Source organism: Cynocephalus volans, chromosome 1 (assembly GCF_027409185.1).
Source record: "Cynocephalus volans isolate mCynVol1 chromosome 1, mCynVol1.pri, whole genome shotgun sequence".
Classification (NCBI taxonomy): Eukaryota; Metazoa; Chordata; class Mammalia; order Dermoptera; family Cynocephalidae; genus Cynocephalus; species Cynocephalus volans.
This window is the reverse complement of record NC_084460.1, coordinates 271,820,803-271,936,715: the sequence shown is the minus strand read 5'-3', so window position 1 is coordinate 271,936,715 and position 115,913 is coordinate 271,820,803. Positions and strand designations below refer to the sequence as shown.

The following is a 115,913-nucleotide window of genomic DNA, read 5'->3' as shown; positions in this document are numbered from 1 at the left end:
TTGATTCACTTAATAGAGATGTTTATGTTTATAATTGAGTTATTATAATATTCTGGAAGTTTGCTGAAAAGGTAAATTGAGTTATGTTTTTATTAAAGTTACGAGTCTAATTTTAAAAGTTAGACAACACAACAACATTGTTGTATTTGGGTTTTTATAAGACCAGGCATTTTTGTTTAGTATTGTGAAAACTGTATGACACAGGAATTGGGATAAGGATTGATTAATTCACTAATTTAGCTAATGAGTATACAATGAGCTAAAGACTGTGTTAAACATTGGGGATTCAAAGATGCACAAGGCCATTTATATTAGTTAGAATTGTATATTTATGTTTACTTATTTTTTTTGGCGGTGACAGAAACTCAACTTGAAGTGGTTTTTGCACAGAGGGGAATTCATTATAAGGTTTCTAGGGTATAATTCATTATAAGGAGACTAGGATATCTCTGTGGAAATCCTGGGAGTGGAACATGATTTCTAGACCCACTAGAACTGGAGATTCGAGAGCTTCCTCTCAGCTTTGTCCCTGTCAGCTCATTTATTTCATCTTTCTCTTTCTAGAGACTCCACTTCTCTTGCCCTCATGACAGAAAATATGGCTGCCGATAGCACTGAAGTTTGCTGCTTCAAAACCAGAGAGACCGAGTTCCTTCTTTCCATTCCAATTCCAAAATTCCCGGGGAACTCACTGACTGGTCCTGTTTGGACCAGAAGCTCCCTTTACACCAAATGACTGTCCCCGTTCAGGTGCCCACTCCCAACCAATCAGCAAGGGCAAGGTGTGGGATCTCCCTGGACCAGTATAATACACCCCAGGATGACCACATGGGTAGGTATAGGAGGAAAGGTACATGTAACCAGGAGGGGGAGGGGGAGAAGACAATCCCAGGAATACTGGGCAGCCCCTACCTTCATGAAGTTCCCAATCTAGTGATCCATAAACAGACAATGACAGTATAATTTTAACACAGTTTCAACGGGAGAAGTACATCACCCTGCTTGAAAAACACAGAAGGAACAATTACTCTGCCTAGACAGAGGAATCTGGGAGGTTTATAGAGAAAAAGGAAGGTTCAAGCTGAGTCGTGAAATACGACAAGAAAATCATCAGTGAGGAAAGGGCATTCCAGGCAGCGGGAGCAGCATGTCTGGAGGCTCAGAGGCACCATGGCATGGAGGCGTGAAAAGATGAGGCTGGGAAAGGGAATAGCACTCTATATCCCTTTTACTTATGACTCAACCGCCTTCCCCTCATCCAAGGAGCAAGGGAGGTTTTGACATGGTGGAAACACACAACATGGCACAGTTGAAGAGCTGAAATTTGCTCAGCATGGTCTGCTGTGCCTGGTACTTTGTAAATGCTCAATAAATGTTTGACAAATGAACAAAGGAACAAACAAACACAGGGAATTTTTGAAAATAAGGACACAATATAGATCTATATTTTGTCTGTACCACCTACTAATGTGAAACAATTGGCAAGTTATTATCTAAGCCTCTGTCTCCTTAGCTGTGAAATAAAAATAACAATGGTACTTACTCCCAAGGATGTTTATTTGTTGAATAAATATTTATTGAATAAATACTTATTGAGCATCTACTATGCCAATATGCCAGACACTGTTCAAGGTTCAGAGGGATATCTCAGAACACAAAGATGACAGGGTCCCTAGACAAGAAACAAGGAAGAAAATAAGTGAACAATTTAACTAAAATTGTGCTGCAGTGCTACAAGGAAATGAACTGGGTAATGCAGACTTGAGAGTGGACATGGGTGTTTTAGGTAGAATGGTCAGAAAAGGCTTCCCTAAGGAGGTGATATTTGAGCTAAGACCTATGACGAAGAGAATGAGCCTCTATGGAGAGAGTTAAAGAAGAGCATTCTGGGCAGCAGAAGCAAAAGCCAAGCCCAGTGAGGAGACAGGATTGCAGACAGGAGGACCCCGGGGCCAGAGCACAGGGAGCCAAAGGGTACTGGGTAGAAGAGAGACTGGAGAGTGGCCAGGTCATGAAGACCTTTGCCTTATAGGGCAAGGCAAAGGACTGCTCTAAGAGCAATGGGGAGCCACTGAGGGATTTAAACAGAGGGGCACCCTTATCTGATTTACATTTTTAAATAAGCTCTCTGTCTCAGTAAAGAGCATCAGCATCCATCTAAATGCTTATGTAAAGAGCCTTAGTTCTTCTAGTTCCTCAGTTTTCCTCTCTCTCCTTATCAACAAATTCAGTGAACTTGCCCTTTAAAATATATCCCAAGCATCTAAATTTGTTTCCACCTCCACTACAAATACCTTCATGTAATCTACCATCTCTTCTCGAGGCTATTGAAATGCTACGTTATACACTGCAAGTTCGAGAACTTATTAGACTTTCGAGGAGAGAGGTTAAGTAGGCAGTTGGACATTTAAGACTTAAGCTCAGGCTGGGGGATACATGAGAAAACACACGTAAAACACTTAGCACAACACCTGCATTCTAGAATGTTCTTAATATGCATAGTCTTTTTTAAAAAAAAAATAACATTCATTCTCCTGGTGCAGTTCAACACGATGGAAAGATCAAGGGATTTGGAGCGGGAGACTTGGGTTTAAGTCCTAGTTTAAAAGAAGTGTGGCTTTGGACAAGTCCTAATTTCTCTGAGCTGCTGTTTCTTTCTCTGTGAAATGAAGATGTTGAACACTTGTCCTTTCTGCCATACAGGGCTGTTGCGAGCTTCAAATATGATGATGGATGTGAAAATGCTTTGTAAGCTGAAAAGCGTTTTTTCCTGAATGATCAACAGTATGAAATTATATTTAATTCAGTTTCCCTTTGTACATTAACTCTCAGGTTCCTATATTGTAAGATGACATTGCAAAATAAATCTTATTACAGGGCACTGTGGTCTTTAGCTTTAGGAGTCCCAGATTCTTCAACCTCAGCCTTGTATGGCCCAAACTGGCACCGTCCAACAGACGTTCCTGCTGAAATGGAAATGTGTATTTGTGCTATCCAATATGGTAGCCACTGGCCATTGTGGCTATTAAGCACTTGAAATGTGGCTAGTGTGACTAAGGAACACTAAATTCTATTTTTTAACTTTAACTAATTTATGAACACAACTTGATTATTTCAGTAAGACTGCATTTCACTTTAAACCATAAAATTGTGTAAGATGTTTACGTTGTATTGTAGTCCATGTGTCGAGCTTGTGTTACTTCTAGTATATACACCACCATCTAATCGGTCAGTGTCAAAGGCCAAATTCAGTTGGAATGATTTTTTTTTCTGTATACTTATTTAACATTGAAATATGTTCCTTTGAAAATTTTATGCAGACAACAACAAAATAATAATTTTAACTAATTTAAATTTAAATTGCCACACGTGGCTGGTGGCTACTGTATTGAACAGTGCAAATCCAAAATCTCTATTTTCTCAGGGCTTTTATCTATAAAACAAAGGCCCACTAAGCTCTTTTCAAGTTCTATCTATACTTCCACATACACAACTCAGAAATAGATAAGCCAATTTGGATAAAATAAAGGTTGAATCCTGAGTATCTTATTTTATTCTCAAGTCAAATATAATTCTAGACATTTTTTTAAAAGCTCACAGCTGGTTTATTTATGCACAAGAAGAAAGACTTCAAAACAATGACAGCGCAGTCTCAAGTAAAAGGCAATCCTGGAAGATGAGCTGCTACATTCTCCTGGGAGTTATATCTGGGTATCAAGTAGACGACTTTTTCCAAAGTTAACATTCTCCATTTCTCATTAAGAAAAATCGCTAGGGAAAAAAATATTTGGAATTGAACAAATAAATGGATAGCTGCAGTGGGGATTGTTTTTTGTGATGCTGCAAGGTCACAGGGGCTTCTGTGATGAAGCTGGCACTAATTTTGTCTCTTTGTAAAAGAGTTGTGTTTCTATGTCTAGATATTTAGAACATAAGGTGAAATATATAAAGAAATAAACAGAAAAGGAAGATAACGTGATAGAATAGTTGGGGGGAAATGAGAGCTCAGCAGAAAAGAAACAATTGATGGACTAGAGACAAGAGAAGGCAAGAAGTTAGAAAGGCTTTTGAAGGGGAGAAATGAATATGGGACTAAAATCAAGAAGACAGAGAGAGAACAGATTGGGGTAGGCGGGGTGAGGATCAGAGAAGAAATTCCAGATCCATCTGTAAAAAACACCAGGAGCTAAGCTTGTCTGTGGGGGAAAAAAGTAAGGAACAAAAATGAGGAAGACCAGAAAAAAATTACTTTGGAAAGAAAGATAGTGATAAGGTAGTGAGGACAACGAGGGACAGCTGTCATCTCGTTTAATTAAGAAATTATTAATGGAACAGACGGAACAGCCACAATGAGCCTTTCCTGATGAGATTCTACTACAATTCCAGATAATAGCAGTGGAAGGCTGAGAAGTTATTGAAAGCAGAAGTGGTGAGAATGCTAATTTAATTGATAATAACATTATACTTAGCACAATGCTTAGGAATTTAAAAATCACACATTAAATAAGTTTTAATGACTGTGGTTATCATCTAATTATGGTTGTTTAAATAATGTAATATAATTAAGTGCTTTAAAAAGGCCCTAATACTTTTAAGTGATCACTCTTGCTTTCTGAATTCTCTTTTTAAGCATTTGGTGTTCAATCCTGCAGTCCTGGTAGAGGTACGATTACCCTGATGGCCACACCTTTACAAAACGTATGCGGTTATTGGGTCAGAAGAAGATAAATGGCAAAATTAGGTTCTAAATGTCTTATTTTTTTTCTCTGTTCCTTATTCTTCCCTTATCAGAACAGCTAGCTTCTCTCTTCAAACAACCACTTTGTCTCTTTCCCCTTCATGCCCCCCAGCAAGCAAGGTTCCCAGACACTGCCTCCGCATCCTCATCCTAAGACAGCGTGGCATCAATTTTGTTAGGCTAAACAGGTCATTCAGGAGCTCAGCCATGCAAGCTCACTTCACAGAAAGCTGTCTGGATTGCAGAATTGAGAGCCGAGAACCACAGACTTGTGGCCCTGGCCATGTTGCTAACTGTGGTTGGAGGAGAGAAAGGTAACATTTTGCTCACCTGACCCCTTCATGGGAAGTCAGTACTGAAACTCTTCTCACTCTGAGCAGTAGCCTCATACTGGGTGAAAAGAAAAAGATAAAGCAACTGACTTATTTGAAAATACCTTCATTTTCCCTGATAATACATGAGTGCTGTAAATTATTTTAAAAAAAATACTGAGAAAGTTAAAGCTTTTGTAATCCTACCCAGAGACAATCACAGTCAATAATTTGATACATCTGTTTCCAGAAACCAACATACTTACATATAAATGGGATCTTATCTATGGACTGTTCTGTAAATCATTTTGTAAACATATACCAATTTCAAGATGCTAAAGTAATAAAAAATCATCTTATAAATGATGGAAGAGTATCAAAAACCTACCTTAACCTTTTTGATAACTGCATAATACTGCATGATATGGTCATATCATGAATTATTTAACAATCGCCCTTTAGTGAACTTTTGTGTATCTGCAATATTTTCATGAACTTTCTTAATGTATATCTTTGCACACTTATATTATTTCCTCAGGCTGAATTCCTAGAAGTTAAATTGATTGATTCCATATTAATCAAGTTAATTAATTTGACTGAGTCATTCCACAATGCATACATATTTCAAAGCAACATGTCGTACATGATAAATACATACAATTTTTATCTGTCAATTAAAAAAATAGTTTAAAAAATTGATGGATTGAATAAATATGAGGAATATTCAAAAAGATCATGGAAAATGCTTACTATGAAAAAACTATGCATGGATTTAAAATTTTTTTGCACCTAAATAAACTTGTACTAACTTGTTATAACGTGTCTAAACAGAATCTACTTTGAAGCACTAAGAAAGATAAGACATCAGTTTGAAAAGAGCACCTATCATAACAACATGAATTCTGCTAAAACTGAAGAAAGAACAAGCATCAAATTTATGGTGAAATTTGGGTGGAAGAATGGTGAAGTCATTGATGCTTTATGAAAAGTTTATGAGAACAATGCCCCAAAGAAATCAGCAGTTTACAACTGGATAACTCATTTTAATAGGGGACAAAATGATGTTGAGGGTGAAGCCCTCAGTGGCAGACCACCCACATCAACTTGTCCATCCCATTGAAGAGAACCCTTGGTTAACAGCAGAAATATAGCTGACACCATAGACATCTCAATTGGTTCAGCTTACACAATTCTGACTAAAAAATTACAGTTGAGCAAACTTTCTGCTTGATGGGGGCCAAAACTACTGTGCCCAGATCAGCTGCAGACAAGAGCAGAGCTTTCAATGGATATCTTAAACAAGTAGGATCAAGATCCTGAAGCATTTCTTTGAAGAATTGTGACAGGAGATGAAATGTGGCTTTGCCAGTACCATCTTGAAGACAAAGCACAATCAAAGCCATGGATACCAAGAGGTGAAAGTGGTCCAGTCAAAGCAAAAGCAGACCTGTCAAGAGCAAAGGTCATGGCAACAATTTTTTGTGATGCTCAAGGCATTTCGCTTGCTGACTTTCTGGAGGACCAAAGAACATTAATATCTGCTTATTATGAGTGTATTTGGAGAAAGTTAGCCAAAGCTTTAGCAGAAAAAATTCTCAGGAAAACTTCACTAAAGAGTTCTTTAGCATGACAATGCTCCTGCTCATTCCTCTTATCAAACAAGGGCAATTTTGTGAGAGTTTTGATGGGAAATCATGAGGCATCCACCTTACAGACCTGACTTGGCTCCTTCTGACTTCTTTTTGTTTCTTAATTAAAAAAAAAAAAATCTTTAAAGGTACCTATTTTTCTTTAGTTAATAATGTAAAAAGACTGCACTGACGTGGTTAAATTCCCAGGACCCTCAGTTCTTTAGGCATGGACTAAATGGCTGGTATCATCACATAAAAAGTGTCTTGAACTTGATGAAGATTACGTTGAGAAATAAAGTTTACATTTTTTATTCTTATCTTTTTATTCTATTTTTCCATAAACTTTTTTTTCTAAGTTAGACACAGTATTTTTCCATGAACTTTTTGAAGTCCCCTCATAGGTTAATCCTGTTTACATCAGGTGATACTGATTTATACTTTTATCAATTGTATTTCAGAGTACATAGTTCCTCAGGCCCTCAGCAATCAATATATTATCTACTTAAGCTTAACCTGGACCCCAAACTTAAAAAATCCAAAGCCATATACCTTATTTGCCATCTAAGATCATTCTTGTCTTCTGTCTTGGCATTTCTAACATTCAAGATATTTCAGGAATTTGAAATGGTGATGTCTACAGATGATTCCCTGATAATGGACAAAGCCCAGATCTGTTTATTTGCAGAGAGCTATCCATAACAACAGGGGTGTATTTAATGATCTGCTTTACTGCTCTTTATCTTACTGCCAATTAGAGACAAGGCCCAAGGATCACGAATCTTTGGATGTGACTTAACATTAACAGCACCAGTAATGAGAAATTAGCTTTGGGCTATTTTCCTGAACTCTTCTGTTTATTTGATCTGAAATCACTGAGCCCACACTGTGCAACCAAGCTGTGAGGACACAAAGATGGGCAACTTACAATTCTGCCTGTGAAACCTATAATCCAGTGGGAGAGAAGAGATACACTCATATATAAAGTTATAGAACGACAGAAAACAAGATCATCCATTTCATGAGACAGGATATGATTTAGTGTCAAATGTGCAGACATTAAGTCCAGAATTTGAATGAAATCTGGAGATAGAATGCCCTGTCCCTCTGAGAGGCACCGAGACTGATGCTAATGTGCTGTGACCCTCTGGGAAGCACAATGATGACACATGGTCAATCCCTTTATAGGTAGCATCTGTGTCCTCTACTGTCCCTTAGGAGCCTATGGCACATCAACAAATGCTCAGTCTTCTCTTGGAGCACCAGAGGCACAGCTGTACCAGCCTCCTCCGTGTCCTGGAGGGGAGGATCAGGACCATTTTACTCCAACTCCTCCTCAGGAGTGCCCCAAGGGCAAGAAGCTCAGTTCTGGGATCCTGAGATCATGCGACTCAGGGGCTGCTGTGCTGAGAAACTGGGAACTCACTGATCATGTCTCTATGCCCAGTGGCATAGGAACTAAAGTGCTGTCCATAAAGCAAGCTTCCCAGTTAATTAGCAATTCAGGTTTTGGGACATGTGCCTCCCACACCAAATTTCATGAGAGAGAGGAAGGGAGAGAGAGAGATGCCTTTTTTTTTTCCCATTGTTTCTGAAGCCAGATGCACATGGCTTTTAGAAGGCACCACATTGTGGTTCTGCTTCAGGGCTCTGATTTAATAAGGATGGCAAGAAACAAACGACTCACTTGCTGATATTGAAAGAGTGCAAATGCACCTGCCCCGGGCCCTCCAAGTCAGGACATATGTTCACAAATGACATGCAGGCTGGGAACCTGTGTGTGGAGCCCCCAGATGGGGAGGCAGGAGAGACAACTGGACCACATCAGAACTGTGGATCACAATACCCAGGGCATTTCAGAATACACGCAAGTCCTGAACACACAAATCTCCCAAATCAGAATCTTGGGATGGGCAGGGAAACTGTTTTTCAAGAAATTCCACCATGACTCAGATGTGCTCCTCTGATTAACAATCACCAAACTAGCTAATCTCTAGCCCAGAACTCTCATTGGTCAAGAGAGGGCCAGGCAGTCTCATTTCTGATGTATTAGGGCTTTTATGTAATTAAGAAATAAAAAAGTCAAAAAAGGGCTTAAAAAATTGGTTTGATAGGTAAGCACATTTTAAATCTCACAACCTGTGTTTATACTTAACCTAATAACACTTAATATAACATTGCAAGGCAATTTAATCTCACAAGATAATGAAAAGATTTATGAAAAATATTAATTCTTAGGAAACCATAGGCAGTGTGATCCAAAAATGGAATGCAAGTTCAAGGTCATCTGATGAATGGCTTCTTTCAGTCCTGTCAGGGTATCTCTGAGACTGAAGATAGCACCTCGTTTGGTAAAATGATTAAAGCATAAATTTGACCCTCTTCACTAATGGGAAGCCCGGGCCCAATGGTCACCCTGCCTCCTCTTCCCGTTCCTCCCACCCCCAAGTGTCTCTGCCATAAAAGTCCAGGGTTTCTGCTGTAATGATCAATGACCCCTTTGCTCTAATGCTGGTAATAATGTTTCTGGGCTGACGACTTTACCCTGCAGGAGAGAGTTGTTAATAATCATCTTAATAAGAGTAGCTAACATTTGCTGAGCTCTTACTGTTTCAGGTTCTATGCTAGGAAGAGAAAATAGATTTTCCTTTCTATCCCAGGGGTCGAGGCCCCTAGGAGTTTCCAACTCAAAAGAAGCAGTCTGTTTTCCAGAAAGGACTCCATATTAATGTGTTATGAGTGTGAAATACATGTGGTTCTTTTTTATTCTTTCAGCCAGTGGCTTTCACATAATTAGCATCTCTTTTTAGGGTACTCAAGCACTGTTCAGGCCTCAAATCAATGTTACTGGACACAATCTTAAGATTTGGTGACTAGAATTACATAGAGGCAAGGATCTAGATTAAGATCACGAAAGAGTGATGGGTGATCTTGCAAGTCTGAGGCATGAAGGGTGAATCTGGTCCCCATACAACCAGGTCTCTGACCCCAACCCCCTCCTCGGCCTGGAACGTTCCCCCTTCCCACATCCTTGGCCCCTCTTGGAGCCAAAGCAGTTACGTGCTCCTCCGCTGATGTCTCCTGTGGAAAGAGTCTCTTTGTTGATAGAGACACGTCCCTAACCTGTGTCCTTCACACCATTCCCTCCCAGACTCTCCTCCAGAGATTTTCACATTCCTCATTCTCTGTCTTATAGCTTCAGCAGCGTCCTCTCCGCTTGCACAAACTCTCAAGACTTAAGGTGAGAACATCCTTTTCCTTTGCTGACGACTCTCTCCAGCCACTGATGTAGCTTTCAACTTTTCCTTCTTTTTTTTTTTTATTAGTTTTATTTTTTTTATTGAATCAAAATTGATTATACATATTTTGGGGGTTCAACATTGAGATGTGTTGATCAAATCAATATTACTAGCATACATATTGTTACACATCATAATTATTCTTTATGCCCCTTGTCCAATCTCTCCCCATCCCACTTCTCCCCCTCCCCCCTCTAATTACCCTAGATTTCTTCTCTCCTTCTAAAAGAGTAATGGTTACTCTGTTGATTTGTTGCCTAGATGATCTGTCCAGTGCTGAGAGGTGTGGTCAGTTCCCCCAATATTATCATAGAGCAGGTGTTTCTTCTGTCACTCTGGAATGAGCTTTGTGGAGAGAGACATCCTCTTCTTTTCTTTATCTCTGCTGGTGACTCTCCTTGTGTCAATGCACTCCAGTGGCTGGCGGACCATCTGCATGGTGGTTGTGGCATCTAGCTGCTTTTGCAGTAGCCATGGTTATGGAGGTTGCTGTGGTGGGCCACCCACATGGAGGTGATGTTTCTGGCATGCTCCTTGGCACTGGCAGTATGCCTGGTTGTGGGGAGTGTCTGGTCCCCAGATCCATGCCTTGAGTCCCTGGGTGGGCCCCAAGGTGCTGGCAAGGTGTGCCAGGTTGTGGGAAGGGGTCTGGTCCCCAACTCCATACCTCAGGTCCCCGGGCAGGCACCGAAGCACTGGCCTGGTGTGCCTTGTTGTGGGAGGGGGGTCCAGTCCCCTTCTCCATGCCTTGGTCCTGGGTGGGCCCCAAGGCACTGGTGATGTGCCTGGTCTGGAACTAATTTTCTGTCCTTTGCTTACTTCTAAAACAGGGGAATTTCCTGTGGGAACCAGTACTTGAACTCTGTGGTTGAGCTAAATTGCTGCTTTGCTGCTGTTTCCCTAGGGAAGTCTTTTTGTGCAGCTCAGGGTTTAATGGTTGATCTTATAGGTACTTCTGGCTCTCCAGAGACTTGGTACACCTGGGTTGTGTAGAAACTCTCATCTGGGCCTGAGTTTTTTCATCAAACTGCACTCCATGCAATTCTGCATTCCCGACCAGTCACCTCTGAGTGGTCCTGCACTGATTGGGGGGTGGATCAGCTGTCCTTGTGTTCTCCCAGTGAGCCGATCTCCCCCACCTCCTGTGCTGCAAATGCTTCCCACGGGACAGGCCCTTCACCTGTCCCTTGTGATCACTCACCAGACTCTGAATGGCTCCCCTTTTTTCAGTTGATTTTGCTCCCTGCTCCTGTGTGGGTCCATGGCAATCCTATTAGTGGTCTTGCTGTCCTGGGGCCACAAAGACTCCCTTCTTGCCTGCCACCTCCAAGTAACTCCATCTAAAGGGCACAGCTGTGGCTTCTGCCGGGTCCTGCTCTTTGCACTCAGCAGCTCCAGCCTTAAAGCAGCTGTGGCCTGAAATGCTCTGACAGTATTTTCTTTCTCTCATCGTGGCGTCTCCCACCTTCATGCACTCCATAGGCCTCTCCTCTTCCCCTGAGTTCCAGGAGCCCCAGCTTGGCTGATGTTACATTTTTATAGTTGTAAGTTGGTTGATTTGTGGGAGAGAGTGACACTGAGGACCGTTTATCCCACCATCTTTACCAGAACTCCCCAGCTTTCAACTTTTCACTGCAATAATTTTGCAGGGGGTGGGGGAGGAATCTACAGTTATTGGCTCCACATACTTGTCATGCCACCAGTGTACAATCTGGTTTCTACTCCTACTGTACTCTGATGCCACCACTGGCCTCAGCACAGTCAGCTTCCCTGACCACACCCAAGTCCCCTTCCTCCTGGGCCTCTCCACAGGATTTGGGACACTCTGTTCCTGGTTCCTCTGTGTCTGCCATTTTGGTTCCCTCAGACTTCTCCTCTGTCCCTTTCAGAGTCTGTTACTCTTTCTGATCTCTAAATGTAGTGATTTTAAAAGATTCTCCCCATTTGTTCTATCATTCCCCCCCAATCAACTTCATCTACTCCCACAATTTTAACAAAGACCCCTAAATCTATATGTCACATCTCCAACCTGGTTCTAAACTCTGGGCTAGCTTTTCCAACCTCCTCTGAGATATCTTCAGCTGAATACTTTATTGAAACTTCACACTCTAGTTTCTAAAACTAAATGTATCAGTGTTCCCCAAGCCCAAACCCAAACCATATTTTTATCCTAACTTCCTTGTTCCATTCATTTCTTGATCTATCATTTCTCAATCTAGAAACAGCTCAAGGTAGTTGCAGATGGTCAGGGATCAGGGAGGGGCATGCTCTGCTCTAACTGTCATTCAGGGACTAGACTGATGACAGTCCTAACATCTTCCATACGTGGCTTCCAAGGAGGTCTCAGGTGTTGACATCCAAATGGCAAGAGGACAAAGGGCTTTGGGAATCTCATGTGGGAGATTTATGCAGGCTGGGTCCAGGAGTAGCACACATCATTTTGTTCATGCTTCAATGAGCAGAACTTGGTCATGTGGCCTCATGGCAAAGGATGCTGGGTAATGTTGTCTAGCTATGTGCCCAGGAGGAGATGGTTTTTAGGGAGTAGCTGTCTCCCATTCTCCCTGTGACCTGTGTTCAAAGCCTTGAAGGAGTTAGCCCTTACTTCCTTTGATCTCCTTCCCTTTTCCTCTCAATCACCAGCTCCTGCTGACGTTTTCTCTACCATACTTCCTGTCTTATCCAGCCCCTCTTTTCCATCACTAGTATCATCATCTCAGCTCAGGCCCTCATAAGCCCTAACGGGATGACTGCACTGCTCTTTTAACTCAAGCCTTTCCTCCTTCTAATCTCTCATTTATTTAACAAGTATTTATCAAGCACTATATTCCAGGCACCATGTTAGCAACTAGGGGAAAACGAGGAAATGAATAGACCTCACTCCCGAATTTTTAATCTCATGGGGAATACGGGGAATACAGATGAATAAATGGCTCTCATTGCATTAACTTGTTATTACCTATGATGGAGAAGTGCAGGGTACAAGAGGAACATGTGCAAAGGGCCCCAAACCCCCTGACCATGCCACATAGGCAGGACACATCTCCCTTACTACCCTCACTATTCTCTGGCCCATCACCCTGCCTTATTTTCATCACAGTCTTTAGCATCATCTAGAATTATCATGTATATCCTTGCATTTATTTGCTGGTTTTCTGTGTTGTCCCACCAGAATGGGAGCTCCACCAAGAGCAGGGACATGACTCAGGTGTTAGCAGCATATCTACAGGGTCCAGAGCAATGCTGACACAAGCAGGAGGGGATCTAATCTGGGAGGTCAGATTAAGTTTCTGGAAGAAATGATCTTTAAGTTGAATCTGGAAGGATCATAGGAGTTAACTAGGATCTGTGGAGGTAGGGAGGAAGGTGGGGGTGAGAGGAGTTATTGTTCTAACCCAGGAGGAGAGAGAGCATGGCTGAAATTCAGTGTTGGGGAAAGGAAGAGTTGGAGATGGACCTCGTAAACTGTGTGTGTGGGTTTGGATTTTCTCCTAAAACCAACAAGAAGCCACATAAGCATCCAATTAGAGTTTTAGACCCTCTGCTCTTTGTAGAACAGATGGGAAGAGGGCAGGGCTGAGGCTGGATGGGCCTGTGAGAACACAGGAGAGAGGTGACAGGGGCCAGAAGAGTACCAGTGCATTGCACATTTTTTCAGATTATTAGCTCAGATGATATTATCCCCTCAAAGTCTCCAAATCGTGAATGTTGCAAAAATTTGGATGATTTCTACATTTTTCCTCTTGTATTTTATCTTCCTTTCCAATTCAAGTCCTGTCTCCTCCCAGAGGCATGATTTGCTCCTGCTCTGAATTGTTGTAGAAATTCATACTTATATAATTGATTTGGCATGAATGCCCTGTCCTATATTTTTGTAACCTTTACATTAATCCCCAACCTTCTAGCATCTTCCAAAAGTGAGCTTTGTATGTTATTTCTTAAAAATGTGCTTATAGAAATGTAATTTGAGCAGCTAATTCACACTAGGGTGTTTGCGGCTGATTATGACAGCTTCCCCTACGATACTGGAATCTTAAAAGAGGAAAAAGAGTTCCTTGGGGAAGGAGAAATGTTTAGCCCTGTCTTTCTGAAATCACACCTCCTTTGAATGTTCCACGGTGCAAACATGGCCCATTGCTTTACCCCAATGCTACAAATCAGCCTTAATAGGAGAGAATTTAAATGAAAGGAGATGCTGATACCTACAGACAGTGCCTCCACAGTGGCCCTGAAGTCGCAGCACCAGCACCTTCCTGGAGGTCAGGAGCTCCTTCTTGCTGACAGTCAGGTCTGCAGCAGATCTGAAGTGGCTTAAGGTAGCTCATAGCCCTTTGTCTGGGTCTTTGATTGACAGGCTCACAGAGCAAGGTGGCAGAGGAACGCGTTTTCATTCCAGGTGATGTTGGAGGGCCGCGCACTTCTGAAAAGGAACTTTGCTCTTAAATGCAGCCTTTCTCTTCCTATTTCCCTCCTCCAGACTCCAGACCATCAAGGCCAGACTTACAATTCAGAGAAAGAAGAGCACCAGAGGACCCAGTGGTGTTTTTATTTCTTAAGTGCTCATGCTTCCAGGGGTCAAAGAGGGTAGGGAATTGTGTTTGGAGTAAGCAGAGTAATTGTCACCTGGGAAGCCGGTTATTCACAAACTCTAGGAAGTAAAAATGAAAAAGCCCTTTTATATCAACTTGTGGCTCCCCTTGTCAGGGCAGAATATGCCAGTGATAATTGCTGCTGAGGTGAGCGTCTCAATGTGAAGACATCATTTATTTCCCTTTCCTTTGTCTTCCAGACCACACCTTTTGTCTTCTGTTTTCTCCATCTGTTCTTGTTCTTTTTCTTTTTAATAATAATTAAAATAACAGGCACTTACCTTTTGTAGGACTTATCTTTGATTTGTTTTGCTTTTCTCATTTTGCGCCGTCATTGTATTTATATAAAAATGCCCCCTTTTCATAAAAACTGCATTTTCAATATCTCTTCTGATTGCAGTGCTAAATCATTGTGGCATTTGCTGGCTTTGGGTGTAGAAAGATATTGTGTGCATGCGGCTGTTCAAGTGACACATATGGACCATTCTCCAGTTTGTGCAAGAAGGTAAACAAGAATATCTTTCTTTTTTTCCCTTCATGTAGTCAAATTGAAAACATGGTATCTGCTAGACATGAGGATATAAACAGGAATTTAATTGAAAGGGTCAGTATATCTCCAGACCTTTTTTTTTTTTTTTTTAATATTCAAAAACAACTTTTTGTACACTCAATAAAATAAAATAAAATAGGATAGCAAAACAGGCAACATCAGTGCTGCTTAAAAGCAAGTAATAATAATTGGCTAATCTGGTCATATTCTCAATTCTTTCCCATTGGCCACATCTTTGGAAGGGGTTATTGAAGATAGTGGAAGGAAACAGGAAAACCATAGAATTTTCAACAACAACAAACTGGTTAAACTGCCCCTGGGTAATAGAAAGTTGATTGTGCTTATTTCTGGACACACCTGCTATGAACTGATTGAATTGTGTCCTCCAAAGTTCATATATTAGAAGCTTAATCCTCACTGTAACTGTTGAGGGTGGGAAATCCTATTATGGTAATTGAAGGGTGGGGCCTTGAAGAGGTGATTAAGTTAACTGTTTAAACAATAGTGGTCGGTGGCATGGTTCTGAGGGCTTTAAAAAGAGAATACATGAGAGTTTCTTTCTCTGCTCCACCATTTTCGCCATGTGAGACTCATGGGTTTCTGTCACCACCAAGGCCTTCACCAGATGTGTTCGCTGGACTTTGGACTTCCCAGCCTCAGAAACTGAGCAATAAATTTTATTTTCTTTATAAATCACCCAGTTTCAGATATTTATGTTGTTTTAGCAAAAGAAATAGGCTAATACAACTCTTTTGAGCTGAAGGACCAAAGACATTATGAACGCTTCAAAGCAAGCAGTGGGTTTGCAGGGTCTCACTTATGCCTATTTCCTGGAGGCCAAGGTGGCATGTTAATACACTGCATGATCATATTGGACTTCAAACGTGGCAGATCATTATTTCTTTTGCTCAGAACCAGACCCTGAGAGGAGCATGAACTTGATCCACTCCATAAATCAAGGTGGATTTAATTCAGGGTGAAAGTCTTAACCCCTCTCTTCCAAGCTCTTGCTCCTGTTCCTCCACATGCTTCCAATGCTATTGAAATGATTCAGAAAACTGGAACTGGGCTATTTTTATCATTCAGTCCTAAAGGTAAAATGTTTGGCTCGTTTGGTTCTTATTCCCAACCCCCTCATACACAGACATAGATAAAGGCTGAGAAAGGACTGCTTAGGCAAATCAATCTGAAAACAAAGGGTAGAACAAAAAGGAAAAAGGCAGGGGAGAAAAGCCAGCAGAAAGGATGCAGCATGTGTCTAGGTGATCTCCCTTTGTTTGCAGAAACCTCCCCTCCTCCTCTTACTGCTATTTCTTCCTCCACTCTTATTAGTTTTTCTTTGCAGCTTATCTCTTAGCCCTTAGGTAAGGAAAGATCAGAGCCTGAGCACCTGCTCCAGAGGCTGTGGCTCCGATATCCCAGCCTGCAGGGAGCTCAGAGAACAGAGGGGCCAGAAGGCATCTGCAGGTGCCCAGCAGCCCTGCCTGAGTAACAGGCAGTTTTCCCATCCCTCACAAGCACCCTGAGGGAGACTCATAGTCGTCCTCCACTTTGGGCATTTGTTCTTTCCCTTGTTTCCTTGAGAGGCAGAAAATATCCATTTTAATGCCTCTAAGCAGAGGTAATAATCCCAAAAGGTCAAGGTAGAGAATAGGCAATGTTATGCAAAGACAATGCTGCTTAGAATCCTTAGTGACTGCACTCTGGGAGTTGCTGTGACTTCCAGGTGTGGCATTGGTTGTCATCAAAATTCTCAGAGTGTGACGGGAGAGTCAAAAGTGAGGAGCTTGAAATGAATATACTTTCAGATCAATGTTTTGGCTCTTGTTATCTGTATGACCATGGCCGAGTTACTTAAATTCTCTCAGCCTCAGTCTTCTCATCTGTAAAATGGGGATGATGATGATAATACTTGCCTCAGAATGTTTTGAGAGAATTAAATGAGCTAATATGAGTAACAGGCTTAGCATAGCACTGGCTGTAAGTAAGGATACCACAAACTGTGGTTGAGTGGTGAGAAATGCTGTTATTATCATTCTGCTTTTATTATTGATTTTAACTATCGGTGAGATGACCTGAAGTCTATATTCAATAAAGGTTCCCAGAAACAAAGAGGATGGGCTGTGATAGGGTCATTTCAGGAAAATAGAAACCCCTCTAGGTATTTTAAACAGAAGGAATTTAATACAAGGGCTAATTACGCAGGTGATGGAAGAGGTGAGAAGCCAAACAAGAAATGGTGACATAAACCAGAGATTAACAAGAGCAGGAAGCTGCTGCCACCCTTAGGATTGAAGAAATACAGGGAAAAGGTGATGTTACAGAGGACAGAAGCCAGGGACTACCTGGGGGGACCTCAGAAGGGGCTGTAGAAGGTCAGCTTGAACCAGGGAGGATATACCCACTACTGTAAACTGTCACTGAAACGGAACTGCTCTGGCTTCTCCCTTCTTCCTGCCCTTTGGTGCCTCCCCCTGACTGAACCCAGCCAGAAGCCTGTTGACAAAGAAGTCTGGAAAACAGTTTACAGTCATTAATGTCTACAGACTCAGCAGAGACGAATTTCAACCTTGAAGGAGAATGAACTCTTCCTACCTATGAGGTGAAATGAAGAACTGCTTGATATTCTGAAATGAAGCCATTTAGATTCTGGGTTTCAGCTTTTAGCGGAAATGTCTAAAGATCCAGAAGTTTGAAGCCAGGTGATTATTTTGTTATGAATGTACTTGAGGCGTAAGACGTTAAGAAACGTGGAAAAGAAGGAGAGTTGATAATCCTGTACCTTTTGGGAAGCTTCGTCTTTTTCTTCTCCTTTTCTTTAATCTAGAGAGCTCTTCTCCACAATCATTTTAATAACTCAACAAAAAAGCTCCATGATTATTTATCGATGCCAGTTGTGTAAGTTACCGATCAAACCACTATTGACCATGGTGAGAGAAAATGACTTTGCCATCACAGAAGGCCAACAGTGATGGCCTGGCACATATTAAAGGGTACAAAGGGGAGAGAAAAATTGTTCGTGTCTTTGATGTGCGCAGAGTTGCTTTCAAGCTGAGGGATGTCCCTTTGAAAACACATCATTTAAGTACGAGAGAGGGCATTAGTTAAAGACTCATTCTGATACATGCTATAAATGTTCAGCTAGCACCTTGGCTTCATCTCTCTGTCCTAGACCATAACACTTGTTTCTTATAAAGTGCCCGGCTCTGGCTCTCTTCCCAGCACAGGATGGACTCCCTAGCCATTTCATTACCAGAAATTACAATGATCATCTGCCTAACTGGGAATAGCATTATCTGAAACACAATTAGAAGTAAACTGAAAATCTAGGTGGCCCAGGGATGACTAATCAGAAATATTACTGCCTGGCACATCACATTGGATCATATCTCAAGATATGATCATATCTCACGATAAGAAAGGTTGTTTTTTATTTTGAGAAGCACCTCAATTGCCATGAAGATATCTGGAAGGAAGGAAGCAGTTACTGATATCTTCAACTTAAACATAGAGGTCCCCAGGGGCATCAGAACCAAAGACCCTGGTCGCAAAATGTTTTCTAAATCCTTATACATGTATAACAACGCTTTGGTCTGGCCTGATTCCAAGTCTAGAATTTTCACACAGTGGGAGTGAGAGGAAAATAACTCTAAAAAATAGGACTGCTCAGGGCTAGAATAAATAGCACACACTAATTTAACAAGGTAGCAGGGCACGTGCTCCAAGGGAAGCAAGCTACAGGAATTTCGTCAGAAGACAGAAAGCACTGGAGTATGACACTTATTTGCACCTGGAAATAAATGTAGGAAAAATCACCTCCGTGTGAGTAATGGGGACCTAGGCTCAAGGTCACTGACTCTCCCGAGGCAAAGACCCTTCTCTCCAAGGCAAAACAAATAAGCCAAAAAGGGACTTCACATTTGTTTGCCATGATGGAAGAGAATGTTCCAAAGTACATTGTATGTGTTTAGTCTTTCAATAATGCAGCCACATGACTTTTGGTCAGAGGTTGTTCAGGTTAATTCAAGAAGCTGAGGACCAAGTGGTCAGACAGGAAAGTCGGCTGCCATGTCTAACTTAGCCTGGAAGAGAATTAAGATCAAGATTAAGATTAAGAGCTTTGATCATCAGTGGCCCAAGCCACTCTAGATTCTCTTTCTCAGGTCTCATCAGATGAGTTGGAAATATGAGGGTACTTCAAAAAGTTCATGGAAAGATTTGTATTATCTTTTAAATTCTATTTTTTCTTTGAACTTTTTGAAGTACCCTAGTAGCACTGTGTAGCAGTAGCCAATAGCAGGATCCAGTGTGAACATTTCTGGAGCTGCCGAAGGATAGCCTTGGTGGCTGGTAAGTGACGCATCCCTGTGACCAGAGGAAGGGTAAAGGTTAATAAAATGAAGATTTAGTTTGTATTGGTGCTTCCTGTGCATCAAATGTAAGAGACCTGTCCCCAAATGAATTGCAGTCTTTTTGACAATGATGCTCTAGGAGAAAGAGCAAATATTGACACTTCGATAATGTTTGCCCAGCAATCAGTGAGCTGTATACAGCACTCAGGGTATCTATGTTACTGGAATCAATTAGGAAAACGGAGAATTGATATCCTCCAATGAGAACTGCATGGTAACTGCTTACATTACAGATAACATCGGCTCTGCAAATCGTTTCTGAAGTCGCAGGCCTGCTGACATTGTCATCGGTGCTGAGGGAATCTGACTGAGAACACAGCTCTCACTTCAGTTCTGTGGCCTGTTGCTCTTACCAGACACTGTCCTCCAGTATGCAGTTCCTGTCCCCTGCAACTAACTCTTCCCATTCATTCATTCATTCAACAAATTTAGGGTGAACAGAGTTCCTGGTTGAGGGGCAGTGGGTAAGGAAATGAAAACAATAATAAAAAAAAAATAGTACAGAGTAAGATATTTTCATATTAAATGGAAATGAACGAGCCATGTGAAGATTTGGGTAGGAAGCATTCCATTCAGGGCATCCACTAATGCAATGGTCCTGGGGTACGTATCAACTTCTGTCCCTTTCTCTCCTGCTGTGTTGAGTTGTTCTTTAGTATCCGGTTGCTTCTCAGACCAGTTGCTCCTTCATTTCTTCTTTTCTTCCTGGGTACCTTCTTCCTTCCTTCCTCCCTTTATTTTGTTTTATTCTTCATTTAGATAGACTGTCAGAGGTCTTTTAAGAAAGTCTGTGGCTGTGGTGATCCACACGACAAAGATTTTTTAGATTTTTGTCGTGGTTGTTCACATGTCTCTCTCTCTCTTCCCAATTAGATCTTAACTTTCTTAAAGATAAGAATACACTCAAGTGTCTTCAAGTTTTATAGATTTGGTAAAGTCACCTGTTAATGAGGGGCAGATCAGAGAGGCTCAATAGAGTAAATGTTGGTTCAAACTAAAACGCTTATAACTGGAGAAGCTTAGTAAGGTAAATTTGCCCACCAAAGATATTTTTTGACCATATATTCTTGACTGCTCTCCTTCTGTTTGTTGAATGTATTTAATTTATCTCCTGGGAACTAAAATTTTTAGAAATACTGTGCAGAAGAAAGCCTTAGACTAATGTTGCTGATGGTTTTTGTTTAGCTGCCTTCGGAGTATCAATTCTTGTCCTGTAGGGTAACTATTAACATCTATTGATAAAGGCAGGCCGGTAGCAAGTCGTTTTTCTACCAGGAGTGTGTACAGTGCAATCAGGCAGGATAAAGTTGAAATATAAAGTTCATTAGCTTCCCTTTAACAGGAGATGATTTTAAAGAGCCAACAAATGATTTATACGGTACTTGGGAAGAGCCCCGACCTTCAGCCTTTGGAGCCAGTGAAAATTTTGTTTTCTCACCGCCCCTCTTTTGAGAGAGGAAAGATGTTGTGCCCTGGATGAGAAAGAGGACAGTTAACATAAATTCTTGGCCTGTGGACTTCCGGATCACAGCTTTGGCCACCCAACCTACGGCCAGTGTAGACGAAAAGGGTTTAAATAGCAGAGGGCTGGTGCCGTAGTGACAGGGTGGTTGCTAAGGATGTCATTGTCACGCTGATTGCAGGAATCGGTGAGTTAATTGGCCTGACCTCATTCCAGTCTTCAGGGCCTACCTGTTCCCAAATTACAAAGGAGACAAAAAGTTGATCTTTTTATAGTGTCAGGAGTCGGCACCTGTTAACATTTAACACAGCATTTGAAACAAGCTGTAATACACATTATTTACCTACCCGTTATCTTTTTCTCACACTGTGTCCTCCTCTTTACTACCTAGAATTAAGACATGGCCTTCTTAAATTTTGTTTGGTTGTTTCTCTATGTTTCCCATTTTCTATAGAGGAAGGTGGAATTTTTACTCGTCTCAAAATCAGCCATTAAACTGAAGAAGGCTCAAGGAGGTGAACTGAAATGTCTCGTAGGAAGAAAAATAGCACTATGAAGATGAAAAAAAGCCCAGGATAATGGAGATTGATCGCTCAATCTATCTGTGGCCTCAAATAAAACTGATTGAATTTAACATGTTAGGTTACAGTTAAAAAGCTTAGTTGTTTCGGTTGGGGTAATATAGTTTCAGATTTTCATAGGGAGCCATTTATTTATTTTTGCATTTGTGAGTCATTTAGTCATTCCCTTGTGAGTGAGAATACATTTATTTTCCTACTCCCTGCTGTTAGGCGTTCTATTAATACCACACTAGTTGAAATAAATGGAGCAGTAGAAACTGTTTGGTGGTGAATTTGTTTTTCAGATTTTTTTTGATACTGCTATTTTGGTAAGTCGGCTTTCCAACCCCACCAGTGGTTTAAATAGAGTGTTAACTTCTCACCCTTTTCCCTCTCTAGCTTCGTATTTTATTGTTGCTTTGCTTCAATATTGACAATTTCAAGGCCACTTGAAGACTTACAATCCAAGAAGAGCTGGTGTATGGTAAAACATTCCTAATCAAGCAACAGGATTGTCAAATTATGGACAAAGTGACAAGTTTTCTTAAACACAAGTGTTCTTTCCACCTGTTTGTACTCTACCCAAAAGGCAAACCCAATCTAATAAAGAGGGGAATTGTCAACACAGGTTATAAGGAAGGGGGAAGAGTCATGTTTTCCAGAATTCTAAAGGCGGGGGGTTCAAACATACTTTATTATGCTGAAGCACAGTAAGGTTTGCTCATGCACCTTTGCAGTAAAGCTGAGTAAAATATAACAGCCTTGTTATTCTGGACAGCTAATTACTGTCAGTAATTGTAAGGTGCAAAAGGCAAGATAAAGGCAGGCTTTGGGGTGAGGGTGGGGGTGGGGGGGTCCGCTTGGCTTTGAACCACATCCAGCCCACTGAGGCTGATTCAACCGAGCCACAGGAGAGCTCCTATGGGGACATGTTCAGAAAAGCCCCAAAGGGGGAACAGAGGAAAGCACGTGGCTCTACACACTTTCCGACACTGGCAAAGGGCAGGCAAATAATCAAATCACTCTTCCTCAGCTTTCAGGTCAGGACTGCACTGATGAGGCTGGGGGAAGGGGGTGGCGGGCAGGGGGGTGGTAGTGAGTGGTCCAGCCATCATCCCGGTGACGGGGAGGGGGCTGCACAAGGACATTCTAGTCTGTTCCCCACTCTCACAGAAGCCTTGGGAAAGAACAAAGGAAGAATGAAAAGGAGACAGACATGCTGGGCACGCGCATTCACACACGCAGAGCCCACTTGCAATAGGGAGTCCATAAGAGCAAGGATAATTTATGCTTAGGCTTCCAACACCAACCCAGAAGCATAATGTGGAGAGGGGAAAAGAATGAAGACAGTCTGTGCATTTGTAAGTGCTGGGCCACCCTCTGATGTCTTAAATTATACCTATGCCTGAGATAGCTGTAAGAGGAGTATTACCTGAAACTAAAAAATGAGGAAATTGAAGCTCAGAAAAAGCAAGTGAATCCTGTAAGGACGTAGATCAAATGTTCAGGGAAGTAATGACTAAATTTCTGGTTCATGTCATGAGCTGGTGGAATTACTAGAGATCAGGAGCCCACACGGTCCTCTGCAATATACTTTGCAAAGAGACTCTGCATCTTGGAGAGGATCTTGGTCTATCTCTAATTTCTTTCTCTTGTTTTATGAAACCAGTAAAGTTGAGTCAAACATTTTACTAGCAATTCTGCGTGTATTCTAATTGACCTGTAGTTGGAACTCCTGTTATTGCTAGGGAGAAAGCAGCCACTCCAATGCCCTGAGGGTTATTAGGGGTAGATTTACGGGGAGGAAACAGGAACGGGGATTGAAGCTTAGCTTCCTGAAGCCATTTTCTTTGATTTTGGAGGGACGCTTTTGCCGACCTTCCTACAAAAATTTTCCAAGTTCCTCCACCACTCCCATTTTCATCGACGTATTCCAAATTCTGAAAGATCACCTTTCAGGGCCTATCTCACTCAGAAGTGCACCGTTACCTAAGGAAGGCCCCAATCCTGTCCTGCCTCTGTCTGTGGGCTGGGCTGGCTGCTGGCTGAAAGAACTAGTTCTGGTGTTTTCCCCAGCCCAGCCTCTCTCAAGGTTAGTTACTGGAATTGAAAAGGAACTCACTGCCCCTGCTGCCCGAGGGCCACGGTGACAGTTGCATTTTGCTGGGGACAATGAGGGTAGTGTTTGTTGGCTGTGGCTCTCACAAGCAGATATCACTGAATACATTTGGAAGGGGCATGCCTAGCTGGACATTGTCATACTGTAGGAACCAGAGTCAACTGGAAAAGGAAGAAAGAGTGTGGAAGTGTGGAAGAATCTTATTTCTTAGTGTGCAGGGTCTGGACTTCAATCTAGCTTGAAATCTCAGCTACAGTAGATTTAAAATCTTGGTCAAGTTATTTAACCTCTTTTGTGCCTCAGTTTCCATATCTGTAAAAAAAAAGAGTACCTAATCTACAAGTTCCTTGTGAGGATTCAATTACAATATTTGTGTGAAGTGCTTAGCAGAGTTAGAAACATAATCAGTACTTGACAATGTTAAACAAGCCTCACTCCCTAACTGTTCCTGTATCTCAGTTGCCCTTTCCGCTCTTTGATTTGAAGAACCCAACTAATATCTCATAGGTAGAGTCATCACAGGGAAATGAGGAGCAGAAAAGGATTAAACTTTTTTGACTTTTGTGTTTTCTTATTGATGTTTTTCTAAATACTCCCCGTGGAAGCAGTTACAGAGAAGGACTTCTGCAAAATGACAGAAACTTTTATAAAGTCTCCCAAATGTTTTATTTCCTATCTGCTTAATCTTATGGTTTGGCACAATCAAATGCAATGCCTTGTGAGTGATGGTTTGGTCATTATTAAATAGACTTTGTCAAGCGTCCCTCCAGTTCCCACATATTTTTAATGTTTCGGCAGCTTTGTACTCAGAATGAACAAACTCTGTTTTGGTGGACTGTGGCAGCATCCCGTCCCACAGTCGGACACTGCAGGAAGCTAGAGCAAACAGGGGTCTGGGCAGACTTTTCAGGGACAGTCCAGCTGCTGAGATATGAAGCAAGTCCCTTCTGGCTGGCAGGCAGTAGGTGACAGCCCAGCCATTTACCATCATTGGAGGGTCTTAGTTAACACAGAGGATCATGAGCTGATACCATGAGAGGCTGGTAGCTAGGGGCAGAGTTTTCAAAGCATTCTGATGCCCTGGCAGGTGGGTAACATCAGGAAGGTCTTTGGGGAGGCATTAGGCTCCCTCCTCTGACATTTGGGGGAGGGTGTAGAGAGAGTCTGATCCAGGTCCCAGTTCTAGAGAAACTAAATATTCGGCCAGCTATCCAGGCAAGGGCTTCAGGCCTTCAGTTATGAAGCCGGATACCAGTGCTGGAGAGCAAAATTAACAGATATTAATGACAATATCAGAAGCAATAACAGGTACGCCAGCTACCAGACACAAATTCGAATGCTCCACTAGGTTAACTCAACAAATCCTGACAACAGGTTGGGTACGATTATCATCATGCCCATTTTAAAAAAATTTTTTTTATTTATTTGTAGAAACATAATTGATTGTACATATCTGTGGGGTACAGCATTGAATATCCATACCTGTGTGCAGAATGTGATGCTCAAATCAGGATAATTAGTATATTTAACATTATACAATGTAATCATTTTTTGTGGCCCTTTACCAATTTCTTGCATGCCTATTTTTTAAAGGCGGAAACTGAGAGTTAGAGAGTAACTCGCCTAAGGACACACAGCAAACACCAGAGTTGGGGTCAAACACAGGCAGTCTGGCTCCAGAATCCACTCTCAATCCCTGCATCAAATGACCTCTCATAGCAGACACTTTTTTAAGGGTGATAAGGCTAGGTATTCTCACTGTCCTACAGGGTCCCTGCTGCTCTGGGGTTGGATCTGCTCTCTGAGATGCACCTGCTACCCTCCACCCACCCAGGGAGTCTTCACTGCCCACAGTGGCTTGGGTGCTGGACCTGGAGGTTCTTGGGGATTACCTACTGCTGGGTTCTTGTTCAGTTTTCAGTGCTTGGTGCCTGTTGAACATAACAGTTCAGACCTGTTGAACATAACAGAACCTCTTCCTGGGGGTGGCAGGTGGCCTTAGGGAGACAGGGCACAGACAGTCATTCCTGTTAATGCGCTGGAAGGCCTGTGATGTGGACACAGACACAGACAAGGGTGCACATGCAGCAGAGGGCATGGAAATTCTCCAATGACTTCTTGGAAACTGCAGAGAGTAAGGAGCTGTTGGGACTGTTAGAGGTTCTGGAAAGAGAGAAGGACGTTATTTTAGAAGGGTGTTTGGTGACATTGAGCATGTTACTGATATATGGAAAAGGCAGGTCATGAGATGAATCTTACTCATTGGGAAATATGTATATATTTATTATGCACAGTAATACAAGAACTACAGGAACAAAAATAATTATCTGGAAGTAGTGGGATTTACAAATAATGTTTTTCTTTTGGGGGCTAGGGCTGAGGTAAGTATTGACGTCCCGGCTATGGGGTGGGAGGAACCAGGGGTGTGGGAATTAGGCTGGGACTGACATGATGTCCCAGTGTCCTTTGGAGAAAAGCATCTCAGCTCTTCCCAATAAGTGGAAGTTTATGTTCCGGTCAGGAGTTTCCTCTGTTCTGCTTGAGACCTAGGAATTTTGGCTCAGAACTCAGTCCTTTCTAACCCAGAGATCCCCCAGGAAACCGGATAACTTCTGGCACTAACCTGTAGAATTTAAGCCTGCTCTAGCAAACTCAAAGATCCGTCTGCCATGTGGTCAGATCATAGTGGAGTTCAAGAGAGAAAGTGAGCAGTGTTTGTCTGCATACCAATGCATAAATCCTTTTTTATTTTTTTTTGAAAAAGAGAACTTGGATTGATTAAGGGCCTACTATATGCTTTACATAAGTAACAGCTTTTAATATTTACAATATATTGATTTCCTAAGGCTACTGTAACAAGGAACCACAAACTGGGTGGCTTAGAGCAACAGAAATGTATAGTCTCACAGTTCTGGAAACTAGAAGTCTGAAATCAAGATGACATCAGGCCCATGCTCTCTCTGAACGCTCCAGGGGAAGGATCCTTGCATTCGTTGTCCTGGCTTCCGGAGGTCTGCCGGCAACCTTTGGCCTTCCTTGGCTTGTAGATTCATTCCTTCAATCCTCCATCTTCACAGGGTGTTCTCCCTGAGTCTCTTCAATCATCTTCCTTCTGTGTCTGTCTATGTCCAAGTTTCCCCTTTTTATAAGGACAACAGTCACATTGGACTAGAGCCTACCCTATGACCTCATCTTAATGTGACTACATCTACAAAGATCCTACTTCCACATTAAGTCACGTTCTGAGGTACTGGGGGTTAGGACTTAGGAGGCAGGGGGTACAGTTCAACCCATGACATACAAATACCCTATTCAGTGCGAACCCCCTCCTCTCTTTTACAGAGAAGGAAAACGATGCTCCCGTTCACTCTGCTAGTAAGTGGTAGAGGGCAAGATTCAAAATGAGTCTCACTCCAAGGCCTGTGCTCTTCTTGTCCACAGCATGCTGCCTTCTCAGGATAGTAAGCAGTTCATTTGGCTTAAATGAGACGGGAGAACCAGGGCGTTTGCTTGTGATATGTCTCAGTCTTGCCAGAGATTGCAAGGAAGATCTGGTGCCCGCTCAGTGCCAGTTCTTGGGACAAGCCTCCTCTACTTGCTGCTGTATAGACATAATGTAGACCCCGTGTTATGAAGGGGAGTCATAGATGAACATGTGCTGGGTACCTCCAAGGGTAGATGTTGCATCCCAAGAGGTCTACACTGCTCAGGAGAGTTTCTCATATTGTATAAACAGCAAATGCCATATGATGTGTTTGACCCTAGAAAAGTTTATTTGCTGTACAAAGAGTCAAAGACTTGGAGAGATAATCCCATCTTGGCACTTGATGCCTCGAAATGAAGCATGTGGCCTGGGGCTACTCACTTAACCCCTTAACCTTACCATCTGGGACTTGGACGTAATGATGGCCCCGCTCCTTGGAGGCATCCTTTGTGAGGCCTCAGAAATGTCCTGGAAGACTTTGGCAAATGGAAATGCTACATTGACAGCAAGAAATGTTAACTAAAAATAACTGGTATTTGTAGAATATCATTCTTAGGGATCCCAAATTTCTCATGGCTGATCTCCGTTCCCAAGCCTCAGCAATTGGAAGAATTGACCTGGAATGTTGCCAAAAGTTAACTCTTCCCTGATCTCTCTTGGAGTTCTGTTTTCAGTTAGAATCATAATTTGCGTTCTCACTGAGCACTGAACACTAGGTCAAGGGGGAGGCTTGGGATTATTAACTCCCATCAATCTTCTGAGAGCGAATGCGCTCTGCATCAAATTTTTCTTTAGATTTCCTTCTTTGATAAAATATCTGCAGCTCCCAGTCTCAGAGGCAGGTTCCTTTCCTCTTGTCTTCCTGCCTCATTGAAGTTATTTAATTATATTGTTTTCACTATCCCTCACTGTCTGGCTCTCAGAAACCCATGTAATTATCAGATTAGCTCCTATATAAAATCCTTGGTGTTGGTTTTCCTTCCAATATGCTAAATATACATCTAGTAGCAAAGAGCTGGCACTAGTACATTGAGCAGCACAGAAGAGAGTGGAGCCAGATGTGAAAGGGACTCATCTCACTTTGTATTAGAGCTCCAAAGCAGTAGACACTCTTACCCATATTGGAGATCTGCTTGGAAGAGAACCGCATCATAATGCTATTTTGCAGCATGGGCACCATTTGTTTTTACTAATAAATGGAGCATGTAGAGGTTCCAAATAAAGAGGGAAACGCAATCCTATTATGCTGTTTCCTATGACGAGTAGGAAGATGACTCATTAAAATTATTTGAGGTGCCACCTTTGATGCTCAGTCTGAACTTTCTATTTGCTTATGGATCATGTGTCTTCTTGATGTCTCTGTTGAGAAAGACGGCAGAGATTTGGAGCTGCCTGACTTGTGTAACAATGTTTTCAGCCTGCTCATTTCCTGGCACTCAGCTATTTGGTCAGAAATGTAGGGTTATTTGATAGAGTGTTTAGTCCTCAAATGATGGTCACTGCATGCAAACAAAGAGAAAACAATTTAACTTATACAAATGCCATTGTTCAATCACTCATCTGCAACAAACTGTTTCAAAACCGAAAGAATATCTCTCGAGATCAGCACTGTCTCACTGCTGCATATAAATGAATGGTTAGCCAAGAAAATCTATAAATGGCATTGTTTTCTTCTAGTGTGCTTTCTGCCGCTGGACTTCAAGAACTTGAAAACATAGTTTCTGATCACAGTACTGTTTAAAGAAGTAGAAAGAATTGTTAAGAGAGACCCAATTGCTATTTATTTATTAGCTGACGTATACAGAATTGAGGCAATTCATGGAACACTATCATCCTTGCGAGGCCCTATTTTACTTTGTTTTGTTTTATTCTCTTCCCCACTTGGTCTACATCCTCAATCACCCCCTGGCACTTCTTTCAGAACCTTGTTAAGTGTGTTTTACAGATTCTTCTCATCTACCTTCCACGTGTTTATTTGGTTTATTAGTGTTTATTTAAAGAATGTATAGTGTCATTTATGTATGTTTTTAAAAGTTATGTAGGTAGTAATGTGCTATAAATTTCATTCTCCTTTTTATTGACCATAGTGTTTTTGAAATCTACACATTTTTCTCTATATAAATTTAGTGGATTACTTCTAAATGCTGCAGATTATTACAATACATGCATATGTCATTTCTGACTCTTTCAAGTAGCACATTTTACTTATTCATTTCCCTACTGGATATCTACGGGTTCCTAGATTCTGTAGCAGATACTTAGATTGCTTCCAACTTTATGGTAACATGAATAATGCTACAATAATCTTCTATGAAGATGTTTCTTGTGGATCTGAGCAACAGATTCTCCAGAGTATATTCCCAGGAGGGGGATTTCTGAGTTGTAAGGATATACTCATACGTTTTCTTACTAAGTGTTTCCCAGATTGCTGTACAGAATGCACCAATTTATAATTCACAATCAGTGAGGGTGAAATTTCCCCACATCCTTGCCAGCACTTTCTAATTTCTGCTAATCTGGTGAGTGCAAAATAGTATCTAATTTTTTAAAAAATTGCATTTCCCTAATTACTAATGAGGATGTATATCTTTCATATACTTAGTAGCTGTTTCAGTTTCCCCATCTGTCAATTGCCTGTTCATGTACTTTGCCCATTTTTTCTTTTGGATCTCCTATATTTTTCTTGCTTGTTTGCAAAGTTCCACATATGTTCTCAATATCAATTCCACATTGCTTTGCAAAGATGTTTTCCCGATATTTTGTTGACTTGTCTATAGATAAATGGAAGTCTTTAATTTAGATGTGGTCAAATTCACCAGATTCTTTTCCATTTACAGATTCCATTAACAACCCCTATGTAAAATCCTAGTGTGATATTCCTTCTAATATGCTAAATATACATCTAGTGGCAAAAAGCTCAGAGCCACTGAAATTCTAATGATTGTTACACAGTATTATTGTAACAATAGCTAACTAATGCATTTTCCTTCCTTCATCCTGTCCTTTTTTCTTCCTTCCTTCTTCTATTTATGTATTCCTTTTTTTCTCATACCACTACTATTTCCCTCCAGCTAGGTTAATGTGTTTTATGTGTATCCTTTTAATTCAATATATGCTTGAAATATATGTATTTTGTCTGTGCATAAATTTTTAATTTTTATAAATGATATTGTATTATATATCTCCTTGTGTTTCCAACATTTTCACTGAGCATGTGTGCATCTAATCCTTTGCTTTTAACTGCTACATAATACTCTATGGTGTATATCAATCACATTTTTCCTATCCATCTTCACAATGATAAATACCCAGGTTACCTACAAATCCATGCTACCTCAACCCATTTTGCAATGAACGTGGTCATACATGTCCCTTTACAGACCCAAAGGATAATTTCCAGGAGTGAAATTGCTGACTCACAGGACAAATGCCTACTTAAGACTAAATAGTGACAAATTGCCTTTCAGCCTATCCTTGTTTTAGCAGTACCTGAAAGTTACCATCTCCTTGTGTTTCCACATCCTCACTAATACTTGGTATTATCCAAGTTTCTATTTTTTTTCCAATCTATCTGTTTTATTTTGTGTGTCACTGATTACCAGTGAGCATCTTAACATATGCTTGTTAACTTTCTGGGTTTCCTCTCTGTAAATTGTCTTTCCCATTTTTTTCTATTGGAATTGTTATCTTTTTGTCATCAATTTTTAGGAGATCTTTGAATATTAAAAAAACTTTTCCCTAGTTGGTTTAGATGCCACTGCTCGTCTTCAGCACTGGGAGGAAGTAAATTTGTGTTTAAGCTACCTGGTTTGTGGTATTTGGTCACAGCAGCCCTAACAAACTAATACAGTCAGCTTTCCCTTATTTCATTTTTGGGCATAATTTATATAAAATAAGATTATTCAAAACTAAGTATTACAATATAGACTTAGTATATTTTCTTTTTTGCATAATGTTTTGTTTTCCTTGGCATTAATAACTGTTTTTGCTTTTCTACTTGCTTAGTTTTTATAGGCACCAAACACCAAAACACTCCTAAATTTCTGCCATGAATATAGAGCTCTTCTCAGTACATTTATATATCAGATATTCTAAAACTTCATTGTCCTGTAAGCATTTCTCTCAGAGCCCTCTGACCTTCCCTAGCATGGACTGGTTGCTCCTTAGGTCTGCCACGTGACAGGAATCCTGAGATCTCCTTTCCCCCTAACCCATGGATCTGCTTTGCCTCTCTCCCATGATGGAAGCTCTGTTTCCTGGATCACATGTCTCTTTCTTTCTTAGTTGGCCCTTTTAAGTGGAGCACATACGACAGTAGCATAGGACAAAGGTTACAAAGACATGTATTTTTTCTTTAGTTGCAGGAAATTCTTCACCATTACTTTTTCAAATATCTTCTTCTCTCCATCTGGAGACTGACTTCTCTCCTGTGACTCCTAATTGATGGAGACTGTTACTTCTCGTTCTATCTTCCACATGATAGTACTTAATACAGTTGCCTCCTTCCTTCCAACTCTTAGCTTTTCTAATTCCTGTTAGGGGAGATCTTGGATATAATTTTCTAGCTCACTAATTTTTTCTTCAGCTATGTTTATTCATTCTGCTAATCTCCCCATTGAGTTCTTGATATTTTGAACTATAACATTTCTCTAACTGGATGTTTTGCTTTATATTCCATATAGTCAACTGGGCTCCATCACTGCCCTCAGGTTATGCCACCTAAGACTGGCACTGACCTGTCTTGAGGCAGCAGTGGGTGGGCAGGGATCTGCCCAAGACACTGTGGAGGAGAAAAAGCCATTCTCCAGTCCTTCCCTTTCTCTCAGCCTCAGACCTTCTTCTTTCCGAGGCTGTTCTTACCACTTTTGGTCTCCTCAAGGGCTACTTGCAGTTAGTGATACATAGTTAAGCCCTATGTTCTTCCTGCTTCCTAACCTCTCCTGTGGCATCTCCAAGGTTGGGTTGTAGTAGGAAGTGGGAGTAGCCCACAAGCTGTGTTAACTCACTGTCTTGTGCAGACTGCTAAATGCAAATCACCATTTCTTTTTTTTATTCCAGGACCCTCATTAAGAAATTCAATTTCATTAAGCTCTTTCTTTTTCACCCTATATGTAAAGTAAGAGTGATAATATATTTGTTCTCAAGTTTAAATGAATCTTGGGAAAATTAAAATCATAAAACTGAGAAGTGTAAAATTCCTTAGCTATACCTAAAAGTGGTTCTAATTATAAAAATTCCCTGAAATCTGTTGTCCTGATGCTAAAACTTTGGAGAAGCAGGCTCTATTATTCTGGTTCTTGGTCTTATTTTCATGTCAGAAGTGATGCTCACCTAGGGGATGTGCCATGGAGACATGTTAGTTATGGCCTGGAAGGACATTGGTTTAATTCATGGATCTGCCATTTATTACTGTGTCTTAGTCACCTTTGTATCTCCAGACAGGTTCTGGCACATGATAAATCTTCAGCAAATGTGTGTTGAACAAAAAATTATTCAGCATCTCAAAATGTCAGTTCTCTTCTCTTAAAAAAAAACCGGGGAGATTACATTAAGCAAAATAAGTCAGGCACAGAAAAAGAAATACCTCATGTTCTCACTTATTTGTGGGAGCTAAAAATAAATAAATACACAAACAAATAAGGGGGGTGGGGAAGAAGACACAACAATCACAATTCCTTGAACTTGTTAAGACAAGTGGACAGGTATGATATTGATGGGGGGGGAGGGAGGAATCAGTAAAGAGACACAAAAATCAACTACACTATATATTGATAAAATAAAATAAAATGATGAATAATAAATAAATAAATAAATAAATACATTTCTAGCATAATGCTTAGCAAAGAGTGTGTTCAATAAATATTAGTTCCCTTTCTTATCTTCCTCTCCTTGTGGTCTCAGCCACAGTTTCTTAAGTAGCTTGGTATCTGAGCAGCCAAGGAAACCTGTGCTAACTTGCTGTTATTACCTTAATTCTTAGAACAGAGCAGGGAGGATGATCTCCTCCACCTGTTATTCATACAATAATTTCCTGAAGAGTAAATATGAATGAACCCAAATTACAAAATGCAGCCCAGAGTCTGAATCACGTTAGAAGATACATTAAAGATAATGAAATACCTAATTTGGAAACAGATTTTGGAATCTGCAAAGCTAAGGAATTGACATGGTCTGATACAGAACTCAAAATTCATTTTATTCATAATTTCCCAATGTTACTCCTTGAGGGGACACTGAGAGAAAATGTCAGATGGAAATCTACCTGGTCTTATTTTTTAATTGATGTGTTTATTTTTTATGTCAGAATTGGTCGACTTCCAGGGTACTGAATGCAAAAAGGCAAATACTAGAGAAGGTTAAGTCTTGATTCCTTCTTCAAGAAATCTCTTAATTAGCCACTAATTAAGAGATTCCTTTGTAGTGTTTTTGTTTGTTTTTCAATCTCAGTTACTTTTAAAGCAATACAAGGAAGAAATGAAATCAAAGCCATCGAAAACAAGTCATCCACATCCCTGGTCCATTTAGACCTCGGTCTTAACATCACTGCTTCCAGCTCATCCCAGTGCCTTTCGGAAGGACAATATCAGAGCACTTGGTTGCATGCAAAAGGGACAGATTAGGGTTCATTTACACAAAATGGGAATTTACATAGTGTGAGGGGGAAGTATGGTTGAGGGGGACTCACTGAATTGAAGGGAAAACTTCAATTGTTTTAGAATTCTCAGTTTCAAGATTTACCTAACTACATCACCGGGCTCTGCCACACTCAAGATATACAAGTGGAAGGCTCTGATTGACCTGGTGATGTTCCCCCCCACTAAGTAATAGATTTTATTTTTATAGAAGTGTTAGGTTTACAGGGAAATTGAGCAGAAAGTACACAGTTCCCATACACCCCCCCACACACACATACAGTTTCTCCTATTATTGACATGTTACATCAGTGTGGTACATTTGTTACAATTATGAACCAATATTGATGTAATATTATTAACTTAATTTTATATTAGGGTTCTCTCTTTGTATTGTACAGTTCTATGGGTTTTGCCTAAGGCATAATGTCATGTACTTACCATTACAGTATCATACAGAATAGTTTCACTGCCCTAAAAATCCTCAGTGCTCCACCTATTCATCCTTCCCTCCTTCCTCCCTTGTCCCTTGAAACCCTGGCAATCACCAATTTTTTTTTCTCAATTACCTCAAATATTTATCATTTCTTTGTATTGGAAACATTCAAAATCCTCATTGAAACTATACAATAAATTGCTAATTATAGTCATCTTACAGTGCTATATGACACCAGGTGCTACTTCCGTCTAGCTGTAGTTCGTGTCTGTTAACCAACCTCTCATTATCTCCTTTCCCCTTACCCTTTCCAGCCTCTGGTAACTGCCATTCTACTCCTATCACCTGCTAATGTTCCGACCACTTATTTAGGGGAGGGGGAGGAGCCCTCATTTATAGTCCCACCCCGACTATACACCTAGGGGAGATAGACTTGTCCTAAAGGGAATTGGGATTCTGTTACTAAAAGAAAGGGCAGTGAATTAAGGGGACTCAAAAAAAATTGTCTACTGTATATCATTCCAAAATGCATTTTAAAGGGGGGATATTTCTAGTAAAAATAATTTTAATGAGCCTATGACTCACTTTAAAATTCACATGCCAGCTAGTCATGACTTAAATTTAGTGTTCTCTTATTTGAATTACTGGGAATAAGTTGAGGAAATTCCATAGTCTTTACAGATTGGATTAAAGATGGGAGTAATTTCCCTGAAGAGCAATTTCAGGTGGAAATAAAAGATAGTAGTGGTAATGGTAAATAAGTTGCCCTTCTGGGCTTCCCTACTAACCTATTTTATAATCCACACTGAGTATTCAATTTACCCAGCCTAGCAAATCATTAAAAAAATAAGTAAATAAATGGACCTGCAAAAATTCTGCCTGATCTGCAAAATGTGCTTGGTTGCCATCCACATTTGCCAGTACTCCTCTTGACCCCTGTGGTTTCTCTCATGGACAAACTAAGAACATACTAGCTTTGAGATATATGGCAAGTGTACGCCAACGCCTCTCCAACGTGGCTTTCCTGAAACCTGTCAGAGTATGGGGAGAGGGAGGTGACGTGTTCTCATGAGGTTTCATATAATTTCTTTACCATCCAGAGCAGATGGCAGGAGGTGATTTTTGCAAATACATTAACCTCTGTGCTCTTCAGGGTCAATAGTATTTTGTTGTTTTACTGGGGAATTTGAATTATTGATTGTCTTGTGTCTTCATTCCCTAAAGGTGAATTGGAGGAATTAATATTTTTGAAGTAGTTTTTTCTCTAAAAAATAAAGTAAAAAACTTTTTTATATCTTTCTACCAATTAGTATTTTGCTAGTATTATATTATTAATCCTGGCTGTTTTGCAAAATGAAACGGTAACCAAAATTACTAATCCCACTTTCTAGTAAGGCACAGGGTAGGTAAGTGACTCTCAGTCACACAGCAAACTGGTTTCAGCATATTCGTAGAACCTTCTTGCACAAGCCGGCTCAGTAGAGAGCACTAAAGTGTCCTCTAGTTCAACATCTACAGTCCCAATGCAGCTAACTGCTAAGATCTTGAGGGAGATGCTGTCTTCCAAACTGAGCACATGCTAACCTTTGGAGGTCCATTGTAACTAGTTGTGTCTTTAAAATCAAACTTAAACATCTTGAACACTCTTAAAAGGAGAGAGTAAATGATGAGATGTCTTAGTACTTTTCTGAGAGCCTCAAAACATATAAACATAGTTTGGAAGACCATGTTTAAATTCTTTACTGAAATAAACAGCAGCAACAACAAAACACCTCTACAAGTTGTCAAAAAAAAAAAAAAAAAAAAAAAAAAGCCAGGTGATGCAGAATAAAAAAGTAGGAGCCTTGGAATTCTAGATTAAAAATTCCAGCTCTGCCTCTTGCTAGCTGTGAACAAATTACACATTTCCTCTTAAAGCTTCAGTTTTCTCATCTGTAAAATGAAGAAACTATATATCACAGGTTTTGTGGTGAAAATTAAATATTGCTAATGTATGCCAGGGACATGTGAACTTCCCTGCAAATCATATAAATTCAACAAATGATAGTTATTAGAAAAAAGAATACAAACCTAGTATTCAGCTAAAATAACTTGGGATTTAATATCTTTTTGCTCTTTCACAGAAAGTAGATCTCCAAGTTCTTTTTCTGTTAGTGGAGAGCGAGTACGTCTCAAAATAAATCTGTAGTTCATCATATACCCTAAGAAAACCCTTCAGGAAAGAGACGTCTTTGCCCTTCTTTGCAAGATCAGGCTCTTTTCGTTTTTTTCCTCAAATCCCTCCCAACACCTACGCTCACTTTTCCTTTACTATGTGTATTTACTTGATGCATAGCTTTTCCCTACGGTCTGTGTTTTATGCCTTCTTTCCTCCCATGCAAGAAAGATAGTTTATTTGGTGATGTTTCTCATTCACTAAAGAAACTGCTAAGTCAGCCAGTTACAGGGTCTGAAGAAGTGACACCCCTCCTATTAGGCTAGCCGATGGCTAATAACCATCACGCTAACTTTAAGTATAGATTATTATTATTATTGAGTGTATAGCACCTTGGCCATTTGCCTAGCATGTCCTTGCTAAGTCAGGGTCACAAAAAAGAGTAATTCTCTGCCACAACTCAATAAGACATGGGATCTGCATGATTAAAATGACCTTAGCATTTGGAATCCTGAAATAATGGCACTCCAAATAAAATTAAAAATGGGTTAGATTACTTTCAATGAATAATTGCTATTACCACATCCTGTTCTTCTTGCTCCCCTCCAAAGCCTTTATTGATTTCGTTGTTGCTAGGATGCTGAGGATATCTGTCCTATAGTTTGCGAAGATTTAAGATGCTTAAAAAGACTTACCAAATTAATGAATTAATGGGAGGGAGGCCGAAGGAGCAAAAAAATGACGTGATACACACACACACACACATATCCCTAAGAGGGGTTGTTGCTGTGATAGACACTTGTTTTGACAAAACCTGATCAGGGTTCTTTGTTCAACAGTCACCTTCTGGGTGCATGTGCTTACTCAGGACATGAGGCCACTGGCCTTTAGACAACTCAAGTCATTTGCCCCACAGCCACTGTGGTTCTCACACAGACCATTTTGATACTTAAATTCCCAGAATCACCCAATAATTGACCACATTTTTATTTGGAAGCCATTGCTAATGAGAATAAAGCAGCATGCAATGATGCTTTCAGTTTCACCATGGTTTTATTACCTTATTGGACCACCAGGGACCTGGTACCTCCCAGGGGGGACAGGTTTCAATTTAATTAACTTGCAGACATTTAGCCTAAAGAGTAATAAATAATAGGTAAATACTCCCCTTCTCCCTATTTGTCTCTTATGAAGAATTACTACTAATAATAAGAAAATAATTGAAATCCCACATAAAAACCACACGCTGGGGAGGTGGTTAGATGGTGGGGAGGGTAGAGAGTGAGCCTTCAGAGGGCTAGTTGGGGATGCTCATACGCTAGACGGGGGGAAATAGTGTTCTCCTTTGCTTTAAGCTGCTCACTCGGAGGCAGAGACGAGGGAATTGGCTACTTTCAAGGGTAGGATTTCAGGAATTCCGGGAAGGACCCCTGCCATGCACAGCCTCCTTCTAACCAGCACACTGAGCCTTTAAGTAGAAACACAGACATGCTCTCCACTGTTACATAGAAGGCTTGGAATGTGAAGTCCCCCAGGTGGGCAAGGAGGGGATGATGTAAACTTATGAACAATGAGAGACAGAGGACTGATGTCACATCCTCTCCTGAGAGCTGATTTTGATGATGAAAAGAGGAGAGAAAGACTTGGGCTTTGAGAAGAACGGGAAGGGAAGCAAGAGTCTAGGATTTGTCATACTTCACAATTTTACCTGGGGCCGTTTTGCTGGTGAAACATCTCCCTTCATCACCTGAAAGGAAGGCTACTAGTGGATGGATATGTTTTAAGCATTTACAGTATGCCAGGTTCTTTTCCCCCCAGCATCTCACTTCCTATCCCCTTTGGCTGAAGAGGAAATCGAGGCTGACAGGTGTAAATGAACTTATCCAAGATCACTTGGCTCCTAAATGGCAGGGCAGTGATTCCAAAACCCAGATACTTTTTGCTCCCACCATAACAGCTCGTAATGAAGCTTCAGGTAAAGTTTGGGGATGATCAACTTCACAATATAAACCAAGTCAAAAGTTTGCCATTATCCTTGGAATATTTTGGTGAAAGGAGTCAGAAAGATTAAATTCACTTTATAGATGAGACTGAAAAAGGATATTCAGGGACTAACCCAAGTTTCTACTGCAAAGCAGAAAGTAATTAGGATTTAGTGAACCTAGTGTTATTTCCAACTCCCTATTTGACTTCTCCTTTTGGGTTTCCCTTAGGCACTTTGACTCAATCTATGTAAAACCGAGATCATCATATTGTATCAGCCTGTTACCTGTCCCCCATTCCTGCCATAACCTATTCCCTTGTGTAGCTCCTTTCTTGATTAAGGGACACTGACATTCATCTTAGTCACTTAAGACAGGAACGTGGACGTCCTTCTGTATTTCTCCCTCTACTGTACTGCCCTACTCTGCCCCCCATATCTAATCAGTCCTATTGTTCCTACCACCCAAATTTCTCTCAAATCAGTTTATTTTTCCCTTTTCTCCATCACCAGTGTCAACTCCTTGGTTGATGCCACAGTCCTTTCTCCTCTGCATTGGTGCTATAGTCTCCTAAGTTGAATTGTCCACACTGTGTCCCACCCTCCCATGCTCCTCCAACCATATTCAAATTGATGGCAGTTTGTTTCTCTAGAACTTAAACCTTGTACCTAGTAAGTGTGGAATGAATGAATGACAAAATAAGCAAACAAAAAATAAACAGTTTAAACAAATCTACTCTCAGGTACAAATAGTTGAATAGCAACAAATCGCTAGAAAAAACACTAGCTGTTTGGACTCCTTTAAATTAAGGTAAAATACATACATGGGTAGATGTAAATCTTAAAGTTCAATGAGTTTTGTCAAAATACACACCTATGTAAACACCCTAATCAAGATGTGGAACATTTCCATTCTACTGGAAATTTCCTTTGTGTACTGGAAATTTGCCTTTCCCTGATGACTAATGATATTGAGCACTTTTTCACATGCTTATTGGCCATTGTATATCTGCTTTTGTGAAATATCTGTTCGTGTTTTTCACTTATTTTTAAATTTGGTCAACTTTTAATTGTGGATTTGTTGCAGTTCTTTATAAATTAGGACAAAAACTTTGTCATATAAAACTAATGTGAATATGTTTTCTCATGCTTGCCATTTCACTTAATTGTGTTTTTTGAGGAGCAGAAAAAATTGAATTTTGATGGAGTTCATTTTGTCAATTTTTTTTTCTTTTATGATTAGTGTTTTTGAGTCTTTTCTAAGAAATCATTACTCAGGATTCAGTGATCCTCTTCTGTTTTCTTCTGAAAACTATGTAATTTAAGCCCTTCTATTTAGATCTAGAAGTCATTTAAAATTAATTTTGTGAGTGGTGAGAGGTAAGGGTCACAGTTTATTTTTTCATATGGATATCCAGCACCATTTGTTGAAAAGATTTTCCCTCTCTATCTATTAAACTGCCTTGGTGCCTTTGTTGAAAATCAATTGACTTTATATGTGTCTATTTCTGGATTCTGCTCTGTCCTAGTGACCTATTTGTCTATCCTGATGTTAATTTCATACTGTTGATTGCTGTACATTTATAGAAAGTTTTGAAAACAGGTAGTAAAAGTATTCCAACTTTCTCAAAATTGGCTATTCTCTTTTGAATTTTCCTATAATTTAAAAAAATTATTCTGCTAATTCTCACAAAGGAAGTCAATTGAGATTTTTTATAGAGATTGTGTAGAGTCTTTAAATCTGTTTAGGGAATTGATATCTTAAAAATAGATTTTTCCAATTCATGAACATGGTATATTTCTCTATTTCTTTAGGTTTTATTTATTTTCTTATAGATAGAAGTCTTTCACACCATTCATTAGATTTATTCTTAGGTATTTGATGCTTTTTTGTTGCTATTTTAAATATTTGGTTTTAAAAATTTTTTATCTTTATTTGCTGCTAGCATGTAAAGATATGTTTAGAATATCATTTATAGTCATGCGAATATGTGAATAAACTTAGTTTTGCCTTTCTTCCTTTGTAATTTTTGTGCCCTTAATTTTTTTTCTTGCTTTAAGACCTCTAGTACGATTTGAATAAAAGTGGTGAGAATTTGCATTGCTGTCAGTGTCAGAGAAAAGAGATCCAATGATTCACCATTGAGTATGACAGTAGCCTTAGGCTTTTTGTAGATGCCATTTACCAAGTTGAGAAAAAATTTTTTTATGTTTTTTGTTTACTGAAACTTTTTATCATGAATGAGTGTTGAATTCGGTCAGATATTTTCCTGCCTCTTTTAAGATGATTATATACTTCTTTTCTTTTTTTTTTTCCTGTTAATGTGGTGAATTATATTGATTGATTTTTTAAGAATATTAAACCAGCCTCATATTCCTGGGCTAAACCTCACTTGGCCATGATGTATTATGCTTTTTATGTTTCTCTGAATTTAATTTGCTAATATTTTATTAAGGATTTTTGCATCCATGTTTATTAGAGATATTGGTCTATAATTGTCTTTACTTGTAATTAATGTTCTTTGACAGGTTTTTATACAAGAGATATGCTGGCATTGTAAAATGAATTGAGTGTTTGCTCCTATAGGCTACTTTACTGCTATCTATTGCCTTAGAAATATGTCTTTATAAATTTTTTGGTTTGTTTTTGGTTGCTCTAAGGCAGTGGTTCTCAAATTACCTGAAAAGCTTATTAAAACAAAAATTGGTAGGCTCTTTACCTGGAGTTTCTGATTCAGTACATCTGAGTAGAGGTCAATATTTTGCATTTTAAACAAGTTCTCAGGTGAAGTTGACACTATTTGTCTAGAAACAAACTTTGAGGTTATTTTTTTCTAGGGATTAAACATGAATCTTTAATTTATCATAATCTATTTAGCATTAATTTATTTAACAAATTTAATAGATTATCATAATCTATTTAGGGTTAAATTCTACCACTTCACATAAAATGTATGAATATTGTAATGTTGTAACAGTAAAATTCTATTCAATCAGTATCTTTTGTGCTATTGTTGCCAAATATATTACAGGTACCTAAGTAATAAAAACAAAATATAATTTTATTATTTTTATTTTAAATACTGAATTGTTTTTCAGCAAAATTAAGAGAGGAAAAAATATATAAATTATATTTAATCCCATACTTACTATTTTAGATTCTCTTCCTTTCTTCCTGTAGATCCAAATTTATAATTGGTATTGTTTCATTTAAATTGAAAAATCTTTCTTTAACATTTCTTGTAGTGCCTACATGCTGCAGTTCTCTCAACTTTTATTTATCTAAACATGTCTTTATTTCATTCTCATTTTTAAAGGATGTTTTCACTGCCTATAGAATTCTGGTGAAGAGTCCTCATTGTTTTCAGCACTTTAAAGATGACATAACGTTGTCTTTTAACCTCAGTTGTCGCTCGTGAGAGATCAGCCATGTTTTTCATTTCATTATTTTCTTAAATGTAAGATGTCTTTTTTTGCCCCTCTGGCTGCTTTTAAAATATTCTCTATCTTTGGTTTCAGTAGTTTGCTATGATGTCGTTATATGATTGTTTTTCAAATTTGGCTTGGTGTATTAGTCAGGGTTCTTCAGAGAAATAGAAATATCTACTTATAGTAGATAGATATAGAAATAGAGATAGTGAAAGGTGGATAATGATAGATAGAGATATAAATATAGTATACTCTTATAGATATATTCTTTATAGAAATTGGCCCACATAATTACAAAGGTTGAGAAGTCCCCAGAACTGCTGTCTGCAAGCTGGAGAACCAGGAAAGCTGGTTGTGTAATTCAGTTTCAGTCTGAAGGCTGAGAACCAGGAATGGCGATGTCCGAGGGCAGGAGAGGATGGATGTCACAGCTCAGACAAGAAGCAAATTAGCCCTTCTTTCACCTTTTGTGCTATCAAGGCCCTTGATGGATTGGACGGTGTCTACCCTCATTAGTAAGGGTGATCTTCTTTACTCAGTTTACTGATTCAAATGCTAGTATCTATTCCAGAAACACCCTCATACACCCAGAAATATTGTTCTGCCAAGTATCTGGGCATCCCTTGGCCCAGTCAACTTGTCATATAAAATTAACCATTACACTTGATTTTGTCAGATTTCTCCAAATTAGGGAAGCTTTTGGCATTAATTTTTCATATATTTCTTTATATATATATTTTTTGATCCATTTTCTCTCTCCTTTTTTTGGATCTCCACTTACACATATATTATTATATGTTAGACTGTGTGATATTGCCCTACAAATCAATTAATCCTTGTTCATCTTTCCCCTCTGATTTTCAGATTGAATAATTTCTCTTTATCTTTCTTCATGTTCATGCACTCTTTCTGCTATAGTCTCCAATGCAGTGAATTTTTCATTTTAGATATTGTACATTTCAGCTGTATAATTTTATTTATTCTTTTTATAGTTTCCATTTCTCTGAGAGTTCCTGTTTGTTCAATCATTATGACCATCTTTTCTTTTAAGGCTTTGAACACATTTATAATAGCTGCTTTCATGTTCTTGTGTGTCTTGTCTAGGCTTATTATTGCTTTTGTTCTTTATTTATGGGTCACATTTGCCTGTCTATTCCCGTATCTATTAACTTTGTGTTGTATGATGGACATTGTGCATATGTTGTAGGAAACTAAATTATGTCATCTTCTTTCAAGAAGTGTTGATTTTGTCCTGGGAAGCAGTCAAATAACTAAAGAAGCTTTTAGGTTTTGTCAGGCTTTGTTATTCTTTTTAAAGGGCAGGTCTATTTCAGTTTTGGCCTTAATCTTGTGGTGTGGTTCTTTTTCTAGGATATGGTCCTTATTCCTAAACTGTGGCCTTTCAGGGTTCTCAGCTGAATTTCCAAAGTGCTCTCCATTTTGATGAGTTCTTTCCACTTTGGATGTGCCAGAACTCCAACATTTCCTAGCACTGTACAACCTTCCATTTATCCATTCAGCTCTCAGCCCCACATCAGCTGTTTTCTGCTAGACCTTGTTGAGTCTTGCCCTACAAAATCCCAGTAGTGCCTTCAGCCAAGGACCTATTGTGAATCCCCACATAGACTCCCAAGGCACCCCTTTTTGGAGGCCCCTTTTTGGTACCTTGCCCTGCAATTTCCAGGCACTTCTGCAGCCTGGAATTCTGTTTTCTGCCTTTTTAACTCAGCAAGACTGCCACTCCACTTGGACTCCAATTTCTGCATTGTGGAAGGAAAGTGCCCCCAGCAGAGAACTATGGAAACCTTGTGTATTTCCCTTCTCTCAGAGATTACAGTCCTTCACTGCCTGTTGTTCAATGCTTGAAAACAGATTCCTCATATATTTTGACCATCTTTATGCTTGTTTATAGTGGAAGGGAAGGTCTGGTACCAGTAATTCCCTTATGATTGGAAGCAGAAGTTTGAAAGTTGTTTGTATCTTCAAGATGTTAGGACCAAGTACAATGTGTTTGGTGAAAACAGTACATTAGGAACTGAAAACCATCTCACTCCCACCCTATTCCTCCCCACCCCAACCAATCATCTGCAAATTCTGAACTCTGATTACTGCATGGTGTTCCAATGTGGCTAAGACTGTGTGGATAAAACTTGGACTCCAGTGGTGGTGCTTTAACTTTTTTGTGTGAGCTGTCATCAGTTAAAAGAAGTTTCACATAAAAATTCAGATTTTATGCTTCTTTTGTAAAATCTAAAGATGTGGTGGCACTCAACAAATGTGGTGTGATGGTTAATTCTAGGTGTCAATTTGATTAGATTAAAGAATACCAAGAAACCTGGTAAAGCCATCTTTTTAGGTATGTCCCTGAGGGTGTTTCTAGAAGAAACTAATGTGAGAGCTTCAGTGGACTAAGTGGGAAAGATCCACCCTCAGTATGGGAGGGAACCATCCAATCTTCTGGGGGCCTGGAGAAAAAAGGCAAATCTCTCTATCTGCTGGAGCTGGGATATACTCTGCTCTCCTATTCATGGACTTCAGAGCTCGATACTCTTCAGCTTTTGGATTACAGGACTTACACCAAGGGCACACTCGGCTTCCCCAGTTTTTAGGCCTTTAGACTTGGACTGAGCCACGCTACTGGCATTCAGTTTGCAGACAGCCTGTCATGGGACTCCTTTTCACAATTGCGTGAACCAATTCCCCTAATAAATCCCCCCTCATATATTTATAAACATATCCTGTTGGTTCTCTCTCTCCGGAGAACCCTGACTAATAAACACAGCAACAGTAGTCTGAAGCAGAATAGCAATTGCCTTCTTTAGACAGAGTATGTGTTTTCCAGCTTGCCACAGTTCCAAGCCAGTCCATTTTACTCAGTTACGTTGCTTGTCTGATCCCTGTAGCTATTTGTATGTGTAACCCCAGCATGTGGGCAGGTAATCTTACACATAGGCATCATGCCCACAATGTCCAAAATGATCCACCCCAGAATGGTTTTATTCCATGAAAACACCCAGTTCTCCTAAGCTCCTTCCAGGGATGTAAATATTTCACTAAGGAAAAGAAATAAAGGAGCAGGGAGGAGAGATATGGAATGGAGTTAAATCTGACCAGTGAACCCTGGTTTCATGCAGGTGGAAGTTCATTAATAAGTGGTCAGAGGCCAGCCATGCTGTCTGTTCCCATTCTGATTCCAAGGTTAAGATGTGTTTATGCCTTTCAGCCAACAAACCTCTCTCTTGCTTAAAAGCTTCTCAGATATTGCTTTCCTGGAAATTCGATTTGGCCCTGCTCTGAAGTTTATACCCATAGTTTTGCTTGAAAACTCAAAGAAATCGAAAACCATAATTGTTTTGCTTATGCAATAGGGAAATTGGTCTTTGTGTTTTATAATCAAAACTTTGCTTTTTCTTAAATTTATTGTGTGTCTGTGTGTTTGGAGGGATAATAATATTAACTAACATGTTTTGGGGTACTTACTGTGTTCTAGGCACTCTGCAAAACATTTTATACGAAAGATGTCATTTTATCTTACAACACCGTGAGGTTGGAATGAATGTTATTCTCTGTTTCGGATGGGAAAGTGAGGCACAGAGAGATTAAATACCTTGCCCAAGATCAGATGGCAAGTGAGTAGTGAAGTTGGAATTTCACATATCTGAATTGAAAATACCTGAACCAAGGGGCTGAACGGGTTGTGCCCTCTGACTCTCTCAGTGTAATGGTCATGATCAGCAGTGTCGACATCCACTGCAGGCTGCCCACCCACCACCGCTCTGGCAAGTCCCTGGGTCACCCAATCGAGGCGGGTCTTTCATACCTGGACTCATGAGGCATGAGGGCTCTGCTCACTCAAGTATTCTCTATGAAAAGGAACCCCTAAAAGTACAAGTCTTTTTATAGTAAAAGTCAGCAAAACATGCAGAAGAAACCACAAAATGTCACAATGAAATGTGCAAATCACATGGGAAGTGAACATCACGCGCTGTGCTCTACACTGACTTTGCAGCTCTTCCCGGTATACTGACCTCACATCTGTTCAACTCAAAAAGCAGGAAGGACTGGGGCTTGGAGAAAACCACTTTAGTGTTCTTAGGGCCAAAAAGCCCTGAAAAGGCTTGGCTGAGGAAACCAGGTAAACCTTGAGAACTGGGCTCTTTTCTCACTCAGGATCATCAAACATTAAAGCTGGAAGGGGCCCAGAAAGATATTTTTCTCCAATCTTCTCACTTTACAAATAGGGAAACTGAAGACCAGAGATGGGATCTGATTCCATAGCTACTAGGTTAGTGGTGGCAGAGTCGAGACCAGAGCCCAGGTCTCAGGACTCTGCAACATAGTGCTCTTTGCATAGCATCAGGGTGCTTTCACTGGGCAGGACTTAAGGGTCTGCTCAGAAGGTGACCCCGCTCCACCTTCCAGCTGCAGAAGCAAAAAAGAGCGTTGCACACAGGAAGAGGGAGCCAGTAGTGGGAGGGCACAGATGATTCAATCATGAGCCAAAATACCAAGTTATTAAAAATAGAGTTAACTTTATCTCTTCTATTACCACCCAAACTTTCATAGAAATTTCCAAGCTGTCTTTAAAAAATGGAAGTCAAGGGAAATGAGGGATATTATTTTATTTTATCGTTTACTCTTCTCATCATTAGTAACAGGAGGCAGAGAAACTCAAGTTGTGAGGGTCTTCTGCAGGAGACCACTGTCTGTTTGCACTTGTTTTGGCACTTTGACGTGGTGCCTGCAGCTGGAAGCTCTTTTATGTATAGTGTTCCGTTATCATAAATGAAGAAAATGGGTTTGCAAAGGTGAACTAATTTTCCTAAGGTTGTAGACCTGCTTATTTCAGAGGCAGGACGTAGAACTTCTGTGCATTTTGTCATTCTTTCTGTGGATCTCCAACCTCCAAATCAAATATACCTAAATTTAAGGGAGACATCAGGATAGGGAGGCTAATTTGAGTACTGGACAGAACTGGGTTATTCTAGTCATAGACAAATATAGGTTCACTAGCTGTGTGACTATGGCCAGCCACTCAGGCTTAAATTTTTCATCTGCAAAATAACAACAATAATATCTGCTTCATGGGACTGTTATAAGGATTAAGTGACTATCTTTACATTACATAAAGTGGTTTGCATGTGACAAATGTTCAAAACATATTAGGATTTGTTCTCTCCGGTTCCCTGCATTGACACTCAAAATACTCAAGAGTCACAAAAGTAAATGATCTATAATTGGTTAAGTATAATCAAGATATCAACAGAAATACCCAACCCTGACTGCAGTATGGCCTCTGATCAGACTTCTCCATGGCACAATTATTTGTTTCCCTTTTTAAAAATGACTTTTCAGTTATTCCCATTGGCATGCAATAGGCAGAATATGGCTCTTTAATCTTCCCCAAGCCAGATTTAGAAATCCTTCAGGTAAAACTCGGCCTCTACTAATTCTGATATGTGCTAAGTTAGTATGCCTATGGGTTTTAAAGAGAGAATAGCTGAAAAGAATAAAGATTATAGATAGGCCTTTCTTCTGAGGATATAGACTTTGAGATACACTTACGTTGGGCATGCTCTCAAGCTTTGGAAATGGGAAATAGAGATAAAGCAATGCTACTTAAGGATAAAGATACCCTTTATGGCTTACAACCCCAGAGATGATCATTAGTGAAGGAATTTAGTAAATTTCCAGTAATGAATATAATGAATTGAAACCAGATTTGTAGTAGAAGACCTTTTGATGTGTCTGCTCAGGCCCTTTCTTGAGAACTGTCCATCCATCCAAATGAGTGGGCTCTGGCAGCTATATTTGTACTGACTGACAACTCCTTTGGTGGTCATAGCTGATTGGAGTAGAGATGGACACTGACCCAATTTGGGCCAAAGAGATTCTTTGCTAGGAGTTTGGACCGAGGATGGTAATCAGTTATTTGAGAGTCCTAATGCCAAAAGGCAATATGATTTTAGGGCTGTGCTGGTGATGTCCCACAATGTGCAAAAGGAGTTGGTGTCAATTGAGGAAAAATTGAGTAGGCACTTTCAGAGAAGTAAGGCAAGTGTCCCCCACAGCCACAGGAAGCTTGGCAAAAACTCCCTTCATTACTGATTGTCTAGTCTCTGTTTTCTTTTTTCCCAGAGCCTAAGGGTTGTTGAGTCCTATGAGATACACATGGATTTCTCCAACAAATTCTCATTTTCACACCTCTGAGTCTGTTTGTTACTTGTACCAAAAGTCTCTCTACTGAGGTAGTATCTGTGCTAACTCAATGGTTAAGGTTTTTATCCAGCCACTCTGCATTGAAATTGTCCTGTTGGGAAAGATGAGTTTCTCATGCAGCAATCCAAGCGAGCAGGGCCTCGGCCAGAATATAGCTACAGCAATCTCTTTATTGAAGTTCACCTGCCGTGTCGTTCTTTTTTCCCTTGCATGTACGTGTATTCTTCCCAAGTAAGCTGGGAACTTCCTCAGAGAGATGACTCCCCTTATCCATCTTTTTATCCCCTGTAGCACCTGCACTGTAGTGTTATTGAATTTGCTGATGGTGTTTATATAAAAAGAAAAAGGGAAAAACAAAAACTTTCTACTTCAATAATTTTCCATTTGGGCAAAACTTCTCTTGCCTCAATTTAGGAAATAATCATATCTCTTTCTCTTTTTGTTGTAACCAGTCTCTCTTCTCAGCTTTGTGTCAATGAGAAGATAGGTTTATTTAGCCAGTAATTTCCACTGCAGAAAATCTTTGGGCCCAGATTGCCCTGCAAAAAGCAATATGTTCTGTTTTATTTTTATATTACATTATATTTATTTTAATTGCATTCTCCATCTGGTCAAAGATGGCATTAAGCACCGTAAATGGAGAAGAGAAACAAAGAGATATCCAACCATGATAATAACTGGAATTATTACTTTAAAAAATTATCTAGGGTCACTATAACCTCCAGGCACAAGACAAATTCCACAGCCCTCATAGAAGAGAGCTCTGGAAGGATTGTGGAGAGGAAGGAAGATGAGGAGAAATGGGCCAAGACATGACTTCTGGTGTCCCTGCATGGTCCACAGTGGCCTCTTGCAGCCAGGCCATGCCTGGAATCAGTCCCAGGACGGCATAGGGCAGTATGAAATAATACATGTAACTCCTGAGCTATCTTGAGCACTTTTACTATTTCCAAAGTAGCTTCAGAAGGATGTTAATGCACAGTTTCAATCAAATGTTTTATTAATAAACTTTAGAAGAGACTCCCAAGGGAGAGGTCATTTTCTTCTCATTTCTACAAAGCTCTGTGAACAACTGGAGATCTTCCAAATGAAGCTGATGTGACTTTAATGGTTTAGTATACCCGAAACCAAATCCTCAAATCAGATGCGATGAGGCATTTGGCATCCAGGTCAGGAGGCTTTATGAGGGGTTATCAGAGATGCTGAATCGTCAGTTCCTGCTTTTAAATCTGAGCAAATTAAGGGACTCGAGGGGAGGGTTGACACATGAAAGTTTGCCAAAAACAAGTGGGTGGTGACATTCCCTGACTGTAATCCATTCCTCCACCCACTCCCTGCCGTCTATCACTTAGGATAGTATGTTTCAAAAAACAAAAACCCATTTGAAACTGGCTTAAGCAAATAATGGAATTTGTACTGACAGATTAGGGAGTACGTGGCTTCAGGTGTGGTTCACGGCAGAGATTCACCATATCTTCAGGGGCTCTGTGAATCTGGAAGCCTTTGTCCATCTCAGGTGTCAAATCTTTTCTTCAAGCTGGTCCCAAGCTTAGATTCCAGAAATGGTTTCACAGTTCTGAATATCACATCCTTTCTACATGCTGGTCAGAAGAAGAGAACACATCTTTCCTAGTTTTTAATAAGACCAAGAACATTTTTCCCTGAAACCCCAAGGAAAAGTCTCCTATTTTATTGACCCAAATTGAGTCATGTGCTTATCCCAAAGGCAATCTCTGTGCTTGGGAAGATGTGGATGGGCTTTGCAGATCTGTCTGCTAAAGCTGATCAGAGCTCACTTCTGGAACAGGGTGGCATCTTTCTCACTGGGAGTGGGGCTTTTCGTCAAAAGAAAGCTGAACGGTGTCATTATGACAGAGGGAGAAATGGACACAGGCAGCAGAATCCCAGATACCCGCTGCAATGTCAGAACTATGACAGATACAACCACCCACCCCTGCCTTAAATGGGCTCCTTTCATCTGACAGTATTCTTGATGCCAATTTTAGTATATTTTACAGAATAATAAAAGAATAAATATAACAACAAAGGGCAGAAAAAGGACAACTGGTATTTATCAGGTGGGGATTTTGAGTCCTGAGAGGTCTAATAGGAACTGTTCTTGAAAAAGCATGCTAGAAGAAGGAAGGTGGATTTAATCATTAGAATAAAGATACAACTGGTACCCCACCCGCATCCTTTTTACTAGGTGGCGGGTCCCTTCTCCAGCTGCTAGGAGCCTTGGCTGCTGGCAGCTCAGAGTCGTGCGCTTTCCTCAGGGAATTGCTATTGGCTGATGGGAGCTGCCCTGCCCAGTCTCCCTCCGCCCTGCAGCCAATCACTGACTGATAGGGCACAAAACCCCAGCCCCCTTTCCTCAAGCTGGGCCAATCTGTAGTGCAGTTTGTCTCCTGAGCCTCCTGGGCCTCAGGCCACGTCTAGACTTCACCTGAAACCACCATTTTGCTCAGCTCTCCCCGTCCCTTCTGATTCCCTCACTCCATCTTCCTGAAGAGCACCCTTCAGTCAAACACATCACCTGGAAATGGATCTCAGACTCCAGTTCTGGAGAGCCTGACTTAAAACAGAGGCCACTTGCTATAGAGGAAGAAAATGCAAACTGAGAAACAGATGAAAGAGGAGTCAGGAGACTGGGTTCTATATGGGTTTGATGAGCTGATGGGTTACAAGAATTAGAAGGTACTTCAATTAATTAGGACTCTGTGGTTCCTAAGTAACAGACACCCCCCTAAAGTGACTTAATGTAGAAGGGAGGATGTGTTAGAAAGAGTTAGGGTGCCAAGGGGACCTAAGGCCTGCAGGCGAGCCTCAGTAGAAGGCTGTCCACAGTACCTGCCCCCTGGGCTCTAGCATCTGCTTCACTGTTTTCTTCTCCACTCCCTGGGCTACGTGGGGGACAACAGTCATGCCAGAGCTCTGAATATCTCTCTCTCTTCCATTTGGAAGATTGGACTGGACTCAACTGTCCCAATTTTTTGTTCCAAGAGAAGGAATTTTGATTGGCTCACAGTGTCAGGTAAGCCCTGGACCAATCCAGCTTAGCCAGGAAGCAAAAGTCTGTGGTGAATGCAGCATTGTACAAGCACATCCCGGAAGCCTGCCCTTGTGCCACATGAAAGAGAAGAGACAGTTCTCCAAGAAAAGCCATTGGCAGGTAACGTTATGAGTGCCCGCTATACCAATGAATGTAACATGCCCGGGAAGTGACCCTTCAGGAACTCTACCACCCTGAAGCTGATTTCTATCTGTGCCCTAAACAGTTACCAGTGATGAAGGCAGCATATCGATCAGATTGAGGGGACACTTCAAATTGGGTGTAATAGCTACTATGCTAGGTGACAGAAAGGGGCACTGAAAGAGTTTGGTAGACTTAAGTAATAATATTATACTCACATGTAACATGATAAAGACTCTTTAATTAGGTTAGCCATTGATTTGGTAAAACAGGATGGAAGAAACTCAACTTAACAATGTTAGTTAAAAACAAATCTAGGAGGGCTGGCCCCGTGGCTCACTCAGGAGAGTGCGGTGCTGGTAGCGCCAAGGCCGCGGGTTCGGGTCCTATATAGGGATGGCCAGTGCGCTCGCTGGCTGAGCGTGGTGCAGACAACACCGTGCCGAGGGTTGTGATCCCCTTACCGGTCAAAAAAAAAAAAAAAAAAAAAGAAAGAAAGAAAATCTAGGAACTTTAGTTGACTATGAGCTGGTTGGGGCATGACTTAGCTTCTAATAAACGTTTTGCCACCTCAGGCTGCATTTACAGGTACAGTATCCAGATCAGAGTGTGGGGCAGGAAGTGTGGGAGAGGGTAGATCCTTCTGTGCTCTGCACTTGTCAGAACAGAGGTGTGTTCAGTTCTAGACTTCGTACTTTGAAGGCCTTACAAACCTGAACTCAGAAAGTAGAGGAATGCATATTTACTTAGCACCTGCTAATTACTAGACACTACAGAGAGATTTTAAAATAAAGTTCCCAGGCTAGATGGGTTGTCTGGAAATATAATCTTATGAGAAATGGAACTGAGAATGTTTTGATGAGAGGTGAGAAGACCTCTAGAAGGAACAGGGTAGCTGTGTTCAGATATTTGATAAGCTGTCACGTGGAGGAAGAAATAAGGCTGATCTCTGCTCTTCAAGAGGGAAAAGGAAGCATACCAAGTATCTGGTAGAGAGAGGTCGAGGCAGATCTGAATAAGAAAGAGGCAGTGCTGAATAAGAAAGATCTTGCTAGCAGTTAGGGATATCCCATGTAATGGAATAGGCTCGTCCCTGGGCGATGAGCCTCTGTAGTATGTGGAAGTGTCCAAAAAGAGAATGGAGGTTAACACTGTAAAACTAGCTACCACTGATTGAATACTCTCTACACACCAGGTTCCATGATAAATGCTTTACATACACTACTCAAAATTCTCAAAACAATCTTTTAAGACAGAAAAAATTTTTTACCCCTATTTTACAAATGAGGAACCTGTGGTCTAGAGGGCCTATGTGATCTCAGTCTTTGAGAAGTGGCAGAGCCTGAAGTCACTCCCATATCTAATTCCAAAGGAGGGACGCAGCCAAGTGGATTCCTGCCTTAGAAGTAATTGGACTAGATCACATTAAGGATTAGCATACTAATTTTACTAATTTCCCGAGCCTCAGTGTCTTTCCAGTTAAGTCTGTGATCTCTGAAGCTTTTGCCAAATATTTTGTGTAGCATACGATGATGGTTCTAAGTAGGACTTTTTGGGGAGAACAGACCAGAGATTTTTCCTCTATGAGGTCAGAATAAAAGAAAATGAACATATCAGTGAGGATTGGCTAGGTTAGATTGCAAAAATGAGCAATCCCCAAATCTCAGTGGCTTAACCCAGTAACTCCAGCAGGGTCAGAAGAAGCATCTTACCACCCTAATCGTTGGCCCTGGCTGATGCAGGTTCTGTCTTACCATGTGAGTGTGTGATCAGGGCAGCAGAAGAGAGCTGGAAAACTGCACTGCCTCTTAAAACTTCTGCCAGAAGTGACACACACCTCCTCCCCTCACAGTTCTTTGGCCAACACATGATCTCATGTAACTTCAATGAAGGTGAGGAAGTACAGTGATATCATGAGACCAGAGGTGAAAAGCCGTAAAGATTTGGTATTACACTGATGATATCCACAATACGATTAAAATAACAGTAAATATTCAGAACTGATATTTAAATTACAGCAATGTTAATTAAGAATTCCTGAAGGAAATGGTGAAAAGATAGTGTGGAATTCATTTCCTGAAAATTTGGAGGATAATAAATTACATCTCATCATACCTAATTGCCAGAAGATGAACCAGGTTAGTGGTTTTCTTTCTGTGCCATGGAATGCCTCAGGTTGGGGGATGGAGTTCTGTGTACCCCTCCTTTTCGCTCCCCAGCTACTCTCATCTGTTTTACTTGGAGGAGGGTGCGGGGGTTGACGGAAATTTCCAGTTGGAGAATTGCTTCCTCCATATTGTATGCAGCATCACGATGTTCCAACTACCAGCCACAGAGGCTAGCAGCTGCTTCCACTGGAAGATCTCTCTACCCAGGTACGATCAAGCACGTGACCAAAGCTTAATCAGACTCTCTCTCCCTGGATTTTGACCCTTAGATCAGTGACTACAACTGCAAAAGAAGTGATGAGAGTCCATTCGTTGTCACTTCGGTTCCCACTACCTGTATATTCCAAGCCTCGTGCATCCACCCTCCGTTCAATTATATGAAAGCGCTAATATCTTTCCAGTAAATTCCCTTATGCTTTAGTCCGCTCATTAGTTTCTGTTGCCTACAACCAAATAACCCTAAGTGTATAAAATTTCATTAAGTTTTTTTGTTTGTTTGCTTGTTTGTTTTTCACAAAGAGTTCCACTGCTAAAATACTAAAGTTTGGACCAGATGATTTTAGATGTTGTTCCTAGTGTTATGCCTTTAAGCTTAAAAAACAACAGAAGAAAATGGTTTTTGCAGATCTGGCAGCTGACTCAATGCAAACATTACCACCAAAAAGAACCAGAGAAACCTAGGTCAGTAATACACTTGCATAAAAGATGTCTCAATATCTTTCGCACCAATCTTGCTGCTCTGGCCTGTGAATTTTAACTCTTTTTTAATATTCAAACATTCAAAAGCTGCAGGCTTGCTGCACATTCTGGGCTGTGTAATCTGGGTTTCCCTTGTGAACCCCACTCTGTACTTTGATAGAGAGAAGGAATGCTGTCCCACCCGTACTGACTTTGAATAAAATGCTTTTTAGGTTTGTGCCCTTTCTGTGCAATGGTGACACATTTTCCTTGAATAATTTGTATCATCCTGGCACCACCTCCTCAATCTTCCTGGCTGATATTTATGAGTTTAAATATGGCTAATGATATAATATTCCTGCCAGATGGTCGATAGGAACTACCTGGATTCAGATATTTGAGCATCAGGCAAATGCTTGATTTTTTGGATTAGGACCCAAACATAAAGCCATTTTTGGAAGAGAATTTAATACTGAGGATTTGAAAACATTGTAAGAAGTAAACAGAAGTGACCAACATAGATAAATGAAACAAGAATGAGCTGAGGGCGGGCCATGCGTTCTGCCCAGGGTGGGTAGTTGGTGTCTCCTTAGGGCTGGTTCCTGTGTGCTCTGCTTGGGACTTTTGTGATTGTGTAGGTTGCAGAGAGCTCACATGCATTTCCTCCATGATCTACCCAATTCCACTCACTTTGCTTATAGGACCTTGCTACCTTGCCATAACTGTTTCTAGGTTTTCCTGACCATTTTTATCACCTCCATGGTCTCTACTGCATCCCTCTGGCCCATTACTGTTGCGGTAGCCTGAACATTCTGCGTCTTGCCCTGAGGAGTCTTCATTTCACTCCTGCTTTCTGCTGAGTCTCCACGCTGAATGTGTACGTGTCTCGGTAACTCTCCCAGTCTGCCCCCTCTCCCTGCCTCCCTCACTTGATTACTGATGAGGTCCCCTGAGCTGCCACCACCCCCATTAAACATCCCAGTTCTGCATACAGTGAATCGTTTCTTACTCTGCAATATAGGCACTTCTTGCCCAGAAAGCAGCCTGGTCTCTGCTAGGGAGGACTGGCCTTTTGGCAGAGGACCATTGGAACCTCACCCCAGCACTCAAAACTGAATTTTTTCTGTGTACTTTTTGTGTGTGTGCTGTGCTTTCTAACTTAAAAAACATCACTTGGCTGTGGCAAAGGTAGGCACTTTTCAAGTGCTATCAGCAAGACTTAGAAACACTACTTCTGTGCATTCTACACATGGATTACTCTTAGAATTAGGTAAGACAGTGGAATAAAGAGAGTTTTGCAGAAAAAAAGGATTTGCAGAGAATATAGAAGAAAGTTCCAGTCAAAGAGGGTCAAGGAAAACAGAAATCAACTAATCTTCTACACAAATTAAAGGGAAACCATATACAGACTCTGTGCGAGTTCAAAGACATGCAAAGCCTGGGCTCTTTTTCTTTAAATATCATCTTCCTTTGCACAGATTTCCCAAGCAATCCACCTGGCCGACCTCACCTTTCTCATCCAAATGGAGGTCTCTGGCAAAGTCCTATAAGCTGTAAACAAAAAAATACGAATAAGAACTCTGTAAATAGAAAGTCAGGCTCCCAAGCTATGAACACACCCAGTTAATGATGTGACAATGCTGAAGAGTCACCACAGGGCCCCTTGCCCTGATCTTATCGGGCTCGCTCAGTCCTATAAATGTGCTGTGTAGACCAGCCCCTCAGCGTCCTTCAAGGGAGGGACATCTCCCCGCTCCCCTTCCTCTCATTCCTCCATCGCCTGGTCTGTCCTGGGGTGTCGTTGTCGGGTACTGGGAATCACAGTACTGCTCTGCCCATCTGTGATGTTGTCAGTGTGAACGCGTTTCTCATGTGCCTCCCACACATGGTGCCGTCCACAGCCAGCGTCTCTTTCTCCTGCCTCCTGCCTTCACCACCATTGCCATCCCCCTGGCTGCCTGGCATCTGGGGCCAGCCTTGCCTCTCGGGGGAGAGACTAATTTGCTATGCTCTTCACCCTGAACAAGGAGACCTTTCATTTAAAGAGGGAAGATGCTTTATTTCCCCCTGAATTAGAATAATGAAATTTTTCTTGTAAACCTGGAAATTAAAATGCAGACAATACAAGTCCTTCAGTTTCCTTTTATTGGTCTTCAGAGGTGAACCCAGGAACAGTTGTAAATATGTATCAGGTAGCTCCTGGCCTGATGGTATTGAAACTCCTCTCACAGCAGTGCCAAGGGTTGCTGTCTGATTTGTCTCCAAGAGCCCGCTCCCATTTCTCCCCACCTCCTGCTCACTTCCATCTCCCTACCCTGGTTACAGTGACTTTGAAAATGGTAAGAAGCATTTTGAGGTGACTCTCGAGCAGCTGTGTGGTCTGGAATGCATTATAATGTTATGTCTCAATTATAATATTCTTTGGTGGATAGGGAAGGCAGGCATAGCCAGGATCCTGCCTTAGAGTGCACTGCCCTCTCCTGGAAAACCCTCTGTACGTGGCGTCGGCTGTCATCCTTCCTCCAGTGCCACCAACCAGAAAACAAGGACTTGGTCATGACCCTCTATCTTTAGAATCAAAGATCTGGGTGCACAAAGCCGTCTTCTTTTTCCCCTTCAAATTGGAACAAATTCCTGAAGGAAACAAAAGGTGTTGCCTTGTCATCTTAATTAAAAACAAGTAACTAGGTCGGGGAGGCCACTGGTGCGGAGAGCTGGGATCATTACTGCTGCCTTCTGCTCCCGAGGCTGGTAACAGACGCCGCTTACTGTAAATGAGTGCCTGGCACCAGTAGGATCTTGCCCTTGGGATCTCTGGAAGAAACGCCAACCTTATTTACACCATTAAGGACTGGACCGAGGACTCGGAGCAGAAGTCACATGTACAGGCAAAGCGTAGAAGTGCAGACAGTTCTCAATTCTTCAGCCCTTTTGCTCCACGGCAATTGTTTATTGAGATTCCACCTTACAGGCATGCTGGGGTAACAGATGAGATATTTTCAGAAAGTACCGAACACACAAACAAACACTTCTGGGTTTCCATTGAAACTCACAGCGTATTAAGGCCAGCACACACTATTGTGTCTTCAAGGCACAGCCTTACTGACCAGAGCAGGTTAGTTGTCTAGTTTTGGCGAGAAGAACAAAATACATTTGAGAAGATATCAGGCTTGCCATTATGAAAAAGAATGGGATAATAGCTTTCCTTTGAAATAACAGAAAATGATTATCTGCATAAAGACAAAATTCCCACTAACGAATTAACTGATTTTAGTTAATTAGCTGAATCGCTTAAATTCAATTAATAATTGTCCCTCTGAATGAGTAGTTCTTATCTTTTGGAAGGGGTTTAGAGATCCTCTGAAAAATATGAAAAACATATGAAAATTTATGTATCCTTTTCCAGAAAAATGCATACACATTTTTTTATTATCTAATAAAAAAATCCCATCATCGCCTCGCTAAAGCCAAAGTGATCTTAACATTTAATTAACAATGTCTTTTGCAGCTAGATTTTTTTTGCAAGCCTGGGTTTAAGTTTTGGGCATCCCGATTACTTGGGGAGACAGTGAGGAGAGAAGCCACTGGAATATCTGCAAATGAGCAGAGCTCTGGGTTTTGTACCTACGAGAAATGGCCAAGGGTATTTCCCCTTCTCTTCTATTCCCTGGCCTCATATTGAAAATAGATTTAAATGTTCATCCTTTGAAAATCCTGGACTTTCACAGGCACTCATCTGAAAAGCTCTGATAACACCTTGCTTTAGCCTGGCTCCAGGAAAACAAAGCTGAAACAGGGTTCTGCCATGGCATCTGTTTGGACATGTCCTTTGTCTTTACCCCTGGAGAGAAACCCTGATGAAAGCGGTTTGGGAACACAGTCTTCCTCATGGCAGGAGAATCAGACACCACCTTTTTTGACAATGTCATGGTGATAGCTCCACAACCCTCCCAGGGGACTCTAGTTATAAAAAAAAGTGTGAGATGGCACAAAGTGTGAGATGAATTGCAAGAACTACATTAAAATAGTAGTAAAATACTGACATACAGGATTTATTCCAGTGTTGAAGATTCTTTACCTTAGGATCTACATTTCTAACCACTGGCTCTTGTTTTTGGCTCCTTGTTTCCATCTTTATCACCAATTCCTGGAAGGAAGCTTTTGTCTTCCCTTCCTAATCTAATGGCGGAGGTCATGTGGTCATGTGGGTGTTTTCTGATTTTAGCTTCCAAAGAAGTAGTCACCTTCCAGTTTCTCTTCTGCCTGGGCCACTTCAGCAGGCCACATCCCAGTACCACTTGTATTTTTTTAATTGAATATTCTTTAACTCAGTTGCTTTACTTAAGTCTACTTTTAAAAAACTGTGTATCATTACAAACTTAAGGAAAGGGGACCATGCTAAAAATGACTATTGAGGACTAATGGGACTGGACTAGAATAACAAAGGCAATGGATAAAGAGTACATGACTGAACACATAAGCTTTTGCCTACCAGGGACAGATCATCTATTTTCTGTGACTTTGGACCTCAACCTGGAGCAAGATTGCTGGTGTCAGCCACAGAGAATCTCATGGGATAGTGACCCTCATCAAGACCAGGCATTCAAATGCCCCCTTCCAGCAAGAAGCCAGTGAAACTTGGAGGAAAAAAGAGATGGTGACAGACTCCCCAGCTGTCCAGTGCCTTCCCACTGGAGTATGACATTCCCCCTTTTCTCCTCTTGTTGGAGGGGATTTAGTTGGATAATCTCAGACAATGATCCTGGCTCCATCTCCTGTTTCTCATAACCTGAAATAATGTTTAAGGAACTACTGATGCCTGCCCTTTGCTCCTCCTTAGATATGTGTGTGCCTCGTGGCTGTGAGACGGAAGTGCAGAGGCCCAGCAGGCAGCGAGGTGTAGGGGACCACCGTGACGCTCTGGAAAGAGCCGTCTATCTGTGCTTGGCCCCTCCCCCACCCCAGCCTTCCATGACAAGTGTCTTTCCTGAGGGGCGATCTCTTCTTCATCAATGCCACTGTGACACATCTTACTGATCCCAGAATAACAAGATGCTGAGGAAGCAGATGCTAAAAGAGAGAATAATGGGAAGATTTGGTCATTGACCGCACATCAGACATACCCTGGGCAAGGCACGTGGGCCTGGGGAGGACTGGGAGGGACTCAATATTCTCACGAGTGCCTTGCTTTCTGTTGTGACTCTGGTAAGAGCTCCCATCCTGTATTTCAGAATTTCCCAGGAGAGCTGGGGCTGTGGTGATAAGAATAATAGTTAGTTTTGACTCTTAATAGCTACTGAGCAACTTGCTCTGTGGCTGGGGGATGTGGCCGAGGGTGGACAAGTGGCTCTGTCCTGGGAAATCAGCACCATTCAAAGCACTTCACAAGCAGTCACTTACCTGATCTCGCCAACCACTCCTCTTATGATTCCCATCTTATCAACCACAAATGGCTTCAGTGACTTGCCCCAGGTACACAGCCATGAAGGCACTGAACGAAGCTTTGAACCTCGGCAACATGGCTTCAGAATTCTTGCTGTTAAAGACTTTCCTACAGTGTCTCTCACATGCATGAAGCCTGGGAGTGGTCCACGCAAAGAGTCACCTGGAGAATTTGTGTCAGGGTACAGAGACATGGCTGCTACGATCTAGATGCTGTGAGTGAAATGATCTTGGCTTTGCTCTGAGAAGCCCCAAACCTAGTTTTGGATGAACGCCCAGCACCCCACTGAGAAACTTTTACTTTCATTTTGAGAATCTGATACTCGAGCTCTGCTGGGGTGCATTCTGCGACTTGTGGGGTGCATTCTGCGACTTGTGGGGTGCATTCTGCGACTTGTATCAGGCCCTGCACTGCCTGATACAGTGGGCAGCTGTTGCTGTTTGGCTGACTAGTGTTTACCCACTCTTCTTCCAGCACAAGAGGCTTGAATTTATTTCCTGTCTCAATCTATGTGGCAGGGGGAGCTAGTCTACGAGTGGGCATATGACCCAGGCCAGACAACAGCCTATGCCAACCTTTTGACCCAAGGAGGCCCATTCATTCCTCTTTCATTTTTTGTGTTTTGTGTTTATTATTATTATTATTATTTTGGCGGCTGGTTGGTACAGGAATCAAACCCTGGACCTTGGTGTTATCAGCATCACACTCTAACCAACTGAGCCAAATGGCCAACCTCCATTCATTCCCTCTTTGGGAATTTTATTGGAACTATTAGAAAAGGGAAGCATTTTTTCTCCAGGGTTGCAAAGGAGATAGCATCTAGGCCCAGAGCTGGGAAGAGCCTTCTTTAATAAAACTAACAAGAAAAAAAAGCTGGTGCAAAATCAAAATACGGAAACATACTAAATCCTGATAACGTCTTTGGAATCCCTGGATTCTTCTGTTCCTGAACAGCCTCTAGACCTTTTAGTTAAATGGACCAATACATTCCCTTTTTTCTGTTTTTGTTTTTGTTTAAGCCAGATTGTTTGGGGTTTCATTCCATTGTATCCCAAACAATTTTGCCTAATATACCTGTGGATCCTTGGAAGAAGGCACATCTTTCAGTCCTAGGGTTTAAGAACTCCATTTCTTTAAGAGCAAGGCCCTGGGGATTTCCTCCTGTAATCAGGGACAGCAGCTGACCTGAGATGCTTCACCTCCTGAGAGGCAAAGGGCCAGAGGATACCAGGTATTTCTTGCTGGGGTTTAATTCCGGCCTCTTCTTCCCCACTCTGAAGGAGAATTTGTTCAGGCTTATTCCTTCCATCATCCCTCCACCTGCAGGCCCCCATTCCTAACCCTCCTACCTCACCCCACCCACCTCATTCTGCCTCATGAAAGACATTGAGGTTATCTTTAATTTAAAAAGCATAATTGAGTGGAAAGTCCACGGCTGTTATCAGAATCTCAAATTAAAGAATGTGCCTTGCATGAACCACAGATCATTGAAGCAACCAGACCATTTCCAAGTTCTGCTAAAGTTTTAAGACAACTTAAAACCCTCCCCAGCCCCCTCCCATGCCCACTCCACAGAGGCTGAGTTAATGGCTCTTCTTGGTTAGCTCCTTGCACGTGGTCTCCATTTTAGTACTAAACATTGTGTGAAGTGTTTGTTTGCTTTTCTATATTTTGAACTAGACTCTAAGATCCTTGAGGAAAGAGAATTTTGTCTTTTCCCATCTTACTCCTTATTGCTCAGAGCAATAAATCAAGGTACCCCTGCTTACCTAGTGGCAGCTTGATCCTAATTATAAACCAAGTGCAGTGTTTCCCAAAGTGTGTTCCCTGGAGAAAAAGCATCAACATCACCTGGGAACTGTTAGCTATACAAATTCTCAGGCCTCACCTGCTGAGTCAGAAATTCTGAGTTAGGGTCCAACAGTCCTCGTTTTCACAAGCCTTTCAGATGATTCTGATGCCTGCTATTATTGGACAACCACTCCTTTAGGTTCTTGTTCAGTGTGTAGTAGTCAGAAGACCCAACAGTATCAGCATCACCTGAGAGCTTGTTAAACATGCAAAATCTCATGCCCCACCGCTGATCTATTGATGCCTCCAAGAATCTGTTTTAGCAAGCTTTCCAGGTGATTTATATACTCGAAAGCAGTGCTACCTAAATTTTCAAGATCATCAAATTACCTGGGGATTTTATTAAATGCAAGCATTGATGTCCAAGAAGAATTTCTAAAAGCTCCAGCTAAGACTGATGCTAGTGGTCCATGGTCCACAATTTGAGCCATAAGTACAGGGAAATTGGGGTAGGAAGAGCATCTCCAGACCCACTACCCATTCTTCTCCCCAAATCAGGCAGAGCACTTCTGTTTTTGATTTATATATCATGCTTCAAGGTAAATTTTTATTTGAAATAAGAATTCTGCTGTAAAACAAATCATTTAAGCAACAGCCTTAGAGAAAATAGTCAACCTTTAAAGCGATAGACTTACAAACCTAATTATAAAGTAAATGTTATAGGGTAAACTAGCATATGTGCAAGAGGAAACTGGTGGAAATTATAGTTTTTAACTTTTTAAAGGCTTATTAGCAAGTTTCCATATCGAATAAAGTTTGAAACATGAGATTGAAATGAGGTTGCTTGTGACAACACCTGATTTAAAGATGGAAAACTAACTCAAAGTTTGAACTGACAGTTCAACATGACATTTCTGCATTTTCTACTTTATATCCGAAACTGAATGGCTCCTCATTTTTCCATTCTGCTTCTCTCCTGGCTTCCGAGCATCTGTAAGTCCACTGTCAACATCATCATACCCTCCCAGGTAGGGGTGAAGCAAAGGAGATTGAAGACAAGTTCTCATGATCTTCTAACAGCACAGTTTTTCTCATCAGCCACTCCCAATAATTTCAACCCTCCTTTTTCGCATCTTTTATATTCGAATAGATCCCACATTGAATCTGTCTGAATAATGTCTCTGACTTCTGTCCCTTTTTCTGTCTCTGTGGCCACTAAGTCTACTTAGGCCTTATTCAGTTTATGTATGCACAGGATATTTTCTAAACTGTTTCGCCTCACTTCTCCCCTCCAGTTATCTCACTCTAGTTCATCCTTCCGGACTAATTTTTTACACAACACATATTTATTTGCCCTGTGCAGAAGTGTTGGCATTCCCCACAGCCTAGAGCAGTCATGTCTGGACTCCTGTTTGGTATCAGGGAACTTCACCCACCTGATCCCAATCTGACTTTCCACTTCAACCTAGTCAACTAGGTTTTTGTGGATTCACACCAGTGAATATGTATCACTCTTTACCTTCTCTGTGCTCCTGTGGTTGCATTTGCACCATCTGTGTAAGAGAAAGGACACTTCGTCTTGGGTCTGAAGCATCACTTTGGAGCTGACTTTCACAAATGTGTTTTTAAAAAAGAAAAAATTCTCATAAAAAATGTGATAACAGCTCTGTGGGAAAGGAACATACTAGCGGGATAGGAGTTAATACACCCACTATTAAAGCTCCTTGGAGCTTTATTTTTTAATTTATTTTTATTACTTTAAATGAATGAATCCTAAGGAAAAAAATAAAATCCCTTTTTCAGAGTAGCTAAGAAAAGACTGGGAAGTGTTGATTACAGCAGAGTGGAAAACTGGAATAAGTGGCTATTATTTTCTCATCAAGTCTTATCCTAACACCAACTACTTCAAAATTTACAAATCCATAAAGGCTAAAATCCACATAAAGTAAAAAATCCACATTTTTTACTGTGCCTTTAATAAGAGACCCAACTGGAAATGCATGTGATTTACCAAGGTAAAAGTCTTATTTATCTGGAACAAGATGACTCATGATCTAGAATGCTAACATCACTAAAATAGGAGTATTTCTGTCCATACAACATTTGTAATCCCCAGGCATATTCTGAATATTAAATAATAATAATTCTTATATTAAAGGTCAACTTTAGAAAATTAAAAATTTATGATGTTTTAGGAATACTTGTAATTCCACAGGGAGTTGTCTTACACTCAGTTCCCCAGAGGCAAGTCCAGAAGTGAGGATTCATGTACAAGTGATTTATTAAGGAGGTGCTCCCAAGAGAAACTGGTAAGCAAGTAAGGACACAGGACAGGAAAGGGAGGGGGCCAAGCAAGTGTGCAAGCTCGGGGAAAGTTCTTTGGAAGATAACTTCAACCTCACCCCACATGATTTCTGGAATATAAGTTACACCACCCACTGCAAGGGAACTGGGCTTTTATACTCCTGGACCCAGCAGCTACCATCCAGGCAGGGGCCAAGGATTTCTGGGGGTGGGTGTAACTGCCACACACTTCTAGCTCTCTGTGGCTGCAGGCAGAGCACATGCAGCAGCCCAGGGGCAGCTATCAGAAGAAAGAGTCACACAGGTGTGAGCTGTTGGAGGCAAAACGCACAACAACAATGAAGAGGAATGCAGAAGGGGCCTGAAGGGATCTTGGCGAAGCACTGATGATGTCCACTGGAGAGTAATTCTGACATCCCAGAACTGGAAAATTCCTATCCCACTAAATTATCTGATTAGTCAACAATTAATAAAAACAGTGTGACCATGGGCATGTTACTTAAATAAATAAAAGTATCTAACTTGGCATTCTTATGAGTATCACACAAGGTGACACACATAATGTGTTTTGATCACTGCGTATCATAACAGAAATTAATCATTATTAATTTCAGTGTTTTGGGGTTTTTTTACTCCTTTGTATTTAGCATTGCAATTTTATATTCTTGGGCAGTGGGCTTCTTAGTGCCATAACAAATTTATGTCAGATTCAAATTATATACATAAGAATAATACTAGGGTGATATGAAAATATATTTTTAGTAACATATCAGGAGATTGGTAGACTACATAAGAAAAGGAAGGAAAATAGTAGCTTGGACATACATAGTGAAAACAAAAATATAACTCATTTTAACACTGCTGTAGGGAAAAAAAACAGCTAGAAGCTTGGATACTATCTGAATTTATCATTTTGCATCATTTTAAACTTTAAATTTATGCATAAGTCAAGATTTAGATCCTTTGTAGGAATAGTTATGAAAAAAAGCACTGACAGAGTTAGATGGAAGGAAAGAATAGTAACAGAAAATGCACTATAGTCAAACATCCTAAAAAAAAAAAAAAGGGAAAGAAAAGGCATTATGGAAATTCTTTTATTAGCACTGAGATAATAAGTGAGCCATATAATATCACCCTAAGTGAGCCATATAAAATCACCACTACTTGAACTTTTTTTTGACCTATGAAAACAGCAATTTCATATGACTCAAAGCCTGCTGGGAGACAGTCTTTGTTGGGCTCTTTTCTTGCTGGTTGTGCCGAGGATGCAAGGCTCTGACCACTCTTTACCTGAGCCATTTCTTAGAGTTTATTTGCAGCAAGTAAGCGACCTTGAGTGATAAGGTAATGTCTCCTCTGAGCTAGAGATCAGGCTTGCTTACTGCTTGCTGTAGGAGCAGTGGATTCCCAAGCTCAGTGTCTGTCTCCTGTAACACACATGCTGCATGGGTACGTGGCATCTGGGCTCGTTTCATCATCTGCTCGGAACCTGAGAGCAAAGGAAACCAATGTAAATATGCTGATGCTTCTGCCCCTTCATGTGTTGTGAGAAATAATGTCCATTGACTCTGACCCAGGAGTTTCATGTCCTCTATTAACATTCACAAAACTGTAACAGGCTAACGTCTTAGCTGTAAAGTAGGATAAAATCAAATCCCAAACCCAACAAAGCCACAATACAGGAAACTCAAGAATGCATTAGTTACATCAGTTATGAGTTTTCCCAAATGATTACCATTTTAGACCAGGAAGTTGAAAACATCTTTAAGAAAGATCAGGGTGGTAATTCGTCATCTTTCTATTCTTGTTTTTAGGATCTTTTCCCAGGAAGTAAAAAAATTCCGGAAGAAGTAAATAATATGTCCTGTCCTCCAGTACCCCAAATCCTCAGAGATGTGTGAAACCCCTCAAGGAAGCTACGATTGTGTCCTGGAGCCTAGAAATATCCACATGGAAGCTTTCAGGCAAGCTGACAGATTGAGTTTCTACCTGTTCCCTTCCAACTTTATTTGCCCATGGGTTCAGTCTTTAGACAGGAATTAAACTTTGTTCATTAGAGCTCTTAAAGTTCTTGGAGGTCCAAAATTTTTTTAAAATAGCCATGGAAACTAAAACACAGGCTAGATTAAAACTGAAAACCTGCATCTGTAAGCACAGCTCCCCTGCATTTTTCTTGAACTTGGCATTGGGTGGCCACACTAGTGTCCTTCCCTTCTAAGCTGGTCATTGATGAAACCCAGACATTTTCTCCCGACAATGCCACAGTTGTGGAGTTGGCGTTTTTATGTAAATAGCTGTTCTCTGATTCATTAAACCCAACTGCCCCTGACATTTTCCTTTCTGACCCTTATCAGCCACACACTAGCAAGACATGAAGAAATAAAGAGGACAAAGAAAGGCAATAAAAAGGTTACAACTGAAGAGTGTATTGTGAGCATGACCAACAAGGAAATTTGGAACTGGGTGACTGAACACCCAAGGATGCCCTGTCAGCTGGTCACAGCTACATTTGTTCAAAGCCTGACAAGTGTTTAGCACCATTTCAAGGTGTCACATAGAGATACATTGGAAATGACAGTCATGGAAACTACTTCAAGAGAACTTAAAATTTAATAGATGAGATAGCACAATTAAATGCCTATATATCTGCAGACAAATCTAGCCATTGCTTTCCTTTCTACTTATTCTTTCTTTCCTAGAATGAGTCACATGCTGCAATATTTAATTTATTTATTTGTACTCTTACTTATTATGGCTCCCACAGAGCTGGGATTCAGCTGGTATGAAATAGTGTGTCCATTCCAATTATTTATGACTGCTACTCCCAATCTCACCCACTGGAATATAAATTTCAAATAGACAGGGACCGTGTGTATCTTATTCACCAGTGTAACCTCAGAGCCTAGCAAAATGCACCTAGTAGAGTCTCAAAAAATTTTTTTGAATAAATAAAACCAGCACTGCTGTGTAGAAAGATTACAGAACTCGTCTTCTAAATGCTGCTACTAAGTTATTAACACAAAATTAAGGGAGAACCTGGTTCAAACTTGCAAGCAAAATTTCCAAAGAATTTAGATGAGAAAAAAATCCCCAGACCCCAGGGCAGGAAACCTAGTCCTATCTCATTTTCCTTAGTGAGTATTGAGAACATAAATCATGAAATATTAGTAGAACACAAAAAGCCCTATCAGAATCTCATGTGACCTTTAATTAGATTTCAAGAGCAGTGGGGTTCCACTGGTACCCACAGATTTCTCAAGGTTTAAAGCTGGATAGAATAATAACAATCTAGGTGAATCACCTCATATTATAGCTGAGCTCTCCTAGCAATAAAGCTAAACCAGTGACACTCAAGAGTGTGACATTAAACACCAGGTATAGTAATTTCATTGATAGCCCCAATTCTTCATTCCTCACATGTGCTCTATCCCAGCCCTGAACTCTGAGCTCAGCCATATGGCTTCCTTTGGGCAATGGGATGTTAGCAAATACCAGGCAAGCAGAGGTTTGAAAAACGCCTGCACATTGGGATTGCTCTCTTGTTGCTCATATTCCTCTACCATAGCCATGCGGACATGCCTGGCCTAACCTCCTGGAGGAAAAGATACATGGAGCACAGCCACGGGTCCTCATCCCAGCTGAAGCTGTCCTAAACTGGCTGGCAGCCAGCCAACCCCCAGAGTGAACACAGCCAGGATCATCCAGCTGCCCTGAAACTGACCACAGACGCATACGTGAGCACAGCCCAGAGCAGCTGGACTTCCTCACTGACCTATAGATTCATGTACCACTGAGTTTTAGAGGACTTTAGTTTGTAGCATTATGGTAGCAATACCTAACACTATACTCTTATAAAGTATTAAAAATTAATTATCAGCAAAACGTTAAAATGCAAATCTGATTTTTCTTTATTGAAATAGAATTTAGTTAAATTATTTGGTTTCTCTACAACCTCAGACAAACCTTCCCTCCAACTATATCCACAACAGCGTTCTGGGAAGGATGCACTTAGAAAGTGAAGGACACCAGCAAGCTCAGCTGTCACCTTTCCAGTACTGCTGGAGGGCCAGTATTTCTCATACACATCATCCAGGATCGAGAGCACAGCCTCCATGGTCTCCTCACAGACGGGCTGGATTTGAGCTTCTGACATAAGAAACCTATATAAACCATGGTCCCTCAGCTCAAATGTGAATGAGAAGGGGATCCCAGTGCCTCGGGCCCAGTCTTTTGAAGACTCTGATACATCATCTGTAAATGAAAACATGAAGGCAGAGGTAGACATCATACTTAGAAAGGATAGATTTCTACAGCCATTTCAGGGAAGTAAAAAAAAAAAAAAAAAAAAAAACCCAAAAAACCTCTTTCAGGGTCTCATGGATAGCTGTCTTCTCCTTCATAGGTAAGCCCCTGCAGGGCAGGGACTGCATCTTATTTAACCTCTCTGTCCCCTATGGGACCTAGCACTGTGCCTGGCACATATCAGAGGTTTGGTTGAAGTTTCTCAGCTGAATCAAAGCCTAGGTCACCTAATATCCCAAAGCAAGAGTGAAATGACTCATATAAAGGAACAGAAACAAAGCATCCCACAGGAAAAATATTATGCAAATATTATCCAGATGGGTCCCCAGAGGGTGGAAGAGGTTCTGGTTGGAGCTGGGTGAAGCACAACACTCTGCTTTCAACTAAATTCTTTTCCTTTAGGTTCCTTTTCCAGGACCCACCCGGCTCTGCTTTGTTAACCTGATGGGTCCTCTGGGAACTGAATCACCTGACCAGCAGTCACTGGACAATGTCCTTCCTGTTAACTCCCATGCCTTCTAACCTGCCAGCTCTTTTTAAAGGAAGCCAGAGGAAGTTCTGGTGTAAATCAGTGTGTTAATTTTTTTTTTTTTTTTCCTTTTAGCTCATACCTTATCCCTAGAGAGTATAATTCTGGATTTGTAAAGACTTCCTTTCATCCTTAGTCATTTTGATTTATACAACGCCCTGTTGATCACAGGAACTCTATTCCTCTCCTGCCCACCTAAGTCCACAGACTTCTTTTGTGCCTTAGATACTATTGAAGGCGAAATAAAGCTACTTACATAAAACATGTGAAGTTGCTCCAACTGTATAATTGGTTCCATGCTTTGCTTTCAATGCGTTTGCTGCCTTCTGTCCAACTCGAATCTGTAGGTGGGATATGCAGACAGATATCTGGAGTTAAAAATAAATCCAGATCCACCTTCAGAGTTTTAGACCATCTTTCCAACTTCCCATTGGAAAACTACACCTAGGTAGCCTGCTAAAACCTCAGATTTGACACACTTAAATCCAATTTCATCATCTTTCCCATGAATAAGGCTGTTCTGACTTTCACATTTCTGGCCTCGCATGCTCCCCCAAACACACATGTAAAAACCCTGCAGGCATCTCTGACTTTCCTTCTCTCATTGTCCTGTTTGACTCATTGCCTCTGAGCTGGTCTCTTGCATCTTCTAATAAGTTTCCCTCCCTCTCATCAATCCTAATCCCAGTCGATCCCACCTGGTTTCCAGATGAACTTTTATAAAGTAGAACTATGATCATAATCCTGCTTAAAAGCTCTCAGTAACTCCCGGGTGCTCACCGAATTAAGTACAACCTTCTCAGGCTAGTTTTTGAGATCTTATACAATCTGATCTAACTCACCTTTCCAACACCGTATTGTATACATCCATCCTAGATTACAGTCAAACTCATTTTCCCACTGTTCCTCCAACATGACCCCTATTCCTCAGCCTCTCTCCATTTTCTCAGTATGCTCCCTGTACCTGGGATATCTCTTATCTCTGCCTCTTGAGATTCTCCACAACCTCAAAGGATTTTCTCAAATGCCACTTCTCCATGAGGCCTCATCTGATCACCCCAACCGGATTCTGTCCCCACTTTGAATCTCCCATAGCCCTTTGTTCATACCTCTCTCTAACGAGTCTCTTTTTATCTTTCCTCGTAGGTACTTGATACATATTTGACACATCTCTCATACGCTCATAGAATTTCAGGGCTGAAAATCACACACATCCCCACAGCTACCACCACTTCATCTTACTACACTGGAAATCCTCAGAACTAGATGATTTCTAAGGTCTCACAGCCTTGCAATCTGCAGACCCTTTCCAGAGATCAGAGTCACTAACTGAGGTCCAAGTCTATTGGCTGTGCTTATTGATCTTCTGAAAAATCTCCTTGCACAAGTCTGTCAACAGACCACCCTCTAGGTATTCCCCACCCCAGACTTTCCAATGCTATATTCTACCTACCAGATAGTCTATTGCAGTAACCCCCCTTAGATTCTACACAAACACCACCAAAGCTCCCTTGCCACTTCCTGCCTGGACTGTGATCCAACATTGCTCAACTCTTTAGGGCAGCCAGACAGCACTGGCAGGTGCAGCAGCCCTCCTGGCTCTTGGCTAGTGATGGGTCTATAGTTTTAGATTGCGTTTCTCCCTTCCTGGCTCCGCACCATCAAGCTGAATCTTAGTATATGAACAAAAAGTACTTGGGGACAGTGGGGAGAGTGGGGACAGTCCCAGTGAAATTCTAAAGGAAGAATAGAAAAGATGATAAGTGGTGGTGGGGTCCTCCTGAGCAGGTGTGGGCAGCATCCCGAAGGCACTTGGTACATTAAATTGAACATATTTGCAAGCTTTTTGCCTTATCTTCACTCACTACTGAGAAGTCAATCTTTGTCCATTCATCGCTCCCTCTTCCTGAAAAGAGATTCTGAGTCTGCCTCAGATCCTGGATTTGCATTGTCCAGAATTGAGACAATGGGTAGGAAAGGCTAAAAAAGTATAAGGTATAAAGCTAGTTTAGTCATTTACACTGGAAAGAGATAGAAGAGCTGTTTGTAGAAAGAAGAGGAAATTATAAGAGGTAGGGGAGAGTCAGAAAGGGGATTTCTAGAGAGAGAAATTCTGGTAAGAAAATAAGAGAGGTGGAAAGGACTCAGGTAGCTGCTATGTGTGCTGAAATTAAGAGCAAGAGGCCTGTGTAATGTTGCTGTGATTTACCAACTACGCTCCCTTTTGAAGTTCGAGAGTCTATAGTAGAGACATGGATCGCTTTTAATTATTTTTAATTCCCATGTGTTTCTGTATTTCCTTCAATGAAGTTCCATTTTAACTGGTCCACGTGGGGCCTCAACTTTTACGTGGGATATATGGATCAGCGCCCGGCTACATTTTCCATTCAAGTAGTTCCTTGCAATGTTTTTCTTTCCTGCAGCTCACCCCAACAACTATTTCTTCCCGTCACAGCCTTTACTTGTTCTATCCTTTACTGTTCCCTTCCCTCAAATCCTGGCTGTGGGGTGGGAAAGGGTCTTCTCAGTTCCCTCTCTGTTGACTGAAGAACTTTTGAATTTTATTCTTTTAAGGATTCCACTAGCAATTACTATGGGGAAGTAGATAGAAATAAGAAATATATGTGAGAAGTGTACAGTTGTGATCGTAGCTTATAGACTTGGTCCTTTCTGAGAAGATGAAATGGAAATCCCCTCAGACTTCTGGCTTCACCTTCTATCTGGGGGATGGAACTGCTGACTGTACTTCTCTCTCCTTCTCACGATGTACTCAAGGCCATGGACAACCAACTTCTCTGCCGCCCTTCTCAGCTTAAGGGTACTTCCCAGTAAAAATAATAAACACCTTTTCCAGTAGTACATAATACACAATTCTGAGCACCTCTAGCCTACTTGACAATTCCTTCTGAGCCCAGAGAATTTCCTATAGGTGAATACTCACAGGCAGACATGCAAAAAGGGTGGTTAAGGCCTTGGCATGAATGTGTGTTGAGGGGGAGGGGCAGAGCCTGAGATGCAGTACAGAGGTTGATATGGAAAGAATGTAAACATGTGAAACATTAGCATTCTTATAGCTATTCTAATTCCCACAGCAGTTTAGAAAGGGGATATATATCATTGTTTCTCCTACATAGTGACTGCCAAGTTGTCTATCATATAGTACAATATTTAGCATGATTGCTACAGATTTTTGGTTTTATAGATACAGAGAGATTAATTACTAGCCTCTGCTGGTTGTAAATAGTACTAGAAATGGAAATCTTCTTGGAGCAGTTGGCTTGATTCTGTGTCTTCATGAACTCTGTCAAAGCTTATCCCGAAGAATCTTAAAACACTGCTAAGTAGCTACAATAATGTTGACACATGGTGGCAAAATTTTCACACTTTCTTTTTATTGAAAAGGCCTGGAGATGACTGTTTATCTAACCCTTCAGCATCTGAGATATAGAATTAAAGCAGTCTTTCTCAATTTGATTTACCAATTTCTGCATATAATACGAAGGAGTGGCCAGTGATCCCCTTCTCAGCGTCGCCTTCCAGCAGTGGTGATGCCATCGTCCCAGGTCCCTCCTGTTTTCTTGCTCCCTCTACCCCGTGGCCACAGAGCTCTAACCAGACAGCCATTCAACAGCACAAGACCATCTAACCTTTGAACACAAGCCTTGCACAATGGTCATGTAGTATCTGTTTTCCTGAGCCAATAAGAGAATGAAGTTCCCAAGAAAAATACCAGAGCACGCAAGCCTCTTTGTTCTGCTGACGGAAGACCCCTTTCCATCAAAGACCTGTAATGGCCTGTCTTTGGAGATTCATTTGTGTTTGTCACAGAACCCTTAAGGCAGAAAGTAGAAATCTACAACAAATATCCCAGAAACTGGGGATAAATACGGTTCTGGGCTTTTTGACTGAAATCTCTGTTTCTGCAGATTTCTTTAATGAAGAAATGGAACTTCTGTGGCTTACAAATGAGGAAAAATAGCACATAGTTCACTGGGAATCTAAACTGATAATGGCTCCTAGAAGTTTCAGACCCTGTCTGAGAGAACAGAGGCTGTGTGAGGTAGTGAGATAGTGAATGAGGGCTCCGGAGTCCAGAGACGTGAGTTCCAGCCTAGGCTCCACCATTTCCTGTCTACAGAGGATCTGGAAATAAAGTTAACTCAAGATCTCAATGTCTGCATCTCCAAAGTGAGCTTATTATATTGTCACAAGGGTCAAATGAGATAATGGATGTAAAATTCTTTTGTAAATTTTAAAGACTAGGCAGATGTTAGTTGTTTCCATGTGTTGTAAAATGACCACATAGTACAAGTGTTCCTGGACCAAGAAATGAAAAAATAATTCCTAGAAAGATACTTGGGTATGGCTGGATATTTTTTGACTGCTGGGGGAAGGGCTTTCTTCAGCAAAGATTTATAGTGGTTTTTAGCATCTAGGCCTTGTGTTTTATGGGTCACACTCCAGTGGGAGGGGGACAGGAGGCATAACACAACCAACAGATTACCAGGCCTCTGTGATATTGGGAATAGAGAGAGCTTGGCTCCCATTTATCCCAGCATTTGCATATAATGAGGAGATTGTTTAAAAAAATAAAAAGATAAAAAATAACAAGTGTTAGCAAAAATTAGAGAAATTGAAACCCTTGCACTCTGTTGGTAAAATATGAAATGGTGCAGCCACTATTGGAAATAATATGGTGGTTCCTCCAAAAATTAAAAATAGAATTATCATGGGATCCAGCAATTACACTTCTGGGTAGCTGTACAAAAGAATTAAAAGCATAGTCTTGAAGAAATATTTGTACACCCATATTCATAGCAGTATTACTTATAATGGCCAAGAGGTGAAAGCAACCCAAATGTCCATCGATGGATGAATGGATAAACAAAATGTGGTATATACATGCAATGGAATATTATTTGGCCTTAAAAAGGAAGGACACATACTGAAAATTCTGACACATACTGCAGCACGAGTGAACCTTGTGGACATTATGTTAAGTGAAATAAACCAATCAGAGAAAGGCAAATACTGCATGATTCCACTTATGTGTGGTATCTAGAATAGTCAGACTCATAGGAACAGAAAGTGGAATGGTGGTTGCCAGGGACTGGGGGCAGTGGAAGAGAGTTGTTGTTTAATGGATATGGAATTCCAATTATGCAAGGTAAAAACTTCTGGCAATTGGTTGCACATCAATGTGAATATACAATGTAAATAACACTACTACTTAACTCAACACTTAAAAAAATGGTTAAGATGGTAAATTTTATGTTGTATGTATTTTCCTACAATTAAAAATTGTAGTCCACTTACAATAGTCACCAAAAAAATAAAATACCTAGGAATAAATTTAACCAAGGATGTGAAAAATCTCTACAAACCACTGTTGAGAGAAATTAAAGAGGACATAAGAAGATGGAAAGATATCCCATACTCTTGGATTGGAAGAATTAACATTATGAAAATGTTCATACAGCCCAAAGTGATCTACAGATTCAACACAATCCCCATCAAAATTCCAATGGCATTTTTCTCAGAATTAGAAAAAGCAATACTGCCATTCATATGGAAGAACAAAAGACCATGTACAGCCAAAGCAATCCTGAGCAAAAAAAATAAAGCCAGAGGCATAATAATACTACCTGACTTCAAACTATACTACAAAGCTATAGTAACCAAAACAGCATGGAACTGGCATAAAAACAGACTCACAGAACAATGGAACAGAATAGAGAATCCAGAAATCAATCCATGCACCTACAGACATTTAATCTTTGACAAAGGCACCAAGACTACACACTGGGGAAGCTACTGCCTCTTCAGTAAATGGTGCTGGGAAAATTGGACATTCATAAGCAGGAGAGTGAAACTAGATCTGTACTGCTCACCATATACCAAAACCAACTCAAAATGGATTAAAGAATTAAATCCACATCCCAAAACAATAAAACTTCTTAAAGAAAACAAAGGGGAAACACTCCAGGAAGTAGGACTGGGTACAGACTTTATGAATACGACCCCAAAAGCACAGGCAACCAAAGGAAAAATAAACAAATGGGATTATATCAAACTAAAAAGCTTCTGTACAGCAAAAGAATCAACAGAGCAAAAAGACAACCAACAGAGTGGGAGAAAATATTGCAAAATATCCATCTGACAAAGGATTAATATTTAGAATATACAAGGAACTCAAAAAACTTAACAGCAAAAAAAAAAACAAGTAACCCAATTAAAAAATGGGTAAAGGAGCTGAATAGGCATTTCTCAAAGGAAGATATATGAATGGCCAACAGACAAATGAAAAAATGCTCAACATTACTCAGCATTCAGGAAATGCAAATCAAAACCACTTTGAGATACCATCTCACCCCAGTTAGAATGGCTAATATGCAAAAGACTGAAAATGACAAATGCTGGCAAGGATGCAGAGAAAAAGGAACCCTCCTACACTGTTGGTGGGACTGCAAAATGATGCAGCCTTTATGGAAAATGGTATGGAGTTTCCTCAAACAATTACAGATAGATCTACCATATGACCCAGCTATCCCACTGCTGGGAATATACCCAGAGGAATGGAAATCATCATGTCGAAGGGATACCTGTACTTACATGTTTATTGCAACACTATTTACAATAGCCAAGCGTTGGAACCAGCCTAAATGCGCATCATCGCATGAGTGGATAAGGAAAATGTGGTGTACCTACACAATGGAATCCTATGCTGACATATATAAAAAAAATGAAATACTACCATTTGCAGCAACATGGATGGACTTAGAGAAAATTATGTTAAGTGAAATAAGCCAGGCACAGAAAAAGAAATACTGCATGTTCTCACGTATTTGTGGGCACTAATAAAAATAAATAAATTAAATATACAAACAAATGGAGGGGGGAAGAAGATACAATCACAATTCCTTGAACCTGTTAAGAGAAGTGAACAGATATGATGTTGATGGGAGCAGGGGAAAGGGAGGGAAGAAAAGGAGGAATTGGTAAAGGGACGTGAAAATCAACTATATCGTATATTGATAAAATAAAATAAAATAAAAAATTGAAAACATAAGTTAAAAAGAAAAAGAAAACAAATATTACAATTTGCAATTCTAAATTTACCCTTTCTTTGTTTTCTGTCCATTGTCCTCAGGTTCACAAAAGGGCAAGGAGCTCAGTCTTTTTCAGCAATTCTGCCCACCAGTGATTGGGTAAACATAGCATCAGAGAAAGACTCAGATAATACAAAACACAGTTTCCCTGCCCCAGCTTGCATTTCACTCGCACTTCATCTTACAAATCTTCCTAGGCAAGTACTGGAGTAAGAGTTTAGAAGAAAATAGAGCATTGTCTTTAGCAGAGAAGAGAGCAGATATTATTTAGCTGTGTTATTTTAGATACGCCATATTCCACTAACAGCTGGCAAGTTCTTTAAAGCACGGTTCAAAAGCTCTAATTGCTGAATGGAGCTTCAAGAGAATTTACAGAAATGAAAGCACATTCCTGCAGATTATTAACATAATCATCTCATTTATATTATAGACAAGTACCTAAGATATCTCCCAACTTGACACTTTATGAAACAGGTAGTTAATTAATGTAGGTAAAGCAGCATTTAACCTGAAGCCTTCTCAGCAGGCGTCTGGCAAGGTGCAAAAATCAGGAGGAAAAAAATGATGCGCAGAGAGAACAAAAGGAAGCTGGAGCCAAAATCTTGGAAATGGAAATGAGGAAAAGGAAGGCAGAGGTCCTATTGGGGTATTTCTAGAAGCCATGGATGGCACTGTGGACTTACCAGTTCTTCATGGTTACTTGTTTTATTTTTGGTGTAGCCATACAGTGTGAGAATAAACTGCCCATAAGAGTGTATGGTCAGGTAGCACAGAATGTCCTCCTTCTGGCTTTCTACAAAGCTAATGACAGCTTTAGTCTCCGGTTCAGACACTGGTCCTGTCCCACAGAATGTTATATCTTGGCAGTTTTTAGATGTGCCAACAGCTAGAACATACAGAAAACCACAAAGAAGTCTCCATGATCTCAGTTTAAAAATGACTAAGGGCAAGGAGTCAGCCATGCTCAGGGCATCTGTGGGTGGATAAGGATTTGCCCTGGGTTGTCTAAGTTAGTGTTGGCTAAATTAGCCACCTTGGATGATCATTCAAGGAGGAACTCAGAAAGGTGGGAGGGCTGACATTAGGATTTAGAAGCAAACTCCATGCTGGCATAGCCAAGGAAGGAAGATGCAAAATGAAATGGCATGTCAGTAATCTTTTACTTAAACCCGTGATTCAACAAATGGTTGGAAACCAGTTGTCGGGTTCCTAGGTCAGGCTCTGACATAGCTTTATTGGATTGTCTCTCTTTCAGTGTCTTACTGGTTTGAGTCTCATTAGAGCTATTTTGCAAGGGCATAGTAGTCTGTTCTTTTTAACAATAATAAGGATCATCAGTTGAGCACCTCTTAAATACCCTAGGAACTGTGCTCAGCCTCTCCCATGTAGCATCATATGCAATCCTCATAACAACTTACAATAAGGTGGTATTACCATGACCCACATTTTACATAAGAGAAAACTAAACAGAGAGATAAAGCAATCTTTCCAGGACCACACAGCTGCCAAGTCTGAATTTTAACCCTTGCCATCTGGTTAATGGCAATGCTCTTAACCATTTCTGCCTCTTTATTCGCTTCCAATTGACTGGGTATGTGGAGATTTGCAAACATGAAAATGCTGTAAGGAGAAGAAAATATTTGCATTGTGTACTGCCCACCCCCTGCTATAAAATAATCCGCAAGGATAATTCTCTGATTTTTCTTTTCTATCTGTGATAATCCACATATTTAAAAACAAGTGATGGATTTCAAATATATTCACACTGGTCCAGGTCTACTTTGTCCTTGTTTAGTCAATCTCACTTGAAGAGAGTCCTGCATTTGAGTGTTGATGGCTCTTATGACATAGACAGTATCATCCCTTTAGAGGGAATAAAACTAGCCAGGGATCTCAGAAAGCTGTATGAAATTAGATTTTTTAAAATTATATCTTTAGTAGTTCAACTTTTTTCTTGATTTTTGGCTCATTTTGTTGTTGCTGTTTATCAATCCATCTACTAAACATGTACTTACTACACCAGGATGCATTGAAATTTCTATTGAGATCCGTCCCAAAACATGTGCCATTATTATGCGATGAACGGGATTTCCTCCAAAAACAATCCTGAAGCAGAGGAACATAGGATGTTGTCATTCCAAGGTTTCATAAATCACAGGGTTAGTGACGATAGGTGGTCCTCCAACATGAAAAATGTTTCCTAGGATTATCTGGAAGAACTTGCCTTTAGCATTATAAAGCTTGTGCATGCAATTTTTAATCTTACAGATGGGCTAGCAACCCCAAATAACAGGAACATCTGTGCAACCCAAAGTGTGCATGCGTGTACACAATTAAATTGGAGGAAGGAGTTTGGCCTTTTTCCTCGTGAGCAGATTAGCAGTGCCTGCGGACGTGATCTGCTTACTCAAGGGAAAGCTTCAGAGTCATTTTTTAGGTCCAAGTAATACAGGATGAAAGAGAAATAGCTTGACAGATGGAAACAGACTGTTCCAGGTGTATCAGAGATTGTCTCTGCACATTTCTGGAAGCAGAAGACTGATGAGTAGAGATGCAGATAAAGACAGGTTTCACCAGACACGCTCAGAGGGAGAGGCTTGATTCATGCACCAGAAAGAAAGGCTGTTCCAGAGAAAGGGCTCCAGGAAGGGCCTCTGGGGAAGCAACAGGGAAGGGAGAGGAATGAATACTCTCTAGAAACAGGGACTCTTACCTGTGCAGGAATATGCTTTAGAAACATTTTAAAGAGAAAGTTGTCTGCTACCTAAAAAAACTTCATGAGATGTGTGAATGATCACATTGAAATGTAGTCTGGTTGAGTGTTCATACATCGTTCGTTACCCCTCATGCTTTGAGAACCGATTTGAGATGGATACAGGTTGGCATGTGAATTTTATATCAGTATGATCCTAATTGAGACGTAAGCAATCCATAAACATTAAGAAGATGGGGGAGAAAATGTAAGTCTGCTTGGAAAACTGGAAATATGTCAAAAACAAACAAAGAAAAAAACCTGTGTTGGACTTCCAAAACCTCCTCAGTCCTGAACTCGACTCTCCTTGTTTGCTTAAAACATGCTTAACTCATTTGAGGCCAAATGGGGTTTCTTTCTTCCCATGGGTACAAAATATTTTTATAGGTTGAAGCCAAAAAAATGAACCTAGTTGTGATTTATTTAGTTCACAAGCAGACCCCGGGACCGAACTCAGTGGACTCACAGTTGTCCAAGTGTAGACATAACCGTCTATGTTAAGAACTGGGAGCACATAGAAGTCCAGCTTCCCAAGGAACCGGCTTATACCTGAGTTCATTTTATAGTTTTAAAGAATCTGAAAATTTAAGAGAGAAATATTTTGACTGATTCTGGGAAGGGGTCTTTTGTCTCATAATTTTTTAACAGTTTCAATTTGATTATAAGAGGTGACTGCACTTTACACCTCCAACCTCCAGCCCCCAACCCCTCCTTTTCTTATTCTTTATGGGGTGGTTCTCAGACTTTACTGTGCATCAGACTCACCTGGAGGTCATGTTAATACAGATTGCCCAGCTCTACCCTCCCTCCCCAACCCCTCCTCCCCCGCAAGTTTCTAATTCAGCAGGTTTGAGATGGATCCAAGAGTTTGTATTTCTATCAAGTCTCCAGTTGATGTTGATGTTGTTGGTCTGAAGACCACACTCTGAGAACTGTGGGCTTTTTATGTTTAGGTTTCTACAAATACTGACCAAAAAGGTATCGTATTACTTTTAAAGGTTTCTTATTCCCTCAAGAGAGGGGTATAAGTAGTCCACAAAAATTCACTAGGCTAGGTATTTTCCATTTGCTAAATCTCTTAATCCACACACATGAAGTAGTCATTTCATACTCTTTTTACAGGTGAAAAACTAGAGGTCCCCGTATGAGAAAATTTGCCCAATACTATTAGAAAGAGGCAGAGCCAGGATTCAAATTCATTTTTGACTCCAAAGATGTCGTCTACCTTTAGATATATTTACCTCCAATAAAAATGATTTTGGATGTACTAGAAAGAGATCAGAATACCTAGTTTTCAGTGAAGCTACTCACTAATTCTATTTCACTTGAAGGATCAGCTCAGTAAAGAATTGCATTGCTAGCATGTGAAATAAGCATGGTTTCTAAAAAGCCAAGAATAACAGGTATTTTATGGGGTGGTTTACCATTATGAGGAAACTAAAGGCACTTACTTCTTTCACAAACCACTGGCAAAAAGCTGGGGCAATCCATTCCCTGGCATGGATTCCACAGTCTATCCAAATGATCTTCTTGGAGTTATTGGATGGTTGGCTGATCTGGAGGAGACATCCATGCTCCATCACCAAACAATTGCTTATTATCCTAAGCCATTGTGCAAAATTACCAGGTTTTTGATTCCCCTAGAGGCCCCTTTCTTACTCCACTCTATGGTTTCCAGGAGGCAAGGATGCTGATAGAGCCATCCCCCAGTATGACCCTTTCCTCTGCTACTCTTATTCTCCTGCCACTTGTCCTGGTGGTTGTTCTCAGGACCAAGCAATGACCTCCCATCGTGCCCACCCAAAGAATGGTCTTCCCTATACCCTAAATTGTTCCCTAACTGTAAATTAAGGCATAAACCCCCCAGCCACAAGCTAAGAGGCTAAATCTGTATAAACCGTATAGAACCTTTACAGAGTTTACTCAGACTGGCAAAGTGCACGAGAGGTTAACATTCAAGAATCAAAGGTATTTAAAAATGACTCCCAGTCTTCACATACACTTCTTGAAAGTGTGTGTGGATCCAGATTCACAATCTCCTGCAACACTTATCATTCCCTTTCCCCTCAGGGACGCCTCCACTTTCAGCCAGCTCGGTTGTCTTTCCTCTCTCCCCATCTGTCATCCTTGTACATCAGCTCAACCTTAATCCAGCAAGAAAAATCTCCTCCTCTTTCAGAGCTGTGGGGAGGTAAGAATTAATCTGGAAATTATGGATTCCCTTTGGTGGAGAAGAGGCTGTGAACACGCCCCTGTTTGTAACACTCACATCTGTTTTGCATTTGTAAATGGCCTAGATCAGTGCTATTGCTTGAAAGCCATAGGCAGCTGGGCTCATGAGGCTCTCCCCCTCTACATGAGAAACTTACAAATGGAGATAAATATCTGGCTGGATCTATCATATTCAAGGAACTTTCTCCTTTTAGCCTCACCTATTTTCAAAGTTGCCGGGACAATTCCTAATCCACCTTTTCACTTCATTTTCTCTAATAATTTTGAGTTCATGTATGTTAATTATATGTTTATCTTTATTGCCTCTTTATTTTGTGCTTATTCTATTCTTTATAGTATGCCCCAGGCAATGCATATTGAGATGTCTTTTTGGCTGCCTCAAATCAGAGTTTGATGGCCTATTGGAAATAGGTAGGCAGGTGCCTTGACCTATGCTTAATATATCAACCGTTCACTTGATCCCTGCGTAAATTCTATTTCCAAGCCAATAATTTTGTTCTTGTAACTTTAGATAACTTTAAAATTTGGGGTTGTGCTTTGAAATTAACACATCTACACTAAGTAGTGAGAGGGCAGCGAACAAAGTAATGCTAGTTCTTAATGGCAGAGTATTTTGGCAGTGGTTCTCGAAGACTGGTCCTGGATGAGCTGTATGAGCATCATCTGGGAACTTGTCAGAAATTCACTGTGGGTCTAACACTTAAGTGTGCATTAGTATCACCTGGAGGAGGGCTTGTTCAAACACAGATGGTTGGGCCCCATCCCCAGACTTTCTGATTCAGAAGCCCAGTGGGGGGACCTAAGAATGTGCATTTCTAACAAGTTTCCAGGTGATACTGATACTGCTGAGCCGTGGACCACCCTTTGGAAACCACTGGTTTGGTGCAGAGGTTGTCAGCTCCTACTACATATAGGATCACCTGGGCAACTTTTAAAGTACGCTTTAGGCTCTTCTTGGAACTATTAGGTCAGACATACATAGGTGGGGTCCAGGCATCAGGATTACTTGGAAGCTCTCCAGGTGATTTTAATGTGCACCCAGAATAGAAAATCACTGATTCAGAACTGGGAGCCCAGAAGTCCTGGAAAAACATCTGTCTGGCCCCAAACATTTTTTATGTCGCATGCAAAAAGGGTAGGAGAACCTGGAGACCTGGTACCCCCCTGGCTATGCTGCTATCTTGCTGTGTGACCCTGTACTAGTCACTTCACTTCTCTGGGTCTTTGTTCCCTCAACCATAAAATGAAGGAACCAAAAATGAAGGGTGTCTGTGGTTTTTAAGCATTTTTCTGAGAAAAAAAAAATCTGTTTTAAAGAAAGAACACTAGCCCCCCAAAAACAAAACCTTAGAATGCAGATAAAAAGTGAACTGGCTCTGGTTGAAGCATGAGTGGGGGATTCTCCACTCTGGGCCATGCTGTTTTTAAGTCCTACCCCCATGTTCCCACTCAGCCATCCCAGACCTCTTTACCCCTGAACTTGATTCCAGCCAGTTGATTAAGGCATATACATCTGGAATTTTAAAAGCACAGTTTGTGGTGGAAAAGGCAAAAATGTTTCTGTACTGCTCCTTTTGACACTGTCCACATTTCCAACTAGTGCTTCTGAGTAGTAAACCAATGACCTCAGACTGGGTGATTCTCCCAATAAGGTAATTCTGAGCCCGCTCACTCACCTTCAGATAATACATGGGCCGGTCCTCATCGGTCATTCCTAGCGAATGCTGTGTCACCACTTCTGTGTACTTCTCACTTATCTGTTTCATCCACTGATAGATCTGAAACAGCCAGGGAGGACTATGGCTAACAAGAGAAGACTGAGATAACTGCTTCTTTCACTACGACATGCAACCCTGTGCTCTTTGCTCTAGATTGCAACAGCTGTGTGGTAAACAAAACAGAAAACTAAATCAATGAACTGTTACCTCCTCCCCTTCCCTTTCTTTAAAGATCCACTCTGCCACCACGTCTTATGACACCCTGTGGAACTTTACGAATAAGTTGTTGAGAATTAACTATTTCAATAATCCACCAATAATAGAAACCTTCAGTAACAACATAATCTTCAAATAGCCACCACACTTAGCTTCCATGTGGCACGCAATTGTGCCAGAAATTTCAGGTCAGGCTTATTTTGTAGGATCTTCTTCCGTCTTTATGAATCCCAACCATATGCTTTGCTGATGTCCATGGTTCCAAGATTAGAGAAGATGTGAGTATGTCCTTCCCAGAACATGCCAACAGAAGTTTCTAAACCAAGTCCGGGTTAATCATTTTGATTCAAATCAGTAGACCTCAATAGGTGCTGATTTAATTACATGTCTTACACCATGCTTAGGAAGAGTCTTACACCTTGCCTTGTAATTCCATACCTTGGGGATCCATGTGGGCAAATGCAGAAACATAAGACATATTAAGACAGTCATCAGTGTGTCACAGGAAGCCTCTCACACTCAATTTCTATATAGTTGACATCTCTCAATGTCAACAACCAAGAGTTGTGGCAAATATCAGTTAGTTGGGGATAATAAGTATCCCATTTGAAAACCTTTGTATCTCAATTGCCATTCTTAGCATAGAATATCTTCAGAAAAAATGCATTATTATAGCAGTAACAATACTTAGCAGGAGTATTTTCAATTCTATTAACTGAAAAGAATAGCAGCGTTTCACAGGGGTATCCTGGACTAGATCAGATGCAGATGTCTTAATTCTTGGGAGAGCTACAAATAGCAGCAAGTAGCAGCAGCAGCTGTTGGAATGAGCAGGACTGAAGCCATGTTGGGACCTAAAACTGCATGAGCTATAGGCAAATTTTAAAAAGGCACATTTTTTTCCTTAGCATACATTTCTCTGAGTTCCCTATTTTCCCATGGTTATTTGATATTTTGAACCTTGGTTATGGGGCAAGATGACATTATTTACATAAATGTAAAGTTGTTTTCCAGCCAGACTGAAGATGCAAACTCACCATAAGATATGTACTATCCAGACCCTGAGATAACAGCAAATATGGGAGCAGAAACCAGACAGAGCCTTTGTGAACCTTGCACCTGGCTCCTTGCATGGAACCCCTAACAGCTCATGTCTCCCTCCCTCCTGCTTTTCAGTTCCCACGTTCCATTCCCTCATCTCCTTCTTTAAAACCCCCCGAGTAAGTCTTCGAGATGGTTTAGTCTGGCCATTCTCCTTCAGGTTTACCAGAGAGATGGGTTAGCCCAACATCTCTATTCAGGTCACCAGTATTCCTGAATAAAAGCTGACTTCCATTTTCACCAACATTTGACTTTTGGCTGGTTTGTATTTGAAAGGGGGCAGGCAGCTAGACCTGTGCCCTGTAATACAGATTTTATTCATTTATTGCTTAATCAGTGTAGTTTATTTCATTTACTCTCTCAACAATGCTGCAAGATAGATACTAATATTCCTGTTCTCAGGGGAGGATTCTGAGGATCAAAGAAGTTAAATGTCTTGGTCAAGGTCACACTGCCAGTAAGTGGCCAAGCCAGATGTGAATCCATCTCTGATACCAGAACATGTTGTCTGTGGGCCATACTGGACCTTGTTCAAAATCATAGAACCTATAGTACCTTTGGGTGATGTAAAAGTGTAAATTTTTTGAAAAAAATTTTTGGAAAATATTAATATATTTTCGAATGCTGAGGAAATAAATTGGTAAGGCCTGTTTGGATAGCAACTTACACATTTATATAAAAAATTTAGATGTACATGTCCTTGACCCTAGTGATTATATTTTTAGAAATTTATACCCTAAAAAAGACTTTTGCATAACGTTACATACATGCAAACACACACACACATGTGCATACATGTGTAGTAGCTAAATTTCACTATATTTAGTTTTGGAAATCACAAAACTTACCTTGGTAGTAATACAAATATTTCTTTGAAAAATCATCTCCCCTCTTAAGAACTGCTGCCTGTGCCTCTTTGCATCTTATTACATTTTCAGCTAAATATGATTCAGTCAAAAGACTTCTCCATCCCATGTCTCATACCCACATAAACACCAACCCCCTCCTTTTTTTTTATTTTTGGCTGCTGGTAGGTACAGGGATCTGAACCCTTGACCTTGGTGTTATCAGCACTGTGCTCTAAGTAAGTGAGCTAACCAGCCAGCCCAAACCTGCTAAGGACTTGATAAACAAAAATAAGGGTCAATTCTGGTTCATACTGACATTAGCAAGACTGGCTCCTCCTTGGAACATTCTTTTTCTCCTTTTTTTTTTTTTTCTTGTTATGAATTTGCCTTTTTATTTCATATCACCAGGTTTTGTGGTTATAATGACAGTGGTGTTAGTGGTGGGGATATTTGGGAATCCCTTGAACTCGGTGTGCAGGCAAATCTTATCTCCACATTTTGAGCCTCTCTAGTCCGTGGATATTAACAATGAACCATCCCTCAAACATCCTCAAGTAGGTGTGAATACCACCAACCTCTCCCATGTATCCTTGCTCACCTCCTCCATGGGGTGGAATTTGTTGTAGGAATAGGTCTCCAGGCTCTTCCACTGACTCACTTTCTCGTTCCTAACCTCTTGTCTGTGTTGTACTAAGGATCTGCAAAGGGAAGAAAGACAAAAAGCAGTGAAGGAACTGGGATATCCTGAGGGTCAGAAGGTTGATGAAAAAGATAGTGGAAAGCAGTGTGCACAGGATTTGGAGGACAAAAGCCAGTGTTCAAGTCTTAGCTCTGTGACTTACTGATTATGAGATCTTGGATAGCCACTGAGCCACTCTGAGCTGCAGTTTCTTCATCCATAGGGTGAGGACAAACATTCCAACCTTTCAGGGAGGCTGGGATAATTCAATAAGATATTGTAGATTAAAACACTTCTAAATTTGTAAAAGAAATAATAGCTAAGATTTATTGAATGTAAACTTCCTATGAGACATGCACTGTTCTAAACAATTTAAATCTCACTTCTTTCTAAAACTCTGAGGTAGGTACTCCTATTATTGCCATTTCAGAGATGAAAAACCAATCACAGGGATTTAAACCCTGACAATCTGATTGAAGAGTCTGCTGTATTAATCGCTGTACTGCGTAAAATGGCGAGAACTAATCTTTATGCAAGTTTATCTTTTTAAAAAATAAGCTTTGTTTTTTGGAGCACTTGTAGGTTCAGAGCAAAATTAAGTAGAAAGTATAGGCAGAGCCCATATAACCCCTGTCCCCACACATGCAAAACCTCCTCCACAATGGACATCCCACACCGCAGTGGTACATTTGTCATAATCAATGAGCCTACATCAACACATCATTATTGCCCAAAGCCCATAGGTTACATCAGGGTTTACTCTTGGTCTTGTACATTTTATGGGTTTTGACAAATGCTTGAGGATACATATCCACCATTATAATATCCTACAGAATAGTTTTGCTGCCCTAAAAATTCTCTGTGCTCTGCCAATTTATTCTTCCCTCCCCCATCCCCTTGCTTTTTACTGTCTCCATAACTTTGCCTTTTTCAGAATGTCATATAGTTGGAATCATACGGTATGTACTCTTTTCAGATTGACTTCTTTCACTTAATAATATGCATTTAAATTTCCTTTATACTTTCCATGGCTTGATAGCTCATTTCTTTTCAATACTGAATAATATTCCATTGTCTAGATGTACCCCAGTTTATATATCTACTCATCTGCTAAAGGACGTCTAGGCTGCTTTCAAGTTTTGGCAATTATGAATAAAGCTGCTATAAAATTCACGTGCAGGTTTTTGTGTGGAAATGTTTTTAATTCACTTGAGTAAATACTAAGGAGTGTAATTGCTGAATCATATGGTAAGAGTACGTTCAGTTTTGTCAGAAACTGCTAAACTCTCTTCCAAAACAGCTGTACAATTTTGCATTCCCACTAGCAATGGATGAGAGTTCCTGTTGTTTCACATCCTCACCAGTATTTACTGTTGTCAGTGTCTTGGATTTTGGCTATTCTAATAGGTATGTAGTGGTATCTCATTCTTGTTTTAATTTACAATTCCCTACTGCCAAACTATGTAGAACATCTTTTCATATGTCTACTTGCTATCTCTATATCTTCTCTCCGGTTCTGTTCAGGTCTTTTGCCCATTTTTTAATCAGGTTTTCTTTTCTTATTGTTGAGTTTTAAGAGTTCTTTATATATTTTAAATAACAGTCCTTTATCAGATGTGTCTTCTGCAAATATTTTCTCTACATCCAAGGACGTGTAGGTTTTCTCCTGTGTTATTGCCTAGAGTTTTATAGTTTTATATTTTACATTTAGGTCTATGATACACTTTGAGTTAATATTTGTGAAGGATGTAAGGTCTGTGTCAATATTTACTTTTTTTTTTTTTTTTTGCTTGTGATGTCTAGTTGTGCCAGCACTATTGGTTGAAAAGATTATTTTTGCTCTATTGTATTATCTTTGCTCCTTTGTCAAAGATCAGTTTATTATATTTATGTGGGTATATTTCTGGACTCCATATTCTCTCACATTGATCTATTTGTCTGTTCTTTCACCAGTACCACACTGTCTTGATTATATTAAGACTTGAGGTTGGGTAGTATTAGTCTTCTGACTTTGTTCTTCTTCAATATTTTGTTGACTCTACTGGATCTTTTGCTTCTTTGTAGAAACTTTGGAATCAGTTTGTAAGCAACTACAAAATAACTTGCTAGGATTTTGATTGAGATTGTCCTGAATCTATAAATCAAGTTGGGAAAAACTGACATCATGACAATATTGAGTCTTCCTATCCATGATCATGGAATATATCTTCACTTATTTAGTTCTTCTTTGATAGCTTTCATTAGAATTTTGTAGTTTTCCCCATATAAATCTTTTGTACAAATTTTGTGAGATTTATACCGAAGTATTTCATTTGGGAGAGGTGCTAATATAAGTGGTAACATGTTTGAATTTCAAATTCCACTTGTTCATTGCCATTATATAAGGAAGTGAGTGACTTTCATATACGTATGTTAACCTTGTATTCTGCAACCTTGGTATAATTGCTTATTAGTTCCAGGAGGTTTTCTTGTTTATATTTTCTACGTAGGTGATCATATCATCTGTGAACAAAGACAGTTTGATTCTTCCTTCCCAATCTGTATGCCTTTTACTTTATTTTCTTGTCTTATTGCATTAGCTAGGCCTTCCAGCACAATGTTGAAAAGCAATGGTGAGAGGGGACATCCTTGCCTTGACTAATCTTAGTGGGAAAGCTTCTATTTTCTCCCATTAAGTATGATGTTAGGTGTAGGATTTCTGGACATGTTCTTTATCAAGTTGAGATAGTTGCCCTTTTTTATCATTAATGGATGTCTGATTTTGTCAAATGCTTTTCCTACTTCTGTTGATATGATCGTGTGTTTTTTCTTTTTCTTTTTTAGCCTGTGGATGTGACAGATAATATTAATTGATTTTTGAATGTTGCATCAAACTTGTATACCTTGGATAAATCCCACTTGGTCAAGGTGTCTGATTTTTTTTATACATTGCTGGATTTGGTTTACTAATACTTTCTGGAGGATTTTTATATTTATGCTCATGAGAGATATTGGTCTGTAGTTTTCTTTTCTTGTAATGTCTTTGTCTGATTTTGATATTAGGGTAATTCTGACCTCATAGAATAAGTTAGGAATGTTCTCTCTGCTTCCATCTTCTAAAAGATATTTTAGAGAATTAGTATAATTTCTTTCTTAAATGTGTGGTAGAATTCACCAGTGAACCCATCTGGGCCTGGTTTTCTGTTTAGAAGTTTATTAAATATTGATTCAATTTCTTTAATAAATGAAGGCTTATTGCAATTGTCTTTTTATGATTTATCATTTAACAGTTTCAAAAACTATTCAGTGCCTGCTCTATATCAAATATTATGCTAGAACCTAAGAGAGCACATTTATGCTCAGTATTTTATTTTATTCTTACTTCAACCCTATGAAGTGTTATTGTCCATGTTTTACAAATGAGTAAACTGAGATTAAGAGAAATTAAGTAACTTGTAAAGAGTTTGTAAGTCATATAGTTAGTAGTCTACCTCTCAGCCAAACAAACATTTGATGAATATTTTAGTTCCCTAGCTAAAAGGCCTTATTTAAGCAAGAAATGGGGTTATATTTTTATTGTGAGTGCATGCTGAGTGATAATTCATTTACCCAGTAAATGTGTAGGAGTCATTATTATGTTAACGGCATTGGGGTGTGAGCTTTTGCAGATCCTGGGGTGCCAGCCTTTGTATAGTGATCCTCAGTTGTAAGAAAACATGTTAGAGATGTAATCAGCTAATGTTTCCATGACTTTTATCTATTTTCCAGATTTTTTGAACATTCATGGTATTGTATTTTCTCTTCCTCTAAACCTTCATTTCTTTATTTATAAAATGGGAAGAATAATAGTACCTTCCCAAAAGATTTTTACGAGGATTAAACAGACTAATCCGTATTTAACAATGAGCACAGTTTCTGACACCTAGTCAATTCCTAATAAGTGTTAAAAACACAGTAGTGTAAAACGAAGCAAACGCCCTCCTTAGCTGCAGTGGTATTAAAAATAAAAATTGTATAAGAATAATTTAATCATCCAACTAGTATTATCCTCAAACAATGCCAGACTACAAAATGTTTTGATAGAATTAATTAAAATACAAGTTCTATTCATAGCTACGTAAGTCCAATAATTGGATTGACTAAATTTTAATTTTTTTACCTGGTTCATTTAGCATTATTTACCACAATTAACTACTCTAATGGAAATCAATTTCTTCATATAATTCTGCTACTTTAAACTTGGAGTTACATTTATTTTTAATTGTTAATAATATTAATAATAATTTAAACTTAACAGAAGCTCTTTGTCCTCAAAATTGTAAATGTTTTATCACATTGTTGAATTCATTTTACCCTATTTAGCTTGTCCAAATAAAAATCTCAAGAGATAGGATTGTCTAAATAATTAGTTAGAACAACGAAAATTAATTTTAAGGGATTAAAAAGAAACAAATGTTACTTAAACCTGTAATAGTTAGGAGCAATATGTTTCTTCATATTATTCAGGGATATACTTTCAATATTCACCACTCACTGAATTTTCTTAATAAGCAAAAATGCTTCAGAGTGAACAATTTCAATATAAAAATATGTACTGGTGAAAGTAATATGTTGAGGATGATTGCTTTAAAAAGATATTATCATTTTATAAAGAAAACACATATATCCCTAGTGTGTTTAAAATTTACAAAAGTTTAATCTACACAAATATTTTCAGGAGCACATTTCATGTCTTTATTAACTAATCAGCAAATATGTATATTTTATAACAACACCAAACCATTACTTTGCAGTATATGCTAGGCACTGGTCAAAACACTTTATATTATGATCTTATTTTATCCAGTGAACAACCCAGTGGGTATGTACTCTTATTGCTTTATGCAAAAATAGTAATAGAGGGTAATAATGGAAAGAAGATTTCTTTCTGGCTGAGTTTAAAATCTACTTAAGAGAATAAGACATAAACACATAAAAAGCAAAATAACTTAGCCATTAAATATCAAGGCATGAGATGTGATAAGCTAGTTCTTGATTAGCTATCAGATAAATGATGCTCAAAGTGTACTGAGGTCAGGAGAGGGAGAATTCAGAACTCAAGCATAGCCAACAATAATAACACCAGCATTTTACTAGTAATTACGTATGACAAAACTGTTCTAAGAACTTGATATCTCTCCATGTACTTATTTAATCTAACAGCAATCCTTAAGGTAAATGCTATCACCCAGGTTCTTTTTTTTTTTTTTTTAAGACCTTGTTACATAGGCTAAACTATCCTTTTATTACACCCTAGAAAATAAGCATAAAGTATTATCGCATTTTTAGGTGTAGTCCATTTTTTAAAACATCTACCTCTAATTTGAACTACAAAGAGAGCAAAGTAAGTATCAGCATTAAGAAGTCACTAGAAAATTATTTTTAACCCTTTTCAGAATGGGAAGAGGAAAGGGAATGAAGGAAGCCAATGAGAAGGATATCTCTTCAGATCTCCTTTTTCCCTCATTTCTCACACTGGCTGTTTTGCCAGTGGTGTCCCGCCAGGAAACAAGATCATTAAAGATGTTCTCACATCAATGTTGGGAACAAGGATGGTGGCTGTTTTTCCTTCCTTTGTATAGTTTAACAAATGTTTGAGTTTTTCCTTATCACAGTTATCTAATCAGTGGGGTAGGAAAAGTGCATACATTAAAAAGCAGGGTTTGTACCTGGTGAATTACTGCTTCAGTTGGGCTGAGATTCTCTGGCAACATCACAACATAGAGAAGAATAAGTCACAGGTAACTGAACACCCTCAAGCACCAACATTTGGCTTTCCCCCAACTGATGTCTGCAAAATGTGTGAATATATTTCTACCTAAGCCCAGCATTGAATGACTAGACCTGTCTAATAGGCAGAAAAGTGAATGGTCTGAGATTTGAGAGAAAGCCCCGATATTAAAAGTGCTTATCATTTTTATACAAAAATAAAATGCAGTACTAGAAAAAACAGAAACTCTAATACTTAGTTCAAGTGAATGTTTAAATCACATACTTAGAAAGGCTATTTCCTGTTTCTGGGCAATTTCTTCGGTGACGCATAATACATGTAGAGAGTGCAAGTGACGTCAACATGGCAGAATAGATGGTCCCCAGCATCATTCTCCCCAGTGATCAACCAATATACAAGTGTTAAAAAACAAAGACTGCCAACATGGGACTGCTGGAGCTTGGAGGAAGAGGAGAGACCTACTGAGTTCATGAAGGTGGGAGAGGCTGCAGCTAGAGAACCATTTCAAGTCCATGCTGCATCAGAGCTGGCCCTGTGAGAGGCAGGAAGAAGCTATAGCACACACAGAGCAGGAGCCAGCAAAAGCCACAGCTGAGCCCTTTGTGTGAAGTTGCCTGGAGTCTGCAGGGGAGAAGAGGGCCTGGAGCACATCTTACCAGTCCCCAGGCCAATGAGACCACTGACAGGGTTCCCACAAACCCACATAGGAGCAAGGGATGGCAGCTGACTAAAGAAAGAAACCACACAAAGGCCAGAGAGTCAAGGGATCTGCACACAGCTCACTCCATGGGAAGCATTTGGAGTGTGGGAGAGAGGATGGCCCTCCAGGAGAACATTGGGGTGCAAAGTGGGCAGCTGATCTGCCTTCTGATGAGCACAGACCCACTCAGTGGAGAGTGGTCAGAGTGATAGAATGACAGGGGGCACAGTTTGCTGGAAAGACTCAGTCCTGGGCCAGAATTTCCACATAGCCTAAGTGTATCCGACCTCACACGACCCAGAAGTGATTAAAAGGCCAATGATTAAAAATCCAGTCTGCGTAAAAAGCCTTCCCCAGAAAATCAGCAGCAAAGCAGCAATTTAGTGCAACCACAGAGCTCAAGTGCTGGTCCCCACAGGAAATTCTCCCAATTTTGGAATTAGTCAAAACTACAGACCAGAGACAAAGTTCTAATATTAACCAATAAAGGTCTAACACCACCAAAGAACACCTACAAAACCTAGAAGAGATAACAGTCTCCTCAGATGCCCAGACATCAGCATAAAGACACAAAGATCAAGAAAGAACAGAGAAATATGACACCAACAAAGAAAACTAATGAAGTACCAGCAATGGACCCAGACGAGCAGTGAATTTATGAAATGTTTGACAGAGAATTCAGAATAACCCTCTTAAGGATGTTCAGGGAGTCACCAAAAAATTCAGATAGAAAAGTAAATGATATCTGGAAAACAATCCAGGAGCAGAATGAGAAACTTGACAAAGGAATGGAATCAATTTTAAAAAATAGAAATTCTAGAAATAGGGAATATATTATGTGAGCTGAAAAAACTCAGTAGAAAGCTCCAACAGCAGACTTAATCAAACACAGGAAAGAATTAGTGAGCTTGAAGATAGAACATATGAGATTATCAAATCAGAGGAGCAAAATGAAAAAGAATAAGACCGAAATGAAACAGGAATACAGCAAATATGGGACTCCCTCAAGCAAAATAACTTCTGCATAATTGGCATACCTGAAGGAAAAGAAAAAGGAAGAGTTGTGGAAAGTATGTTCAAGTATGTAATGGCTGAAAATTTCCAAAATATGGAGAAAGATGATAACATCTAGGTACAGGAAGCTCAGATGTTGGCAATCAAATTCAATCCAAGAAGAAACACCTCATGACACATTGTAATCAAATTATCAAAAACTAAAGACAAAGAAAGAATACTGAGAGCAGCAAAAGAAACACATAACAGTAAATGGAGCCCTAATATATCTCTCAATGGATTTCTCAGTAGAAACCCTACAGGCCAGAAGAGAGTGGGATGATATATTCAGGGTGCTGAAGGAAAAAGACTGTCAGCCAAGAATTCTCTATCCAGCAAAACTAAACTTCAAATATGAAGGAGATATAAAGTCTTTCCCAGACAAACAGAAGCTAAGGGAATTCATAAACAGTAGACCTGCATTTCAAGAAATGCTAAAGGGAGTTCATCATTCTGAAAAAAGATGATGCTAAGGAGCAGCAAGTAAACATTTAAAGGTACATAATTAATTAGTAAAGTAAGTTCACAGAAAACCTCAGATTACTCCAGTATCACAAGGATGCTGAATAAACCACTTACATCCTTAGTATGAAGACTAAAAGACAAACCTAACCTGACACTAACATATTCAACAACCACATAAGAGACAGGCTATATTAAAAGATGTATCTGGAAACAACAAATTGTCAAAAAAATTGGGGGAGGAGATGACGCCAAAGCATAGAGTTGGATTTGGTGCTTTCTTTTTTCTTATATATCAAAGTTAAGTTGGCTCCCCCTTGGACCTAGAGGGAGGCATCAACAGCAGCCTCAGCAGGACCCACCAAGGTGAGCCGAGGAGACCCATGTGGTGCAGGTGGCCCATCCCAGCCTTGGACCTGGAGGGAGGCGCCAGCAGCCACGGCAGGCTCTGCTGAGGCAAGCCAAGACCGATGTGGTGCTGGAAGCTCATTCTCCAGCCACAGATTCTGGAACAGGACGCACGGTGGTGTAATATAGACACTCCCACACCTACTGTCAAGCAAGGACGATTCACCACTGCAGTAGCACCAGGGCCACTCTACAGGTAGCCTACTGCTCACTCAACTACAGTGATATAAGAAAAGTCACCAGTAAAGCCTGCAAATAGAGGAAGAAATCTTTATCCTCATAGCCAACCTCAGGGTAATAGAAGAAGCAAACCCTCTACCAAATGACCAAACATCAATGAAAAAATACTCGGTCTACAAATAAACAAGAAGATATGACACCACCAAAGGTGTATAGTAATACTCAGATTTCAGACTCCATGGAACACGGAATCCTTGAAATGTCTGGAAAAGAATTCCAAGCAATGAACTTAAGAAAACTTGAAGAAATAAAAGAAGACTCAATAAGAGAACATAATGAAACAAGAAAAAATATCTAAAATTTGAAGGAGGAAATTTAGAAAGAGATTAATACCTTAAAAACGAGTGTAGCAGAACTCCTAGAAATGAAAGATTCACTCAATGAAATAAAAAACACAACAGAGAGCTTGAGCAGCAGGGTAGAGCAAGCAGAAGAAAGAATTTCAGGTCTTGAAGATGGTCTTTTTAAAATAACCTAGGCAGACCAAATAAAAAAAAGGAAAAAAGAATTTAAAATAATGAGGAAAATATGAGAGAGAGTGCAGACAACATCAAGCACTCTAACATTTGAATTGTACATATTCCAGAAGGGGAGGAGCAAGGAAAAGGTACTAAAAATCTATTCAAGGAAGTAGCAACAGAAAACTTCCCAGATGTAGGGAGAGATATAGACCTTCAGATCCAGGAAGGTCAAATGTCCCCATACAGATTTAATCCAAAAAGATCCTCCCCAAGACACATTATAGTTAAATCTGCAAAGCTCAAAGACAAAGAGAGAATTCTAAAAGCAGCAAGAGAAAAGCATCAAGCCACCTATAGGGGAGCCCCCATCAGGTTAACAGCAGACTTCAAACCAAAACCCTACAAGCAAGAAGAAAGTGGAATGATATATTCAAAATACTAAGAGAAAAAAATTGTCAATCAAGAATTCTTTACCCAGCAAAGCTCTCCTTCAGAAATGAGGGAGAAATAGTGTATTTCCTAGACAAACAACAGTTGTGGGAGTTCACCACCACGTGACCAGCCCTGCAAGAAATTCTCAATTAAGTCCTTCACCTGGAGTCTGAATAGTGATGACCACTATCACAAATATGCAAGAAAGAGCAAAACCCACTGTTAAAACAAAAATGCCAGTGAGAAAGAGAAAGAAGCTAAATCATGCCACCTTAAATTTCCAACTAACATTGAAGAAGAGAAATAAAAGGGGAAGTACTGATCAAAAGATATTTATATCATCTAAACAAAAAGCAAGTAAATAACAGGAATTAAACAATACTTGTCAATAACTACCCTAAATGTGAGTGGATTGAACTCCCCATTCAAAAGACACAGACTAACTGATTGGATTAAAAAGCTAAACCCAAGTATATGCTGTCTTCAAGAGACCTACCTCAACTGTGGAGACACATACAGACTAAAAGTGAAAGGATGGGGAAGGATATACCATGCAAATGGAAACCAAAAATGAGGAGGAGTAGCTATTCTTATATTGGACAAAATAGACTTTAAAACAAAAAACAAACAAAAAAAGAGACAAAGAAGACCACTATATAAAGATAAAAGGATCTATCCAGCTAGAAGACATAACAATCATAAATATACATGCACCCAATACTGGAGCACCTAGATATATAAAGCAAACACTCTTAGATCTAAAAAAAGAAATAGATCCTAATACATTAAAAGTGGGTGATCTGAACACCCTTCTCTCAGTGTGGGACAGATCTTCTAGGCAACAAACCAACAAATAGACACAGGATTTAATCTACACCTTAGACCAACTGGACCTGGCAGATATATACATAACATTTCACCCAACAACTAAAGAATATATTTATTTCTCATCTGCTCATGGGACATTCTCCAGGATAGGCCACATATTAGGTCACAAATCTAGTATCAGCAAATTTTTAAAAATTGAAATCATTCCAAGTATCTTTTCAGACCACAATGGACTAAAACTGAAAATTAATAATAAACAAAACTCTGAAACTATACAAATACATGGAAATTAAACAATAGGATCCCGAATGACCTATGGTCCAAGAATAAATTAAACAGGAAGTCAAAAAGTTTCTTGAAACTAATGAAAATAAAGATTCATCATACCAAAATCTGTGGAATACTGCAAAAAAGCAGTACTAAGAGGCAAATTCATTGCAATAAATGCTTACATCAAAAGAATGGAAAGACTTCAAATAAACAACTTAACACTATGCCTCAAAGAACTTGAAAAACAACAACAATCCAAACCAAATGGTAGTAGATGGAAAGAAATAATTAAGATCAGAGCAGAACTAAATGAAACAGAGAACCAAAAAACAACAGAAAAAAATCAATGAAACAAAAAGTTCATTTTTTGAGAAGATAAAATAGACAAACCATTAGCTAGGTTAACAAAAGAAAAGAAGAGAGAAGACCCAAATAACAAAAATCAGAAATGAAAAGGGAGACATTACAACCAATACCACAGAAATACGAAGAATCATTAGAGACTATTGTAAACTGTATGACAAAAAATATGAAAATCTGGAAGATATGGATAAGTTTCTACACACATGCAAACTACCAAGACTGGACCGAGAAGAGATAGAACACCTGAACAGGCTACCAACAAGCAATGAGATTGAAGTGGTAATCAGCAATCTTCCAACAAAGAAAAGTCTAAGTCTGAATGGTTTTACAGCTGAATTCTATCAAATTTTTAAAGAGGAGTTAATACCAATTCTCCTCAAAGTATTCCAAAAAATTGAAACAGAAGCTATTCTCCCAAACTCATTCTATGAGGCCAACATAACTCTGATACCAAAACCAGATAAAAACACAACAAAAAAAGAAAATTACAGGCCAATATCCTTGATAAACATAGATGCAAACATTCTCAACAAAATATTAGCAACCAAAATACAGCAACACATTAAAAAAAATTATACACCACAATCAAGTGGGATTCATCCCAGGGATGCAAGGATGGTTCAACATGTGAAAGTCAATAAATGTGATACATAACATCAACAAACTCAAGGACAAAGACCATATGATTATCCCAATAGATGCTGAAAAGCATTTGACAAAATTCAACATACCTTTGTGATAAAGACTCTCAACAAATTAGGTGTAGAAGGAAAGTATCTCAACACAATAAAAGCCATCTATGACAAGCCCACCACCACTATTATTCTGAATGGGGAAAAACTGATGGCTTTTCCCTTAAGAACAGGAACAAGACAAGGATGCCCACTCTTATCACTTCTATTTACCATAGTACTGGAGGTACTAGCCAGAGCAATCAAGCAAAAGAAAGAAATGAATGGAATCCATATTGGAAAAGACAAAGTCAAACTGTTTCAACTTGCAGATGACATGATACTATACATAGAAAAACCTGAAGACTCTATCAGAAAATTCCTAGAGCTGGTTAATAACTTCAGTTACATGGCAGGATACAAAATAAATGCCCCCAAATCAGTTGCATTTATATACCCAAATAATGAACTAACAGAAAGAGAAATAAAAAAAAATAAGCCCATTTGCAATTGTCACACAAAATAAAATACCTAGGGATCAATTTAACCAAGGAAGTGAAAGATCTCTACAATGAGAACTACAAACCACTACTGAAAGAAATTAACGAAGACACAAAAAGATGGAAAGATATTCCATTCTCTTGGATTGGAAGAATTAACATAGTGAAAATGTCTGTACTACCCAAAGCAATCTACAGATTCAATGCAATCCCCATCAAAATACCAATAACATTCTTCACAGAAATGGAAAAAACAATCTTAACTTTCATACGGAGTAGCAAAAGACCCTGAATAGCCAAAGCAATCCTGAGCAAATAAATAAATAAATAAATAAATAAAGCCAGAGGCATAACACTACCTGATTTCAAATTACACTACAAAGCTATTGTAACCAAAACAGAATGGTACTGGCATAAAAATAGATACTCAGACCCGTGGAGCAGAATTGAGAACCCAGAAATCACCCCTCAAGCTTACAGCCATCTGATATTGGACAAAGGCAACAAAAATTGACATTGGGGGAAAAACTGCCTCTTTAATAAGTGGTGCTGGGAAAATTGTATTTCCATATACAGAAGAATGAAACTATATATGGACCTCTCACTATATACTAAAATCAACTCCAAATGGATTAAAGATTTAAGTGTAAGTCCTGAAACTGTAAAATTACTAAGGGAAAATATAAGTGAAACACTTCAAGAACTAGGTCTGGGCACAGACTTTATGAACATGAGCCCAAAAGCACAAGCAGCAAAAGAAGAAATAAACAAATGGGACAGTATCAAACTAAAAACTTCTGCACAGCAAAGGAAACAATCAACAGAGTGAAATGACAACCTACAGAGTAGGAGAAAATTTTTGCTAACTGTGCATCCAACAAGGGATTAACATCCATAATATATGAGGAACTCAAGCAATTACACAGTAAAAAAAAAAAAAAAAACCCAAATAATCCAATTTAAAAATGGTCAAAGGAGCTGAATAGACATTTTTTCAAAGGAAGACATACAAATGGCTAATAGGTACATGAAAAAATGCTCAACATCACCACTCATCAGGGAAATGCAAATTAAAACCACATTGAGACCCCACCTCACCCAGTTAGACTGGCTATAATCAAAAAGATGGTGAATAACAAATGCTGGTGAGGGTGTGGAGAGAAGGAAATGCTCCTGCACTGTTGGTGGGAATGTTTAGTACAACCACTATGGAAAACAGTACGGAGTTTTTTCAAACAATTACAAATAGATCTTCCATATGATCCAGCAATCCCACTTCTGGGTATATACCCAGAGAAATGGAAATCATCATGTCAAAGGCTTACCTGCACTCCATGTTCATCACAGTTCTGTTTACAATAGCCAAGCTATGGAACCAACCTAAATGTCCATCGATGGGTGACTGGATAAGGAAACTGTGATATATATACACCATCGAATACTACTCTGCCATAAAAAAGAATGAAATTCTCCCATTTGCAACAACATGGATGAGTCTGGAGAAACTTATGTTCAGTGAAATAAGCAAAGCTCAGAGTGATAAATACTGCATGTACTCACTCATAAGTGAGAGCTAAGAGAGAAAGAAGGAAGGAAAGAAAGACCACAGTGGTGTGTTGGACTTGCAGAAGGAGAGAACATACCTTGGGATACAAAGTGGAGTGGAAGGGAAATGGGGAGGGGAAGTGAGATTGGGGATAATTGGGTCAGAAACATGGGGTACAATCACAATTTATAGTAATGGGCATGCTGCCAGTATGGATCTGGCCTTCACATTTTGGGTACAAGGGGTGACAATCAGCTTTGTATCTTATGGATATTCATAACCAATAAAATTAAATTTAATTTAATTTAAAAGTTAAGTTTTTATTTGTCTAAAATAATGTGTTATAGCTATGTTTTTTGTAAGCCTCATGGTAACCATACACAACAATGTATAAGAGACATACTAAAAATAAATAGCAAGAAATCAAAACACACTGGTTGAAAAAAACTATTCAATCACAAAGGAAGATAGTAAGATTGGAAAAAAGGATCAGCAAATAAACAGAAAAAAAGAACAAAATGGCAGTAACAAGTCCCTTTATATCAATAATAACTCTAAATGTAAATGGATTAAATACCCCAATTAAAAGACAGAGTGGCTGAATGGATTATAAAACAAGAACCAATAATATGCTGCCTACAAGAAACTCACTTCACCTATAAAGACACAAACCATCTGAAAGTGAAGGGACAGAAAAAGATATTTCATGCAAATGGAAACCAAAAAAGGGCAGGAGTAGCTTACATATATCAGATAAGATAGACATCAAGCCAAAGAAAGTATAAAAGAAAGGTCATTATATCTTGATAAAGGGATCAATTCAACAAGAGTATTTAACAATTTTAAATGTATATGCACCAACTCCAGAGCACTCAGTTATATAAAGTAATCACTATTAGACCTAACAGGAGAAATAGATTCCAACACAATAATAGTTGGGGACTTTAATACTCCACTTTCAGCAAAGGACAGATTATCCAGACAGAAAATAACCAGGAAACATCAGAATTAATCTCCACTCTTGGCTAATTGGACTTAATGAACATATATAGAATATTTCATCCAACAGCTGCAGAATACACATTCTTCTCAGCAGCACATGGAACATTCTCTAAAATAGACCAGATATTAGGTCACAAAACAAGTCTCAATAAATTTTAAGAAACTGAAATCATATCAACTACCTTGTCTCACCACATGGAATAAAACTATAAATCCACTACAAAAAGGACACTAGAAATCATACAAATACCTGGAAATTAAACATGTTCCTAAACAATAAATGGGTCAAAGAGGAAATAAATTCTATAATTTAACCAAAATATTCCCACAATAGTACTATAGACATAATTAGCTATCTGTCCCAAAACATTAACAGTAATCACCTCTATGTGAAATTACTTGGTAATTGATAATTTTAAACATTTTAAACTTTTTTTTTTTTTTAAGATGAGACAGAATCATTGGGCTTAGCCACAAATAACCGAATGGCAATGTTCACATAAGAATTTTAGAACATTGATATATAATTCAGCCAAATCACACTGGGTTAAGGAATGGTTCCATGAAGGCAGCAAGGAAAAAATGCTTGTATGAATTTTCTATTGCTGTGTAACAAATTTTTTTTTATTGAGACATAATTGATTGTACATATCTGTTGGGTACAGAATTGAATCTCAGTACCTGTGTGCAAGATGTGATGCTCAAATCAGGATAATTAGTATATTTAATATTATACAATGTAACCATTTTTCATGGCCCTTTATTGATTCCTCCCTTACCTCCACCTCCCCCTTTCCCATCTCTGGTAACCTCAGTTCTGTTCTCTCCTTTTGAAAGTTCAACATATTATTGTGATTGCATTTTAAACAGTTTTCTTAATTAGAAGAGTGTGATTTACCAACTGTGCAACAACAAAAATGAGGGACATATAATTTTTATTATAATTTCCTTTTTCCAATCACAAAACATGACATATCTATTGGTATTTGTCATACATTGTTCTAGGAAATGTTTGTTAAATATTTATTCATTTATTCAAGGATTATTAATGTTCAACCATTGAACTTCCGTGATCTTTATTATTCTTATCTCATGTTGGTATGTATGAGTAGGAAGAGGGGAAAATCCAGCTGCATTAATATTGAAAAATGCACTCCATTTAGACAATCTAAATCATAATAGTCTGCCCCTCTTCTCATTTCACACTCACCTAGTATATCCTAGTGCCCCAGGAGCCAGCATCCCCAAAAGGTAAAGGGTCCCAAGCAGAGGCGTCATTCTTCTGCAGAGAGAGCTAGAAAATCCTGGGTCTCTCTTGCATGCCAGTGGACCAAGTGTCTCTGGGAATGCATCAAGGCCTTGGCTCCCACAATCAAGATAAGTGTGTTAGCAGATGTCTCAGTAGAAACAACTGAGCAATTGCTCCATTAACTCCATCATGTCCTTAAATACATTTTTTAATAGTGGAAAAATGTACACAAGCTGTTGACTCCACCAGATCCAGAAAGGAATTTCCTCCCTATGTAAAGTCCCATTGGAGTATTCCCAGGAATCCCCATCACCTGTCCTCAGGAGTGACCACTCCTGCTCTTCCCTAAACGCAGGTCTTCTGGCACTGTGTCTTCTGCTCTGGTCATGGTGGGCATGGTCATTATTCAGAATCTCCACTTCATTCTGCAATCTAAGGCTTTGTTTGGGGTCAAATGCCTTCTGTTGTTCTGATGGACCACATGTTAATCAAACCCACATCTCTCCAATTCTGAGCAGTAAGTGAAAACAGTTTAAATCTTCTTCCAAGAGGCTCCCCCACTTCTTCCACCCATCACTACTGCTGCCCCCCCCACCCCACCCCCCTGCACTCCTGCATGAACTTAAACTCAGAGGTAGTTGAAAGAAGCTTGTTATGAATAACAAAAGATGGTCCTTTCACCTTTATCAATCTTATCACCAGGAAATTCCAAGGGTTTTAGGAGTTCTGCATCAGGAACCTGGGACAAAAACCAAATATGTATCTTGTTATATCACAATACTACAATGATATTTAAAGCCACAGGGCTGAAGGAGCTCGTCTAGGATGTTGGTATAGACAGAAAAGAGAACAAAGACTGAGCCCTGGGCCAATCTAACATTTAGAGGTCTTGGTAGAAGAGAGGAATCTAGTGTTGGGGCCAAGGAAGGACATCCCCGTCAACCCCCAAAGGTTCTTTGAAAGATCACCTGATAAATACATTAATATGAAGAAAAGACATAACAAAATTTATTGTATCATAGTTTTACATGACACAGGGGCCTTAGGAATGAAGACCAAAGATACAGGAAAAATGTCCATATCTATGCTTAGGTTCTATGAAGCGTGTAGGAACGTGATTGGATGAGAAAAGTAAGCTCTAATGCTAACAGAATGAGTGGGCAATCCCAGTCAGGCCTGCCTGCTCAGATTTTTCTTGGCCTCTCTGTGTAGCATTCATGTTTCCAGGGTAAGGGGCAGAACCTTTTCTGAAATGGGGGTCTTAGGACCTACAATCAGACAAGGTAGGTCAGAGAATTTCTTTATGGTCAGCTCCAAGACAGAGAGCTGGGGAAGAAGGTTAGACTATATCTATGACCCGCCTTGGGGAAGAGGGAATCTAGTTTCTATGGTTTGCCTCAGGGGAGAGTGAGGCTGAGACACGGGTGCAGGAGAAGGTCAGAGGAAGTCTTTGCTTTTGAGGCTGCTTCTGAAGCTTTCACTTTAGGGTATCGCTTCCTGGGCCCCAACACCAGCAAGGGAAATTGAGAAGAAACAGTGAAGTAAGTAAAAAACTGGGAGTCTGTTGTGTCCCAGAAGCCAAATGAGGAAAGCGTTTTAAGAAAGTGGGCTACCCATGCGTCACAAGTTCAGTGGAGTCAGATGAGGACTGAGAACGATCACGTTCAGCAGGATGGAGGATGCACGAGACCTTGAGAAGAGCACTTTCAGTAGACTGGGGATAGGGACAGAAGCCTGATGAGCTGTTGAAGAAGAAAAGGGAAGTGAGAAGGTGGAGGCCATGAGCACAGGAACCTCTGTCAGTATCGCTTACCTAAGGTAATGGCACCTTAAGGAAACTGAATTGTTATGATTTTCTGTCACCCCTTTGGGATATAGTTAGTTCAGAAGCCTTGAATTTGCATTTTGATGTTCAGAGCGAAGAGTAAATGCAGTCAGTTGGACGGAAGGACACCCTAGGGGCTGAGGGTGTCTTTTTTCCATCCTCCTGCTAATTGCATGGGACCCTGGACAGAGGGATGCATGGGTAGTCTAAACAAAAAGCAAAATTACTAGAGGCTTTCTCCCCAACAAACATGTAATTCCACGAAGTTATTCTCAAGCAAAGAGTGTAAATAAAAATAAAAATACATGAAAATGCACAGTCAGATAATACGTACAAATTGTCAATAGAAACCTGCAAATAATTTTTAAAATGTGTTGTGAGGATATTTGGCATTACTACACACGGTTTTCCTAACAGTCACTGATAATTGGATTTTCCTCAATCTTGTGCCCAATTTCACTGTAATATGTGGTCTCCTGCCAACCCTACAGGCCGAAGATTATCCTTCTGTAACCTTCTGGAATGCAAGCAGCAATCCAGAGCACCCAGGGCCAATGAACTGGAACCATGGACTCCTCACTAACAAGGGTGAATTATTATCACATCTTTCTTGGTGATTAGATTATTCCTTATCGTTGTGTTTTATAGCTTTCTAGTTAGTCATCTCAACACAATTTATTCACAATAATAGTATTTTTTATTATTGCTGTTTTATAGTTCCTATAGCAGTAAAATTTATTCTCAACTCTATTATTACAATATTCAACTACTAATGGAATTCTTGTTTTTATTTGATTGTGTTTTAAAGTCATAACAATAAAATTTATTCCTAAAAATATTACTGCAAGTTTTATGCTCTTTAAACTACTTGATAGAATGCCTGCAAACACATGTGGTTTGAGAGAAGGCCTGCCAAAACATAAACATTGTTCTAGGAAAAAAAAGGGAATTGGTTTCTGTTATGATGAGACTCGTGTTCTTTGATAGAGTAAGTAATGGGATGGAAGAAATGAAAGGACCTTAGAGATGGCTGATTTAGAGGAAGACTAAATTCCAATTGGCAGAAATATTTGTTTAAAAAATTAACCTCTTTTTATTACCTGCCAAGACTTACACATTTCCACCATCTTCATCCTCCAAAATAATGTGCTATCAAAATGCCCATGATTTCTCTGGACTCAAAATTGCATGGCTGGTTGCCATATTAGCTGGATAGAGGCAGCTATGAAATGTTATTACCAAAGGCCAGGGTCACTTTGAAGGTGAACAGCTTCAGAGACTTAAGGATTGGAAGGCACACAGCCAAGTCAGCTCACCACCTCTGTTGCTCCTTAGTAGCTTTTATTGACCCTGAACCCGAGGACATTGCAATAAACCTCAGCACTTGCCGTGCGCCTTTTATGCTCAGAACACTGGATCAAAGGGGTTAGAGCATGAATTATGATCCATCCCGGGGATCAAAGCACCAGTAGGATTTAAGAAAGAGGTATGTCAGACTGGCAGCAATTGAGGGGTGGTTAAGGGCTTGGTCTCAGATGGATAATAGATTGACTATGGCTACAAGAAGCCAGATAGGGTGGAAATATGGTATAGTTGACATTCAGAGATTACGGCCTTAGTAGCAGAAAGGACAAAATCTAGATTTGATTTGAGTCAGCACCAAAGATTGGTTCTTGTTCTGACAGCAGCTTCAGCAGATTGCCGCTCTCATCCAAAGCAATAAATGAATGGATGGATGGATGGACCCATGGATCCATGGATGTATGAATGGAGGAAAGAATCTGTATCTACGCTCTTGTCAGCTGGCAAAAATCCAGTGGCTATATCTAGCCTCTCATGTATATAGGTGGGTGCTTAGCTTGCTGTGACAATCTGCTCACCTTTGCCTGCCTGTGGAGCTGTGGAAGTACACAACACATATGTACCTTCAAGAGAGAAACTGCTACTAATCTCTGGCTGTGGGTGCCTTCAGAATCTGACTCAGTATTCAAGCTGAGACTATGTGCTCCCTGGACATCCCCTAATCAATCACTGAGCACAGAACTAGTACAAGGGCTCACCATTTTACTAATGCAGGATGCCTTGAGGAGCAGTCTCCTTGGAGCTGAACCACAGCCTGAGGACCTTTCTCCCCAGTCCTCCTTTTTTCCCTCTCTCTTTCACAGGTATCAGACCTGATCATGTACTGGAGGTTCTCCTTGCCTTTGTCTGCTTCCTGTCCTCTTTATCCTTCACAAAGATTACACCCCCAAAATATCTTCCACTTGTAATGCCATCTTGGTATCTGCTTCTCAGATAATCTAGCCAGTACATCAGCTGCACTCCAGGACAAATGGAAATAAATGAAAATTCAGCTGGTCTTTGTTGGGCTGGATTGTGATTTAACTACACCCCTCTGCCCTGTCCTGTGCAGGTCATGAGTCAGGTAGTTAAAAAAAGATTCTGGCAGCCAATGGCAAGATAGACATGCTTTATTCCAATGCAAGCTCTGCCGACTAGTGGTTCAGAGCCATTGTCTTTTATACCAAAAGTACACAATAGTGACAACGAGCCAAAGAGTATATAGGCACACACGCACAGTTACACCACTCTTATATAACTTGTTTACAACAGATGTGCTGAATCATACCCAGCCAGATGTGAGGCGAGGGGGCCAGACAATGCTGACTCCATTTTCCTCACAGTCTTGAGTCATGGCAATCTTTCTGGACTTTGTACAGGAACAAAACTGAAGTTTTGAAGTAAGAGGAATAATCCTACATGGCCAGGCCTCAGCAGGCTTCCAAAACTGCAGTGACCAAGCTACAAAAAATGACATGCTAGCTAAGTAACACACCATACTAGTTGGCTTTAAAAGAGGGAGGGAGGGAGCATCTCTCTCACTGCCTGCTTATCCTGTCTAATGTGTTCACAGTGCTGTGTGGCAGGGCCGGGTCCTCAATCTACCTTTTTGTGAAGATGATAAACTTTGCTCTTTCCCTTGTGCTAAAGTAGCTTCTGTTTGGATCATCAGGGGAAGAAGAGGAACAGGGAAGATATGGATGCTCTCAAGTGCCAAGGGGATGGGAGGGTGAGGAGACTGAGGAGATACCCAAGAGGAGCTTGGATTCCTACAAAAACCACAGCAACCCGCCAGGGCATGAGGTGAAGATAGAACCAAGGTGTGGAAAGGGCAACCAGCCTGAGAATTGGCCACTGGGTACTTTTCCATCTCTTTCCCAGTTGGACAGCATTTCATTCAGCATCAGCCACCAACTAGTTTTCAAAGAGAACACTTTGATTTGTCACCCTAGATCATCACCCTGGAAAACTTGATAAAGAGGGTTACCATCTGAGTCTCAACTTCGTTTGATCACTCGGGTATTTAAACAGGAAGTCAACCCAATTAGAACAGGCTTCCTTCCCTTCTCTGGATTTTGACCTAGATTCACTGCCCTACACCTTCTCATCTCTGTTTCATATATTCAGCAAGGTCATTACAGATTATTATATTTACTGTTAGTATCTCAGTGAAAATATTACATAGGCCAGGTGCCGAGCACTGAGTCAGAAATCAGAAGCCTTGGGTTCTGATTCTGATTCCTCCTTTATCAGCCATCTGATTTTGGGCAAACCTCACCTGTCTTCCTTTGTAAAAAAAAAATAATACCTCTCCTGCCTCCCACTCAAGGTTGTGGAGCATATTAAATGAATTAATGCATGGAAAATCCCTCTAAAGACTATGAAACCATCAAAATATATGGTGTAATTATCCCTGACACTAATAACAATGATCTGTAACTAGATAATAGTTCTATACAGAGTTACTCTAACATGAGACCACACAATACAGAAGAGAAAAAGCAAACTCTCTAAACAGAAAAATGCAGAACTGTTTTCTCTTTTACCATGAAATATCTTAATGTAAAGTTCATCAGAGGATTTTCCTATAAAAAAAAGGGGGTGGATGGAGTTTCTTAGCTTTATATATATTGAAAAAACAGATTTCTGAAATGCATTTTTGAATGTAGCATCTGTTTTAAATGAGCTATATCTTAGTTTCTAAAATCAACTGCATATAATTTACATAATCCTAGCTCTGTTTATAAAATAATAATGTTTTCTAGCATAACTGACTTTTATATAAAATATCCCTAATCCAATGTAATTTGTATATTCCCATTCCTGTGAATTTACCTTATATCTCTAAAGCAATTTTTATAAAAGAATAAAAATGAGATGCCTACTTTAATAAATTGAGATTAATTTTACACACAAAAAAGTAATTGCTATTAAAATTATTATGAGGTTTATAAACCTAAATACATTCAAAAAGTTCAGTTCCATTCTTGTACACTGAGCCCACCCAGATTTCACAAGATTTCTACTTGATATTACCACTCCTGTAAATAATACTATCAGTGGAGGTAGATTTCTTTTTCCTTAACTTTTCTATCTCCTGCTTGCTTCTATTACAGTTTTTTAACTCTCTAGAAGGATGTCATGTTACTATGCTGCGAAGCCTTTTAAAATTTAAAGTAAGTGATAGAGTTATAAAAAAGGTTTACAGAATTATTACTATGCCCACACTGTGCTTTAATGACCCCAATTACATAAAAGGAAACTGAGCCACAGAGAGATCTTCATTGACCATGCTATCTGCTATGGTCTGAATGTTTGTGTTCCCCCAAAATTCGTATGTTGAAATTTAATCCCCAATTGCAGTGGTGTCAGTGGGTGGGGCATTTGGGAGGTGATTAGGTCATGAGGGTGAAGTGCTCATGACTAGGATTAGTGCCCTGATGAAAGACAGCCAAAGGAGCTCATTTGTCCCTTCCAACATGTGAGGATGCAACAAGAAGGCACTATCTATGAAGCAGAGAGCCCTCACCAAGCACTGAATCCGCTGGTGCCCTGATCATGAGCTTCCCAGCCTCCAGAACTGTGAGTAATAAATTTTTGTTGTTTAGTAAGACACTTTAAGGCACTTTGTCATAGCAGCTTGAGCAGACTAAGACACTAAAACCTAAAATCTAAAATTAAGATGTAGACTAGTGACCAGCAAGCAGCATCAGCATGACTCAGTTGCTGTCAGAACCTGCCCCAGACTCCCCATTTTAACAAGATCCCCAGGTGGTTGCCATTTTGTTGTCTTTGTATCCATTTGTTCATTGTGGGTCCTGCTTGCTCCAGTTAGCATTTCCTTAATACCCTGCGAGAATGTCATGCTTCTACTACACTGGCTCTTCTCTCAGCCTGGAGCTCTCTCTTCCTGAGATAGCAGAAGAGCCAGGGTAGCCACCCACCCCTCACCTAGCTTTCCCCTCCTTTGTATTCTCTTACCAGCAAGGCACAGAAGCCCATCCAGGCAAATCACTTAGTCTCTCTGAACCTTTTGTTTCCCCATCTGTATAACTAGGGTGAAAATGCCTCTGTCGGAGGATTACTGTGAGGGTCAAATTAAAGCAAAGCGCGCATGTAAATTGTGTAGCCCAGTCGTTCACTAATTTGGTTTTATATTAGAACTGTCCAGGGAGCTTTCTCTGGCACCTCCCTCCCCAGACTAATTACATTAAAATTCCTATACATGGGGCCCTGGAATCAGCATTTTTACATTTCCAGATGAATTCTAATGAGCAGTCTTATTTGAGAATCTCTGACACCCATTGCCTTCTACATTGTGGATGCCAAATAAAATTTAGCCGTATTTATTATTTTTCTTATTCAGGCCTTGTCAAAGAGTGAATCTCTGAACAGGCCATGCTGATTTCCACTGTATCTTATCTCAGGGGTGTCCTCCCCTTACTCCAATGCAAATTCTAGCTCCATTTCCTCTGGGCTTTCTGAAGTCCTAGCTATGAAGTTATACCTTCTCTCTGAAGCATCTTTTTGGTTACTCCAACCCTGATCTTCTCCTCTCCAAGTCAATGGCAACCTGAAGTCTCTATTAGGAAATCTACTTACTGACCCCATTCTTTCATGTGTAATTTACAGCTGTGTCATGTGTATCCAGTTGGCATATCTCCCATGTCTCTGGCCCAGTGCTAAGGATACCATAAACTAGATACTGTAAAAGGATCATTTTTTATATAAAATCAAGACTCATAAAATGAACATGGGTCAAAGATTTTATTTATTTAATTGATTAGTGAGAGACCCAGTAAGATGTTACAATCAGTTCCAAGGAGAATTCAAAGAACCACATATGTACATGGGCAATAAGGAATGTTGAAATGAATTTTAAAATAGATGAAAAATTAGTCTATTGCATTCCACCAAACACTATTCATTTGTATTTCTTCAAAAAGGAATCATTTGGATCATTATTCATTTTCTACAACATGCACAGTCATAAAATAGGTCAGAGACGGTGAAAGACAGAGATAACCTCAAACAGTGCTCTAGACGTGTCTAGTTTTTCCATGATAGATACCCCATAACCTTTGTGGTCCGTTTCACAGCCTTTCACAATTTTTCCTGACAGCACTCAGTATTTTTATGGTCTACCTTGTTGGGAAAGAAGAGTTAGATGTAAACCAAGTAAGAAGTCTCATTTAGGAATTTGAGTGAGATCAATTTGGTTAATGGCATCCTCAAATACCTGCCACCAGGGTGAAGCTAAAATCCAAGCTTTATCTGGGATAGCTTGACTTTAGAGATGACTGTACAAATTTTACTGATAGGGAGGTTGCTGTAGATGGAATGTCCTCCCACTGTGACAGTGTTAAGGGAATGGGAAATCCTATCACGATAATTCAAAAGTGGGGCCTTGAAGAGGTGATTAGATTGTGAGGACCATGCCCTAGTAAAAGGATTAATAAATTGATGGTTTAATGGTGGGTATGGGTGTGGTTCTGAGGGCTTTAAAAGGAGAATGCATGAGGAGCTATCTCTCTCTCTGCTCTGCCCTATGTCTTGTGAGACCCCTGCATTATTGTCACCACCACCAAGGCCTTCACCAGATGCGTTCCCTGGACTTTGGACTTCCCAGCCTCCCAAACTGTAAGCAATAAATTTTGTTTCCTTACAAATTACCCAGTTCCAGGTATTTTGTTATAAGCAACAGAAATGGACTAATACAGAGGTCAAACTTCCAGTGTTACTTGAAAAGGCATTATTTTTATGGTCAAGCTGGCCAAGCTGGGAAGGAGAAAAAAATGTACCAGGAAGCTCTTTCAAGTCTGTGAAAGAGAAAGAAGGGCCTCTAATGTCTAACTGAATGTGCCTTAGGTACTTGCATATGTAATACCTCATTTCAATTTCCCATCAACCCTGAAAGACAGTTACTTTTCCTGAGAGGAAACTGCAGTTTAGGAGGGCAACAGGATTTGCCCAACCAAGGACAGTGATTTGAACCAGACCCATCTTTGCCAAGGTCTATACTCTTTCCCATAGTTCAATTTTACCAATTAGGTTAGTTCACTTATCTGTCATTTCTAGGAATCTACAAAACTTTCTTCTTACAGAAGCTAAAGTTTTACTGTGAAAAGAAAAAAATTGATTACATCTCGATGCGGTGTAGATTTATTTTAGAAGATTCAGCAGCAACTTGAAATTTCATTTTCAGTCACCAATTTCACTAATATTTAAAAAATCGCTTTCCAAATATCCACATTTCCCATGTCTTCCACCAACTTCTCACATTTCTTATTAAGCTGAAATATTTAAAATACGATCACTTCCCACAGGGACTTTGCAATTGTAGGCAAAATGTTCTATAAAGTACCAAAAACTGGGAATGTACAGTTATTACCATGAAGATACTGAAGTTGACAGTCTGGATTGAAAATTTGTTTATTGCCTTATTTCTAAGAATCTGTGATTAGCAGACCACACTACAATTATATGGTGCAGGAAGTACACTTTCTCAGTCTTCCTTGGAGAGCACATGTGGTTGAACCTTTTCAATGATGTGTAAGTTACACTACATTCCTAACACGGCTATTAAAAAAAACTTAGTTGTCAAGACATCAAGCCCAAGGAAAAATTTCAATTTCTCTTCTGAACTTTGTTTATGAGTTTTCCATAGTAATCAGGGTGCTGCAAATAATTTGTATTCATCTGGTTCTGCACTTTATGTCTTCCCATCATACACATTCTTGCTGTATTTCGTATCTGTTCAGAATCTCTTCGTGTTGAAATGTCACAGCTCACTTAGTCATTCTCTCTGCAGTGTAACATCAGGTTAGGGGCAACCTGGCTGAGGCACGTGGATTTTTAAAAATTGATAATGATAAAATAAATATGACCTGTTGGTTGTCAAATATATATGTAGATTTTAACAATACCTTAGTTGTATAAAACCCATTTAGTCAGCAATTTCATTCTACCTTAGTCATCTAATGTTAGTCACTGATCACTTTTGATCAATGTACAAGCACTGGGGGTATATTTTCTTAGGGTGTATGCTCCCCAAAGTAGAGTTAATAGGTCTACATTTACTTTGTGGAAAATTGAACTAATTGGAGAGTCACATGACTCCTCTAATAGTCTCGTAATTCGTCTACCCGCATCTCTCCTTCTCCCCTATGGTCTGTTCTCTACCCCAACCCCAGAGAAAGATTTCCAAGTCCCAAATTTTCTCATATCTTTTTATGATCTCCCATACTTTCAGAGTTAAGACCCTCTTCTTGTTATTCCCTACAGGGACTGCATGACTTGGCCCCTTCCTATAACTCTTCTGTGGTCTCGATGACACAATCACTGTCCCACTCATACCTCAACTGACTTGTCTAAATCTCAGGGAGACCTTCCTTACCCTCTTCCCACGCCTAATTGGTTTATATTTTCCTACTATATGCTCTTCTACTAAAACCAATCACTGGTTTTTCTAGCACTAATTAAGACTGCAATTTCATATTTACTGATGTGACCATTTGGCTATTGTCTTTCTCTGCCACTAGATTCTAAGCTCCATGAGGGCAGGGATCTGTCTCTTCCTGTTCACCACTGCATCCCCAGTGCCCAGCACAGGGCCAGGCCCAGAAGAGGCACTCAATAATTTTCTGTTCAATTAATGAGTGTATCAACAATCACCAGTTATGCACAGATATTGCAGTTTTTTCTTGGTCCCTACAGTTTTATCTATTTATTGGCTGGTTTGTTTCGTTTGGGCATTTCTCCTTTTGCTTTATTTTGTTGTTGGTTTTACACTATTGCATCATAGAAATGGGAAGAAGAAGGCATGAACTGAACAAGTATTGGGACCCTTGTGGAGTGTTTTCATGCGATCTCACTTAATCCTCATAATCGGTGAACTAGGTATTATTATTCCAGTTTTACAGACTTGAAACTGAGGCTTAGAGACATTCTGCAATGGTTGCTCCACTAGGAGATCGTAGAGCGAGAGTTTGAACCCCAGATTTGCCTTTTCTTGCTAGATTTGGAGCCGGGGATCTTGCTTGGTCTGCAGGCCGGCTAGTCTTCTGCTGCGTTATCTCAGCAAGGCTTTGGGCCTCAGTTTCCCCCTCTACAAAATGAGGACTGGAAGGCAACATTATTGCATATTTCTTTAATCACTTGTGATAATGAAAAGTTTCCACAGGATGAATTATTGGCTGTGCTTAAGCCATCCTCTCCTTTGCCAACTATTGACATGTGGTGGGTGACTAAGATGGCCACAAGTCCACCCCTTCCCTAATTCCACACATTTTGGTGGTGCTCTCCCACACTGACTCTGGCATTGATGATGCAAGTCTCTTGGCTCATGGAACAGCAGCCTATGTGATGCAAGCAGAGACATAAAAACACGTGTGCATAGGGGCTTGCCCTCTGCCTGTACTTCTGCCACGTATGAACAAGCCTCAACTAGACTTTCAGATGATGAGAGCATGTGCCCATTGCACAACCACCAGCTAGCCACCCTGCAGAGGTGGAACCAACTAGCAGACCCCAGATGCCTGAGGAAGCAGCAGAGACCAGAGGCACCACTGAGTCAGTCCAAATTGCCAACCCAGGGACTCATGTGCTAATTAAATGATTATTGTTTTAAGCCACTACTTTATGGATACTGACTTTATATGTGTATAATTTTTCTTTCTCTCTCTCTCTCTTTCCTCTTCTCTGTTCTTTCTTTCATTCATTTATTTATTTATGTTTTGGGGGGGAGAAGCTGGCCAGTACAGGGATCTGAAGCCTTGACCTTGGTGATTTCAACACTGTGCTCTAACCAACCGAGCCAACCAGCCAGCCCTATTTTTTATTTTTAATAATTGAAACAAGGAACATCTAAAATCACAGTTTCTGGAACAACCACTTGTTCTTACCCATCTTGTACCTTTTTTCAAACTTGACTGTGGCCTCCCATTGGGCCTTATGGTCACTTCCGGCCACCAGAGCATGGCTGCAGGGGTGGTCTGAGGTGCCATCACCAAGGTACTTCATAACGACCGCTTTGCAAGTGGAGTGGTGTCCAGCCAGGGCCAGCACCACCTTACCAGGTTTCCATGAATTTGCCCATTTTGACAGCAGCTACTCGGGCCTACAGTGAAAAAAAAGCTATTTTTTTAATTATACAAGTATGTTGATCCTATAATTTTCCCATTTTGAGAGAAATGGGAGAAAAGTGCCATATTTCTTACATTGATTCTATTAAATAATGTAAAATTTATAATTTAATAGACATTTCTTCTTCATAGGTGGGAGAAACACACTCATGTTTTCTTCTAATTTTGACACCATTTGACCCACCGATTCATTTGGAATGTAATGAAGTTTTAGGAACGAAGCATGGATTTAAATGATTTTTCTCCATATTAATATTCAATTGTGACCACCTTTATCATTTAATAATTCCTTTCTCAATTTTTATATTGCTCCTTGTTTTCCAGATATTAATTTCACATAATGTGTTGGTTATATTCTCTGGAATTGCTATGGCATTCTATGAGCTAACAGTTCATTTTATAATTTAATAACCTAATTTTATTAGAAATTTAACTTTCATGAATATAAAATATACTACTAATATGCAATTTTTAAAGTGTTTATTTATAGTGGTCATCCATAAAGGCCATTTATGTACTACAGAAAGCCATGTCTTTTCTCTGCTAAATTTCCATTGCCTTTGTATCTTCCTTCTGGCTCCTCCACATTTGTGCTTTCTTTTGTAATTATTTGTGTCATTCTTTCATTCTCTACCTGACTATAAACTTCTTGAGAGCGGGAACTGTGTGTATTTTCCTTCTGTTCAGTGTGTCTTCCATGGGGTAGATATTGAGTACTTCGCCGGAGTGATTGAAGCTTGGTTATCCCAGCAGAAACTAGCTCTTGTGCAGTCTTCCCGAGCCTGTGAGTGCTCCTTACCTGTGAAGTTACTGAATCTGTGCAGATCTCGTTGCCCTACCTGGTATTATCTAAATAGAACATTTGCAAAATGAAAAGCAGAAGTCTTCGGTGGCTCCAAAAGGACCATTAAAACCGACTGAGATGTCAGTGGATAGGTTCTAATTATTACTGAAATGCAGGATCTGGAGATTGTTTTCAGGTTCATGTCAGCTTGCTGGACAGTTACCCCCATGTGCTAGGACCAGGGCCAACCAAGATGACTTGGGTATAGGTCGCTGCTTTCAAAACCAGGATAATAATAGTGACCGAAGCTATGAGAGTTGCCAAGTTTAGCCACATGGTTGTGAAAATGTCATATCAACTACTTTAAAGAAAAATTATCTATAAAAATTCAATTTCAATATTGTAGATTAAAAGTCAGGTTCTAACGTCTGTTTCCTTCTCTCACTGACAAATCTATTTTTCAAGTAGAATCTATTTGTTGTTTAAAAGCTTTTCCCCCAAGCCTATTCACTGGGGAAGGGACTGCCTCTTCAGCAAGTGGTGCTGGGATAACTGGATATCGATATGCAGGAGAATGAAACTAGATCCATACCTCTCACCGTATACTAAAATCAACTCAAAATGGATTAAGGATTTAAATATACACCCTGAGACAATAAAACTTCTTAAAGAAAACATAGGGAAAACACTTCAGGAAATAGGACTGGGCACAGACTTCATGAATACGACCCCAAAAGCACGGGCAACCAAAGGAAAAATAAACAAATGGGATTATATCAAACTAAAAAGCTTCTGCACAGCAAAAGAAACAATTAAAAGAGTTAAAAGACAACCAACAGAGTGGGAGAAAATATTTGCAAAATATACATCTGACAAAGGATTAATATCCAGAATATATAAGGAACTCAAACAACTTTACAAGAAGAAAACAAGCAACCCAATTAAAAAATGGGCAAAAGAGCTAAGTAGGCATTTCTCTAAGGAAGATATCCAAATGGCCAACAGACATATGAAAAAATGCTCAACATCACTCAGCATCCGGGAAATGCAAATCAAAACCACATTGAGATACCATCTAACCCCAGTTAGGATGGCTAAAATCCAAAAGACTATGAACGATAAATGCTGGCGAGGCTGCGGAGAAAAAGGAACTCTCATACATTGTTGGTGGGACTGCAAAATGGTGCAGCCTCTATGGAAAATGGTATGGAGGTTCCTTAAACAATTGCAAATAGATCTACCATACGACCCAGCCATCCCACTGTTGGGAATATACCCAGAGGAATGGAAATCATCAAGTCGAAGGTATACCTGTTCCCCAATGTTCATCGCAGCACTCTTTACCATAGCCAAGAGTTGGAACCAGCCCAAATGCCCATCATCAGATGAGTGGATACGGAAAATGTGGTACATCTACACAATGGAATACTACTCAGCTATAAAAACGAATGAAATACTGCCATTTGCAACAACATGGATGGACCTCGAGAGAATTATATTAAGTGAAACAAGTCAGGCACAGAAAGAGAAATACCACATGTTCTCACTTATTGGTGGGAGCTAAAAATTAATATATAAATTCACATACACACATACACACATACACACACAAACCGGGGGGGGGGGGGAAGAAGATATAACTACCACAATTATTTGAAGTTGATACAACAAGCAAACAGAAAGGACATTGTTGGGGGGGAGGGGGGGAGGGAGAAGGGAGGGAGGTTTTGGTGATGGGGAGCATTAATCAGCTACAATGTATATCGACAAAATAAAATTTAAAAAAAAAAATAATAAATAAAATAAATAAATAAAAGCT

General features: G+C 39.9%; 1 protein-coding gene and 1 pseudogene across 1 annotated transcript; both read right to left on the bottom strand.

The window, feature by feature from the left end:
• Positions 1–64,942: 64,942 nt before the first annotated feature.
• On the bottom strand, positions 64,943–101,030 carry CPO (carboxypeptidase O). The gene is given in 10 exon segments (XM_063086393.1): positions 64,943–65,070; positions 67,545–67,832; positions 68,669–68,753; positions 76,205–76,407; positions 77,537–77,627; positions 78,740–78,850; positions 79,725–79,829; positions 82,182–82,283; positions 84,987–85,086; positions 100,963–101,030. Coding segments are annotated over 10 exon segments (1,281 nt in total).
• Positions 101,031–113,038: 12,008 nt separating this feature from the next.
• LOC134375403 (large ribosomal subunit protein eL27-like) lies at positions 113,039–113,264 on the bottom strand (annotated as a pseudogene).
• Positions 113,265–115,913: the final 2,649 nt, after the last annotated feature.